General features: G+C 42.1%; 1 protein-coding gene and 4 long non-coding RNA genes across 11 annotated transcripts in view; 1 reads left to right on the forward strand and 4 right to left on the reverse strand.

Moving 5' to 3' along the window:
* Positions 1 to 11325, reverse strand: part of LOC118143594 (uncharacterized) — a 23478-nt gene extending 12153 nt beyond the window's left edge. The window contains exons 1-3 of the long non-coding RNA XR_013523814.1: positions 9233 to 11325; positions 8092 to 8187; positions 1 to 7437 (exon numbers count right to left, since the gene is read on the reverse strand). The exon at positions 1 to 7437 is cut by the window's left edge and continues 12153 nt beyond it. This is a non-coding gene — a long non-coding RNA (uncharacterized LOC118143594). The remainder of the gene's footprint in view (positions 7438 to 8091; positions 8188 to 9232) is intronic.
* A 22054-nt stretch (positions 11326 to 33379) lies between these two features.
* On the reverse strand, positions 33380 to 82026 carry HERPUD2 (HERPUD family member 2). Of its 5 annotated transcripts, XM_002751325.6 has the most exons (9): positions 81691 to 82026; positions 81076 to 81297; positions 62469 to 62546; positions 59573 to 59686; positions 56572 to 56726; positions 39110 to 39232; positions 35837 to 36145; positions 35014 to 35131; positions 33380 to 34555 (listed from the first exon to the last, which is right to left on the reverse strand). In XM_002751325.6, exons 2-9 carry the CDS (start codon positions 81220 to 81222, stop codon positions 34394 to 34396), a joined length of 1206 nt encoding a protein of 401 aa, XP_002751371.1. In that variant the 5' UTR covers positions 81223 to 81297; positions 81691 to 82026; the 3' UTR covers positions 33380 to 34393. The 5 variants fall into 5 exon arrangements, with proteins under 5 accessions (XP_002751371.1, XP_078198326.1, XP_078198327.1 ...); XM_078342200.1 differs by lacking the exon at positions 62469 to 62546; XM_078342201.1 differs by lacking the exons at positions 59573 to 59686; positions 62469 to 62546.
* Positions 81074 to 105617, forward strand: LOC128928377 (uncharacterized). Of its 2 annotated transcripts, XR_008473277.2 has the most exons (3): positions 81074 to 81340; positions 96443 to 102141; positions 104600 to 105617. It is a non-coding gene; the product is annotated as an uncharacterized LOC128928377 (long non-coding RNA). The 2 variants fall into 2 exon arrangements; XR_013523813.1 differs by lacking the exon at positions 104600 to 105617 and having other exon boundaries at positions 96443 to 102241.
* Positions 85980 to 95579, reverse strand: LOC144578314 (uncharacterized). Its single transcript, XR_013523815.1, has 2 exons — positions 95431 to 95579; positions 85980 to 86858 (listed from the first exon to the last, which is right to left on the reverse strand). It is a non-coding gene; the product is annotated as an uncharacterized LOC144578314 (long non-coding RNA).
* A 5682-nt stretch (positions 105618 to 111299) lies between the features above and the next one.
* LOC128928378 (uncharacterized) lies at positions 111300 to 119468 on the reverse strand. Of its 2 annotated transcripts, XR_008473279.2 has the most exons (5): positions 119107 to 119468; positions 118196 to 118662; positions 115143 to 115816; positions 114920 to 115046; positions 111300 to 112769 (listed from the first exon to the last, which is right to left on the reverse strand). It is a non-coding gene; the product is annotated as an uncharacterized LOC128928378 (long non-coding RNA). The 2 variants fall into 2 exon arrangements; XR_008473278.2 differs by having other exon boundaries at positions 111300 to 115046.
* Between the last annotated feature and the right edge of the window lie 2428 nt (positions 119469 to 121896).

Here is a 121896-nt window from a genome sequence, read left to right on the forward strand (position 1 = left end):
CAATTCAACAGTTTTCCAGTTTTCTTTTGTGTTTGGGGCAGAATGCTGGTTACTTTGGCTACATAAAATAATATACATTATATGAGTTGGGTTCCAGCTGAACTCTTGGAGTGGCTCCTTGGAGTGTTGTAAGAGTACCCCGCTTCTTCAAATACCCCCCAAAACCACCTAACAGGTTGGGTAGACTAGTGCAATCGTTACAGAAAATAGGAATATGATGTAAGATAATTGATGTGATTACAATGTATTAAGATGATATGGTATAATATATATATTGTTTTAACGTATTTCAACAGTTATAGTTAAAATATTTACATTTCTCATTTATTTTTATGTTGATATGCATGCACATACCTAAATACAGCCATGAAGGTTTGTTTATCTTTCCCTGTAATTGTTACAGGAATAACATATAAAATTAGTAAAATTAGAAGTAGGTTTGGTTTTTCTTTCCTTTTCTTTTTTTTTTTTTTTTGTAAAAGTGACTGTCATTCAACGGGGTCTGTGCCCCATACAGTATTACTCTTAAGTACAAACTCCCTCTAATGGGAAGGCCCAAAATAAACTAGTTAAATTTACTAGTTAAGGGGAATTCATGCTATAGTAAACACTCCCTGTGTCACCAACATACATACAATTGGAGAGACGGAACAGTCTGGGATTAGACTGAAAGAAAAGCACATGACCTTGATCCGTAGAGCAGACCCACTTGGACCTTGGCTCATGTTTTCACGGCCTGGGGTTAGTCACCTTGTCCCTGGACTTGAACGACTAATAAATGGTCATGTTGTCTTTCACAGTTGCCTAGAAACCACTTGACTGATGCATCTTGTACGAAAACACACAGCCTTTGTCATGTCAGATCACTCAACAACCCGTCTGATAACAAAAGGAATAAGAGGTACTAACTTGTTCAAAAACAAAGAATGTTCTCTGGACAGCTCCCAACAGGCAGAATCGCAGTAATGGGGAAAAACTTCAATATCGTGGATTAACTTCCTGTGGCCTAACTTCATCTGCCGTTGACCAAATGAGAATTAGAAGAAAAACATCCAAAAGCTGTTTGCTTGCACTATCAGCAAGAGCATGACGGTCTACTGAGGATAAACAATTTCACAGAACACTGACGTCGGATGAATTCAGTGTGGGACCACGATAGAGTCGGATAAAAGTCAAATTCCTCGGAAGTTATGTCTGAGTGCAAACACAATACTGGAAATACTGTAAAAAAGCAATCCAATTTCTTCCTCTCTGAGCTAACATGAGTGGCCATTGCCTTTTTGCCGATTCTATCTTCAGTTCCATTCCATTTCTTGCCACTTCCTAGGTAAAATATTAAGCTGTCCCTGCATATATTTAATTTTACTTCCTGGCAGTATCCAACACAGGAGAGTACCTTACATCTTCAAACACCCCCAAAACCACCTAAAGGTTTAAATCCTGAAATGCTTCCCGATTCCCTTATGGTGTGTGGTCCCTTTAGCTGCAACAAGTAACACAGGCAAATTTGCTCCACTGCAGATGTGTTTCTTGGGAGTTTTGGCTGACAGGCAATGACACCACCAACAGCTACATCGAGTCATTTGTTCCAAAAATGATGAAAAGCCAGTGAATACAGGAAAAAAATGAGCAACAGCAATAATAATTTTCGCACACCAGACATACCAGAAGGCATTTTCACATCGGCCTCCGTCTCACACAACTCTGTGAAGATGTCCTCATTAGAGTTGTTTGATAATTCAACGCATTAAGCCTAGAGTATAAAAGACTTGCTGAAGGTAATTTTCATGTCACATCTACATTTGCCTATATTTTATAGCATTTTTAGCTAGGAAATGCTAAGGCTGAAATTCAATTTTAGGTTTCTCCAGGTCTCAAATATGTTCCTCTGTAACATGATACCTCCAAATACCGTACTGTTTAAATCAGATTCAGGAACAAACTCTTCTGACTATCTTCATGGCAGCTTCGACAAACATCTGAATTAACAAACTTGTTAAATTTGCCAATGGAATTCTGGAGAGTAAGAGTGACAGCTGTTAGTCAGAGGAAATACGGTGCTGAAAAGAAATGTTTGGGGGTCAGAGGAAACTGAGGAACTGTATCTGGAGATGGATAAAGGAAAGAGGAGCAGTCTGGAGTCATGAAGGAGAACTGAACTTCCTCCCGAGTTAGATGTATCATGGATTAAAACCAATGCGTTATGGAAACGGCTGTAAACCTTACATATATTTCGTTTTATTTATTTATTTTATTTATTTTTTTTTTTTTTGAGACTGAGCCTCCCTCTGTGGCCCAGTCTGCAGTGCAGTGGCACAATGTTGGCTCACTGTAACCTCCATCTCCTGGGTTCAAGCGATTCTCATGCCTCAGCCTCCCAGTAGCTAGGATTACAGGTGCCTGCCACCACACCCAGCTAATTATTTATTTTTAATAGAGATTGGGTTTCACCATATTGGCCAGGCTGGTCTCAAACTCCTGACCTCAGGTGATCCGCTTGCCTCAGCCTCCCAAAGTGCTGGGATTACAGGCGTGAGCCACTGTACCCGGCCCTTTTCCCACATTTCAATCCAATAATTCTGATCCTGGAAATTTATCATAAGTAATAACTTGTCAAATAAAATATACATATATACATAGAAATGTTCATTGTAACATATATTTGCAAAGATTTGGAAATAGCATACATATCCAACAATAAGGAAACAAAATAGCACATTTCATGCTTTATACCACACAATATTATATAACATAAAAATATAATTGTAAATAAAATATGAATAGAAAAATGCTTAATGCATAAGGTTCAGTTACAAACAAATCAGAAAACAAATAAGCAGGAAAAAGCAAAACATATATGAGAGTCACATCTAAAGCTGCTGGGGAAACCTTCCATCTGCTCTAAGGAGTCATTCCCTATCCTCAAGTGAGAGAAACACCAGCCACCCGGACTAGATGCTTAGCTGCCACAAGAGGACACCGGGAACCAGCCCCAAGGACTTAGGACATCTGAAAGAAAGATCAGCCACCTTGGTCCTTCCCCAAGTTACCAGTGCTCTGGGAGTTGCCTCTTCAGCTGCTACTGAGAAGGGCCCACACCTTCCTTACATGCTCAACAGCTAAATAATCTACAGCTTCCTTTTGACGGCCCTCCCTCCTCAAAGGAAGGACCCATCCCATTACACCTAACATCCCATTTGCTTCAGTCTTCAGCATAATCAGAGGCATGCTTACCCTACCCACATGCAGTGCCTCGACTGGACCTAATCACCCACTTTTTTCATCCTCCCAAATTAACCACCTATCATCAGCAAAATCCCCTGTAATCTCCATCCATACCCTAAAAGTTATTTTCGTTTTTTTTTTTTTTTTTTTGAGAAGTCTCCTTCTGGTCACCCAGGCTGGAGAATAGTGGTGTGATCTTGGCTCACTGCAACCTCTGCCTCTCAGGTCCAAGTGATTCTCCTGCCTCAGCCTCCTAAGTAGCTGGAATTATAGGCATGTGCCACCATTCCTGGCAAATGTTTGTATTTTTAGTAGAGATGGGTTTTACCATGGTGGTCAGACTGGTCTCAAACTCCTGAGCTCAGGTGATACGCCTGCCTTACCCTTCCAAAGTGTTGGGATTACAGATGTGTGCCACCATGCCCAGCTAATTGTTGCATTTTTAGTAGAGACAGGGTTCCACGATCTTGGCCAGGCTGGTCTCAAACTCCTCACCTCAGGTGATGTGCCCATCTCAAGGTCCCAAAGTGCTGAGATTACAGGCAAGAGGCACCTCTCCCAGCCTGTTTTCCCTTTTTTCTTCTGACTGAAAAGTGGCTGGCACTGGAGGACATGATTTACCTTAGTCTCCTTAAAAGATGTACTCCCTGATCTCCATTATGACCCTGTAAGCAAGTGGCAGTGACGCAGGATTTTTCAATGCTGCTTGGCCAGCTGGAGATGTCCACAGCTGCCAAAATCCACAGCTCAGCCTCACTCAGCCCTGGGCTTACAACAGGAGGCACCCTGCCCACTCGGCCAGCAAGGCCACACCTGGTTTGTGCTCTGGCCAGATGCCATGTTCACCACAGGATCCACGCTCAGCCCACAGCTGGGCCAGGCTGGGCATGTCTTGACCTGCCTCCACCTTGTGCCCCGGGATCCCAACAAGGGGAATGTGGCTGTGCTTCAACAGGGATGCCAGCTACCCCGGAGCCCCAAACGGGCTGTTACAGCCTTTTTTGTACTCGCATTCAGTGGGTCTCAATTTCTTGTTCTGTGTCCAAGAAGAATGTGGTTACATTGACAGCTGAAGGGTGAGCAGGGCTGAGAGTTTTACTGGGCAACAGCTCTCAGCAGAGAAAGGATTAAGAGAGGGCAGCTCCCTCCACCTGAAAAGGCAGGCAGTCCCCAAAAAGTGTAGCTGAGTCCAGGGCTTTTATAGGCTCAGAATGGGGGAGTACCTGCTGATTGGTTTGTGAGTATGCAAGGAAGTCTAAAACAAAGGCACCACTCAGAGGTGGGTAAGAAACACAGTGTAGGAAACTAATTAGGGAAGGGCAGGTATATGTCAAACAGGTGAAAGGTGGGGCTCAGTCAGAGGAGAGCACACCAAACAAGAAGAGAGGTTCTCAGTCTGGTCCAAGACGTGTAGCTTGGCCTTCAGGCTTTGAACTGTCTTTGGTTTGAAGGTGTGATTTCGCTGGGTACCCACCCCATCTGCCTGGGCATTTGACTGCCTCCTGCCACTATCAGTAGGGTGAAGTGGACCTCACCTCAAGGGCACCGGAGATGAGGAAATCGAGCCTCTGGAGCAGGAGGTTATTGGATTCATAACTTGTGGACACAGCGAGTTGCCCAAAGTTCTACCTGAGCAACCATGGAGAGAAAGCCAGTGATCCGAGTGCTAACTGCACGCATTCAAGAAGGAGGGTGCGGGGGAGAAGACGGCTGCAGTGGGTAAGAGAAGTTTTTGAAGGTGTAGTAACTTGGAAGTGGCACTGAGGAGCAAGTTGATCTCCATGCCTTGAGGTACCTAGAGTGCTGCAGACAAAACAGTCAACATATGTGGGTGCAAGATGGACGTCCACATCTCCCATTAGATCCATGAACTTGTCTGCATTTGCACCCCTTATTCCATTTTCACTGCCGAAGAAATAGCCCTGAAAAAGCAGACATAATCCTTCCTCCTGTAGTCTATACCCCACTCTCTCGTGACTTCTCATTGAGAAGTAAAAGGCTCTGCCATTATTCCCTCTCCTTCTGCCATCATCCATTTCTCCCACAGAGAAGAACATTCCCATAAGCCTACGAACATACTGTTCTTTAATCTTTCCCAGATGCCAAGGTCAGATACATATTTTATTCCACTTATCTGTTCCCCTCAACACAAAATTTCTCAAGAGATTTGTCACCATCTCCTCTTCAACTACTGTAATCATGATTCTGTCCTTACTGCACCAAGAAGGCAGCACTTAACACACAGACGGTCAAAGTTTACATCGATTTCTTGCCCCCATCTCACTGAACACAGCTGACACTTTTTCTTCTTGAGACATTTGCGACAGTCTCATTCTGTCACCCAGGCTGGAGTGCAGCGGCATGATCTGGGCTCACTGCAACTTCTGCCTCCCAAGTTCAAGGGATTCTCCCACCTCAGTGTCCCAGGTAGCTGGGATTACAAGCACACACCGCTATGCCTGGTTACTTTTTGTATTTTTAGTAGAGACCGGGTTTCCTCATGTTAGCCAGGCTGGTCTCAAACTCCTGATCTCAAGTGACCCACCCACCTCGCACCCCCCAAAGTGCTGGGATTGCAGGTGTGAGCCACCCTGCCTGGCCAACACTACTGAAATATTTTTTGCTTAGGTTTCTCTGACAGCAAACTCATTAGATCTCTTGACTCCCCAGTTGTTCATTCTCTCTCCTTTGCTAGATTCTTCTCCTCTCCCAGAACTTTAAATTATTAGGTGCCCCAGTTCTCAGTCTTCATTTCTCTATCTCTTCTCTCTCTCAGGGATCCCAACCATTCTCACTGCCTTAGAAACTATCTGTGCTCTGGCCTGCAAGTCTGTGTCTTCAATCTAATCCCTCCTGATTTCCACGCTTGTGAATCCAACTGCTGACTCAGCATCTCCACTTGTCTAATAGGCACCTTGCTCTTAAAAGAAATCTGGGAAGGCCCAGTATCCGTTCTGCCTTGATACTGTCTCTGGTCATCTGATGGCAAGGAAAGGTGAATGCAGAGCAAGCAGTTGGTCCAGAAGAGAGTGTGACCCAGTGCCTGGGCAGCCTGGCCTGTCTGCCACCCCAGGTCTCTATAGAGCTCAGAGTAGCCCACCTGAAGCTGTCTCCAGACCCCTCTCAGCAGCCTGAGGGAGAGCAAACGACCACACGCAGAGATGTGTGTTCTAGTTCAGAGTGTCCAAGTTCTTCCTGCCAAAGTCACCTGCTTTTGTACTTGACCCCGGCACGTCCTTGGGGGAGACGTGGTAATGGTGGGAGAGGCCAGGAAAATCTAAAGGAGGAGCTGACTTGGGATTCCCATCCTGCTGGTCACCCAGCAACCTCTGCAGGGTGTGCAAAGCCCTGCCCTGCATCTCCACAGGCAAACTCAGGCTGTAAAATGAACGCAAGGCAGGTGTGGCAATGGGGAAAAATCTAGATCCACCCTTCCCCACTCTAACCTATTCCATCCTGTCTTCCTCCACCTAAGGAAATGAGGCCACCACCAACTCAGTTGCTCAGCCTGAAAACCTCCAAGTCATCCTTGTTTCCCCTTTTCCCCTTATAGCCCATATCCATCAACAAACACTACTAGCCTTCCCCCACGTCCCAAGTGTGACCCCCTTCTCACCACCTCCACTTCTCACACCCAGCCCAGCCACCCTTGGATGCCACCTGCAGCACTGCAGTGGCCTCTGGACGTGTCTCCCTGTCTCCATTCTGGACCCCCAGTCCCCTCCCACTGTGCGTTTATCATCTTGCCACAGCCAGAGTGAGCTTTACAAATAGAAAATATATATGTGTGTGTAATATTGAATTTCTGAAAAGATGCTCAATCTCACCAACGACTAAACGTTTTGAAATTGAAATAACACATTGCTCAGTGTAGCGCTTTGCACAGAGTGATTACTCAAGGAGTATTTATTGTACTTTCAAAGTGGCAAAACTTTTTAAGTATAAATGTACGGTATTAGCAAAGGCTCAAAGAAATGGTACTCTTCCCACTTCTGGAGAGACTATGTGTTTTTTTAATCAGGAAATATTTCTGAAAAGTCTCTGAAATGCTCATATATTTTGAGCTATCACTTTCATGTAAATGTCCAGTTTAAGAATTTGACTAAGGATGTGAACAAAGTTGTACCTTCTGCATCTTCGATGTAACCAGATGAAACCTTCAGAAGCCAGCTGGTGTCTTGGTGCGTCCATTTGCTTGTTTTGTCTGCAGCTCTAGTTGGGTCAGAGGTTAAGAAAAAGATTTTCATCATGTGACACAGAAAGGTTTTCAGGCCTCTGTTCTGAGGCCAGTGTTTCACAACCCTGACTTGAGTTCACTACCTGGGGTGGAGCCTGGGACAGATATTTTTAAAGCTCCTTAAAGAGTTCTCAAAGAGTCTACTGAGAAGGATTGACCTGGGTTTTCCTCACCCACACAGCAAGAAGGGTTGTTCCCCACACTGCAGTTTTCTGAAAGGAGCCCCCACAGGTGACCTTGACTGTGCTGGGCATGGCTATGTGGGAACTGAAGGGGCTGCAACCTAAGCCCCTGACTTGACAGGAGCAACTAGGAAGCCTGGGCCAGACCAGCAGTCATTAGGGGAAAGCCTCATGCACTCCTCACTTACAGAACAAGCCTCTTTTCCATAAAGCAGTATTGTAAAGGACAACTTCTCCAGACTCCATCCAAACTGCCACCACATCCAACCTCTATTACCTAAACTAGTTAGATGTTCATGAATATTTTAGAATATTGCCTGTCACGTGGTGTTCTGAACTGAATATATACCCCCAACATTCCTATGTTGAAATACTAACCCCTAATCTGAACCTGGAGCCCTCACATATAGGATTCATGCCCTTACAGCTCTCTTGATCTGTTTTTACCATGTGAGGACACAGTGAGAAGATGGCCAAATGGAAACCAGGAAGAAGGCACCGAATCAGCTGGCACGTTGATCTTGGACTTGCCGGCCTCCAGAACTGTGAGAAATACACATTTTTCTTTAGGACCTCCAGTCTACAGTATATTTATTATAGGAATCTGAATAGACTAAGATACATTGTAAATGTTCACTTTACTATAAAATAGGTGGAGAATAAAATGAGATAAGAAATTGCAACGTACCTTATCCATATTAGCTGTCAATATTTTTCAGGTTAGAATTGTTAAAAGGTTAAGAGTTAACATTTTATTCAAGCTACACAGTTACTCCTCCCCTTGCCTGCTTTTCCCCATTGCCACACCTGCCTTGCGTTCATTTTACAGCCTGAGTTTGCCTGTGGAGATGCAGGGCAGGGCTTTGCACACCCTGCAGAGGTTGCTGGGTGACCGGCAGGATGGGAATCCCAAGTCAGCTCCTCCTTTAGATTTTCCTGGCCTCTCCCACCATTACCACGTCTCCCCCAAGGACATGCCGGGGTCAAGTACAAAAGCAGGTGACTTTGGCAGGAAGAACTTGGACACTCTGAACTAGAACACACATCTCTGCGTGTGGTCATTTGCTCTCCCTCAGGCTGCTGAGAGGGGTCTGGAGACAGCTTCAGGTGGGCTACTCTGAGCTCTATAGAGACCTGGGGTGGCAGACAGGCCAGGCTGCCCAGGCACTGGGTCACACTCTCTTCTGGACCAACTGCTTGCTCTGCAGTCACCTTTCCTTGCCATCAGATGACCAGAGACAGTATCAAGGCAGAACGGATACTGGGCCTTCCCAGAGATTCTGTCTAAAATCGAAGGGGACCTCCTTTTACTGACCATCTATCTCAGTAAGAGAAGGAGCAGCTGATCCTCTCTGGTTTCCAAACATCAGTATTTTGGCTAGAAAAAGACCAATTTATATTCAGTAATCCAGCCATTTTAAGTGGCAATTTAACCTTCCATGTTCAAAGATGGTTTTTTCGTTTCGTTTATAAAAATTCATTATGGAACAAAAAGAAGTTCTTTGTAGAGGAGTACATTAATTTCCTGTTACTGCTGTAACATGGCCACCCACTTGTCACTTTGAAGGATACAAATACATTGTCTTACAATTCCAGAGGCAGGAAGTCAGACATGGATCATCCTGGGTTAAATCAAGTCGTCAGCAGGACTGCGTCCCGTGGAGGCTCTAGGGAATAATCTTTCTCTGCTTGCTCCAGCTCCTGGAGGCCTCCCTGTGGTCCCTTTCCCCATCTTCAAAGCCAGCAGTGGAGCATCTTCAAATCTCTCTCTCACTTTGACCTCCTCTTCTGCTTCCCTCTTCCACCTTAAAGGACCCTAATAATTACATTAGACTTGCTTCAATAATCTAAAATAATTTCTCAATCATAAGGTCAATTGATTAGCAACTTAATTCCTTCTGCAAACTTCATTCTCCTTTGCCATGTCACATGATATACTCACCGGTTCAGGGGCCTGGGATGTAGAGATCGTTGGGGGTCATCATTCTACCTAACCCAAGGAGTATGCAGCATTTTGGTTTGGCTGCTAAGCAAATGATGACCCTACCTACCTACCTAAAGATGGATCTTCAAACTTCAAGCGGGCCTTGGGCCCCAGACAAGGAGCAAGACTTCCCAACATCATCAGGGCACCTTCTGGTGACAATAGTCAGGGTGGTTAGGAATCAGCATTGCTGATATTTAGGTAACTAAGGTAGCATGACTAGAGCCCAGACAGGTATTTTGTCCTCAGATAAAAAATAGGTTTGGGTCTACTCGAAGCAGTCAGGAAGAAGGAGGCCAGAGCTTAAGTTCAGAGGCCATGTGAGTGTCAAAGTTGGAAAAACAAAGTTCAAACACAAGATCCATGATCTTGCAAAAGCAAATGTGGGGCTGACACTGTGAGATCGAGTCCTGGCAGAAGCCAGGGGCGTCAAGCGTAGAACTGGAATTTAGCATCCAGAACTGAGCCCACTGAGCTGACGCACTGCTAGGTGCCTATCTGGCAACTGCCCTTATAGTGCTGGGAAGGTCAGCCTGGCTCAAGGACACTGGGTTTGGCTGACATCACTTTTCTCACAGGTTAGAACTACATTATTGTGTTGGTTCATTTTTGTTGTCTCCCCAAAATTAAAGAAGCTTAGTGGTTTGAAGAGGACGATGCCCATTAGTAATCCTGGTGTGGAAATGGCATTTGGACCTCCTGGCTGGACTCCCTGCCCCACTGGCTCCAGCATCTTTGCAGGTTACCGAAGTGTTTGCAAGCTGAAGAGAAATGAAATGAAAACGTGGCATCTTAATGATGCCACTCACACCATTTCAAACAACTTCACATTCCATGGAGTCCCCTTTCATCCAGGTATCGTGCATTTTCTTCACTGCAATAATGGAATTGCATTGGTGAAGGAAGCAGAATACCATCAGAGTGATAAAGGAAACCTCCAGCTTTTTCCACTGTGGCTCAGAAAAAAGAGCGTTACCATTCAGCCTCTAACTAATGTGCTTCCTAAATTTGAGGAGCAACGCAAACCTCGGCCGATTCTGTAGTAAAATGTTATCTCAGTCCGTGTCTTTTTTTACTGAGGATACAAAGAGCTCTAATATTAGCCATAATTTCTAAGATGACGCGAGCAAGGGAAAATGTATCGAAGGAAAGCAAAGAAAAATAAATCAAGGCTATTGCACACCAGATATGAGCCTGTGCGTTTCACATGCTCTTTCATGCACCCCTCATGAAATCCTAGGAGATGGTGATTATTCTATCCATTTTAATTGAGCACTTGAGGCTCACACAGAGCATCAGTGACTTGCCCAAGGTAATTTTTAAAGCACATACCCACAGGCTTAAAATTTCCTTATATTTTAGCTAGTAAGGGATAAGACTAAAATACACACTTAGATCTCTCTGACCCCCATAACCTTTCCTCTATTACATAATACTTCTAAATATTATTAGTACTCTGTTAGTTTTCTAACCAGACTCCACTACAAAATTCTGAATATCCTCAATGGTGGCTTCAGTGCAAATACAAGGGATGTGTTAAAATACTGGTGGGGCCAGGTGTAGTGGCTCACACCTGTAATCCCAACACTTTGGGAGGCCGAGGCAGGGGGATCACCTGAGGTCAGGAGTTCAACACCAGCTTGACCAACATGGAGAAACCCCACCTCTACTAACAAAACAAAATTAGCTGGGTGTGGTGGTGCATACCTGTAATCCCAGCTACTCAGGAGGCTGAGGCAGGAGAATCACTTGAACCCAGGAGGCGGAGGTTGCAGTGAGCCGAGATCATGCCATTGCGCTCCAGCCTGGGCAAAAAAAAAAAAAATGACTGGTGGACTTCCAGAAGGGTAGGGGTTGCCTGGTAGTGAGAGGAAGTGTGGCTCTGAGAAGGAGCACTGGGGGAATGGGGGAGATTAGGGGTCCTGATGGGAGAGGGAGAAAGGGGAGCCGTCTGGAGCAGCAGCAGGAGGACTGAACTTAGCCCTGGATTCAATGAGGTATCAGGGACTAAAAAAAAGGATCAATGAAATGACCTTATACTTTTTATCTTCTGAAGCAGCAACTGAAATCCTGGAAATGTATCTACCCTAAGGGATAATTTAACAAATATGTAAGCACACACACATTTACACAAAAATGTTCATTGCAACATATATTTACAAAGATTTGGAAACATGATACAAGTCCAAGAGTATAGACATAAATTAGCAAATCTCCATCCTTCTCCATCATGCCACGTTCTATTTCAAATGTATAATGTATATGTATTTAAATAAAGAGAACTGCTTCTAAGATTCCATTTTAAAAATCAGAAAACAGAGAAGCAGGGAAAAATCTTCACCAAACATATATGAAAGATAGTGGAAAGAACTTTCTTAGGCTGTGGAAAGAACAGGCTTCTGCTGCTGTGAGTCCCTCCTCACCTGCAGGGAGAGACTGATCCCTTGAACCAGCTTCTACCACACAGCACGTCTCTCCCAGCCCCTAGGACAGGCAGGCCTGGAAACTTGGCCCAGCTCTCCTGAGCTTCCAGCTGAGCAAGACCAGCCACCAGCCCCTCCTCCCAGCCACTATACCTCAGGCTCCTGCCTTCTCCAGCTCAGAAAATGAGGCCAGCACCCACTCAGTTGCTCAGCCTGAAAACTATCAATTCCCTTCACAGTTCACATGAAATCCATCAGGAAATGCTATTAGCCCCACCCCTGCAATACAACCCAAACCTGACCCCTTCTCATGGGCCCCGCTTCTCACACCTGCACCACTGCAATGGCCTCTGGACAGATCTCTGTCTGCCGTTCTGGCCCCCTCCCCTTTCCACCATCCACTTTTACCACAGCTAGAGTGAGCTTTACACAAAAGAATTGGAAGGCCAAGGTGGGGAGATCATGAGGTCAGGAGATCGAGACCATCCTGGCTAACATGAAACCCCATCTGTACTAAAAATAAAAAAAATTAGCTGGGTGTGGTGGCACATGCTTATAGTCTCAGCTACTTGAGAGGCTGAGGCAGGAGAATCACTTGAACCCAGGAGGCAGAGGTTGCAGTGAGCCAAGATCACGCCACTGCACTCCAGCCTGGGCAACAGAGTGAGACTTTGCCTCAAAAAAAAAAAAAGGAATTATAATTAGCTACCAGGTATATGAAAAGATGCTGAATCTCAGTGAAGATCAACACACTTTCAAATTAAAGTAACACTGTCCAGTGGAGCAATGGCATATAGGGAACAGTCAAGAAATACATATTACATACACGAGAAACTATTCTTCATCTACCAACGATCAAATATTTTAAACTGAAAATTTCCAGAATTAAAACAATCACTCCTTTTCCACTATTAGTGAAACTGAGTTTTTTAAAGTCTCGAAAATATCCTGTAACTTCGTAACTAAAATTTTAACCTAAGGATTTAATTAAGGAAGTAAGCAAAATGGTATCTTCTGCATCTTTTCAACAACAGGCTTAGACATGGAGAAAAGAAGAAATTAGTGCCTTGTTTGCTCATTTGTTTATCCTTTCTGGCTGCCTGTGGGAGGAGAGGAAGGACATGTGTGTTCTTTCTCCCAGGAGGCGTTTGTCCTAGGCCACTGGATGTGAATACTGGGTGTATTTAAAATAATCCAGAAAATTGAAAAAAATACCCATCACTCAGGCTCTGTCCTCAGAGATTCCAATTTCATTTGGCCTAGGGTGGGGCCCAGAGAGGTTTTTTGTTTTGTTTTGTTTTGAGACAGAGCTTTGCTCTGTTGCCCAGGCTGGAGTCCAATGGCAGGACCTCGGCTCACTGAAACCTCCGCCTCCCTGGTTCAAGCAATTCTCCTGCCCCAGCCTCCTGAGTAGCTGGGATTCCAAGTGCCTGCCACCACACCCAGCTAATTTTTTGTATTTTTAGTAGAGACAGGGAGTCCACCATATCGGCCAGGTTGGTCTTGAACTCCTGATCTCATGATCCACCTGACTCAGACTCCCAAAGTGCTGGGATTACAGGCATGAGCTACCGCGCCGGCCCAGACAGGGCATTTTTTAAGTGGGTGGATTCTCTCAGGAGGATTCTCACAGCAGCCAGGCTGAGAGGGGCAGGTCTGGGGGCTCCTCCTCTTCTAGCGAAATGGGGCTTCTCCCTTCTCCACACCGCAAGTTTCTGACAGGAGCCCCCTGGAGGTGACCAGATGGTCCATCTAGCTCCCCCCAGATGGACACAGCTGCATGGGAGTCTACAAAAGGCTGGAACCTAAGCCCCCTACCTTGAGAACGAGCACGAGGAGTCCTTGGCCAGGCCAGCAATTGACAGGGAATGTCCTAATCCATGAGGTGGGAGCGTGCCAGAGGTGTTGAGGAACCAGCAGGAGGACAGGGTGGCTGGAGAGGCGGGGCTGAGGAGAGGGCACCATTGGAGGTAGGTCAGAGAGGTGCATAGGGGAGCATTGGCTTTTACTCCACGTCAAATGGAAGCCACTGCGAGGTGCTGAGCACAGGAGGAAGCAGAAGATAACACTGCCAAACAGAACCTGGGCCAACCTACCTGCCACAGCAAAGCTAAACGCCAACACCAGGATTTACAGCAAGAAAAGGTGAGGCGTTCATTGCAAAGCGTCAAGCAAGAACTGGGCAGCTCGTGCTTAAGACCAGAACTCCTCACTGGCTGACAGACAAGGGTTTTCTAAGGCAGTGATATAGTTTGTATATTTCTCTTTGCCCAAATCTCATGTTGAGTTAGAACCCACAGTAGACAAAAGTAGAATTTTGTATATCATGGCACATGTTGAATTAGAAACTCCTGCTGGAAGGGGGTGAGGGAGGTGGGAAGGGCTGGATGGAATAGACAGAGATCAAGGAGGAAAGGCATGTCCTAACATTTACAATGAAGGAACAAGGAAATCACAAGCCAAATTCTTTTTATTTATTGTTTTATTTTGAAAGAGTTTTGCTCTGTCGCCCAGGCTGGAGTGCAGTGGCGCAATCTCAGCTCACTGCGACTTCCCCCTCTCGGGTTCAAGAGATTCTCCTGCCTCTGCCTCCCCAGTAGCTGGGATTACAGGTGTATGCCACCACACCCAGCTAATTTTTGTATTTTTAGTAGAGATGGGGTTTCCCCATGTTGGCCAGACTGGTCTCAAACTCCTGACCTCAGGTCCACCTGCCCCGGCCTCCCAAAGTGCCCAGTCTTTATTGTAAACCATTACTGGCTGCCTGAATTCTAAAATTCTTAAGACTTAAGAAGCAATAAGCCAGGATTGAGCAATCAGTTGAAAGAAACCAGGTCAAAATAGACCCATCCTGAGGCTCAATCCCAAATGCCAGTCTCAAGTGCGCCTGCCTGGCTTGATAACAAATTCCCTCCATTTGGCCTCGAGCTAAGCTAACAGAGCAAACAATTCCTTCTACCAGGCCTCTGCTTTGTTCCAGGGCTTGTGTTTTACCAGGGCCAGGGGTGAGATTTCTCCTTCCCATGAAGGAAGCAGTGTTGAAAGCAAAGTATTTCATTCCTGTTCTTGAGGCCTAAACATTTAGCTGTAAAGTGTGTAAACTGTGTTCCGGAATTCTGGCTGTGGTGTGTATCAAGCTACGAAAACAACATGCCACCTCGTCTCTTCATGTAACACAGAGGTGCAGAGAGGCTGAGATAAAGAAACACACAACTAGGTGATCAGCTGTGATGGTAAAATAGGGGAACTGCTGGGAGAGTTTCTGTGCTGCTGGGAATGAGCCGCCATCGTATAAATTTTGACTTGATGTCATCATCAGATAAGCAGTAGTTACCACATCTTGTCCCTGGAAATGTATAAAGGTAAGAGACTACTTGTTTTTCCAGGAGACAGCTTTCTGAAAAATGTTTAAGCCAATTTTCATAAATAAACTAGTAGGCACACCCCTATTTTTTTCTATAGCAATTATCACTTTTTTTTTTTTTTTTGAGATGGATTTTCGCTCTTGTTACCCAGGCTGGAGTGCAATGGCGCGATCTTGGCTCACCGCAACCTCCGCCTCCTGGGTTCAGGCAATTCTCCTGCCTCAGCCTCCCGAGTAGCTGGGATTACAGGCACCCGCCACCACGCCCAGCTAATTTTTGTATTTTTAATAGACGGGGTTTCACCATGTTGACCAGGATGGTCTCGATCTCTTGACCTCGTGATCCACCCGCCTCAGCCTCCCAGCAATTATCACTTTTTACCATAATAGATGCACTTATTTATTTTTTGCACTTACTTTTGATTTTTTATTTACATAATTAACTTACCTGTTGCATTTATTGGCTGTTGACTCTTTCCCTCTACTACAATGTGTCATTCTTTGAGGTGGATGGGGATCGGTGCATGTGGTGGGTGTTACTGCTACGGCGGTTGCTGGTCCAGAGCACAGCTGAAAACTCAACCCGGGTCTTCCTGGCTCCACATCTGGAGCTCTGTTTTCTCCCCAACCTAGCCGTGCAGGCGTAGGGCGCCAACCCTAATTCTGTATTACCCTAAAGGTGTTATCGGACTATTTAATTCACAAACAGGGAAGAGATTCCCCCTTTACCATTCTTCTTCTCCTATTGTGGTTCTCAGTTGGTGTGATGGTCTCCACGCAGATGTGCCCTGATCTACTATTTCAACCTTAACATTTCTCAACAACTAAGAAATTTTAGTTTAGTTTTGAATCCCAAGCACCCAGGACACTGGGATAGCGACCAAGGAGGAAAGGCAAGTCCTAACCTTTTCAATGAAGGAACAAGAAAACAAAAGCCCAAACCTTTATTGTAAATCATTACAGGGTGCCCATATTGAACATAAAATGTAATTTTTGAATCCCACTAGGTGCTTGGGATTCAAACATAAACCAAACCCCTGCATTAACTGTCCATAGAAATTGATCCTGTAATCAATATCCCTCTGAAAATTCACACTACATCTCTAACTTTATGTTTTGGATCAATCTCACATTGAAACCGCAACCTGACACCAATTTCTGGTGTTTGCCTTTAAGATAAGCAGGCATAGCGCCTATAATACTCTAGGTCTCTAGAGTTTTTATTAAAAGTGTCTTATCTTACATGTACTGTAAGTGAACAGGTGCTCACATCCCATAGAACACGGGGAAAAGGATCATTGTGTGTAAAATGTCACAGGTTCACAGGTTGCACAAATCCCATTGTCATTTCAAGGAGACTCCTCACATTCTTAATCAAAAAGTCAAATTGAATTATTATAGAATTCTGGAATAAACCTCCTAATCCTTTCCGAAATCTCTGTCAATCTGCTTCCATCTGACTACACTGGTCTATGATCCACCCATATGGAGACTGTTACCCAGACAAATCACTGGGGATTTTTAGTCAGAGTATAATTTATATGCCAAGTCATAATATCTATCTGGAAAATATTAGAAAAAAGTCAATATAATGAAAAGCTTTCCCTTGTCTCTTTCTTGAAATTCTTCTCAAGCTTAACCCAATTTCCTAAGTCACTTAGAGGCCTTTAAACAAAATGAAATCTTAATGATGTCTCTGCCATGAATAATTAATTGTTGGTGTACAATCTTCTCAACAAAATCCATTCTCATTAGATTAGAGGTTTCCGCAAGATACATGAGTTCATTATGGATATTTTTACATCCTTCTTGTATCTTTGTTTGTCCTTCTTATCTGTACCGGAATCTGAGATTCCACCACCCTGACAGCCTTTTAAAGAAAAGCAGTAGTCAGGCAATTAAAGACCTTTGAAAAGTGACAGGGTCTTCTTGCTTTAAAACATGGCAGCCTAACTGAAAAGAGGAGACAATGGACAGTGAAGGCTTGAACTGACCATGGTAAAGGCTGGTGGTTTCATCTTTCAGTGGGACAGAGGAGGGTCCAGGGAAAATAGGCTTACCTGTCTTCTTAGAAACTTCTACATCCATCAGTCTTCTGCCTTCATGAGAAAGCCTTAAAGATCAGAAAGCTCTGGGAAGAAAGGAACATTACACCAACAGAACCTCTTACAGTTCTGTTCAGATGCTGAAATGCAAGGTCATAGACACAATGGAGAAGCTTTAGCGGCCACTTCCCGCTCACTGGACAAACAGCTGGCCACCACCATGAGTTACAAGTCCAGCCACCGTGCTTTTGCGAACTCTGTCCCCATCCCCTTCCCAAACCCTCCTTTTCATTCCTGCCTCCTCCATCCTTACACACAAGGGTGTTCAATTGTTCCGACTGTATTGCTAAACCAAATCAGATTTATTAAATCTGTGTTTGAATGGGAGAACCTAATCTGGAAGAAGAAAAGAATCTCATGTATAACATCAAACACGTTTGAACTTTTCCTCCTAAACATAATGTATATACATTGGATTATGCCTAAATTACTGTATTTTAAAGTAATGATCCAAAGAACAGTTAGGCATAGGGTAGACTTGGCAGATGTCAGGCACAGAGATTTTTGTTTCACACATTTTTTACACAGCTATCATCACCCAAGAGACACAATCCTGTATCGTGTTCTTGTTCATCTGTCATGTGCATTTTTGAGGTCACAACCTTGTTCCTACAAACGTCATTTAGAAATGTTGCATGGCACTCCACTGAGTGGATACACTCAATCTTAACAAACCATGGCCTTTTCTTTCGGCTTTTTAACTACATTTATAATGGTGCAATAAGCATCTTTCTGTAAAAAGCTTTCCCAATATTTAAAGGATTATTTCCTTAGGCTCAACTCTTCAAAGTGGACTGCTGGATAAAGGACAATACTTAGGTTTTTGAGATGTGCTGTGAAATACTTTTCCAAAACACCGTTCCACTGAATGTTTTCACATATACTGTCCTCCAGACCAAAGTGAAAAAGATCAATGGACTTGAAATTTCCATGCAAGTGGTCACAATGTACATAAGAGACTGACTTTGTTTACTGTGAAATGTACATTACATACAGAAAAGTATATAAAAATTATGTGGTTTAAAGAATAATAACGAGCCAGGTGTGGTGGCTCATACCTGTAATCATAGCACTTTAGGAGGCAGAGGTGGGTGGATCACCTGAGGTCAGGATTCGAGACCAGCCTGGCCAACATGGTAAAACCCTGTGTCTACTAAAAATACAAAACACACACACACACACACACACACACACACACACACACACAAAAAAAAAACAGAGAATAAAATGGCCAGGCATGGTGGCTCATGCCTATAATCCCAGCAGTTTGGGAGGCCCAGAGTGGGTGGATCATGTGAGGTCAGGAGTTTGAGACCAGCCTGGCAAACACGGAGAAACCCTGTCTCTATTAAAAATAAAAAAGATTAGCCAGGCGTGGTGACATGTGCCTGTAATCCCAGCTACTCAGGAGGTTTAGGCAGGAGAATCACCTGAACCTGGGAGGTAGAGGTTGCAGTGAGCCGAGATGATGCCACTGCACTCCAGCCTGGGTGACAGAGCGAGACTCCATCTCAAAATAATAATAAAATTAACAGTCATGTACTCATTATGCACTTTAAGAAATAGAATAGTATGAGTACCGTAGAGGCCCCTCATGTGCCTGCATTAGTGTTTAGAACAGCTACAGACACATCTCAAAATATCATTGATGTAAAACACACACGCATACACTGATGTCCCTCTCACACCAAAGTCTGTGCAGGCTCAAGAGCTTGCCACCTCCAACAGTAATTTAAGCCCCTGGCTCTGGCCCCAATGAAACACAAGCTCTGGAACAAATTTAAGACTGTTAAGAGTCTTAACAGTAATTTAAGACTCATTATTTCACCACCTTGGAATTTTTGCTTTTAGTCAAGTAGAATAAATAAAGAGACAGCACACAGAACTTACATCTGCTATTAACTGCCTTTCTCAAAGAGTGACACATCTCTGACTTCTTTGGTAAGAACTCCATACAGCCTTAACTCTAAAGGGGTTAGAACTGTGGCCTTCCTTTATGTCTGAACAACACTGCCCATCACACATTGCCTCTGCCACAGTGTCCTTAGCCCCAACCAATAACCCCTTCCTGCCTTCTGTGTTAGTCACTCCCTTTCTTTTCTTTAGTGTTGTAATAACTGCCTAGGAATCACAAGTCTGTGTAAGAGAAGGAGAATATCAATACTATTCCACAAGTGTTCCCGATGGAAGAGAGGATGGCAAGACGAGCATCGCAGGCTGGCTTCCTCTTCCCTGAGAACCTGCGAGAGCCCTTTCTGGGGAAGTCTGCAGGCAAGGTCAGGGCTGAATCATGGAAATCATAAATTAACAGAGTTGGGACATCTGACGGAACTATAATGTGAACCACCTACTACATCCCCATCAGAAAGAGCTTCAGGGAGGAGGCTGCTCTGTATTTTCTTCTAAATCCGCAGCACTCCTCTGTCAGCCCTCAAGAGGAGTTCAAAGCTAAGCCAAGCAGCAAGGGGAGAGCAGCAGCTTTAATAGCACTGAGTCAAAAGAAGAATCAGGACCAGCCTCCCCCAGGCATTCTTCCTCAGGTCACACAGATGGCACTATGACAGCAGGGATCTTGTGACAATGGCCCTCAACTCACAGAGGCTGCCTTCCAGCCTGGGAGCTCCCTTCGTCATCAGCCCATGCATTTCCCACACCTCTCTCCTGCTTTGAATCTCCAGGTTCCGGTGCCTCCTAGCTCCTTCTTCCTTGGTTTACTCTTTATCATTTTATCTTTAAACACAGGAAGCGTCATTATCTTAAGGTTGTAACTCATAACTCCATTGTCTGGAGTCCTGAGGGCCTTTTCTATTGCCTGTTCTTTCTGCTGGAAACACACACCACCCCCAGCAGCTTCTTAAGAATGGTGTATGAGAGGTAAGTTTTTGAGAAAATGCATGTGCATTTTTGAGTTTGCATCGTATTTTTTATGACCATCACAGAATGACAGTGTGACATTCCATCAAGTGTACTATGGTTTGGCTGTGTCCCCACCTAAATCTTATCTTGACTTGTAATCCCCATAATCCGCATGTGTCATAGGAGGAACCCGGTGGGAGGTAACTGAATCACGGGGACGGTTTCCCCATGCTGTTCTCATAATGGTGAGTTCTCACAAGAGCTGATGGTTTTATAAGTGTCTGGCATTTCCCCTGCTGGCTCTCATTCTCTCTCCTGCTGCCCTGTGAAGAGGTGCCTTCTGCCATGATTGTAAGTTTCCTGAGGCCTCTCCAGCCATGCAGAACTGTGAGTCAATTAAACCTCTTTTCTTTATAAATTACCCAGGCTCGGGTATTTCCTTAGAGCAATGTGAAAATGGACAAACAGAGTGGATACACCCTATTTTACCATACGATGCCCTCTTCTAAGATGTTTACATTGTTTTCTATTTTTCACTACTATTAGTAATGCTGCAGTGAGCATCTTTCTGCATATGGATGCCCTCCGTGGACCAGGCAACCTGGTGGCACAAACACATGCCTAACACACAAACAGGGGATTATGTCTTCCTAAGAGTCTGAGGTACAAAATGGCCTCCCACAAAAATCAAACTTCTCTGATGGCTTTGTGTGTGACTTAATTACACATGCTAATTTTAATCCATAATTATCTATGATGGTTTTGACATTGAATAATAATCTTTTAAATTACTTACCGGTTATCTCATCTGTGGTACCAATTTTAGCTGCCACTTCTCTGAAACCTCCACATCCACGCCTTACACAACCCATCTCTCAGGTTCCAGTCTTGCATCCAAACCTGGACCCCTCCTCCTGGAAGTCTGTCTTCTGCTCTTCCTCCCTGTTACCTCCAACTCATCATATTTAGAACTGAACACAGCATCCCTGATCCACCTCAAACCTGCCTCTAACCCTTATTCCAGCCTAGGGTATGAAGATTCAATTTCCTTTATAAATCTACCAGGTATCAGTCAATTTAATGAGGTGGAAGAGTTTTATTCACTGGAGGTTTCTCACGAGAAAATCAGTGAAGACGGTTAAAGTATTACCAAGGGACTGCTACCCACTGCCCTTTGACAGGAGTGAGGGAGGACTCTCAGTCATTCCAGAGGGGCTCAGAGGACCCCCAGGGTCCGGAAGTCCTAGCAGTGACTGGCTTGGGAAAGAAGAATGGAGGGAAGTATTGGATGACGGGAAGAAAGAGAGAGTCAAACGCTTCTCTCTGAATGCAACTTTGTAAAAGGACTGGGCTACAAGGAACCCAGTCTCTTATTCAAATTACTTCACATTACTTAACTGAACCTGTTTCCTCAGTTGTAAAACAAGTAGTAACAGCTGCTCACCTTGAAGACACATTATTAATTCTTACATTTAATAAATATTTCTAGAATATTTTCTATAGAGTTGGTGCTACGGATATCACAATAACAGGACATAGTTCCTGCCTTCAGGGTCCCTGTGGTCTGCTTGTGAGAGAGACTCAAGGAAAGAGGCAATCACAGTATAGTAGAGTAAGTGTTTCCCAGGTGTGCACAAAATGAGCACATGACTTTGTAGTGCTTAGCAAACGTTAGAGTGTTGCACAAACATTGGCTTTATTAGTACTGGGCACTCCTGATCCTATTCAGGGGTCTCTAACTACTCTGGTTCTGTTCCTCCACACCAAGCCACGAAGCAGAAGGCCAGCTTTGGTCCCCACAGCCTCTTGTAAGGACAGCTGATGCTGGAGCCTCTGCTGAAGGGGCAGGACCAAGTGAGACCTGAAACTGACCCCACCTCATTCTCAGGCAGCAGGTGATGGGACCGGTCGGCACTCAGCCCAGGCAGCGAGTCGATATGCTGACTTTTCACATGTACTATCGTCTAGCAAGAAACTTTGTGTTGAGCCAGTCAGGTTCCTTCTTCTGGGAATCTGAACTGGGAAACACAGTAGGAATCCAGCAGTCATCAACAGGGCTAAAACTAGAAAAGTGCATAGAACCGAGACATGAGGCAGAAATGGGAAGATGAAGGGCATAGCAGACAGTGGTTACTAAGAAGCTATGAGTAGAGACAAGTATACCAAGCAGAAGGAAAGACTGAAAACATCTGTAGTGAGAGGATTGTGGAAAAGTTGCACAGAAAAAACTGATGCTGTCCAGGCACAGTGGCTCACACCTGTAATCCCAGCACTTTGGGAGGCTGAGGCGGGTGGATCACCTGAGGTCAGGAGTTCAGGACCAGTCTGGCCAACATGGCGAAGCCCTGTCTCTACTAAAAATACAAAAACTTGCTGAGGTGTCATTGTGTATGCCTGTAGTCCCAGCTACTCAGGAGGCTGAGGCAGGAGGATCACTTGAACCCAGGAGGCAGAGGTTGCAGTGAGCTGAGATCATGCGACTGCACTCCAGCCTGGGCAACAGAGAAAGACTCCAACTCAAAAAACAAAACAAAACAAAAAGACAGAAAACTGATGCTATTATAGACTCCTTAGGCCATGAGAGCAGCAACAGCGGGTATCACTGGTCCTGCAGGTGACTCCCCACTGCCCCTGATTCTTCCTCTTTCACATACATACATACTACATCCCCACGGGGTATCACTGGTCCTGCAGGTGACTCCCGACTGCCCCTGATTCTTCCTCTTTCACATATATACATACATATATACGTACATACATACATACATACATACATACATACATCCCCAGAAAGCCAAACTGAAAGCAGATCTTCGAGCACACAAAAAATAATATTCACTCTAAAGTGTATTGATTAATTCAATTCTCAGATACAGTTCTTCTCTCAGTATTTTTAAAATTACTGCCTTCTCTGTGCAAAATCTAGAAGGAAAGATGCAATTCGCTTTCATGACACCAGAGAGTGTTTGACTCTGCCTGCAAGCCGTCATCAATCTTCCCTCATGAGAAAATCCCAACTGTAAACAAGAAAGCAACTATCTCCCAAAAGCTCATCGGAGAAATGGCTGATTCTAGCACCAGAGCAAAAAACAGACAAGATGAGCCTGGAACATCTTATTTTGCCAGGAAATAAGCAAATCCTTAAAAAAAAATGAAGAGCCTCAATGATGGGACTAAAGAAACACGACATCACTAATTAGCATGGAAATGCAAATCAAAACCACAACGAGATGTTGTCTTACCCCAGTTAAAATGGCTGTGATAAAATGGCTATGGAGAAAGAGCAAGGTTGTACACATAGGCAACGTATAAAATAAATATCCATGAGTCCATACCAAAACAAATAAATGGATTGAATAAATAAATAATTGGGAGGCAAGAGACAAATCCCCCATAGAGGAGAATTCCAAATAATTTACGTAGATACTCCATCCTCAAAGCAGTGAGACATATCTCCCTGCTCCTTCTTGGCTGTACACAGTGACTTCCTTATAAAGAGCTCGGTGTGGAAGGCAGGTGGGAATTCCTTTACAGCAAGGAAATCTGACAAAGACTACCAGGTGGCCAGGTGGTGAAGGTCAATATCATGTTGATACTGTGTTTGGGTTTTTTTTTTTTTTTTTTGAGATGGAGTCTCGCTATGTTGCCCAGGCTGGAGTGCAGTGGCACAATCTTGGCCCACAGCAGCCTCCGCCTCCTGGGTTCAAGCAATTCTCCTGCCTCAGCCTCCTAAGTAGCTCGGATTACAGGCACCCACCACCATGCCTAGCTAATTTCTATATTTTTTTTAGTAGAGTCAGGGTTTTACCATGTTGGCTAGGCTGGTCTTGAACTCCTGACCTCAAGAGATCTGCCTCAGCCTCCCAAAGTGCTGGGATTACAGGTGTGAGCCACCGCGCCCAGAGATCCTATGTATTGTTGATATGATGAGATTAAAATGGCGCTTCACCGGTTGTCTTCCTCCTAAAAACACATAACCCCAGTTTAATCACGAGAAAAGTATCACAAAAATTCCAAGTCAAGAGACATCCTGTAAAAATACTCTATCCAAACTCTCAAACATATCGAGGCCATCAAAACAAAGTCAGAGAAACTGTCACAACCTAGAGTGGCATAAATAGATGTGACATCTAAATTTACTGTGATATCTTGGAATCTGGGAGGGGATTCTAGAACGGAAAAGAGACACTAGATAGACTAAGGAAATCTAAATAAAGTATAGAATCTATTTAATAATAATGTATCAATATTGGTTCATTAATTGCAACAAACGTATCATACAAAGGTAAGCTGGTAATATAGGAGGAACGGGGTGCAGAGAATATGGTAACTGTATCACCTTTGCAATTCTTCTGAAACTCTAAGACTGTTCTAACATTAGAAGTTAAGGAAGTCAAAGAGTCAAAAGCAGCCTTAAGCACCTGGGGCTATCTTTATCTATGTTTTTGTTTCAGACAGTAAGGATTAGATCCCTATAATAAAAGACAAGGTTTGGGGGAAAAAATGTCTCCCAAGAGAATTGCTGTGTAGGGCATGGGAATAAGGTGCTATTTCATTAAGCAAATACTACGGTCATAGAGGTGGATTTTCTGCTAATTCACTCTAAAATAGAGGCCGTCAAAAATTTAAATAGCTCTTGCCCAAAATATAATGGTCTGATTCAACTAGCAGGAGCCACCTCTGGACAGAGAGGGAGACAACAGAGCTCAATGCCTAAGTCTTGCAGGAACTGCATTCCTTCTGTCTGGCACCAACAGCGCCTTGAGTCACCTGTACAAGTGGTCAGGCTTATCCTCTACGTTCTTCCATATGTTTGAAATATTCCATGACAATGTTAAGAACACTTTTATAACTTTTATTTACTTTCAATTCTGAAATAATTTCAAACTTGACCAGAAAAATTGCAAAAATAGCACAAAGAATACCTGGATACCCCCTACCCAGCTTCCCCAAATGTTAACATTCTGCATAGCTATAGTTCAATGATCAAAACCAAGAAATTACATCAAAGCAATACTATTAGCTCACCTACGGACTGCATCCAGAAGTCACCAGTCGTCCCACTGAGCTCCTTTTTCTGGTTCAGGACCCACGATGCAGGCACAGCTGCCATGTCTCCCTTCTCCTCCAATCGGGGACAGTTCCTCTGCCTTTGTCTTTCATGACCTTGGCACTTTTGAAGAATCAGTGTAAATCATTTAACACTGACTCATTTGAACTCAAGGCAGCTCTTCCGTGGGCTGCCAGGCAGTCAAGCAGCAACCTAGATACCGTTTCTCAAGCCAGACAATTCTGCAGCCTCAGCAGGAGGCTCTCCAGGAGGGGCACGGGAAAGTCGTACAACAGGGGTGGGGGTGTACCCCACTGGTATCACAGACAACCAGTCTCCTTAGCATCTAACATGGCGCCAAGCTTCTATGTGTCTAGATACCTCCCGCCACTGGTAGGAGACTCTGAGGAGATGGGTGGGTGGGTGTTCCAATCCATTCACGAGGGCTTGGTGGGACCAAGGGTTCATGTTTAAATGAGCAAAACCCAGGCTGCCAGCACTGCACATTCTGGAGCCACCTGGAGGCTACAGACTCCAGCTTTCCCAAAGTTTGGCGTCAGGGACCAGAATATCAGGGCCAAGAGAGTGAGCTGTCTTCCATGTTTTTTTCCTGCTCTGGTAAGGTAGCATCCTCCCCTCCAGGGTCTCTAGGCCCTGAAGTAACCTTCCTCCCAGGACCACCGTGGTAGAGATATGTGGTGTTACAGCACCATCTAGTGCTAAAAATAGTACAGAGCAGCCATACCATCCCTGCTGCTCCAGTCACAGCTCCTGAGGGTGTAACTAATAATTTAGCAGCATGTCAAGATTTAACAAGCTGACTCTAATTTCAAGGTGTGACAAGCCAGTGTAGTTTACCAGGGAAGAGGCATTGGAGTCAGATGAATGAATCCCTTGTCTGCCCTTACCAATGTGCCTTGCTCTGATGGCCCCCAAACCTGACTTTTCTCATCGTTAAAATGGGACCAAGACTGTATTTAACATTGCTGTAATGTACCTGGATAAGTCCTGAGGTCATAGAAAGTCCCAATAAGCATGTATATTGCTTCTCATCCTCCTCCCTCCCCTCTTGTATACAGAGGATTTCCATGACATCCAAATGGAAGGGGCCCTCCTCCATGAGCTGTGATGTTCACCTAAAGAGCAGAACAATCTATAAAACCCTGAGGCCACCTATGGTTAGGAGCTGAAACTTAGAATCTGACTTGGCTTATTTTGAATACCAGCTCTGACAGCTGCTGGTTTTTCCATCTGTGAAACAGCAATAGTGATGAAGCCCATCTCCTAGGGCTGTTCTGAGGATTAATTAACTACGTGCAAAGCACTTAGAATGCAAGAATTTTTTAAACGTGAGCTACCATTAATAAAATTTCTTAGTCATCTGGACCCAAAAAAAGCAGGAGGTGGGAGAAGGCTCAGAGCCAGCATTTATGTGATTTATAAAAGACAGTGTTCCTTCTTGTCCTTTCAAATAGTACCCCACCTCTCATGTTTTCCCCTAAACACACATATACGCACACAATCTTCAAACACTTATTTTGAGTCTGGCTCCTCTTCCACCAGCTCCAAGTCTGGTTTGGGTTCCTGGGCCATCACCAAGGTGAGGCAGGGCCACAGGCAGCCCATCTGAGCTTCACAGACAGCCCGAATACCCCAGCCAGCAGGATACTCCTGGTAATGCGAGCTCTTTATCATTACAAAATACCCCTCATGCTCTCATAACAGTTCTCACCTGAAAGTTTACTTGGTTACTAAACACACCAGCTTCCTGTTGGCTAACACTTGCACGACAGCCCTTTTTCCGTCCTTTTACTTTCAATCTTGCTGTATCACTGTTTAAGGTATACTGTTTTTAAGTCTCAGAGAAATTATATTTGTTCCTTATCCAGGGTGATCTTATTGCCTTTGAATTGGAATACTTAGTCCACATATGCTTGAGGTAGAGACTGATGCATGTGGGTGTTTGTTTTCTATTTGTTCCCATCTATTTTTGCCTTTTTTGTTGCCTTCTTTGGGATTTTATTTCATATTCTCCTTCTGTTTTCTTGTTAGTTTTACATTCTCTTGTCTTTTAGAAAATACTGTAAAAATTGAAACATATACCCCTTATTTATTAATTTCTAAAATAAATCAGTGCCTTCACCATTTTCACTTCCAAGACAATTCAAGGACTTCAGAATGCTTTAATTCCATTTGCCCAGGGGTCCCTAATCCCCAGGCTGCACTGGTCAGTGGCCTGTTAGGAACCAGGCAGCACAACAGGAGGCGAGCAGCAAGCTAGGAAGCATTACCACCTGAGCTCCACCTCCTGTAGCATTAGATTCTCACAGGAGTGCAAACCCTACTGTGAACTGTGCATGAGGAACCCAGGTTGTGCGCTCCTTATGAGAATCTAATGCCTGATGATCTGAGGTGGAATAGTTCTACCCCAAGAGTATCCTCCCACTTCCTCTACCCCTCCACCCACCACCACGAAAAAGTTATCTTCCATGAAACTGGTCTCTAGTACCAGAAAGGTTGAGGACCACTGCATTTACCTCCCTCCACACTTAGGTGTTTTGGTCATGTATTTAATTCTTTATATATTTAAGACCCCATAAAGTAAAAGTTGCTTCATTCATTCAATATTTATTTAGTTTTATACACATACTTAACTTTCTGCACCTCCAAGCTGTGCTCTGTGATCATTTTCCTTCTGCTCCAGGAACCCTTTAGTACTTTCCTTTCATATTCTGGTACTTTTCATTGGTGGCAAATTCTATTTTCCTTTGTCTGGATGTGTCTTTGGAAGGATATTTTTGCCTCATAGTCTTCTAGGTTGGCTATTAATTTTCTTGAAGCTCTTAGTGTTAGGGGCAAGCTGCCTTAGAAAACTCCCTCTGCACAAACCCCTTCCCCCTTCCCCCCACTCCAATTGCTCTGCAGCTGCATTCCTGAACCCCTATCTGGGTGCCACATTAAGGCTGCCAGGCGTGCTACAATTAAGCAAAGCCTGATTACAGCCATCCCGGCAGCTCGAGGGAGGACAGAGAAAATAAATGTTTGTTATCCATTCTTTTAAATTCCTGTTTGACAGGTTATCTGTAAAAAAATCCTGATTTCTTTTGTTAATTGCCACCACAAAAGTCACAGATGCATTGTAGGTCTGTTACAAGTTGACAAACTATTTCTGTGCCTGTTACCAGTAGATAGATTACCTCAGTCCTGAAACTCCCTTATGCCCCTCTCACCCCATATAAATCCCTCGTTTTGTAAGCTCGGGTCTGCCTCCTCTGATTGTTACGGAGCAGCCCAGCAGGTTGATGAAACTTGCTTGCCTGACTTCGGGTCTATTCTCCTTTCTCTCAGCCAACCTTACACTTCAAAGACACCATTCCATTTTTCTCTATCGTTACTTCTGCTGCAATTCCCCTATCAAGGCTTGCTGCTGCTCCTTTGATAGTAACATATATTTTTCCTCTGGCTTTTAAAATTAGTCTTTGTTTTTCAGTTTTACTATAATTAGGTATAGTTTTCTTTGTAACTTATCATGCTTAGAGGTCAACAGCATTTCTGACTTATGTGGCTTAATGTCTTTCATCAATTTGGGAACCTCCTTGACTCTGAATAGTTGTCTGCCCTATTTACCCCAGCACCAGTCTGGGTATTTTCTTATCTTTCATTTAATTACCTGTCTCTTAAGTTGTGTCTATCAGAGCCATCTACTGATTTCTTAAATTGTTATATTACTTTCCAGTTCTCTCCTGAAGTTGATCCATTTGGTCATTTAATTCATGAACACTTTAATCAGTTACTGTAAGGTACCTGTCAGATAATGTGAACTATCTGAATTTCCTGGAGGTCTGTTTCTATTGTTCACTTCCTCAATGTTAGTCAAATTGTGTTTTTGCATTCCTGGTTTTTAAACGGGATCTGACAACAATTAATAGAGAAAATCTGAGAAATCAGACCATGTCCTCCTCCCTCAGAGGCGCTTTTTGCTTCTGGCCATCCACTAGATCTAAGGCTGGCCTTCAGTCCTTGTGAGGACAGGCCCGTACCGGTTCACCTTTAATCAAAGAGAAGCCCTTTGGGGTGTTTTCCAGGGCCACTTCTACTCGGATCCCCAACTCTAATTTTTGTTCTCCATTAGTCTTCTAAAACTTCTGCTCAGTTTCTCAGCCCCTGCCCTTGAATTAGCAAGTCCCTTGAGGGGGAAATGAATAGTATCAAATGTAGGTCTTACCTCTCAGAATATTAGCCCTTGCTTTCTCAATAGGCCTCAGATGCCTGAATAGATAGGTTTTTCTTTCCCTCAGCAGAAGGCTTGGTACAAAACAAGCTCATCTCCCTTTGTTCAAGGCTGAACTCTCCACATTCCTTATCTGCATAATTAATTTTGGAGTCCACGGTCTAGAGTAGAGTAGACTTGGGTTTAAGTCACCATTGTGACTAGCTGTGTGTCTTTAGGTGAGCTATTTAACTTCTTAAAGTCTTAGTGTCCCCTCTGGAAAACAGAAGTAACAGTGGTACCTGCCTTGATTTATTTTAAGGATTTTTTAAGATGCAGGCATAGCATTCAGCACAGAGCCAGGAATACAGCAAATACTTAAACGTATATAATACCAAGTTTTAAAGCATTCCAGTGACAGCTGTTATCACTATGTAATGGAAAGGATGGCACAGTAGCAGTCTGTCTCCCATACATCCTCTGTGAAAGAGTAACTAATTGGGAAAGACCCTATGCAGGTCTGTTTTTCCCACTTGCTCATCCTACGGCTTTGGAACACTTGGATGAAATAGCTTACTGCATCACATGACATGGTTTGTGCAGGTGTTGGTATGCTCATTTTGGAAAGATGTCAATTGGAGGAAAGGTCAGAATTTAGCAGGAGGATCAAGAAAGTCAGCTTTGTCAAGAAGGCCCATGAAATCGGTCCGCTAAGCTAGGGCTCCAGGGTTTACCCACAAAGGGTAATGGAAGGACAGGTGCAACCTCTCAGGTTTGCTCTGGAAAGACAGGTCTTTTGCTGTCCTGCCATATCAGGGCTGAGACTTCATTATGCTTGGGAAATGTTTTCCACTTACTAAGAATTCTGGACAGTAAAAGGGCCCTAGAGGCTTTGAAACAGGAACGCTGAGTAATTATTCTCTGTTCTCTGTAAGAAAAAACCTTCCTTTTGAATATTCCATAGTAATTTTTAATAAAAGGCTTGCATTGTTCGCAACATATTCAAGAAGCATTATCATTGATTTTGCTTTGTTTTAAAATGGTTAACTACTGAAACATCCAAAATATTAATGTGTATAAAATACAACAAACATCCTTTGTACTCACCGTGAGGTAGGTTTCTATCACTTTCCTAGATTGCAGTTCCAATGTGCAACCCTAGCAATACCACCCGCAGATGTGAGCCAGCTGGCCAAACTGGGCCTCCCAGGAAGGATCTGGTGGATGGGAACAGCCTGGCAGTCCTGCACATCCAGCAACACCATTCCAGACACCATAGGCCTTAGGGTATGACTTACACCAGACTTCAAAGAAGCCGATGTATCACATTACAGTCATTCAACAGTGAGGGACAGTCATTCAAAACAGACACTGGGACTAGACATTTGAGGCTCCAAATATGACCTTTCCTCCCACTAATTTACAAAGCCTTATTTCAACAGCAAAACTGCCACTGGGACTGTACATTTGGGGCTCCAAATATGACCTTTCCTCCCAGTAATTTGCAAAGCCTTATTCCAACAGTGATGGTACAAAGAGCCAGAGAAACTAGTTAGAATACTGGTAAGCTATAGCATCTAATTAGGTCACCAAAGTATGATATGAATGTCTCCAATTCTCCAGCCCTCCAGATCACCCTTCTCTGTTACCGACCTAACAGGATCTGACCCTCTCACTGAAGATCTAGCCTTTAGGGTATTGTATAGCAATGTAGGAAGTCCTAAGAGTGTTTATATTCCAGAAACATATATCCTGATTGTTACTAGTCAACATCTGGCCTTGAGACCAGTGTCCGGATTACCTCAGCCACCAAGGTACCATCTGGCCCCAGTATGGATACAGCCCCTAAATCATCCAAAACACAGCTGACAGTAGGCTCTAGTTTTTGACAAAGACTTACTGAATGTGAGGCTAACACAAAGGAATTAACAATGTAGAAAAAATAATTAACAGTGGCTCATGCATTCCAGTGTTCTTAGAACCCTTCACAGGAGTTTATAACCAGGATCTTTCTCCTTAGGCCCCAGCCTGTTGCTAGGAGACAGGGACCCTGCTCATTTCCTCCAGAGGGGTGTTCCCACAATGCTGCCCACTCCCACTGAATTCTACAGCTCCAATTCTCTACTCTCCAGCTCCCAAAAGAAATAAAATTGATCAGTCTCATAATTATCTCTGCATTGTCTCCCCACCCTGTACCTGCATTGGGCTCTGATCCACGGAGCATTTCTGCCAGCTTTGATAGTTTATTTATTTAGCTCCCAGGTTAAAATCCAGACCCCTCTTCTGGATGCAATAATTGTATCAGTCTTGAAACAAGCCATCCCTAACCATGGACCCAAACTGTTCAAATGTGCCATAGGTCACTCTGCTGAACACCTGCCAATTCTGATTTGTTTCCTAATTGCCAACAATGCAATGATTATCTGGAAAGCTAAATCTCACACATGCATGACATCCTTTCAAACTTCTGCTGGCACTTATCCAGGACTGAACTAAATTCCAGGTTCTCCCAAACCTCATCCATTCTATATGGTGAGAGAAACAAGGAGGTCAATGTAAATTGCAACGGTGTCAAAGGCAAAGTAATACACGGTACTTCCAAGGAAAAGCCTCCCAAAGAATGGGCACTTAGGCCGAGATCTGGTGAGTGATCAGTGTTAGTGAGGCAAAGAAGGAAAAGAAACTGTGTACGTTTGCAGCAAAAGAACAGCAATTTTAAAAGTTCTGGGGCTGGAAGAGTAGCCTAGCTAAAACAGGAATTAAGGGGAGCTCAAACTGACGGGAAGCGAGGGCACGACCCTTCGAGACTTTTGTAAGCCATGTTCATTAGTCTCATCTGTACTCTGGGAATAACAGGATGACACTGATGATTCTGTGCACAATTCGAAAACCTGATACTTGCTGAATAAGCTATATTCTATTTTACATTCCCCCCCAGTTTCACCAACACTGAATTTCATCTTATGAATCTGGTAGTTTTAACTACTAGATACTACTTTTTTTCATATTTATTACCCATTTCCTATTACAGTGATTGTTTTCTTGCTGGATACAAATTTTTTTTTTACTGGACTGAATTTAAGACTTCATTTATCACTTTTTCTATCTTTTTTCTCCTAATTATTTGCCTTTAAATTACTTATGTCAAAACAGTATATACTTAACCATCTTTAAAGATTCTGCCATTCTCTCATTCCAATGTTATATAAATATTCACCTATATATTCTTATTAATCCCACGATTTGATTGTTCATATTCAGTCATGACCTCTTGACATTTACAAATAGAAATCTAACTTTACTTCTCAAAGGGTTAACTAACCAGTCATCCCTTGAAAATGTCACTTTTATCATGATAAGTAAACAAATCAGAAAACAATTTATGGATGTTTTCTTAATCTTCTACTCTGTCGTGTTATCTAATCATAGACTCCTGGGCCAGTACCACTCTCATAATTTAATAGGGCATTTCATGTGAGATAAAGTTCTGCCACCCATATTTGTTTTACTTAGCCATCTAATAAGAAACTTACTGCCTTCTTATGACATATTAAATTGGCTTGCACAGGGATTTTTAAATCAATTACTGAGGTTTCAGACAATCTGACTAGGAGACACCCATCTGGAGTGGAAAGAGGTGTAAATGACCTTTAAGACTTCAACCCTTCCAAACAACTACTAAAATTCACAAAAATTTTTGCATGTAATAGGGGAGGAGTTTGAACAAATATCCCATAAGAATGTTTACCATAATTGACTTTTTATTTAAAAAATTACAGGGAGCGATTTCCAGCATATCTTATTTTATAAAAGTACTGCCTGTATCAAACATTTTATATCACGTTAATTCCATTGAAGAGCTGCCTTTTTCTGTTAAGGTACTGATTCCAATTCATGGGATACATGCCCTTAAAATAGAAAGTTTCCATTACTTATTCAAATGTCAAAATTAAGATTATTGAGAAGTTTATTGCTTTATGGCTGGGCAAGATGCTACTAGCACATTTTAGGTAAATAATATCCTTTATTAAAAACTATGAGGTCATTCTGTTTAAAACTTTCAAGATAATTCACAGAAAATAGATATATTTATTCAAATTAAACATTAAAGGGCTGGGCTACTAGCTATAGACATTTATAGGTGAAGCAGCTCTTTTTTTGTTTTTGAGACTGAATCTCACTTTGTTGCCCAGGCTGGAGTACAATGGCCCAATCTTGGCTCACTGCAACCTCTGCCTCCAGGATTCAAGCAATTCTCCTGCCTCAGCCTCCTGAGTGGCTGGGATTACAGGTGTGTGCCACCACAGCCAGCTAATTTTTTTGTATTTTTAGTAGAGACGGGGTTTCACCATGTTTGTCAGGCTGGTCTCAAACTCCTGACCTCAGATGATCCACCCACCTCAGCCTCCCAAAGTGCTGGGATTACAGACGTGAGCCATGGCACCCAGCCAATAAAGCAGCTCTTTAAAGAATAAGACACAAAAATAAGTCTGTCTTGATATACTACACATAATTGAAATGAGTAACACCTGGAAGACCAATATTGTTACACTATGTTCTGTTAGGATCTTTAAAAAAAATCAAACATTTAGAAGTCCATTTGTGCTTAAAATATTCATATGCATGAGAAGCCTAAAGAAAGAAACACCTCTGTACATGATGATCAAAAGAAAGTTACAAATTTTTTTGAAATTGCACTGTTATTTAAACCTCTTTCCTAAAGTCAAACCCTCTTGTAGCTGGCACAGTTTTTCAGGTCAATTGGCAACCTGGGGAGGCCCCTCTGGTATTAGTGAAGTAAAGAAGGAGGTGATGAAAGACCAAGCTGAAGCCATTAATCCAGGCCTCTGCAGTGCACTGGCATCTTCACCTGCATCTTCTCCACTTTCATCTTCAAGCCCGTCATCCATAAGACGCTCCTTTCAAGCAAAACAAGAAACATAATGTGAACAAGTATTAGTTCATGATAGAAGAGAGTTAAATTCTTCTTTGTAGAACAAAGGAATATGAAGTGCTATACATGTGGTCATTGGAAATCTTTAAGGCCAAAACTGATAAATTCCTCAAGCGTTCCAGTTTAAAGGGGACAACTGCCAGGGCAATAAAATAAATGCTCACCATGTGTATAATTTTATTTCTAGGCTATTTTCAGGAAAAATAATGTTAGTTCTTCCTATTTAGTTCTAACATATGACTGATTCGGTATTGCATTCTAAGTTATCCCAGATGAAACCACCACAATTTATATGTCAGCTTGCTTCGATGTGCCATTTCACAAATACTTATGGAACGTCCGATATTCCTTCACCATGCTGGTGCCACACAGTGCTGGGAAAATCTCCGTATCTAAAATAATACACAAGCTTCAATCACACACCATTTCTTCAAGCTCCAAGTTGTTTGCATTTTGCCCGTCATTGTTAACTTCGGGATTATTGTTGGGAGCCTGCTGATGACCTCCTTCTTGCCTAAAAGGGATCCAACCAGCTTGGTGTCTGTTCAGTAAAATAAAGATAAAATAAAATAAGTCACAGTTCTTTTTATTTGTAATACTATAAAATGTCATTAGTGTCCTACAAGAGAAAAATGATTAGAACTATAATAAATAAAAAGACCAAATCTCCCACTTCAGGACAGGGAAATACCCTTGTCAAAGCAATGACAGCAAAACAAAACCAACCCAAATCTCTAAATCTATCATGGACTTCATTGGCTCTATGCTAGTTATTAAGACATATCAGGAATCATAAACCTTTTCTGGTATTTTTCAAAATGAAATACAACTTAGATATTTGTTTGCCCCTTGGAGAGAAGGGAGCAGGGGAAAAACAGTCTACCTACGAAAAAAAATCTCGTTTATACCTATAGGGCTTACTGTTGGCAATTCTGATTAATCAAAGAGGGTGACCTTACACAGGAGTGCATCATATACTTCTTAAATTCTAACTAATGGATAGAGTATGTCTCACTGAATGAACAATTTTTATAAAATACAGTAAACAAAAATTCTGCTTCTAAATAATTCTGATAAACATTCTCACTCAACAAAACCTGCCCTTACTTTTGGTATCAAAAACACGCCGGATAGCTAAAGCCCAGCATTCATATTCCTTCACTCAAAATTCACAACAGACCAGATTCTGTGCTGAACAGTTTCAGAAATTAAAAGAAACCACAAAAAGTTAATAAACATCACTCACAAATAAACCAGTAGCATGGCTCCCATTACCATGATAAACCGACTAAAAGAAGAATAGAAGTATACAATGCTAAGGAGAATCGCAGCTCGTGAGAACGTGTACATCCAGTCTAGCCAGTCTCGATTGAAGTCTTCTTCATTTAGTACTGGGCCTCCCTGTGCATTCATTTGAACATTCTCATTCATGGGTTGATTTTCTTGGGCCACTAGGTTTGGAGCTGCTGGGGGTTCTTCTCCAGGAACATGTGCCAAATTTAGAGGCTGTGAAGCAGTTGGCTGGGTTGTGGCCTGAGCTGAAACTGCAGCTTGACTGAAATAGTCACCAAAATAAATATTAAAAAGAAAAAAAAACTTTACCATACCATATTTTTTAAACTTCTTGGGAAGCTATATGTATTTTTCATAAACCTAATATGGAATATCCCAACTCCTGTACCACATTTCTTAGGTAAGTGCAAATTCCAATGAAAAGTGGAGCCAAGACTGATGGTAGACGTCACACAGGAAAGGATGTTCTCTCAGTCTGGTAGTGTAAGATGACAGGGGAAAGGCGAAGACATGAGAGCAGCCATGTTAACCACCCTTGTCTCTCTTTCAATCAATTACCTTATAAGCTACGGCGATGTCCAAACCTTTTCATGAATGACCCCTTTTGTTGTTCTACATGGGACAAAAATTCTCAAGCCCATCACCTACTTCTTTGTCAGCCCCATGTTCTGAAAGACTTGTCTAGAAATATATACTGTTATTATCCTATGTGTCTACTGTCAATGACAAATGATTTGTATTAGTATTCTAAAATTCTAACTACATCTCAGGTAACAACTCTTTCACCCCAATACTGATTTGAAAGAACTCCAACTGGAGACCACTGGTTCTTGTCAAGTTAGAAAGAATTGTGATCCTGAGGTTTGCTTATAATTTGATTGCTTAAATTTTCCCAGTAAAGAATACATTTCCCAGTGAAGTGATAATAAATCTTAGGTTTGCTTTAAATTATCCAACAGAAGGGGGGAGTTGTAAAATAAGACTGACATGCACTGATAAATGTCAGAGCCGGGTGATGGGCACACATGGACTCCTTTTACTACTCTACCCTGTTATGTTTGTAAATTTTTCTACAATAAGTTAACAGTCAGGATAGCAAAGGAAAGTTAAATAAATGGTTCCCAGGCTACAAAACCCTATTTAAGCCAGTATGATAGTAACTTTTATCTGTACAGGGCTTTTTAGTTTAGAAAACACACTTCCTACTTCACGGGTATTCTGATACACAGGTGAGTTACTTTATATAAAGAGGAGAATTTGAGGCTCCGAAGTTAAATGATGTATACAGAGTATATTATTTAGCAGCAAGCATAATAAGCACCCCATATCTTACACAGTTCTTGTGAGGTTCACAAAAGAGACATGGTGGGGTACAGCATCCAGCAGAGTACTGAGCACAAAGCACTCACTCAAATGATAACCATTACCATAGCAACATGTAAGGTACAAGCATCCTGCCTGGAACCAAGGGCTTATGAAAGAGAGCCTTAGGATACGAGGTTCGTAAAGCAGCTTAGCTTTATGGGGAAAGATCTGGAGGAAGGACAAGGATGTAGACTTGCCAGTAAGCAAGAGAATCAGAGGTTATCTGGGTGGCTGTGGGAATGACTGACTTAATTATGTATTATAAAATGCAACCTGGCAAACTGGGCGTGTGGCTCATACCTGTAATCCCAGCACGTTGGATGGCTGAGGCAGGTGGATGGATCACTTGAAATCAAGAGTTCAACATCAGGCTAGCCAATGTGGCAAAACCCCCATCTCTACTAAAAATACAAAAATTATCCAGGTGTGGTGGCACACTTTTGTAATCTCAGCTACTTGGAGGCTGAGGCATGAGAACTGCTTGAACCCAGGAGGAAAAGGCTGCAGTGAGCCAAGACTGCACCACTGCACTCAAGGTGACAGAGCGAGACAGAAGGAAAGGAAAAAGGAAAAAGGAAAGGAAAGAGGAAAGAGGAAAAAGGAAAGGAAAGGAAAGGAAAAGGAAAGGAAAGGGAAAAGGGAAAGGAAGAAAGAAAGAAATGTAACCCATAGCAGTATAAGGAAATATAGTAAAAAGACTAAAAGCAGAAAGAGCTATTGAAGTCAAGTGGACTTAGAATGAGAAAAGATCTGGGTGAAACATTGGAGGTAGCATACTGGACGGACAAAAGCTCTGTTAACTCATCTTTATAAATTACTGCTTTCAGGGATAGCAGAAGCCAGAATCAAAGCTGTTTATGGCTAAGAGCTTGGGTAACAATTAAGAAGAGAAACAGTATCACTGACATAGAAGTGAGAAAAAAGAAGGCTCTTAAAGAGCAGAGGCATCTAATTTTAGATGTGCTGAAATTTGAGGTAAAGGCTCATTCCCCTATGGAAATCTTCCAACAATAAAGCAGAGACACAGAATGACTTACAGGAGATGAAGAACTGGGTTTCATCCACAGAGAGCTAACAACTAAGGCCATGGAAAAAAAAGAAATCCAAGAGAACTGCCCCCCACAACTAAATCCCGTCCTCTCTACCAACTATGAGTGCTGAGAAGTGCATAGTAACAAATACATGATGAACTGAGAAAGAAATGTTAATAAAATGAGCTATTAAAGGACACAAAAAGAGTGACCAGAAAGATTTTAAAAAGATACAAAAGACAAAAAGAACCACAGAAACAAGGAGAGGAGAATGGTAAAGAGAAACTAATCAATGGTAAATGAATGCAGAAGAATGAGTCCAGGAGGATGAAGGCTCAGAAACTGTCCTCAATGCTAGGACTGTCCCATGCTGACCAGAATCAAAACGGACTAAATACTGAGAGTCCAGTAAGCATGTCAGCCACTCTTGAGTCCTACATAAGGTATGGCCTCCCTGACATGATTCTATTCCTTTTTTCATTCAACTAACTCTTCATGTAGATTTGCTGCCTTTCAGTAAAACATTAAGTTTTCTCCTCCTGAATTTATAAAATGTTATATTAAAGAATCTGAATACTGCTAAATGTAATTAGGGAAGAGAGGGAGGAATCAAGAACAGGGTTAGTTCATGTGAACTGAAGGTGAGCCCTTTTCCCTTTGGTCAAATAATTTAAAATAAAGTATCTGCTAAAATATTTGTGAATTCCTTCTCATGATAATTTCAAACAACATTAGATACATAAGCAAATGAAATCCCAAATCAATTTACTTAGGATTAAAAAAAATAAAGCAAATAACATACATTAAAAAATGAGCTCAGATTAACTTACTACTGCATATAATACTGATGAGCATACATCTGTTGCCACCACAGCATCTGCAGTGGGCTAAATGCGGGGTACACTGGGAACCCAGGTGGAGCAGCTTGCCCAGGAAACTGGTTGTCTACATTTCTGCAAGAAAGAAATAATGAACTCTTTCAGTGCTCTAGCAGTTAAAAGTATTATTCTAAATTTTCATTTCTCAACCCCAAGTCAACCATTGACAGAATATATTTGAATCTCACTGGAAAAAAAAAAAAAAAAAAAACCTATTTTCAACAATTCTTCAAATAAGATAATATGTCTTTTATAGGTTGACCCTGGGCCCGACTACATAGAATAACTGACGTTTCAGCCCAGTTTTAAAGGGAAAACAAAGAGAAACACTCACAAAATGTAAAGCCAATCTAAAACATTTATTATCTTCTCATTTCAGCACATACAGCCAAAATTACCTTCATTTTAAGTACATTCTCCTAAGAAACAAAGCCTTAAAATAAATTTCATGACAAAATATTTTGGGGAATGGGGAAACAGACAAATGATATTTTACATAATAAAATGTTATTAAAATATAGCAGCTATGAGCTGTAAAATAAATAAACGGACATTACAAAAACCAGTCAAATATTCTTTAAAGATACAAGATTAGCAGAATATGTTCATGTATATGTTCTTAAAGGAGGCTAAAATTTTATTTCTTTTTTTAATTTCTTTTTTAAGATGGAATCTTGCTTTATTGCCCAGGCTGGAGTACAGTGGCATGATCTCACCTCACTGCAACCTCTGCCTCCTGTATTCAAGCAATTCTCTTGCCTCAGCCCCACAAGTAGCTGGTACTACAGGCAGGCACCACCACACCTGGCTAATTTTTTTGTCCTTTTAGTAGAGACAGGTGTCATTGTGCTGGCCAGGCTGGTCTCAAACTACTGACCTTAGGTGATCCGCCCACCTCAGCCTCCCAAAGTGCTAGTATTACAGGCATACGCCACCGCACCTGGCCAAATTATATTATTTCAATAAAACTCATGGAAGGTCACATCTAACTTCTCTACACTTCAGTTTTCTCACTTCTAAAATGGACCTAATAATAGAATCTTCCTCACACGATTCTTACCCTGTATTCAGGAAATGTTAGTTTTATTTTTACTCTTCCCCATTCCACCACTGAACATGACACCAAAGTGTATAATGTGAGAGCTGTAGAAAATCACATACATCAAGGCAACTATAGAGATAAACAGATATGTAAATGCAGAATTCTTTGTGAATTTGCTAACTCTTCTTCACATCACTTGAACTTTATCTTCAGCTGATACTGGTTTGGTCCATTCAGAGTGAGACAAGAATGGTTAAATTCATTAATTGTAATCTTATATTCTAAAGACTGTTTATACATACAATTGGTAATAACTAATTATAAAAACCTAACTTAGCTTGGTGAGCTAAGGCTTATCAACAGGCTATATTTAAGAAAACCTGGTGCTAGGTAAGGCTTCACCTTCCCCACATATTACCTGAACTTTCCTCACTCCTTATTTCCTTATTCTTGGTGAAGCACTGGGAGCCATATAGGGTCCCATCCTCAAAAGACCCTTCAACCTCCCGGTATTTAATATATATATATATATTATATACCGTATATATATTATACATATACACTATATATACTTATATATAGTGTATATGTATAATATATATACTTATATGTATAATAAGTATATATGTATATATGTATAATATATATACTTATATATAGTGTATATGTATAATATATATGGTATATATACACACTATATATAATATATAGTATATTATATAAAATATTATATATAAAGTATATAATATACATTATATAGTATATATTATAATATATATATAATGGGGGTAAAGCTTGGCCGGCGCCATGCTATACATATGTGTGTGTGTGTGTGTGTGTGTGTGTGTGTGTGTCTATCCCCTTCAAATAGGGTCCTGTATAAAGGGGAGAAAACTTCAACTCTCTTAGACACCAGACAACAGATGACAGACAGCCCTTCCCTTCTCAAGAAAAGCAAACCTCAACCCAGCTATTCCTTTAAAAAGATGTCAGTTAGTGATCAACTCTGGAGAGAAAGCCGTACCACTGAGGCAGAGAAGTACTATAAAAACATTTGTTTTATACAACTCAGCATTTACACCAAGGAACTGATGCATCTCTGAGCAAATCCATAAAACTACCTGAATAAATATATAACATATATTACAGCAATATGTTGTATCTATGTGTATATTTTAAATTTTGTTAGTATTCCCCATTATGAAAAAACCCATCCCCTGCAAGTAAATCTCCACCAACCTCTATCATTAATAAGAATGTGTGTACCTACGCAACTGTCTTGCATGCTCTGCTCATGTACCCCAAAACCTATAATCCAATAAAAAATTAAAAAAAGAAAAAAAAAGAATGTCAAACAAAGCTGTTACTTCAACTGTAAAATGGGAAGGCTGGACGTGGTCACTGTTTTTAAAGCTCAAGGGAGAAAAAGAAGCCACTAACAATTCCTTTAAGAAAGTTATGGCTTCCCACCTCACTCTACCGCATGCCGCCAAAACAAAAGGAGAATATATGGTGACTCCTGAAAGTATGTTGCCAAAATCAGTAAATAAACAACCTCCCCTAAGTGTTCTTCCCTTTTTCTCCAGTAAGTTAGAAAACTAGTGGATTACACAATTGCTAAATACATCCCAGGCCCAAGATGACATACTATAATTTTCAGTTGTGTTCATTACCCTCAGACAAGGTGGCATGCGTTTGATATTCTCCAGAAACAAGGAATAAAGGATTTGATGCTAAATTATAAATTTATTAATAAAATATATAGGAATAGATCCAGTGAAACACATTACTTAAGAATTTAATATGGTTCACAGGATGCATCATTAAACAAGCTAAAGAGAACTGTTATTTGGTGCTAGGAAAAGAATTGCCAAATTTGTAGAGTAAGAGAGTTTAAAAGCTTCATCTCATTCTATGCATTCAAGTAAGAGCTAAAGTAAAGTATTAAGAATTAAACCACAGATAGCCTAGAAGAAACTAGAATGATTTACCAACCCTTTGGAGGAAGTGCTTTCCTAACTTAAGTAACAGAAGAAAGCAGGAAAAAAAAACAACGTATTTGGAAACAAAATTTAAAGAGAAATGGCTTAGAAAGAAATGTTAGCATATGATCACAGTGGCTCACGCCTGTAATCCCAGCACTTTGGGAGGCCGAGGTAGGCAGATCACCTGAGATCAGGAGTTCAAGACCAGCCTGACCAACATGGAGAAACCCCCATCTCTACTAAAAATACGATATTAGCAGGGCGTGGTGGTGCATGCCTGCAATCCCAGCTACTCAGGAGGCTGACGCAGGAGAATCTCTTGAACCTGGAAAGCGGAGGTTGCAGTGAGGAAAGACAGAGCTATTGTACTCCAGCCTTGGCAACAAGTGTAAAACTCCGTCTCAAAAAAAAAAGAAAAAGAACGAAAGGAAATGTTTGCAATAAATTATAGTTAGTATCTTTTCTATATAAAGAACTGATAGAAACATAAGTAATCATTAAGATACCAAATACTAATTAAAGCAAAGATAGCTTTTTAAGTTTGTTTGCCAAGGTGGAAAAGATTGAATAAAAATATCCATTATTGGCAAAGGGACAAGTAAAGCCAACTATTTCATTGCTAATGGTAGTATGAATTCAAATAAGCCTTTAAAACACAATTACACAATTAAAGACCTTTAAAAATGTTTTGCTCTATGGAAAGAAATTATATGCCCATGAATAAGAAGAATCAGTATCATTAAAACGGCCATATGATCCAAAGCAATTTGTAGATTCAATCCAATCCCTATCAAACTGCCATGGCATTCTTCACAGAACTAGAAAAAAAAAAAAAACTTTTTAAAATCCATATGGAACCAAAAAAGAGCCTGAATGGCCAAGGCAATCCTAGGCAAAAGGAACAAAGATGGAGGCATCATGTTACCGGACTTCAAACCACTGCAGGGCTACAGTACCCAAACCAGCACAGTACTGGCATAAAAACAGACACACACCAATGGAGCAGAGCAGAGAGTCCAGAAGAAATAAGGTTACACACCTACAACCACCTGATCTTTGATAAAGCTGACAAAAACAAGCGATGGGGAAAACTATTCAATAAATGGTGCTGGGATAACTGGGTAGCCATACGCAGAAGACTGAAACTGGACCCAACTTCCTTACACCATATACGAAAATCAACTCAAGACAGTTTAAAGACTTACATGTAAAACTCAACACTATAAAAATCCTAGAAGACAACATTCTGCGATAACATTCTGGACACAGGAATAGGCAAAGATTTCATGACAAAGATGCCAAAAGCAAGGGCAACAAAAGCAAAAATTGACAAATGGGATCTCACTAAACTTAAGAGCTTCTGCACAGCAAAAGAAACTATCAGCAGAGTAAATAGACATCCTACAGAATGGGAGAAAATAGATGAAAACTACACATCAGACAAAGGTCTAATATCTCACATCTGTAAAGAACTTGAACAATTTTTTTAAGAAAAACATTAAGAAGTGGGCAAAAAACACGAACACACACTTTTCAAAAGAAGACATACAGCCAGCCAACATGCAAATGGAAAAAAGCCCAACATCATTGATAATTACAGAAATGCAAATCAAAACCGTAATGAGATACCATCTCACACCAGTCAGAATGACTACTATTAAAAAGTTAAAAAAAGGTAGCAGAGAAAAGGGAACACTTACACACTGTTGGTGGGAGTGTAAATTAGTTCAACCATTGTGGAAAGCAGAGTGGTGATTCCTCAAAGAGCTAAAAAGAACTACATTTTGACCCAGCAATCCCATTACTGGGTATATACCCAAAGAAACATAAATCATTCTAATATGCATGTGAAAGTTCATGCAGCACTATTCACAATGGCAAAGACACAGAATCAACCTAAATGCTCATCAATGGTGGACTGGATAAAGAAAAGTCCATGTACACCACACACATATACAGAGCAGCTATCAAAGAGAATAAGATCATGTCTTTTGCAGGAACATGGATGGAGCTGGAGGCCATTATCCTTAGCAAACTACAGGAACAGAAAACCAAATACCACATTCTCACTTATTAGTGGGAGCCCACAGCTACCATATCTATTACAGATTCACAGTTTACAGACAAAATTATAATGTCTAAGTTTTGTTTTAAACACCAGCCCAAGGATAAAAAAGGAAACAGAGGGCTGGGCGCAGTGGCCCAAACCTGTAATCTCAACACTTTGGGAGGCCTAGGCAGGTGGATCACGAAGTCAAGAGATCGAGACCATCCTGGTCAACATGGTGAAACCCTGTCTCTACTAAAAATACAAAAAATTAGCTGGGCACGGTGGCGTGTGTCTGTAATCCCAGCTACTCAGGAGGCTGAGGCAGGAGAATTGCCTGAACCCAGGAGGTGGAGGTTGCGGTGAGCCAATATCACGTCATTGCATTCCGGCCTGGGTAACAAGAGCGAAACTCTGTCTCAAAAAAAAAAAAAAGAAAGAAACCAGAAGGGGAACTAGATGAACAATGATAGTTTGTTGATTGTTGAAGTTCATTACAGTATCTTCTTTACTTTGTGAATGTTTAAAAAGTATAATAATCCCAGCACTTTGAAAGGCCAAGGCAGGCAGATCACCTGAGGTTGGGAGTTCGAGACCAGCCTGACCAACATGGAGAAACCCATCCCTACTAAAAATACTCAATTGGCTGGGCGTGGTGGTGCATGCCTGTAATCCCAGCTACTCGGGAGTCTGAGGCAGGAGAATGGCGCAGGAGAATGGCTTGAACGTGGGAGGCAGAGGTTGTGGTAAGCCGAGATCGCTCCATTGCATTCCAGCCTGAGCAACAAGAGAAACTCTTTAAAAATAAAAAAAGTATTAAAAAAAAATTTTTTAAGCAGTATATAAAAATACTGACTGTTTAACCTAAATATCCATCAATGGGGACTGGTTCATTAAATTATAGTAATCTATGTAATGGAATGCTGTGCAATTAATAAAGAATGAGACGGCTGGGCACGCCTGTAGTCCCAGTTACTCAGGAGGCTCAGGCAGGAGGACTGCTTGAGCCCAGGAGTTCAGCCAGTCTGGGCAACATACTAAGACCCCATCTCTAACAAAATAAAAATAAAAACTAAAATATATATATTATTTAAATAAAGAATGGGATGGCTCTTGTGCATTAATGTGATAAAACTGTTAATATATTTAATGAAAAAAACAAAATATAGGCTAGTGTGTACAATCAGTCCTCACTTCCACTGTCAATAGGTTCTTGGAAGCTGACTTTAAACAACATGGTATATAACAGGTCCTTGAATAATGTCATTTTGTTATAACATTAATGAGGAAAAACTTGGTTTTCTTAACACTATTTCACTTAAAGTTGGAGTTTCCAAGAACCTATCATGATGTTAAGTGAGGACTTAGTGCATAGAAAGTATGCTATTATGTGTTAAAATACACACACATGCAGATATGCATGCACATACACATATACTTGTGTAAGCACACTTTATCTCGAGAATAACACAGGGGAAACAGCTAATAAGGGCTGCCTCTAAGAAGGGTAAGTGGCAAAAGACATAGAAATAAAACTCATATATATTTATATTTATGGTTTTTAAATTTGTTAGAGATGGGGTCTCAGCATGTTGTCCAGACTGGCCTGAACTCCTGGGCTCAAATATATATATATATATGTTTTTAACATGGTGCCACTCAATTGTATTCCCTCTTAGAAAACAGCGTGTTTAAGCTCCTGTCTCTCTGACTCGTCCCCGTGGCCCTAAGAAAAGGGAATGGCCTTTATCCGTTATTACTATATCTCTAGCATCTAGCACAATAAACATGTGCTGAACAACTTCATATGAACATCAAGAAAATATTGAAAGTACTGATTATAAGTAACTAATCTGGTAACTTGTAAACTCCACTTAATTCTTCAACATTAAAGGAAAACGTGGAAGGTTACCAACACAGTAAAAATTACACATTTATTTTATAACAACATAAATAAATAAATGCATTTGCAAAGTATATTAAATAAAAACATTTGCTAAGTAAAGGCTACTGAGCTGGGCACAGTGATTCAAGTCTATAATCCTAGTTACTCGAGAGGCTGAGAGGGGAGAATTGCTCGAAGCCAGAAGTTTGATACTAGCCTGAGCAACATAACGAGACCCTATCCCTAAAAAAAAAAAATTTCAATTAGCTGGGCATGGTGGAACAGGTCTACAGTGTCAGCTACTCGAAAGCTGAGCTGGTAGGGTCATTTGAGCCCTAAAGTTCAAGGCCGCAGGGAGCTATGACGGCACCACCACACCCCAGCCTGGGTGACAGAGGGAGATCCCATCTATTTAAAAAGGAAGAAAGAAAGGATACTGGAAGAAAATATGAAATATTAAATTAGTCATCTTCTCTTTTTGGCAAAAAAGCAAAATAAAATAGCAGAAACATGGGGAAAATGTAACTATTCGGAATGTGTAATATGCCTGTCTCCATAGAAAATGTCAAATTCTTTATGCAAGGAAAACTGAGTAAGATGATAAACCTGGTTTCTCCCTCTGCCCCTAGGAAAGTGACAATGAGGAAAAACAGCTGAAAGAAACAAGCTGGAGGAAATCACAACTGGTGGCAGAAGTTCTAAAACCTTTTTTCTTTCTGGATAGGCTATACTAGTTAGCACTGAAGGATAATAGGAGCAAGGCAAACTCACTGAAAGACACAATTGGTAGAGTACAATAGAAATGATGATGAAAAACAAGAAGCAGAAATACTGTCATTCACAATTACGTACTTGAAAGCTATAACAAAAGACACTCATCATAGGTTTTAAAAAGTTAAAATTACAGAGAAAAGGAGATGAAAGGAACTGGAAGCTTCAAGAACAAACTCTTTCACAGAAAACTTTAAATTAGCCTTGCTTCCCCCACTACTCCATACAAGTGACCACACAGAACCCTCAGGGATCCCCAGCGTTCCCAGAATCACACTTCACAGACTCTGCACTTGCTTTGTTCTCCCTATTAACCCCTTAAAGACAGCTGGAACCTTAACGCCTCTGAAGCCCTGCCCACTTATCCAAGCAGAGATAGCCCCTCCCTCCTCCAGGCTCCCTCAGCACTTTTTTCGAGGTCATGACAGCCCATCAGCAGATGGTAATTCATTTTTCTATCTGACCTACTTCCAGTGAGCCCAAGTACAGAATTCATTTTCCTCTCCTGAGTGCCTAGCCCACAGTAGATTCTAAAGTAAACATTTACTGAATGAAGTCACAGGGTCTTCATGCAAATAGATTTGCTCACACAGTCACCAATACTTAAAATCTGACTGATAGATTTCACCAAAAAAAAATTTTGAATTGGGGTTGAGGTAGGATACCACCATTACGAACGAAGTCAAAATACAAATGATAACCTAGGAAAAAACACTGAAACAAATGATAGACAAAACAGCCACTTCAGCAACACTGCTGAGAATACTGCCCTCCAAGTTAAAAATGGATTTGAATTCTAGTTCTGCTACTGTCAATCTCTGTGAACTTAGGCAAGCTGCATAACCTTTCAGTCTCCTTCTCCTCACCCATAAGTGGCAGAAAACAGTGCCTAGACCAGAGTTGGTATAAAATGCAGTGAAGTAAGGCACATACAAGTTCTTAGTACAATGCCTAGCTTCTGCTAATGCTCAGTAAGTATTAGTTATTAATATCCTTTTGGTTAAAGTGTGGCAAGTGAATTTTTAAAGATACCAACACACCAACCAATAAGCAACTCACAAATAAAACGAAAAGAATACATCTTTATCATGTCTCAAATTAAAATAAGGACATTCCAATTTATTTAGCAAGTACATATCTGTACAAGTGAAGATAATCAGGCACTTTAATGTTTACTGAGAAAGTAACTGGTACAACTTTACTGCAATTTTGCAAAAGTCTTTAAGATCCTCAAAAAGTCTTAAGAACACTTTGACTCAGGAATTGCCCTTCTCACAATTTATCCTAAAATAATAACTGCCAATATGTAAGTACACACATTTAATAATGATTATGGTAATATTTTGTGGGGGGAAAAAAACATTTATGGTAAAAGATTGCCCCAATTCTTTAGTGCTCTGTAACAGGATTATATACACATACTACCTGCCACACAGTGGCAAAACTGGTTTATGCTGGCTCACCTGGCTCATAACAGCAGACTGCTGAGCCACGATGGGGGTATTTACAACACAGAAATCAGCAAATACTACAAATCTAGGGCTTTATTTTCCTCGCCCCGCAAAAGCCAGCTGTGAAGCATTTACCAACACAGCACTGGATGTAACTTTGCAACACCTCCCCCTTCAGTGCTGCTGAGCTGCTGACAGTGGCCACGTGATTCACTTTGGCCAGCATAGTATCAGTAAATGTGGCAGGCAGAAGGCTTCAGATGTGCTCAATCCTTAGCTTGCCCTCTTGTTTTCCTGTCATTTGTCATGAGAAGAACAGGTGCTAGGGCATTACTGATCTACAGAGAATGAGAAACTCGAAACAGATCTGAACTCAATCTACAACCCAAGGCAGAGCTTTACCAATGACTAAAAGACCTGAGAGCAAGAAAAATAAAATGTATTGTAAGCCACTGAGTTTTGAGGTTATACCCCAAAACCAACTCAGACGTTCTCCGTGAACGAATTAGGGATCTACATAAATAACCATACAGACTTTAAATGTTGTGAATTTATATTTGATCTGGAAATATGTCCAAGTTATATCACATTTTTTTAAAGTTTACAAAATAAACAGTATGATGTTTCTATTTTAGAAGTATACATAGAAAAGTGTTTAGAAGGATAGTTGTTAAAATGTTAGTAATGGTTGTTGTCAACAAAAAGTGTTAAACTGTGTAAAATATTTGAAGAGATTTATTCTGAGGCAAATATGAGTGACCAATGGCCTGTGACACAGCCCTCAGGAGATGCTGAGAACACGTGCCCAAGGTGGTCAGGGCATACCCTAGTTTTATACACTTTAGGGAGACATGAAACATCAAATACATGTAAGATATATACTGGTTTGGTCCAGAAAGGCAGGATAACTCAAAGCAGGGGCTTCCAGGTTATAGGTAGATGTTTTTTTTTTTTAATGTTATTGGCAATTGGGTGAAAGAATTATTATCAATAGAAAGGAATGTCTGATTTTCTATAAGGGGTTGTAGAGACCAAAGTTTTACCACATAGATGAAGCTCCAGGTGGCAGCTTTCAGAGAGAATAGATTGTAAATGTTTCTTACCAGACTTAAGGTCTGGGTTGATATTAAATGTTGGTCAGCTGTTCCTGAATTCCAAAAGGGAAGAGAGTATAAAAAGGGATATCTGACCCTCCCTTCCCATCATAGCCTGAACCAATTTTTCAGGTTAACTTTGGAGTGCCCCAGCTAAGAGGAGAGGTCCACTCAGATGGTTGAGGGACTTGAGAATTTTATTTTTGGTTTATATCATTATTTCTGAGTGGCAGGCTACAAGAAATTTTTATGTTTAAAAAAAGTCAGGGGAACAGTGGCTTAGGTGCAGACATGGCCAAGTCCAAGAACCACACCACACACACAACCAGTCCCGAAAATGGCACAGAAATGGCATCAAGAAACCCCGATCACAAAGATACGAATCTCTTAAGGGGGTGGACCCCAAGTTCCTGAGGAACATGCGCTTTTCCAAGAAGCACAACAAGAAGGGCCTAAAGAAGATGCAGGCCAACAATGCCAAGGCCATGAATGCATGTGCCGAGGCCATCAGGCCCTCGTAAAGCCCAAAGAGGTTAAGCCCAAGACCCCAAAGGGTGTCAGCCGCAAACTCAATTGACTTGCCTACATTGCCCACCCCAAGCTTGGGAAGCGTGCTCGTGCACACATTGCCAAGGGGCTCAGGCTCTGCCGGCCAAAGGTCAAGGCCAAGGCCAAGGATCAAACCAAGGCCCAGGTTGCAGCTCCAGTTTCAGTTCCTGCTCAGGCTCCCAAAGGTGCCCAGGACCCTACAAAGGCTTCAGAGTAGATAGCTCTGTCTGCCAACGTGAGGACAGAAGGACTGGTGTGACCCCTCCCTCAGGGCTGCCATCTGCATGGGGCTACGGTCCTCCCGTGCTATTTGTACAAATAAACCTGAGGCAGGGAAAAAAAAAGTCAGACAATAGAGGTTCTAAGAGGGGCTTCAAGAAGGCTGACTAGAGGCAACTCACCTCCTTCAAAAAAGAGGACAAAAATATTGAGTAGATAATCACACTTCCAGTAGATCTCCTAAAGGAGACACCTGGAATTCAATAGAGAAATGACAGGACACACTTAAAGCAAGTTAAGAGAGGGAAGCAAGACAACCTCCTACAGTGGACAGGCTGGGAGCCTAGAGAGCCTCCCGAGTGCAGGGAAAGGTTAAGTGGGGACCCCCAGCAGTCTACATTCCCACTGCAGACTCTTGTAATCCTAGCCACAAGAGAGACCTTTAATGCACATGGGCCCCAAGACTGACAGGGAGCTGCCTGGAGACCATGCAAAGGCGCTGCTCAAGAGTTCACGATGGGTCCTGCACACCTCCTAAGTAGCTACAGCAAGGTATCATTTTCAGAGTCCAGCCCCCAGCAGGCTGCATCCTGCCCTGCGGCCCAAGAGCCCCTGCATCTCACATCCCTGCAGCCTCGCTGACGTCCCCTGGGCATTCCCAGGTGGTGCTGCTAACTGATGTATCTTGGGCCAAAGTGCAAGACGTTGTCAGCAACCCCACTCCTATAAATGGCACTACAGTGCATTTATGAGCACCCTGAGGACAGGCTACCAGCTTGCAGCCACCATCTGGAGCCAATATGTACTGCTCCGCCTCCCAGTTTATGGCTGTTGTTACTGAAAAGCAACCCAGCCCTCCCAGTAGCAGGCTGCAGTGCATCTCCTGACCATTCCATTCTCGCCTACCAGAACCAGCAGCTGCACAAACCACCAGGGGGCCTGAAGTCAGGCCATCCTAGCCCAGTTCCACCCACCTCCAGTGGCTGAGCATGCCATCCAAGGGCTGTGGACCGCACCATCCACAACTGTTGGCACCTGAGTACTCCTCCCAGAGGCCTGAGGACCCAATCTGTCACTACTACCACAGCAGACACCCATGTGCATGCACCACATGTGAGCTTGGGAACTGGCCCACCCAACCCACTGCAGTCACACCAACACCAACACCACCGCAGACCATTTGGGAGCCAAAAGTTTGTCCCACCACTACTACTGCCATAATCCATGGCATAACCACTGCTTAGGGGCCTGATGACAAGCCAAACTGCCCAGTTCACCACTGTCACTGATGGCATCCAACCATGCTGGCTGAAGACACCCCCCTTAAGAACTGACCCACCTGGACAAGCTAGCACTGGTGCCAGCATATGCCATGCCTGGCCCAAGGACAGGCATGCCCAGCCCCCCACGGCCATCACTGGGGCCTAAAGATTGGCCCACCTGACACCCCTGTCCCCAGCAAAACTTCACCACAGACTCCACTAAAAACTGCACATGAAGACACTGAGGAAATCAGACACTACTGACACTGTTCCTGACAAAATTCATACGGAGACCGCACTACGGTACACATACAGAAGCAAAGCCAAAGTGGCCTACCCAAACACCACAGCCACATCTTTAGGAAAAAGTGCCCTGCTACAAGAGCACATTCAAAAAACTAAAGAAGGGACTGTCACACCACATGCACAGATATCAACATAAGGAAAGAAAAAAACATGAAAAAGCAGGTAGATGTGACACTTCCAAAAGAACGTGATTCTCCAGCAATGGATTCCAGTGAAAAAGAAATCTGTGAAATCCAGAAAACGAATTCAAAATACTGACTCAGTACAAGAGATTTCAGATAAATAACATTTAAAAATTTGAAAAACAATTCAGGATATAAATAAGAAATTTACCAAAGACAGACATATCATTAAAAAGTACCTAAGGAGAGTGAAAATCATCTGGTCACCACTCAACAGACCCAGAGACAAAAACTTCTTATCTGAGCAATTTAGAAGGGAGCAAAGACTACCTGGCGACCACCAAATAGGCCATCCGGAGGCAAAACTCCTTATCTGGGGAATTTAGAGGTAATCAAACCTCTGTAGTATCTGAAGTCGGCATCTGATTCCAGTCCTCTTTCAATTTTTATAACTAAAATTTCTATATATCCCACGCTGAAAATAGTGTTATAACCCTAAGCTACCATCCTAAGGCCTATAAATGCTCCTAAGGAAAATCCACCACGGTGCCCTCAGTCCTCTCACTGGGGCACCCCACTCTACCCTTTTGCAGAGTTCTTCCTTTCTAATAAACTTTCCTTTTTCAAACTTAACTGTTGCCAGTAAATTCTTTTTACCATCCCATGAGTTGACCACTTCCTGGTGCCAGGGCTCTGACACCTTGCCCAGCAATCCCCAAATAGACACAATTGAAAAAGGTATTCTCCACAGCACATTACAGTCAAACTGTCCAAGGCAAAGAGAGAATTCTAAAAACAAGAGAAAAGCAGCTAGTCACTTAGATGCTTAGAATCCCCAGCAGACTACCAGCAGATTTCCCAAAGAAACCTTACAAGCCAGGAGAGAACAGGATGATACTATACCCGGCAAAGTTATTCTTCATAAATGAAGGAGAAATAAAGTCTTTCTCAAACAAGCAAAAGCTGAAGGCATCTATCACCACCAGGTCGACCCTCCAAGAAATAACAAAGGGGACCCTACACCTAGTACTAGCAAAAGATAAATATCTACCACCATGAAAACACATCAAAGTATAAACCCACTGGCAGAGCAAATACACAAATAAGAGAAAGGATTTAAACGTTACCACTATAGAAAAAATCAACCACAATGAAAAACAATATGAGAGAAACAAAGGAAGAAACACTACTCAAAAACCAGAAATCAATTACTAAAATGACAGGAATAAGCCTGCCATATCAGTTATAACCCTGAATATAAATGAATTAAACTTTCCACTTAAAAGATACAGAAGGGCTGAATAAATTTTTTTAAACGACCCAACTATATGCTGCCTACCAGAAATTCATCTCATTTGTAAAGACACAGACTGAAAGTGATGGAAAAAGATATTCCAAGTGAACAAAAATCAAAAGCAAATAAGAACATCTATCCTTGTAACAGATAAAACAGACTTTAATTTAAAAATAATAACAACAAAGAAGGTCATTATAAACTGATAAAAAGATCAACTTAACAAAAAGATATAACATCTCTTTTTCTAAACATATATGAACCCAACACCAGACCACTCAGTTCTATCAAGCAAACATGATCAGACCTAAAGAGAGGGACAGAATCCAATACAGTAAGTGCTAGGGACATCAACACCCAATTCTCAGTATTACACAAATCATCTAGACAGAAACTTAGCACAGAAACACTGGATTAAAACTGCACTTTAGACCAAATGGGCGTAACCTGTTGGATGAAACAGCTAAGAATACACACTCTTCTCATTATAAATTTTTTAAAACTTTTAAAAATCAACAATTTTTTAAAAATCAAAATCTATCAAGTATCTTTTCTGACCACAATGGAATGACATTAGAAATTAGCAAGTCTCTACTAAAAATACAAAAATTAGCCGGGTGGGGTGGCACGCACATATAATCCCAGCTGCTCAGGAGGCTGAGGCAGAATAATTGCTTGAACCCAGGAAGCAGAGGTTACAGTGAGCCAAAATTGAGCCAATGCACTCCAGCCTGGGTGACAGAACAAGATTCTGTCCCAAAAAGAAAAAAAAAATCAGTAACATAAAAACTCTGGAAACCGTACAAAATACATGGAAATTAAACAGGTCAAGGAAAAAATTAAGGAGGAAATCAAAAATGTTCTTGAAGTCAGGTGTGGGGACACGTGCCTATAATCCCAGGTACTCAGGAGGCTGAGGCAGGAGGATGGTTTCAGCCCAGGAGTTCTGCAGTGAGCTAGGATTACACCACCACCCTCCAGCCTGGTCAACAGAGTGAAACAGTCTCTAAAACAACAACAAAAAGTTCTTGAAACAAATGAAAGAGAAAAAACAATTACCAAAACCTATGGAATATGACAAAAGCAGTGCTAAGCGAGAAGTTTATACTAATAAATGCCCACATCAAAAAATAGAAAGACTTCAAATAAGCACTCCAACAATACACCCCAACGAACTAGACAACCAAGAACCACCTAACCCGAAATTAGTAGAGGGAAAGAAATAATAAAGATCAGGATAGACTGAAAAAGAAAAACAACACAAAGGATCAACAAAATTAAAACTTGGACTTTTGAAAAGAACAAATCAAGAAACCACTATCAAGGTAACCAAGGGAAAAAAGCAGACCCAAATAAATAAAGTCAAAAATGAAAAGGAACATTACAACTAATACCACAAAAATACCAAAAAAAAATCATCAAGTTATTATGAACAACTATACACTAATAGACTAGAAAATCTAGAGAAAATGGATAAATTCTTAGACATACACAGCCTGCCATGATTGAATCAAGAAGAAACAGAAAACCTGAACAGACCAATAATGAGTAACGAGACAGAATCAGCAATTAAAATAAAAAAATCTCCCAACAAAGGAAAGGTCAGGATTGGATGGCTTCATTGCCAAATTTGACCAAACTTTTTTTTTTTAAAACAGAGTCATGCTCTGTTGCCCAGGCTGCAGTGCAGTGGCACAATCTTGCCTGACTGCAACCTCTACCTCCTGGGTCCAAGTGATTCTCGTGCTTCAACTAACCGAACAGCTGGTATTACAGGCATACACTACCATGCCCAACTAATTTTTGTGGTTTTTGTGTGAGTTTTGTTGTCGTTGTTGCTTGTTTTGAGATGGAATCTCACTCTGTTGCCCAGGCTGAAGTGCAGTGGTGCAATCTTAGTTCACTGTAGCCTCCACCTCCAGGGTTCTCCTGCCTCAGCCTCCCAAATTGCTGGGATTACAGGCATGCACCATGATGCCCAGCTAATTTTTGTATTCTTAGCAGAGATAGGATTTCACCACGTTGGCCAGGCTGGTCTCAAACTCCTGACCTCAGGTGATCCACCCACCTCGGCCTCCCAAAGTGCTGGGATTACAGGCGTGAGCCAGCACACTCAGCCAGAGATAAGTGTTTTAAAACATAAGATTGTATATATAGGCATACATATACACACATACAAAATCTGCATTTGCCCCTAACAATACAATTTAAACAACCTTATATATCAATATATATACTTCAGTAACATTATTTTTGTAATACAGTATTACACTGGGCAGGTAACATAATTGTTAAGTTAAAATCTAAGGTATTTTTTTTCCAATTTACACTACTCATTCATATATGGAAGCTAAGTAAGTTCATCTCATGGAGGTAGAGTAGATTGATAGATACTAGTGGCTAGGAAGGGTGCTGGGAGTGGTGTGGGTGAGGTGGTGAGGGGAAGATGAGAGGTTGGTTATGGATTATAAATACAGCAGAGTAGGCTGACTATAGTTAGCAACAATGTTGTAAATTTCAAAATAGCTAGAGCAGTGCCACACACTGCAGCCCCATGACTTGATATGCAACACAGAAAGATCATCATTACCTGCCACTCAAGTTTCCTTTACTTCAAAATAAAAAATAATAGTACTCCAGTAAAACACTTCTGCTTTCAGACACGACCCTAGTTCAAACCATGTCCTCCAAGATCCTACTCTCTGAGCTGCTTTACCTGTGGCTGTATTTCCTCTGGAACTGCCTGACCCAAGCGGCCTGCTATAATTGCTAAATACAGGGTGGCTATAGCTTCTTGAGAAAACTGCTTTATAGAACTCTCAAAACAACAAAGATTCTGGCTAACATGCAGGGCTTAGCATATCCCTGTAATACATCATGGTTTTACTCTAGCACAGTTGTTACCAAGTTGATCAGAAACACCTGTGGAACTTTTAAACCGAGATTGCTGGGCTCTGTACTCTTCCAAGTATACCTTCACTCAGCCACACTCCCCTGAAGACTAACTGAGTAGGTTTCCTAGATCCTTGCTATTCAAAATGTGGTCCAGGCATCAGAGGCATCAGCATCATCTGGGAGCTTGTTAGAAATGCAGATTCTCAGGTCCCATCACACCTACTTAATACAAACCTGCAGCTCAACAAGGTCTCCAGGTGATTAATGCAAACATTCGAGATTGAAAGCCCTGCCCTACATGATTCTAATGCATAGCCAAGTTTCAAAAGCAGTGCTCTTCCTAACCCTCTAGTTCTCAAAATATAAAATCAAGTATATGAATACAGGTAAAATGTCCTTTAATTACTGCAAAGAGGCTAAGGTGAAAATCAAAAGCAATTCATTTCTAGGGGGGTCCCAATCATGTTCCATAGCCACCACAATTTCACTTACCCTTGCATTACATATGGAAGCTGGTGACTCTGTGCTGGGTCAGTTTGCACTTGTGGAAGGGTACGCTGCCTCAGTCCTTCCGAGGAAGAACTCGCAGCTAAGGACAAGGTTTCTTGACTGGATGATGGAGTTGTTGATCCTGAATGATCTGAACTCTACAAACAAAATGTAATTTTTAAAAGGAGATTTAGTTCTTTACAAGATTACAGGCACATTACTAAAAATGTATTCATGAAATCCCTCTGTAAAATAACTAATTTCAGAAATTTACTGTTTTAAATCTTGTGTCCAGTATAATAAATAGATATTTTAATCTTGATAAGTCAAAACTTATCAAAACTGCTTAAATTACAGTATTCCATTTTTTCAAACAGAAATGGCTGAGGAGCAGAATAATAATATATATAAACAGCATATTAAATTCTCAGGATTAAACTAATGCATAAAAAACTCTTTTCACCTGATTAAATTAATGCAGGCAAAACTCCTTTCATGGTGCCTAACACATAGAAAGTGCTCAATAAATGGTACTAATTACTGAGTCATTTAAACGGTTACTATGTTCCAAGTACTTTACCATATGCTATTGGCAACACATTCGTTTAAAATAATGAGAAACAGGCTAAAAATCAAAAAATCTAAAATCTAGAGTTACCTCTGACATTGACAAGTTTAAGCTTAAAGATTCACTTAACCTCTCAGTCTCCACTTTCCTACAGAAAATGAGATTGGACTAAATTTTCAAGATTCCTTTCGGTTCTAAAATCCTATTAATTTATAGAAGTCACCAACAATACTGCTTTCTAGAAAATGAACTGCCAGAATCAAGATGCTCATCAGGGTTTCTTTACTCTCATGCTCAAATGATGTCAGTAACCCATGGATTCAGTAACCTTTAAACAATGTAATCCCTCAAGGCCGTCCCAATCTGTCTGAAAACAGTTTGTCAAGTGTTTCATGTGCATTTAAAATATAATTACGTTTTACATATATGACAGCTCTTCCACTCTAAAGAGCTGGATACAGTATTATTTTATTTGTTGAACTGTATTTGACCTGTGCTGTCTTCCTATAGACCGGATGGCTTTTTGCAAGTCTTCCAGGCTAAGTCCTGCCATAGGAAAGATCCAAAGCATACCAGTCTTTTGCAAAACCAACAAAAACTTTCTTTAAAATGGTACTTCACACACAATAGGCAACAAATATCTTACTAAGGAGTCTGATTCTTAGGAACATAAACTGGGAAAGGCTTCTTTTTCAGCAAGATTTCTCATTAAATGGGCCATCATAATATGATGTTCATTAATATAACTATTAGAAGAAAAGCCTAGTCATTTGGCAGCACAACCTAATTTCTCTAGAAATAATGATTTCTGACCTTATTAGGTAATTGTTTTATGATTAGATCTTTAATACATTTTCAAATCCCTTGAAATTTCTGAGCCATGAAAAATTAAGGTAAATTCAACTTAACATTCCTTTGATACTTTTCAGACTTTCAGAACACTGAAAAAAACAAACACACACACTAATGACACAAAATTACGGCTGAGGACCCACTGGACAAGTCAAAGTCAGAGGGTTCTTTCTCAGCAAAAATTGGAGCAATGCAACTGTGTCCAACGACTACAAAAAAATACTCTGTGCCAATGCCAATGTCTGTGCCTTTCCATGCCAAGGCAGAAAACATATAAAGACCCTTGGGTGTTTTGATAAAGCATATTTGATTTAGTTTAATGTAAGCTAATTTCCCATGACTGGTACTAGAAAATACTTACCATTAAGGGAATACTAATGAAATACAGCAACTGGAGGAGCTAGTGTCTTGAAGAGGCAGTTAACTGGTATCTATGGAGAGAGCTATCAACTACTTCCCAACCCTGTCACCCGTGCCCTCTTTCAAACTTTAGCTGGTTTTTTTTTTTTGAGACAGAGTTTCGCTCTTGTTACCCAGGCTGGAGTGCAATGGCGCCATCTCGGCTTACCGCAACCTCCGCTTCCTGGGTTCAGGCAATTCTCCTGCCTCAGCCTCCTGAGTAGCTGGGATTACAGGCAAGCGCCACCGTGCCCAGCTAATTTTTTGTATTTTTAGTAGAGACGGGGTTTCACCATGTTGACCAGGATGGTCTCGATCTCTTGACCTCGTGATCCACCCGCCTCGGCCTCCCAAAGTGCTGGGATTACAGGCGTGAGCCACCGCGCCCGGCCTAGCTGGATTTTTAACAAGGAAAGCACACTTAGCAGTATGAAAGTTCCCTGCCTGCTCAAGAAGTTGAAAGCAAGCTTCCACTCATCCAATCTTCATACCCACAAAGGTGTCACAGAAAGCTCTTAAGGGAAATCAAAACTAACATAATTTTGGATTGGGCACAATGTCTTTGAAATGTGTTGAAAATATCTAAATTGAGAAGACCAACTACTACAAAACATTTCCAAAACAATTTTAGGCAGATGGAAAAATAAGGATGGAGGAATGAATACCCAAGTCTGAAAGACTTTAGTACATTCAGTATTTCCTCCGCCGGCAGGTGGAATGTATGCACAAATCCAGTCATTTTAAAAACAAAATCCTTGACCAAGTCATCTACTTCAAGAAGATTTAGGGTACTTAAATTTTAAACAATCGAATTCATCTTGAATCAAAAATACTACTATAAATACCTTACATATTTCTGAAAAATCACTGGCCTAAGAGTTTATATTATATAACCATAAACATCATTCTGTTTTCTGAGTACTCCAGTAATTAAATCTTTGAAAATTAAATCTATTACTGACCTGTCATACAGCAAATTATCACTCATGTTGAATAGACTTCAAGAGATAACACTGTGTATTAGACCTTTCAAAATGGTAAACTTTACAAAATGTCTAACTTTAATTCAAAACACAATCTCAAAATCCACAAGCTCCAATCGTTATTTTTCATTTTTTAGAGGCAGATAATAATAATAATAATAATCAGAAAACTTCAGCGTTTACTCCTCCCAAAACAACTCACAGAATTGCTGCTGGATGCCAATGCTTCATGACTTTCTCTATTGGTGCTGGATTTTGGAGAACTGGGAGGAGTCCGAGAAGTACATACTAGATGAACCATATGATACTCATCTTGCTAAAATTAAAGAAGATTACATTTAAAGGGTAGTACTAGAAAATGTGCAGTTCAAAAAGTCAGTAGCTAAACTGAAACACTTAAACCGTAGGTCCCTTTCTAGCCTACCCATTCTATTAGTGATAAACTGCTATTGGGACCCTTCTGAATTCAGTATTTTCTCCATTCTTGGAAAATGATCTAAATACTCTGCAATTGCTGTATTAAAAAATTATTTTGTATATGAAGCAGTCTTAAAGCTAACAATGTTGTTAAAGTTGTATCAGAACAATCTATCATTTCAGCATAAAAACATCTAGCACCTTAAACTTTGTACAGTTTATATATTTCCATCACTTGAGACTTAGCAAATATAAAAGAAACTCAAATAACTTCATCACAATCTCATTTGCTTTACTTTTAGCAAAGTTGATTTTTTTTACTTTTTTGAGTCAAAAAGTATTTTTATCTATAACACCTATATGCAGATATAAAGCATACATTTAAACTATATTCTGTAAATATCTCATGTTTTTCTATAAACCTACAGATATGACTGAAGAAAAATATTCTAAATAACAGTTATCGTTGGCATTTTAGCTCAGTGAGATCATGAGCATATTTATTTATACTTAGACATAAAGCTAGTAAGACGGGAAAAGTAAAGAAGGAATAAAGGAGGACACAGAACAGTGAAGGGTGAGTTAGCAATTTCAAAAAAGAAGAACCAAATAACAAAGAAAAAGGAGTAGGAAGAAAGATACCCAAGTGGTGAGAAAGGGAAACAAAGCTACTAGAAACTATGAATGTATCACTTGCCTACCATGAACCTGTAATTGTACTTAATTTGAAGGTAAATCCAAGTAAGGGTACAAGGCCCTTCCTTAAAGAGGCTCATGATAGTAAGACATTAGACGAGTACACTACAGCACCATTACAGAAACAGAGAACAGTCTTTTGCACGAAACTGAGGAGCCCAACCTTAACTGCTTTAGCACTTTGGAGGAAGAAGTCACTAAAGGTTAGAATGCTAAAGAAAGGTTTCAAAGACAGCACCACAGAAGGTAAACCTAGCAAAGGAGGTTGAAGACACTCCTCATTTACAACGTCCCCTTAGCTTCTGAATACAGAATATTAAAAAGCATACAAGTGTAAGATGTTAATCCTTAAAACCTAGTTTCAATTTATCACAATTAATTCACAGAACTCTTCTTGGGAATGTTTCTATAAAACATTTTATGACTAAATAGGTAAAGCTAATGGCAGCATTTACACTGAAAAAAGTAAAGGGTACACTGACTTTAACAAAAACAATTGAAAGAACTATTGAAAATATAAAGTGATTACTCCAAATGTTTTACACAGGCGCACGACCAGTTCTCTGACGGAAGCAGTTTTTAATTAAGTTGTCTGACCTGAAACCATCTCGTACAGCACAAATCTTTCAGAAGTCTTCATGTGCAAATTTAAGCTATCTTTGGGGCAAAATATTTAATATATCTGTATTTCAAAGAGCAGATAGCAGAAAGGACTATATTGAAATATATTTTAGTTCTGAGCACCAGCATAAAAACAAGAAAAAAAAAATAGCCAGAACACAGAGGTTTTGAGGGCTATTCCGAATGACACTATACTGATGGAGACGTGTCATTACATATTTGCCAAAACCCATAGAACATACAACACCAAGAGTGAACCCTAACATAAACTACAGACTTTGGGTGATAATGTATGTCATCATAGGCTCACTGACTGTAACAAATGTACCGCTTTGGTGTGGGATGCTGCTAGTGGGGCAGGCTGTGCCTATGTGGGGTCAGGAAATGTATGAGAAACTGCTGTACCTTCTGTTCAATTCTGCTATGTACCTAAAACAGCTCTAAAAATTTGTTTAAAAAAAAGAGGAAAGAAATAAAAAATAAAAATCTGCTGCATTAATTCCACTATTTCTGAGGGAGTGGGTATTACACAATGTTAGCAATTTGAAACTACGAAATTAAAATAACAGCAAGAAGTTACATTGGCAAAGCTAAAATGTCAACTGTCGAAGCAGAAGGAAAATACTAATATTTTTTAAAGTTTCCCAAAGGTGATCATAAACATACAGGAGAAGATACAGATCTTCTAAATTAGATAAGGACTATCCACAACAATAGTTAGAGTTAAGTCAAAGACCTAAGGCAAAACATAGAAGCTATACAATTCTGCTATACTCACCAACAAAAAGCAACATTTCAAATGCTGAAAAGCTCTATAAGTATAAATTCCACAAATGAACATGAGCTAAAAGCTACCACTAAAATAACTAGACTTCAGGCTGATTTTATTGAAAAAACTGTATTGAAATATATTTTAGCTCTGAGCACCCACAAAGTTTGCTAACTGATGGACCAGTTAATTTCCTCCTGAAATTAAATTCCCAACTCAAGCAATTTGTATAAAAATATTATGCAGCTGGCTAATAGGAAATTTAGAGGATTGTTACCAATGAAAATCCATCATCACTACTAACACTCTCCTCTTGCACTAATGAAGTCAATAGCATTTTCTTACAAAAAAATGACAAATACCTGAACACAAATACATAATCCTACTTCAGACTTAGCTATCAGATGGATATACAGAACTGTTATGTAAACTAATGAGAAACTATCATGCTACTTTCTAATTTACGTTCACTTATGCTACCCAAAGGGATTGATTTTAAGCATCTAAAACCTGAACTGGTTGAATAAAACTTCAGAACATATCTCCTCTCACATTCTGAATGTATCTGGTATCAAACAGTGGTAGAAAAGCTTACTTTTCTGAGAATGTCTTTCAGCTGCAGATGATCGGGAAGCAGTCTGCCCGAATACACCAATCTTTGATCCTTCGTCAACTAAGAAATGGGACAAAGACAAGAATTCAACTTTTCTAATTATGCAAATTGAAGGCTGGGAATAACATGCCTAATCATGGGTAAAATAAAACTCCCTTTAGGCACAAGTAAGCAGAAAACTGACACAATTTAAGAATTTTTCATTTTCCAAATTCTACTTAAGAAAAAACATTGAAGAGTTCAGCAAATGGTAGCATACCTATTGTAGTTACAATAAAATACAGATTAATTAATACATTAAAAAAACCTAAGTGGGGGGGGGGAAATGTAGTTAAATTGGAACTCTGTCTTTTCAACCATAATGCAATGCATATATGACTATCATTAAAAACTCTTCAAGACTATATAAATGAGAAAGTGGTTGGCCTTACATTAATCGTCAACAGTAGCATATAATTTCAAGGTCACCAGAATCATTTTGCCTTATTTTGTCAATTTTTCATCTAAATGATACATAAGACTCATCTTGTTCTTTACTATTATCCTGCAAAACCATTTACTGGTTTTAATTCAAGAGCCATTTAGATTTAGTTATAAATTTACTTACTATTCTAGTTATCATTCCTGCCACTCTCCCAAATACCTTTGTATGTTTTTCAAAAACACAAGACTAAAGAAAAATCAACACAAGTGCATGGAGAGTCAGACGCCATCTCTATATACATCCAGAATATAAAATTATTTAAGATTAAAGCATTTGCACATATTCCACATAAGGCCTGTTTCATAACTGCAAAACAGGTGAATGATCCTTGAATTTTATCAACGCAAATACTAGCTATATCAACAACTGTTAAATATGCCAAACCCAAGCCACAACTATAGCAATTTTTAAGACTCACCGTGGCTACTACAAAAGGGTCTTCTTATAGTAAAAGTAGCCATAATAGAAACTATCATACTAAGATCTGTGGTTCAGGCATCCTTACACACAAAAGGCATAGCTATCCTTCCAAGATACTTAACCATTACACATATTTCAGTTTCTCCCAGAAGCATTTTGAAGTGTGCCATTCCTCAAATTCACATGCACAAACTCCTATATATAAATAATCAAATACAATGGACAGGAGGTTTTTAAAAATATGTATCATAAGTCTTACAACATCTATCTATCTATCTATCTATCTATATATATACATGTATATATATATATAGTGTGTATATATATATATGCACACACACACACAAGTATATATACAACTTCAATCTATATATATATATTGAGTGGAGCACTGTGGTACTATAAAATGTATTTGGTTTTCATGCTGTTTCCTGCTGAATAGCTCCTAAAATCCTTGGAATCTTCAGAAAGATGAGTATCTTTTGCATGCTAATAAGACAGATGTGGCTGGGATCCCCTATGTTGCCTCAGGACGGTGGCTGGCTGCCAGGAGAACCAAGCAAAGATTGGAAGGTTGGAATTTTCAGTCCCACCCCCACCTCCAATCTCCAGAGAGGGAGACTGGCTTAAGGATGAACTGATAAGCCAATGGCCAATTATTGGATCAATCATGACCACCTAACAAAAACCCAAAAGGACTGCGTTCTGAGGGCTCCACAATAGAGGAGTTAGTTGATGCTCCTCCAGAGGGCTTGGGCCCAGAAAGGGCACGGAAGCTCTAAGTCCTTTCTCCAGACCTTGTCCTCTGCATCTCTCTTCCTTCTGTATCCTTTGTAATAATATCCTTTATAAGTGAGCAAATGTAAGTAACATGTCTCCTTGAGTTCCGTGAGCTGCACTAGCAAATTAATTGAATCCCAGAAGGGGTGGGTGTCACAGGAACCTCAATTTATAACCAGTTGGTCAAAAACACAGCCCACAACCTGTGCTTGGGACCACATATGAAGGGGGGCAGCCTTTTGGGATTGAGCCCTCAACCTGCGGAATCTATGCCCAGGTAAATAGTGTCAGAACTGAATGAAAAGGCCATTCAGCTGGTGTCCACTGGAGAATTACCTGCACAACTGCTTGTTGTTGGAGAGAAATCCAATGAGTGGGGACGCATTTTGGTGACTAGACATTACAGAAGTATTCCGTATTGAATGTTGTACGAGCATTATAAGAGAAACTAAGTTTGTTTTCTTCCTATATTCTTATAGGCACCGAATGGCGAACTATATGACCATCAAGTTGAATGCTAAGTATATAACCAATTATTTCATTCCTAGCCAAAATGAATGACCTAATGCTTTATAAAGCTCTATAATGTACTGATTACAACTGGAACCTAAAGAAGTTTTTTCAGTAAGTAATAGAGTCATCATAAACTGTCGCTTTTTTACCAGACCAAACATTTAATTAATAGATACTTTTATTAATATCATCACTCTGCATAAAGGACAGCAATCTCTTTTATGAATTTTTTTCCTTTATAAAAACTATCAAACATACATACATGGATGGAACCCCCAGGTACCATCTTCAAGAGCTCCCAAGTACCCAGCTTCAACAACTACCAATATTCTGCTACTGTGTTCTCACCCATCCCTCATTTTTTTCTTTAAACGGAATACTGTATTTTAATCTTTAAAAATATATATATATAGACAGGATGTCACTCTGTTTTCTAGACTGAAGTGCAGTGGCTATTCACAGGTGTGATCATGGTACATACTGCAGCCCTGATCTCCTGGGTTCAAGTGATTCTCCCGCCTCAGCCTCTGGAGTAGCTGGGACTCAGATATATGCCACTCCACCCAGCTGAGTACTGTATTTTAAAGCAATGTTACACGTCACTTCTTTTCACCTGTACAGATTTAGTAAGTTATACAGTAACCAGGTTACCACATCCGACAAATAATAATTCCTTAATATGTAATATCCAGTACAGCCCTACTCTTCCCACTTGCCCAAAAATGTCTTTTAAAGACAGTTTGAATCAGAATCCAAACAAGGTTCACACACAGATTTTGGCTGTTATGCCTCTTTTAATCTTTTAACAATTTCTACTTTTTAAAAATTTTTTCCATGCTATTTATTTGTTGAAGAAATGATTTGTCTCATGTAACTTTCCAGTCTGATTAGGCAAACCGTGTCGTCCTGGTACCGTACAGCATGTTCCTACAGTTCCTGTACAACACAGTTAGCTCTAGAGGCCTGATCAGATTCCAATTCCTTTTTGTTTGACAAGAGGGCTTTTAATAAGGGAGACCTCCGATTGCACCCTTTTTGACCAGTAGGAGCTCCTGCTAGGTGGCTCCTGCATCATTTTAACATGATCTCTGTCATCTCTAATAGTAGCTTCCTTGCTCTCGGGAACAAAATGCCCCAGAAGTTCATCTTACACATTTCAGGCCCCAGACCTGGCATCAGCCATTGCTCCAAGATCCATGATTCATTTTAATGGAAAATGGCATCTGAAGACCAAAATCTGGAAGCTAGGAATACTGATTTTTACTTGTCATTACTTCTTCAGTAAGAAAATATGCATTTTTATAAACAGAAATTTAAATCCTGAGTTCACTTTGATATTTCCCATTAAACAGTATTCACTCATTTTATTTGTATCTTCTCTCACCCTGAAAATCTTTCTTGCTAATGACACTAATAAATACATGCCATTAGCATATGTACCTATTTGTTTTAGCCTACTACATGTAATCTCAAAATAATAACAGTATTGCTATTAGCAATAATGAACTAAGTTTAAGATTTCTTATTGATCTTCTCTGTCCTTAGGATATAAGCCACTAGGGATACACAGTCAAAATACAGTGTTTCAAAGCTACTTGAAATAATAATTCTTGGAACTGTGTCACCATCCTCACATTTTTTAATTCTTGTGTTTCCATTTAGGGATTTTTTATAATTATATATAACAAAAAATGGTGATAAGGTAAAAACTATAAATAAGGTACATTCAAAGAGGTTTTAGTTCTGTCCTTATCCCCTCTATGATTTTGGATTAGTCTTACAATGCTTTACAACATAAAGCTGAATACACACATATTCCTATTTTCCTCCTTTTCTTACATAAAAAATAGAACAATACACTTACTCTATTGCATCTTGTTTTCTCGCTTAATAAATCAGAGATACTACTGCTTAGCAGCATAAAAATATCTTCTCCATACTTTTTAACAAATGCATAAGGCTCCACTATAGGAAAGTACTATAGTTTGTTAATGAATATTTGAGCGTTTCTAGGCTTTTGTTACAATGCATAGTGTCCTCCCTTCATATTATTCTATTTATCTCTATATTTCCCCACAGCAACCTGCAACAAGAAGACCATTAATGACGCTGATAAAAGTAATCTTAGTGGAGTAGCAGGATAAAAACCTAATTGGAACTGATTCAAGAGAAAAGGAGAGACACATAGAGATATCAAATATATACAACTGATAAAAGTTCTACACTTAAAGGAAGAAATAGGACAATAGCTAGAAGGGAAATGGGATCAAGAGAGGGTCTGGCTTTTGGTGTGTATTACTGTGTGCTTTTGTTTCTTCAAGAGAAAAATAATGTGTTTGTATGCCAGTAAGAGTAATTCAACAGAAAGGAAAAAACTGTGCCGGGCACGGTGGCTCATGCCTGTAATCACAGCACTTTGAGAGGCCAAGGCAGGCAGATCAGGAAGTCAGGAGTTCAAGAGCAGCATGGCCAATATGGTGAAACCCCATCTCTACTCAAAAATACAAAAATTAGCTGGGCGTGGTGGCACACACCTGTAGTCCCAACTATGCAAGAGAATTGCTGGAACCAGGGAGGCAGAGACTGCAGTGAGCCGAGATCAGGCCACTGCACTCCAGCAACAACAGAGCGAGACTCCATCTCAAGGAAAAAAAAAAACCTTAAATCAGCCAGGCGTGGTGGCTCACAACAGCACTTTGGGAGGCTGAGGCAGAAGTACTGCTTGAGCCCAGGAGTTCGAGGCTGCAGTGAGCTATGATCAGTTCCACTGCACTCCACTCTGGGTTACAGAGAAAGATCCTATCTCAAAGAAACAAAAAACAAAAACGACAAAATAAACAAACAAAAAAACTTAGGTCAATCCTGTCACTCTCTGATGGATTCCCACTACAACAGATTTAATTCTGATTCCTTTCCATGGCCAGATCTGGCTTCTGTCTCTCTCCAAACTCCCCTGATAGTATTCTTTCCTCCTTACTCACTAGCCAAACTGGTATTCCTTAGATCCCAAGTTCTTTCCCAATTCAGACTCCCTGCCTGCAGTATTCTCTCCCAGCTCTTGTATACCTGACTCTTAATCATTACCTTTTAGATCTTAGTTTTAAAATCATCTCCTCAGCAAGGTCTTCTTTGACTTACAAATCTACGGTAGAGTATGCCCTCTCACACACCCTGTTTATCTCCTTCGTAACACAAACCACAACCTGTAATTATGTCAATGTGTTTTTTTCCTTAAATAAAACGGCCAAGAACAAAGGGTCCATAGCCACCTTGCTCATCACTGTGTTCCCATAGCCTGCTACTGTGCCTCACAGATTATATGCTAAATGCAGATTCGCTAATTGAGGTGTTATGAGTCCAAAGCTGTTTTATACAGACTTGGAGAAACCACCTAATTTGTTAGTTATTTTACATGTAATCACTTAAAACAGAAATGAAATATTCAGTCTATGAATCACAACACTAATTTAAAACACTTGCTGGTGCAAATTCATCTGATTCATTTCTACAAATGATACTGATACTAGCAAATTATGATAAAGAAGCAATCATATATTAGCATTTTAGTATGTTTTCCTTAAATTACTAGTCAACTTTGAACAAATGGTTTTATCTTTCCACAGCAAGGGCACATCAATTTTCAGAAATACAGAACATAAAAATATAACAAAATTATATAGTACCCCCCAAAATACTGGTAGGAATGTTAGAGGGTGCAGCCACTGTGGAAAACAATTTGGCAGTGTGTCAGAAAGTTAAACATACAGTTATCCCATGACACAGTATATGCCCAGTTCCATTGCTAGATATGTACCAAAAAGGATGGAAAACATATGTGCACATAAAAACCTGTACAAGCATGTTCATAGCAACATGATTCATAATAGTCAAAAAAAAAAGTAGAAACAACTCAAAATGTCTATAAGCTGACAAATGGATAAACAAAATGTGATGTATATAAATATATACACACAGAGAGATTATTCAGCATAAAAAGGAATGAAATACATATGTTATAATGTAGATGAGCCTTGTAAACATTATGCTAAGTTAAAGATAGCAGGCACAAAAATCCATATGATTCCATTTATATGAAATGTCTAGACTATGCAAATCCACAGAAACAGAAGGTAGATTAGTGGTTACCAAGGACTGGAAGAATAAAGACTAGGGAGTGACTGCTAATAGATATGAAGTTTCTGGGGTGATGAAAATATTCTAGAATTAGACAGTGATTATGACAGCAAAACTTTGTGAAGTACTAAAAATCACTGGGTCATATACTTTAAAGGGCAAATTTTATAGTATATGAATTCTATCTGAATTAAGAAAAACTGTTACTTTCAATTGAATATTCAAATGTCTTCAAATAGTCTGAAGTTTTTGGCTTTTTGTCACCTAAGCTGGAGTGCAGTGACATGTTATCAGCTCACTGCAACGTCTGCCTCCTGAAGCTCAAGTGATCCTCCTACCCCAGCCTCCTGAGTAGCTGGAACTACAGGCATGCCTGGCTAATTTTTGTATATTTTTTTGGTTGAGACAGGGTTTTGCCATGTTACCCCGGTTGGTCTAGAACTCCCAGACTCCAGTGATCCACCTGACTCGGCCTCACAAAGTAGGATTACAGGTATGAGCCACCATGTCCAGCCACTATGAAGTCTTAAAAGGAAAGGTATTCTTAACAAAATGCTAGCTAACCAAATCCAACAACATATCAAAAAGATAATCTACCATGATCAAGTGGGTTTCATACCAGGGATGCAGGGATGGTTTAATATATGCAAGATAATAAATGTGATATACCACATAAACAGAATTAAAAACAAAAATCACATCATCATCTCAATAGATGGAGAAAAAGCAGTGGACAAAATCCAGCAACCCTTTACGATTAAAACTCTCAGCAAAATCAGCATACAAGAGACATACCTCAATATAATAAAAGCTATCCATGACAAACCCACAGCCAACATAATACTGAATGGGGAAAAGTTGAAAGCATTCCCTCTGAGAACTAGAACAAGACAAGGACGTCCACTCTCATCACTCCTTTCCAACATAGTACTGGAAGTCCTAGCCAGACCAAACAGACAAGAGAAAGAAAGAAAAGGCATCCAAATCGGTAAAGAGGAAGTCAAACTGTCGCTGTTTGATGATATGATCGTTTCCCTAGAAAACCCAAAGATTCCTCCAGAAAGTTCCTAGAACTCATAAAATAATTCAGCAAAGTTTCCAGATACAAAATTAATGTACACAAATCAGTGGCTCTTCTATATATCAATAGCAACCAAGCAGAGAATCAAAACAAGAACTCAACCCCTTTTACAGTAGCTGCAAAAAAATAAAATACTTAGGAATATATCTAACCAAGGAGGCAAAAGACCTATACAAGGAAAACTACAAAACACTGCTCAAAGAAATCACAGACAACAAAAACAAATGGAAGCACATCCCATGCTCATGGATGGGTAGAATCAACATTGTAAAAATGACCATACTGCCCAAAGCAATCTACAAATTCAACACAATTCCCAGTAAAATGCCACCATCATTCTTCACAGAATTAGGAAAAAAAATTCTAAAATTCATATGGAACCAAAAAATACCCCGCACAGCCAAAGCAAGACTAAACAAAAAGAACAAATCTGGAGGCATCACATTACCTAGTTTCAAACCGTGCTATAAAGCCATAGTCCCCAAAACAGCATGATACTGGTATAAAAGCAGACACACAGACCAATGGGAGAGAACAGAGAACGCAAAAATAAACCCAAATACCGCCAACTGATCTTTGACAAAGCAAACGAACACAAGAAGTGGGAAAATGACACCCTTTTCAAAAACGGTGCTGGGATAACTGGCCAGCCACATGTAGGAGAATGAAACTGGATCCGCGTCTCTCACCGTATACATCAACTCAAGATGGATTAAGGACTTAAACTAAGACCCAAAACTATCAAAAATATAGATGACTGGAAAAACTCTTCTACACTCTGACTTAGGCAAGGATCTTACGACCAAGAACCCAAAAGCAAATGCAATAAAAACAAAGATAAATTGCTGGGACTTAATTAAATTGGTACACGGTAAAAGGAACAGTCAGCAGAGTGAACAATCCATAGAGTGAAAAAATTCTTCACAATCTATACATCTGACAATTCTCAAAAGATACACAAATGACCAACAAACATATGAAAAGATGCTCAACATCACTAATGATCAGGGAAATGCAAATCAAAACCACAATGCGATAACACCTCACTCCTACAAGAATGGCCATAATCAGAAAATAGTAGATGTGGCATGGTTGCGGTGAACAGGGAACTCTTCTACACTGCTGGTGGGAACGTAAACTAGTACAACCACTAGGGAAAACAGTGTGGAGATTCCTTAAAGCACTAAAAGTAGAACTACCATTTGATCCAGCAGTCCCACTACTGGGTATCTACAGAGGAAAAGAAGTCATTATACAAAAAAGATGCTTGCACACACGTGTACAGCAGCGCAATGTGCATCTGCGAAAACGCAGAACCCACCCAAAGGCCCAGCACTCAACGAAGGGATAAAGAAACTCTGAAAGAACTACTCAGCCATAAAAAAAGAATGAATTAATGGCTTTTGCAGTGACCTGGATAAGACTGGAGACTGCTACTCTAAGTGAAGTACTCAGAAATGGAAAAGCAAACGTCGTATGTTCTCATAAGTAAGCGGGAGCTAAAGCTATGAGAATGCAAAGGCACAAGAACAACACAGTGGACTTCGGGGACTCAGGGGAAAGGATGGGGAGGGGGCAAAGGGTAAAAGACCACAAACAGGGTACAGTGTATACTGCCTTGGCGATGGGCGCACCAAAATCTCACAAACAGGGTACAGTGTATACTGCCTTGGCGATGGGCGCACCAAAATCTCACAAACAGGGTACAGTGTATACTGCCTTGGCGATGGGCGCACCAAAATCTCACAAATCACCTCAAAAGAACTTACTCATGTAACTAAACACCACCTGTTACCCAATAACCTATGGAAATGAAATAAAATAAAAGGAAAGGTATTCTTTCACTTTAAAGTAATTGAAAATGGAAAAACTGGCCAGGCATGGTTTCTCACACCTGTAATTCCAGCATTTTGGGAGGCCAAGGCGGATGAATAGCTAGAGCCCAGGAGTTGAAGACCAGCCTGGGCAACACAATGAGACCCTATCTCTACAATATATACTAAAAGTTAGCTGGGCATGGTGGTACATGCCTATAGTCCCAACTACTTGGGAGGCTGGGGTAAAAGGATCACTTTAGCCCAAGAGGCAGAGGTGAGCCATGGTTGTGTCACTGTCCTCCAACCTAGGCAACAGAGGAAGAGACTGTCTCAAAAAAACAAAAAGAAGAAAACAGAAAATTTAACTTTTTTTTTTTCATGTGCCTAAACTAAATTAAAAAGTAAGATTCGGAATTTTTTTTTTTTTTTTTTTTGAGACGGAGTTTCACTCTTGTTACGCAGGCTGGAGTGCAATGGCACGATCTCGGCTCACCGCAACCTCCGCCTCCTGGGTTCAGGCAATTCTTCTGCCTCAGCCTCCTGAGTAGCTGGGATTACAGGCACACGCCACCATGCCCAGCTAATTTTTTGTATTTTTAGTAGAGACGGGGTTTCACCATGTTGACCAGGATGGTCTCGATCTCTCGACCTCGTGATCCACCTGCCTTGGCCTCCCAAAGTGCTGGGATTACAGGCTTGAGCCACCATTTTTTTTTTTTTTTTTTTTTAATTAGCTAGAGTCTTGCTCTGTTGCCCAGACTGGAGTATAGTGGCACAATCTTGGCTCACTGCAACCTCCGCCTCACCTCCCAGGCTCAAGCAATTCTCATGCCTCAGCCTTCTGAGTAGCTGGGACTAAAGGCATGTACCACTATGTCCAGCTAATTGTTTTGTATTTTTAGTAGAGACAAGGTTTCGCCATGTTGACCAGGCCGGTCTCGAACTCCTGACCTCAGGTGATCTGCCCGCCTCGGCCTCCCATGCTAGATTATAGACATTAGCCACTGCGACTGGCTGGAACTTTTTTATGCCATTAAAAAAAACTGCCTTTTCAGTTTAAATATCAATGAATTTAATTTAAATATTAAATATTAGGGCTGGGTGCAATGGCTCACGCCTGTAATCCCAGCACTTTGGGAGGCCCAGGCAGGCGGATCACTTGAGGTTAGGAGTTCAAGACAAGCCTGGCCAACATGGTGGAAACCCCGTCTCTACTAAAAATACGTAGTGGCTGCAGGTGTGGTGGCAGGTGTGGAAGGCTGAGGCTGGAGAATCAGTTGAACCTGGGAGGCAGAGGTCGCAGTGAGCCAAGATGGTGCGGCTGCACTCCAGCCTGGGCAACAGAGCAAGACTCTGTCTCAAAATAAATAAATAATCAATTAATTTAAATATCAGGAAAATCATGTGTTAGACATAATAACAAATGACAATAAACAACCGAATTTTCAACTAGTTATTTTGGTATTGTAAGCTATAGCATTAGGAAAAGTACAGATTTTGAGATTTCAATTCAATATGTCTTGTAAAAACTAATACAATGTTATTTGTCTAGCCCTGCTAATAACATTATCTTTTAGCTTGATTAAAGACCCATTTCTGGCCCAGGGGCAGTTGCTCACACCAGTAATCCCAGCACTTTGGGAGGCCAAAGTGGGCAAATCATAAGGTCGGGAGTTTGAGATTGGCCTTGCTAACATGGTGAAATCCCATCTCTACTAAAAATGCAAAAAATTAGCTGGGCATGGTGGCAGGCACTTGTAATCCCAGCTACTCAGGAGGCTGAGGCAGGAGAATCACTTGAACCCGGGAGGCGGAGGTTGCAGTGAGCTGAGATCACACCACTGCACTCCAGCCCAGGGGGGCAGTGCAAGACTCCATCCTCCACCAAAAAAACAAACAAAAAAAAAATCTCTATCAGTTAGGGTAATGACAGTTGCTATAACAAATCCTAAGATCTCAGTAACTTAACACAATAAAAGGTCATTAGTTTCTCAATTAAAAAAATAGTGCATGGTACCCTTCTAATCCAAGAATTTAGAAGGTTTAAGGTTGACAAATCTAAAAGCACTACTGAAATGGTCAATTTAAAGATTCTACTGATAAGATACTGCTCCATATAAATAGAATTGACCTCTCTATTAACATGACCACCATTCTTCTGGCACTCACCCCTACATCCAATAGTCTATCAGGTTCACTACTTTCACCACCAATACTTCTCTACCCTCCCACCCTAGATGAAGCCTGGTCACATACAGCAGTGCAGAGTCAGCTAAATAATAAGACGAAGAACAAGCTGGAAACATCCTAATGTACTCTAAGTGGCCCAAAAACAGAACTATCCCACTCCAAATAAACGGCTGCTTAACTAGCTGGCCTTAAAAAGCTCTGCTACCCACTTCATAGACATTGCTAAAAACCAAGGTGAGGAAAGCTCACTTGCTGGTATAACGGCTGAAAATAAGTCCTAATATGGACGTTTTCATTGTTTCTAAAAGGTTTATGTGTATACCATTATCTAAAGTGTCTGACCCTTTAGTGTTTAACCAAATATCAGAAACAGATCAAATATACATCTCTAACACATTTAAAATATTTACTGGAGTCTAATAAAATGAGTTTAAGGCCAACAATACTTTTATATTTCAAGAAGTCACCTAGTTAGTATCAAAAGATAATTTTTTTTTTTAGATGGAGTCTCGCTCTGTTGCCAGGCTGCGGTACAGTGGTGCAATCTCCACTCACTACAACCTCCGCCTCCCGGGTTCAAATGATTCCCCTCCCTCAGCCTCCCAAGTAGCTAGGACTACAGGCACGCGTCACCACGCCCGGCTAATTTTTTGTATTGTAGTAGAGATGGGGTTTCACCATGTTGGCCAGGACAGTCTTGATCTCCTGACCTGGTGATCCACCCGCCTCAGCCTCCCAAAGTGTTGGGATTACAGGCATGAGCCACTTAGCCCGGACAAAAGATTAAATTTTTTTATGTCAAGGATTAAATGGGTCTTTCAATTACGTATGGCTTAAAAATCATGTTCCTAGTATATCCAACTTCAGCATAATCCAATTTCATATGCTAATTTAAAAACATTAATTTAAAAATTTTTAAATATCTACCATTTTAATAGCTCGGTAAAAGCAATCTTTAACTTACAGGTTAGTTCAGTGAACTATAATCCAGTTCAATGAACTAAAATCTAGTCCTTTGAAAGCAGTAACTATTAAGTACTTATGCATAGTTCAGTCACAAACCTCAAATAGCTTTAAAGAGCTAGGTCCCAGCAAGTGCAAAGTTACCACTTCTGTGGGAAATGAAGTCTCTAAATTTGTACTGAAACACATCTCCTCCCTGTTTCCCACTAAAAGCATCCAATCCAAAAGCCCCAAAAATTCAGAAACACTATAAATAGAGTCACGGCCTCTACTCCTTATCTCACTGCAGTAACAGTAAGCAAAACTGTCATACAGAGTATTACAGAGTAATGTCCTCTGAAACTCCCAAGACACATTCCCAGCCTAGCTGCTTCCACTCATAGGTGGAGATACATGGTATTCACACAGCAGGCGATGACGTACAACATACAACAGAGCACGTCAAAATACACGCCTGCTACAGTTCACACAAACTGGCAGGTTGTGGAGACAGGACAAAGATATGTGCACTGCCGTCTCAGGATATTATGCGTCCATATCCTTCCTACAATTTAACAGAATAAAGAGAAATAACCACACATTAAGCTAAATGTTAGCACAATACTAAGGCTGTTATCCATTTATCTGAAGCCTTTAGACAACAAACCAGCTGAACATAAACAATTCTTTCTATAGCTGAACTGGTTCTTTTTAGTCTATGAATATAAAACTGAGATGGCCAAGTCCATAATGCCTTTATTCATCTTATTACACATAACCATCAGATATCATGTGCACACTACATCCAACCTGGGTTCAAATTCTAATTCTACTACTTAGAGTCTGACCTAAGCAAAAAGAATCACCAAGCCTCAGTTTCTTCATCTATAAAAAGTAGAGCTAATTATAAAGCTTACATCATAAGAAGCCTAGGATAAATACATGTGAGACATCGTATCAAATACTGACCAAAATGCCTGCTATCAATGGCAAACACTTAGTAAATGGCAATTTAAAGTCAGAGCAGTTACATAAAAGCATCTAGACAATCAAAGCAGAATTTATTATGCTAAGAAAACAAACTTAGGCTAAAAGTTCTACAAAAATTCTATCTGAAAAGCGTTGATGATTAAACAAAATATTACCTTCATAATGATATTATATTTTCCAAAAAGACATATGGCTACAAAGAATATTAAGCAATAAAACACCAGTGAGCAATCAGTCAAAACTTTTAGTCAGTTTTTCATCAACTTTCACATTCAATTTGATAGTACCCTTTGTTCAAAAGAGGTTTTAAAATCTTGATCAACATTCCCAGGTGACGTGAAACCCTCTTAAATGCATTAAAATCTTATAAGACAATAGTTTTCTAAAACAAAATCATTTTGTTTATGGATTATAGCCCCTTTAAATCAACAATTCCAAAGTGGTTAAACAAGTGGACTTTTTTTAAATGTCCTGCCTAAGTAAAGTAATAGGAAATTACAAAACTAAGAGAGATGTAAGTTTCAAATGATATAAGCTCTCCCACCAATAATGAAAAGTTAAGACTTCTGATTGCAGTCAATTTGGTTATGAAGTGTCATAATCTCATAACAGAACCTATATATAAAATTGGTTCTATTCTTGCTTCTTTAATTCTAACAGAATCTGAGGGTAAAGGAACAGTCTGAAAAAACAGCACAAACCTGCCTGGCTGATCAGGAGAGCTAGATATGAAAATGCTTTAGTTTAACAATACAAACAGCAAAGACAGAGGAAATCTACCCAGAACTGAAGGGCACAATCAAGAGGTATTTTGACCCCAAGACTGAAAAATGGAGAGCCAAACCATGCAAGTCCCAAAAAGGTGGTCAAAATTGAATTCAGAGTGAGTCAGGTCCATCTTAGTGACTGCTTGCTTATAAGAGCAGATACAGTAAGCAGAGAGAATTATAAAGGTACCTAACTGGACTTAGATATTCATATTTTTAAAGTTTTAAAAAAATCTCTCTAGGATGATCCATCTATTATCAACCACTTTAATATTTACGTCTCTAATAACTAAGTCTAAACGCAGATTAAAGTCTGAAACTCAAGTAAAAGTGGTCTCCTTGCCAAGTATCTTCACCATCAAACGGCAATTGCCTAAATTTTAGAATTACTTCACAGTGCAGGCCAACTTCAGGACCTGAAAAACTAGTCATTAAGTGATTACAACTGTCATATTAAAATACAACTCAAAATTATCTTTACAGTCTATTAATATAAACTATAATTAATATAATAAATCCTAAACCAAGTCCTAAACCAGTTATCAATATCATTCAAAGTTAACTAAACTGCAAAAGAGCTCAACTCCACATCCAAGGTTTTTAATTATGACTTTGTGAACATTTTCATAAATATGTCAGCTGCCTAAATTCTCCACTAGAAAACACCTTTCCCTTCATAGATTAAGGATCTGTCATCATTTTCCCCAATACTATATTACTAATACACTAATATAAAACAAGGTCATTAGTGCAAACATTAACTCCAAAAGAAGTTAATGTTTCCTCTCCTTCTAAAGGAAGCTATCAGATTCTGATTCTTGTCTGCTTAAAACTGTAATCAACTCTTTAAGAAAACTTAAATGTCCCCATGAATCTTTTCTTCAAGCAGCGACACATTCCCCTAACTCCGACTCAAGCTGACCATTCCCTTCCTGTGCTCCTATGCAGCACACAGAACATCCCTCCTGTGTAACATAAGTCACATACTATTATAGTTATTACATGTCACTGGACTGAGCTTCATAAAAGAAAGGGACTCTTACCATCATCTTCACACTTAGCATAAATATTCAGATGCTAGGCCAACAAAATCCTAGTTAAATAAATCAATGAAGACCAAAAAAAAAAAAAAAGTGCTTTGAATGGGAGGGGTACATTTGCTCTAATTTTGCTAGGGAAGGGAGAAGTGAATTTAACATATCCATACGGAGACTGTGATTAGTGAAATCAATATGTGACCTTGAAGCTAGGATCCTCAGATTTTACAACTTCACAGAGTTCAGCCAGAATTTCATTAACAGCATGTACACATATGACCTATCCTTGTAGGATCCTAACAACCACCTCAAATTCCCATTCTTTCCCCTCTAACAGCACCGATTTCTTTTCCAGAGACAGAGGCCCTCCACCTGCCCCTAACCCATCAGATCCAATTAGAGCAATGTTGACGAGAGCCATCAACTTTTTACTCACTGGGGCACTCCTGCTCCCACAAGGCAATGGAGCCTACTCTGCTAAGTCCACACACTGATAACCAAAGGAGGCATATGTGCAAGGAAGAGGCACAGAAATTATCTCTGCCAAACAGAACAGCACTTAAAATACGAAAACATAGAATCATTGTTTAGCCATTGCAGTTGGTCAGAAGAACCTAAACTTCCTTTATAATGTTGCTTAATAGCAAACTGTTCTGAGTTCTAAATAATGGCCTTACAAAGTAAACCTTTAGACTCCAATTCCTACACTGAGGACTACCGAGGACTCTGGAAGACCATTCAACTGCTCCTCAACAACTGCGATGCTTCAAACCAATTCTCACGTGATGAGAATGTAAACTTACTAAATCTAATAACCATAGAAAGTTTTCAGCGAAACTCAACGACCGTAAACACTCATACCCCCACTCCCAGCTCCACCCACTCTCAACCTAGAAATGAAAGCCAGATCATTACAATTCACTTAAAGAAAACTTGCCAAAGGAGAAAAAAAGTCTGCCACATTAGCCATTAACAGGCTGTATAGTGTTTGGTTTAGCCTCCAAAAGTGTCTCCAATGTGGCTACAAGAGGCAGGCGGGTTGGGAAGCAGGAGAGAAGTTCTACAGCAGATCTCATCCTCAGACAGCTAACTGTGCACGGGGGCACTGACATCTTCCACTAGTGATCTGTGTTACACAGGCAGACCTCCTGCCAGAAGCAGGCCTCTGCAGGGGTAGATAAGGCTTCCCACTCCCATTTCAGGTACTTTTTTAAAAAAGAAAGCTTTAGAAAAGTGATAAATTGGTCTATACACTGCAGACTAAGTCCCTTTTGGTTTAATAGGACAATATAAAGCTCTCACCTATGTACATAGCAGGGCAAATATTTGTTATGAACAGTATTAAGGAAGTCTATGACTTTCAACTGACTATCCTAAAAACCTACTTTCCGCTTCAAAAATGTTTAATCATATGCAACAGGAAATCGTTTTAATCAAGACATATTCAAACAAATTGTTACTCCCTGTGTAAATCTTAACTTTGAAACAAAAGATGAGAATAAACAGAAGCTCTAACTAGTTTGTTTCAAGGACCTAAATTCCTCAGGGGTTTTTTCCTCTCCTTCTAAAAATATTTGTATCACAAAGTACTGATAAACACAGCTTATTCCAACTAAAAATTGCTTTTCTAAACCTCCTGTTTTTGCAACAACCGCCCTATTTTTGTGGTTCCTCTGCAAGTCTAAAAGCCTAACTCAGCTCAATACTACAGCCCTGAAACCGTGTTCATGAGTATCGTGACAGCCTAACTCAGCTCAATACTACAGCCCTGAAACCGTCCTCGTGAGTATCGTGACAACCTAACTCAGCTCAATACTACAGCACTGAAACCGTCCTCGTGAGTATCGTGACAGCCTAACTCAGCTCAATACTACAGCACTGAAACCGTCCTCGTGAGTATCGTGACAGCCTAACTCAGCTCAATACTACAGCACTGAAACCGTCCTCGTGAGTATCGTGACAGCCTAACTCAGCTCAATACCACAGCACTGAAACCGTCCTCGTGAGTATCGTGACAGCCTAACTCAGCTCAATACTACAGCACTGAAACCGTCCTCGTGAGTATCGTGACAGCCTAACTCAGCTCAATACCACAGCCCTGAAACCGTGTTCGTTAAGTATCGTAATACAGACAGACCAAGTGTCTTCCTTACTCAGGAGCATAAAGCAAGTGTCACGCGTAGAAAGCGGTTACCTTCAAACGGATCCATGCTTAAATGTGCCTGATGCCAACAGTATTTCCCAACCGTAAAATCCAATCCTCTTCATTTAAACAAAAGTTTTAGTAATTAAACACTACTTATTCAACAATACAAAATGTATACAATGGAGAACGTGAAAGCCTCACTTTCATATACAGCGCTCTACACGACAGTACACTTCTTTTCCAAACCATTCCAAGACTCTCTGATTACCAAATACGTCCTTTCAAATCTGACTCTGGGACGGATGGAGCTGTCCTATCTATATTTTATTATCTCTGCAATATCCAGATATGATATAGAATGGAGCACAGAGTGGAAAAGCCCTATGAGAAGAATAAAAGGATGCACCGTATGGTGGCGGGGTGGAGGGCAGCGCTCTTTTCAATTAATGTCCATGTATCCTCTACAGGAGAAAAATGTGAAAGGGGTGCTGGTGAAAGGGAATCTACAACTTAAAATTCTTTGCTCCTTGAATCACATATAGTAATCCTGTAAGTATAATTTTTTTAGGGACCACATACTTATTTCCAGGAAAAAAAAATCATCTTAAACTTCTGTTCATATTTCTGGGCCAAGGCTGAAAGTGAAATGGAATTTTAGTGTAATAAGCAATACAAGTTCTGATACGGGTTGTCGTGCTTTATCTTTAAAAATCAAAGAAAGAATGCATCTTTCATTCGCGAATGAGGTTGATGACTTTAAGTCCAAGGACAATGGTCCCTGTTCCATGCCTGCCAACTCTTTTTTTTGAGACAGTTTCCGGCTCTATCGCCCAGGCTGGAGTGCAGTGGCAAGATCTCTGCTCACGCAACCTCCGCCTCCCGGCTTCAAGCAATTCTCCTGCCTCAGCCTCTGGGATTACAGGCACGCACCACTACGCCCAGCTAATTTTTGCATTTTTAGTAGAAACGGGGTTTCACCATGTCGATCAGGCTGGTCTCGAACTCCTGATACCGTGATCCGCCCTCCTCAGCCTCCCAAAGTGCTGGGCTTACAGGGGTGAGCCACCGCGCCTGGCCCTGCCTGCCAACCCTTTAAGTCTCTTGGCATTTCTGTATCCTCTTACTAATTAACTGAACCTCATCCGGAAAATATTAACGATGGTTCGAACACTCAGGAGATACAACCTCAGAACTCAAAAGACCGAAAGAGACGTCTGCGATTCAGGACTGGAGGGGAGGGGCAGGAGCCCGCGGGTCGGAGCGCTGCGCCCCGCTTTCCCACACTTACTGGTTTGCTAGGGTAGACGTTCGAGAGGTGCGTTTTTAACCTCCCCACGGTCCAGTTCAAGAAGCAGCTAATAGTCTGGTCGCTGTACTTCTGATTCGGTGCCTTAATGACGAGCGTCACAGGAATCTCCATCCCACTTTGGTCCATGGCGCCCCCGAGTCGGACGGTCAAGCGGGGCAGCAGTTAAGCCCAACAGAGCCGAGGTGGTCACGGCCCGCGCGACTGGGATGCGGAGAGAAACGAGCTCTCAGTACTCCGTGTCCAGGTCAGTCACAGCCACAAGCGCGCTGGGCGATACCAGGGCCATTGCCGGTACCAGGGATGGGCACAGGCGGCGGCGGCGGGGTCGGGTGCCGGGCCGTGGACGCAGCTCTCCCCGCCAGGTCCGGCCTCCGCCGGGCTCCGGAACGTGGAGGCAGTCGCGGGGAGGGAGGAAGCGATGAGAAGGCAGGCCGGGAGGGGTGAGGCCACGACGGCCGGCCCGGGGTCACCGCCCCGCCCCGCCCCGCCGCGCCCCGCAGGCTGGAACGCAACAAGGCCCCTACGCCACGGCCCCGCGGGGCGGGTCGGGGAAGGGGCTGCGCGGCTCAGGGCGGTCAGTGGGGACCCGGGTACCTGGAGGAAGGCCGCGGGGCCCGCCACCGCCGCCCTCCGCGCCCAGCAGGGCCGCCGGCCACACCGTCCGAGGGGCGTTCTCCGCGGCTGCCGCTCCCTTCCTGCTGCGCGGCGGCGGCCACGGCCCAGCCCCGGGTCTCGCTAGGCGGCGCGGGCGGCAGTGAGAGAAGTTGGCCGACGGGCGCGGCCCGGCTCTCCCGACCCCTCAGGCTGGCCGGCTCAGGGTGGCGCAAAGCAGGGCCGGGCCGGGTGCGGCCGAGGCGACTGCAGGTGGCGGGAGGGCGGGGACCGGGGCCGTGGAGCCGGCCGCGGGCGCGCCGATTTTGTTGTTGTTGTGAGGAAGGGCCGCGGCCCCTTTAAGCCGGAACAGGCCGGGCGGAAGTGCGTCACCGGCGGCACGCCCCCTACACGTGGCCCTGCCGGCCCCGCCGCCGCCCCTCCCCGCCCGCCGCGCTCGGGCTGCCCGGGACACTCGCCGCCCGGTGCTGCGTCGCCAGCGGCAGGTCGGGCCCCTCGGAGCCTCTCCCTCCCGGCCGTTCGCTCGGCCCCGGCCCCGGCTGCCCTAAGGCCTACCACTACCTCGGCCGGCGCCAGCCTACCCTGTCTCGGCCGCACCCTGAAGATTTGGGAAGTCCTTCTCCGTCCCAAGAGTCGTCTCTGCAAAAGATGGTGCCCTTCCTGGTGCTGAACCGCACTCGGAAAATGTGTTGAGCGTCGTCTGTCTGCAAAGCACGGTGCCAGGAGCTGTGGCAGAGAAGCCGTGGGGTACATGAGTAAGGAGTACAGGCTTTTGGTTAAACGGGAAGTCTTCCTCTACTTCCCGGGGGACCCCGGCGGTCCTTGCTGGGCCTCCGTTGACTCGAATGGGGACAGTAATGCCTACCTGACCGCACGCTGATGAGTAAATGAGCTATGAGTGCAAAGCGTGGTGCAGTTCTCGCGTGTGCCAGCCCCCAGGTGTCAGTTTCCCCTTAATCGACAAGTATTCATTGAGCACCTACTGCGTGTTCAGTACTGTGGGACATGAGGGATGACAGTATTATTTTCTATTTTGTAACTTAGACGTAAGAACGAAAGGTTAAGTCTGTTGCCCACAGCCGACCTTTCTTCAGTTTCTGCTGAGGTTTAGGGGTCTGTATAGTAAGTTAAGGGTTGTTAGATGTGCATTTTCACAGCTCCCGACTTCCATTAAGGAACAGATAATACAGGGGGCTTCGCGAGCTTGTCTCTTTCCTTCTCAGCTTCAGAAGGACTTCGAGGTACCTACCACTGAATTTGAGACTGGGGGAAATTCTTCCTCTCAACTGCTAATGCAGCAGGATCTCTTACACCCTACCCTCCCTAACCTTGCTCTTCATGGTAAAACACATACCATATCTTAGCCGTACTCTATCAACTGCACATCTGGAGTTACGAGTGAAGTGTCCTTTGTTTCCAGTCATGGAATAACAACTCGCTGTGATACTGGCTTCCTGTAGCAGACTCCTCTTTGTCTACCCAGTCACGCTAATAGAACTTTAATGCTAGCCAAAGTTATTTTCTGAGACTCCCTTGCAGAAAGGGGCAGCCATTTGACACACTTGTAGCCAATGAGTTGAAAGCTTCTAAGAAAGCGTTTCGGTGGACAGGTTCTGCGAATCAGAGCTCATCTTTGCCCTACACCTGCCTTCCTTCCTGGAGGAAAGTGAAGAGCCACAGCACGCATAGTTCACTCCTGAAGCAACAAACAGGAGAACAGCGGCCTGCATGCCAAGGATGGCAGAGCAGAAAAATGTAAAGACGCAGGGTACTTGGTGGCATTGTTGTGCCGCCAGGCAAGCCCTAGGCTGTCTTCCCTAAGACTTTTTGTTTTTGATCCAATTCCTGTTTAAGCCATAAAGTTATCACAACTTTCACCACCCGGTTCTGCAGCCATTGTCACATGCCTGTGACTCCGACTTCCAGGAGTCCTTTAGAAGTGATGTGGCAATGTTGTTTGACACCATGAAATGTATATTGTTAATGAAGTTACCCTAATTGTAAATATTAAGACAGAATGTGCGTTTCACAGTGATGAATACTGTTCATAACGGAGTCTGTCAAAGGTTTGCTAACATGGGATAAAACATTTAAAATTGTAATGAAGGCTGGGCGCAGTGGCTTGCCTGTAATCCCAGCACTTCAGAAGGCTGAGGCAGGCAGATTGCTTGAGCTCAAAAGTTCAAGACCAGCCTGGGCAACATGGAGAAACCCTGTCTCTACAAAAAATACAGAAATCAGTCAGGCGTGGCAGTGCATGCCTGTGGTTCCAGCTGCTCTGGAGGCTGAGGTGGGAGGACTGCTTGAACCCAGAAGGCAGAGGTTGCAGTGAGCTGAGACTGCACCATGCACTCCAGCCTGGGTGTTAGTGAGACTCTGTCTCAAAAAATAATAAAAAGTAAAAATAAAATTGTAATGAACACAAGAAATTGGAATATAAGGGTCCGAAGATGATACTGTAACAGAAAAAAGGACTTTTAACTTTACAGCCACTTGAATTAAGTGCCTGAAAATCCTTCTGATGCTGTTGAACTTGGCCATGATGACAGCAGTATGTACATATCCCATTCCTGTTAAAATATGTGTAAACAGGTGTGTGTACAGAGCAGTGTGTGAAAGGGTGGTCCCCAGAATATTGATAGTGTTTGACCTGGAATTTGGGCTAGGAAAAATAATGACCAATGAAGAGACACAAGACAGCAGCAGTTGGGGAGAGGCTGTCCCTGGAGCAGCCTGTTTAAGTCACTGTACATGTTAACAGGTAAGAACTGGAAATGTCAAAGAACAGTTGCCCAGCTCAGTTATCATTTGTTACTAAAGACGGCCCAGGCCAGGCATGGTGGCTCGCACCCGTAATCCCGACACTGTGAGGCTGAGGCAGGTGGATCAGCTGAGGTCAGGAATTTGAGACCAGCCTGGCTGACATGGTGAAACCGATCTTTACTAAAAATGCAAAAAACTAGGCGCGGTAGTGCATGACTGTTATCCCAGCTACTGGGGAGGCTGAGGCAGGAGAATTGCTTGAACCTGGAATACAGAGATAGTAGCGAGCTGAGATTGTGTCACTGCACTCCAGCCTAATCGACAGAGTGAGACTCAGTCTCAAAAAAAAGCTGATAACATGAAAATTCTTAAGAGTACCAAGGTAATCGATAACAAAAGAGCCGTGATCATTAATAATAAATATAATACTTCAACTGAGGAATGGAAAACTAAACATCGTATGTTCTCATAAGTCCCTAAGCTATGAAGATGCAAAGGCATAAGAATGATACAATGGACTTTAGGGACTTGGAGGGCAAGGGTGGGAAGGAGGGAAGGGATATATAAACTACAAATTAGTTTCAGTGTATACTGCTCCGGTGATGGGTGCACCAAAATCTTACAAATCACTAAAGAATTTATGTAACTAAATACTACCTGTTCCCCAAAAAACTATGGAAATAAAAAATTAAAAAATTAATACTTCTCTGCTTCAATGATATTAACTATTCAGTACACTAAGTTTAGCAATTCAGTGATTTCTGACTGTGAGGTGGCTCTCTTTGTTAACAAAGAAAATGTAAATTTGAAGAAAATTATTTGTAAATAATAAAAATTGATTTCTATGTATTTATGGGATGTTTGTCTACTTCCACTTCTTTGAGGTGGAAAAGAGGATAGCTAGAAAACAGCTGGACACGTGGCTTACACCTTGTCATCCCAGCACTTTGGGAGGCCGAGGCAGGCAGATCGCTTGAGGTCAGGAGTTCAAGACCAACCTGGCCAACATGGTGAAACCCCATCTCTACTAAAAATACAAAAATTAGCTGGGCGTGGTGGCACACACCTGTAGTCCAGCTACTCAGGAGGCTGAGGCAGGAGAATATCTTGAACCCAGGAGGCGGAGGTTGCAGTGAGCTGAGATCACACCACTGCACTCCAGCCTGGGGAACAGAGTGAGACTCCATCTCAAAAAAACAAGAAGAAAACATATTGATTCATTCAGTGAGATACCAGGTTCTTTTAAAAATTCAAAGAAAGTGCTTGTCATTGAGCTCTTCTTACGGAAATTTGGAGTACCCTCCAGGAAGCTAGAGTACTTTTCCTACGTTGAATGGTGTAGTTTGAGTTTGTTTGATAGCTCTCTTGGAAGGAAAGACTTGAATCAAGTGATGACCTTGCGGTTGCAAGTTTCAGAGATGATGTTGGCCATCTGGCTTCTGAATCCATTCATTTCCACTTTCACCATCCTTGTCAGTGTTTTTAAAGAGGCTGCATCACAAAGCATCTAATCAAATCGCAATCAAGTTTATTGTTTTTAAAAAATGGAAACCTATACTGGAAGCCTAGGAAAATTAGCTCATTTCAACACTGCACTTTAAAAATCGTAATTGGTCCCAGATGTTTGATCATAAGTCATCTTGTAGGAAATGAAACAAAACCATTCATTAAATGCCAAATGGGTGTTTTGAATTAAATGTCATCTAATAAATTCTCAGAACAGCCCTGAGGGATAGTGAGGCTCAGAAAGGGTCAAGATCTCGCCCAAAAGCACACAGTAAGTTTGAAATAGAGTTCTGTCTCCAGCGTAATGCACACTCTTTCCACTACACAGAACTTTATTACTTAAAGAAAATCATGGGTAACAAGACACATGCAGGAGGAAAAGGCATTCAGGAACATCTTAGAGGTCTAGATCAGTCTTCTAGGTACGGCCAGTGACTTACTTAGGATGGCAATTGGACAATACGGTAGCCAAACACCATCTCACTGAGGCTGTTTTAGGTGACCAGAGGAGGAGCAGTAGGGGAAGGAGGGCAAATCACTTACACTGTTCACCCTCTGAGAGTTTTTACCTGAGTGTATATGTTAGTTGTCTATTACTGTAAAACAAATTGCCTCCAAAACTGTCGGTCAGAAATTTGGGAGCAGCTTAACTGAGAGTTCTGGTTTGAGGCTCTTACGGCATTGCAGTCAAGATTTGAGGTGGCATTCAGTCATCTGGAGACTTGATTGGGACTGGAAGAGTCCTCTCCCGGTGTCTCCCAAGGCTGGCATGCCGGTGCTGGTTATTAGTGTGAAGTCCCAGTTCCTCCCCATGTGAGCATCTCTATGGCACTGCCTGAGCATCCTCAAAACACGGCAGCTGGATTCCTCCAGAATGAGATCTAAAAGACCAATGCAAAAGATGGAATGCCTCTTATGACTTAATCAGAAATCACATACCACCACCTGCATCGTGTTCTTCAGTCACAAAGGCAAGCCCTCAGTCAGTTTGGGAAGAGAATAAATACAGGCATGAATACCCGGAGATAAGACCCACTGGTCTCGTATTTGAGGCCAGTTTACCAAATGTACTTTACCAAAGCACAGCAGGCCTAATAGATCCCTCTTTCCTTCTATATACTACTATCCAATTTCAAATCCCAACACCAGTGTTGCAACTGTTTCACAGTTGCTTGCCCTTCTGCTGGCATTCAGCATTCTTTCTAAAGGCCTTTCACCAATCTCCTCCAAATTTAGAACTATATAAACTCTATTCTATATTTCTCAAATGTTGGTTGTTATTGCTAAAAAGCAAATATAGTTTAACAGAGTTTGGAGAAACATTTGCTACTACATTCAAACAAAGTTAAGAAAACAATCACTAAATTGAAATGAACCCGGAGAAGAGTCATTGGCCTACCCTAGGAGTTTTCAATCTGGGTTCAGAGATAGATGGCCAAGATGCGTATACCCCCAAATTATCTATAGTACTGTGCGTGCGTATACACATGGCACTTATCTAAAGTAGAGCCCATAGCTTGTATCAGCTTCTCAAAGAGGCTTTCAGAGTGTAGCGACTTTCAGAGCCCTAATGAAATCCAGTTCCCATTGAGGTTTTTCCAGTTAAAGGAAATGGGATACTGAGCCAATCACCAGATTATGCCCTCAAGGCTCCAGATACACGCATCATCGTCTGCTTTGTGATATAGATAACTTCTATAAAAGTTCTCCTTTCCAGCAGCCATGACAAAGCTTTGTCAGTGGAGAGCACTGGAGGGACATTTCTCTATCTGTACAGTGTAGGGGCTCCTGTAGGCAGGTTCTTACAGTTCATTTGGCTTCTGGAGCACCCAGTTCCAGCAGTGCCCGGTGGCCAACAGTGTAGGGCACCTCCCATGAACAACTTCTCCAGGAACGCTCTCAGGTAACTTTGCAGGCGACTGTTATGAAGAGCTTTCCCCAGCACCCTTCAGGCGGCTTTGCAGTGGAGTACCACTAATACCAGTAGTACCACTGGTACAGCACCCTCCATGAACGGCTTCCCCTCGCACCCCTTGGCCAGCTTCGCACCTCAGCAAATGTCTCTGACACTCAGTGAGCCCCAGTCACTGAACTTCGTCAGTGAGTCCCTCTTCCCTGAGGGCAGTGGCTTACCCCTGTATCTGCTACTCCTGTATTCTTCAGAATCTGCTTTGCTTCTCTCTAGCCATCTCCTTATTACTCTATTCTCCGTTATGTGTGATAATTCTTTTTTTTTCTTTTTTGAGACAGAGTCTTACTCTGTCACCCAGGCTGGAGTGCAGTGGCGCAATCCCACCTCACTGCAGCCTCCGCCTCCCAGGTTCCAGTGATTCTCCTGTCTCAGCCTCTCGGTAGCTGGGATTACAGGCATGTGCTGCCACACCCGACTAATTTTTGTATTTTCAGTGGAGAAAGGGTTTCACCATATTGGTCAGGCTGGTCTTGCCTGACCTCAGATGACCTGCTTTCCTTGGCCTCCCAAAGTGCTAGGATTACAGGCGTGAACCACCATGCCCAGCCTATAAGTGATCATTCTTTACACTTTACCTTCCATGTTCAAACCATGGTGTGATTTCTGCCTCATTGTTGAACACTGGTTGATACAGAATTGGTATCAGAAGTGGTCCCAGGAGATGGACAATGAAGATAAAATTTACGAATCGGTTTGGTCATTCCCTTTGGCTGAGTTCTTCCTCAGAGGAAAATGAGATGCTGGAAATGTGTATGGCATGCAGGGGCATTACAGTTGATCAGACCATCATCTGTGGTTGATGGTGATGACATGCCAGCTGAAGCAGTGACTGCCTCAGCAGTTGATGCATTTGACAATTAGATGACAATAAGGACAGTGGTATGGGATAGATCTTTCTGGGTGCCCTTAAGCACTTATAGATAGAAAATGACAACCTTATGTCTTTCAACTCTCAGCTCAAGTCACAGAGTAAGACCAGAACTGCAAAGAGCCTTTTACTTCTTGCAGACATAGTGGTGATACTGTTGAAAATCAACCAGTAAATTTTATTTTAAGCGTTGCTGAATTATAGTAATAGTTAAATTCACAGTCACATCACTATGTATGTGTATATATGTAATATACATATGCACACGTGTATGTGTGTGTGTGTCTGTGTATTATAAGCCATTTATTGGAAAAGAATGGAGACCTGAAAATTGGAATAAGGCCATCTCCTTGGACCCAGATGATGCTGACAGTCTTGAAATTCCATGTCTCTCTAAGCTTTGCCTATTAGTGAAAGTAGCTTGCCCTCTGGAGACTAACCTGTGTTTGCCTGAAAGCTCTGTGATAACCTCACTTGGGGAAGAGTTGCTAAAAGAGGATGTTCCTTTGCAGGACCTATCATAACCACTCACTATCACCACGAGACCTATAACCACAGTTACATCTCAGCATACCCCACGGGGACAGCCACACACTATGACCCAGGAAGAACTAGCTTACACTCCAAAAGAATTGTAAGACTTTGCTAATATAGAGGCAGAGTCCGGGGAATATGTGTGGGAGTGTATCCTAAGGGTGTTAGACCAAGAAGGGTAAAATATACAGCCAGCCTGCTATGCTTGTGCTTGCTAGAGATTCCAGATTTGATGCATTAGCTCATGCAGCTGAAGGTTGCTCTTACAATTTATTGGCTCATTGACTGAAACTCAGACTCAAACGCAGCCTACGTTTAATACAGCTTAGATGCCAAAGCCTTTCTGTCATCATGTGGAGAAAGCAATCCAAGGACTTAGGGAGATAGGAATGTTAAACTGTATCATGTGTGACCGGCACACCCTTCCCCCTCCACCATTCCATGAGAAGGCCCGTAAGACACTCTCTTCACTAAGGCATTGAGAGGTACATCAGTAAGGGGAGCACCTGCGTTTTTGTAAAGCTCCGTGGTTGCTCTTTGTAGACCAGGTGGGACTGTGGGGATACTGCCATTTAGATGAACCTCCTAGTTGTGCCACTGTGGAAGACTGGGGATATGTTTTACAGGAAGACGTATATTCTTGGAATTCAAGGCCATTATATGCAGAGGGGCATGCAGATTCAAGCTCAACTGCAAAAATATTTAATGTCCATTATTTCCATTAATATTCGTCCCAGTCACTATTATAGAGGACACAAAGGATAGTGAGATATACTTGCCTTCAAAGAGTTTGCAATCTGGTAAGAGAAAATAAGACGCATGCACGTGACCATAGAACAAAACAGAGTAAATTAAAGGAGGAATCCAGGCCCTTCCGTACACCAGCCACCTTATGTCTCAGCCAAAAGGGGAAGAGGGAAGTGAGGAAAGGTGTGATCTGCTCTATCAAAGAGAGCTGCGGCAAGTTGCAAAGTGGAAACAGCACTTTGACATGACTCTTCCTTTCCTCAGTCTTTTCTAACTTTTCCTACGTTTTCCCAGAGTATACCTTCCTTAAAACCTCATCTACTGCCCTTCCTCAGGCCCAGCTGAGACTCCCTCAGTTTGACAACTGGGAAAAGAGACCCAGCTGTGCCCCAGGAAATAAGATGGACCCCACACGACCAGGCATACGTATCTACCTCCCCCTTATCGATGTCTGTGTCCCCACTGCCATTATTGACAACAACCTCATTCTTTGTCATCACACTCTCCACTGTCTCCTCCATGTCACTTCCAGCATCTACGGCAACTTCTTTATGTCAGTAGTGACTTCCTAATTCACTTTGTTAAAGTTCTGAGGCCAGATCTAAGATCAGCAGAATAATTGGTTAGTTTGACTGACAAGGGTAAGGAACGGGGAAATGACAGCTGAGTCAAGTACTTCAAATACTACATGCTAGAAACCCACTTCATTCATTCATTCTAGGGATTTAGCACTCCAGAGTTACAAACTTTTATATTTCCTGTCTTATCTCGAAAAAATGTCCAAGAGCATGCATAACACATTTTACATAGTTACATAACTGGCCAAGGGGAAAGGTCAAAGTTCCTGAGAAAAATCTTGGCCGAGTTCGCACTTTTTCTCCGTCTTAATTCTTTTGTGTATTCTCGCCTAGCACGGTCCTTTTTGCATAGGAACAATAAATATTATGGACCCAATTATAATACTCATTTTACAGAGGGAAATGAGCTGTAGGGAAGTTATCTGCCTAAGTTCACCAGTTACTATTTGATAGAGCTGTTAATACAAAAGCCCTTGACTTTTTTTTTCTTTTTCTTCTTTTTTTTTTTTTTTTTTTTGAAACAAGGTCTCCCTCTGTCACCCAGGCTGGAGTGCAGTGGCGAGATCTCAGCTCACTACAACTCTGCCTCCCTCAACATGACAGGTTCAAGCAATTGTCATGTCTCGGCCTCCCCAGTAACTAGGATCACATGTGTGTGCCTCCCGCCTGGCTAAATTTTTGTATTTTTAGTAGAGACGGGGTTTCAGCATTCGACTAGGCTGGTCTCAAACTCCTGGCCTCAAGCAGTCCACCAGCCTCAGCCTCCCAAAGTCCTGAGAATACAGGCGTAAGCCATCACACCCAGCTGCCCTTGACTTTTATTCAGAGTGTTTCTCCTAGCTGCAGTTCTGTAGGATTTTTGTGTGACCATTTTACGTCCTCTGTCTTCTGAGCAATAACAGGCAGTAGCGTGTCTGGGAGAGTCTGGGCCACATGGAGGGCATTTGGCAAAAGCAGTTAAGGAAAAAGCCATAGAAGCGTCATGGGAACAAAGTTTAGAAGCAGTGAGGGGACATCAGTCTTTACTGTTAGGAATCTCATGCAGCTAAAAGCAGCATCCCTGATAAACTCGTTATCTACTCAGCAAAACAGAAAACCCATAGGAATTTCAGCATTGCACCCGTCTTATCTCTTGTGCACATTCCTCTCTCATTTAATGATCGGCCATGCCAGAGGCCATTTTCCTGCTAACTCCTTCTCTGCCAAACTCAGTATTTTAATGTATTAGCTGTTATTGCACATATGACTAGAATCTCTTATAATCATTATATGTTTATAGCTTTCCTCTTGTGTCTGCGAAAGTCATCCTTTGGTTAACATAACCATCTTTTATTCACTTTCACCCAAAATTACAGTTCATAGCATAATACTTCAGGAAGGGAAAATTGTGAGGCATCCTCTTTATAAACCACCTATATTTGTAAGGATGCCAGGGAATCAATGGCAGTAAATAAGCTTAAAGAAAGAAAAGAAGTCTCAGCTTAAATTGAGTCTGAGACTCAGTTTTGCTCAGATTCATGTGGGAGATGACCCTTTTTGATTCCCAGCATTTATATGTATTAGTTTCTTTCTTCCTTTCTCTTTTTCTCTATCTCTCTTTCTTCCTTCCTTCCTTCCCTTCCTTTCTTCCTTTTTCTCTCTCTCCCTCCCTCTCTCCCTCTCTCTCTCTCTTTCTTTCTTTCTTTCTCTTTCTTTCAATGGAGTCTCACTCTGTCACCCAGGCTGGAGTGCAGCGTCTTGATCACAGCTCACTGCAGCCTCATCTTTCTGGGCTCAAGTGGTCCTCCCACCTCAGCCTCCTGAGTAGCTTGGACTACAGGTGCATGACACCATGCCTGGCTAATTTTTTTTTTTTTTTTTTTTTTAGAGATGGGGTTTTGTCATGTAGCCCAGGCTGGTCTTGAACTCCTGGGCTCGAGCCATCCACCCGCCTCAGCCCACAAAGTGCTGGGATTGCAGGTATCACCCACCACACCCAGACTACCTTCCAGTCTTTTCAGATTTTCTTTAGAAATCTCTATTTCGTATCCATAATCTCATTTTTACGTATCATCAAAAACCATGTTTAGATTGCTGTTTCATAGGTTTTTTAAAATCAGCTATGATTTTATTTTATTTAAAAGCCTTTTTTAAGGGGACCAACTTTTCTTATTTCTTCACAATGCCTTCTAATATATATGCACACATATCCATAATGAATTCATATATATGCATAAAGTTTTCATAAATCTGTAATAGCAGTATGTTTACAAAATTTTTGAAATATCTTTTTTTACTTAAAAGTGTTATAAATTCTCTAAGATGGACACCCGATGTAGTGCTTGTTGGAATGTAAATGAATGCACTTCTGGGGAGCAACTTGAAAGAACATATCAAACTCATAGAGGCGACTGTAATCAAGAAGGGATGGGGTGCATTCTGGGGGACCGGTAATGTTCTGCTTCTTGACCTAGGTGGTGTATACATGGTTTTTTATTTTATAACTGTTAAAAAGTACATATGTAAATTGTATGTACTTTTCTGTATGTTATGTTGTATTTCACAATTCAAAAATTATTTTTAAATGTACATTTGGTTATTAATTTCAAATAATTCTACCTTTAAAAAGAGTGTAAGTGATGATTTTAAAGCATGGATTATAATAGCAAATACCAAATACAACAGCAAGGGTTTGATTAAATAAAGCAAAGCAGATGCAGATGACAGAATCCTCCGCATCTTTTATAAAATGAAATATATCACGCCTGTAATCCCAGCACTTTGGGAGGCCGAGGCGGATGGATCGCGAGGTCAAGAGATCGAGACCATCCTGGTCAACATGGTGAAACCCCCTCTGTACTAAAAATACAAAAAATTAGCTGGGCATGGTGGTGCATGCCTGTAATCCCAGCTACTCAGGAGGCTGAGGCAGGAGAATTGCCTGAACCCAGGAGGCGGAGGTTGCGGTGAGCCGAGATCGCGCCATTGCACTCCAGCCTGGGTAACAAGAGCGAAACTCCGTCTCAAAAAAAAAAAAAAAAAATGAAATGTAAATAAATACATGCTGAGGCACAGGCACAAGCTGTTCATAACATGAAGGGGAAAAAATTGCACAAAGTATGTTCAGTAAGTTCTTCTACTTAAAAAGTTATATAATCCACGTGTTAAGAAGAATTTCGAGAGCTATATAAACCAAAGGATGGAGTGAAATTGTAGCAAGCATTTTATTTCTCTTTGTTTATATTTTCTAATTTTTCTAAATGAACTCATTTTGCTATTTGGATAAGAAAAAAAGCTATTTAAAAGAAATTTTAAGCTCATTTATTTCTTCATTCAGTAGCAAGTCTTAGCATTATTTCTCAGTTTGGGCCTTTTAAAAATAGTAATCAAAATATACATTTTACAAGAACAACCAGATTCTCTTCATAGCCCTTACATTTTGAAATAATGTATTTTATTTGTTGACAGTTTGGGTGAGGTCAGAGAGACTTTTTTTTCAAGTTTAAATTTCAAGTTTCAAGTGTTAATTTTTATATAAAATTCTTTCCTAATTAAAAGTTTGTATTTCAAGAAAAGAGATCTACCTTTATGTTTTTTTTAAAGAAGAAAACTATGATTTTTTTTTTTTTTTTTTTTTTTTTGAGACAGAGTTTCGCTCTTCTTACCCAGGCTGGAGTGCAATGGCACGATCTCGGCTCACCGCAACCTCCGCCTCCTGGGTTCAGGCAATTCTCCTGCCTCAGCCTCCTGAGTAGCTGGGATTACAGGCACGCGCCACCATGCCCAGCTAATTTTTTGTATTTTTAGTAGAGACGGGGTTTCACCATGTTGACCAGGATGGTCTCGATCTCTCGACCTCGTGATCCACCTGCCTTGGCCTCCCAAAGTGCTGGGATTACAGGCGTGAGCCACCGCGCCCGGCCTGATTTTTTTTTTTTTTTTTTAACAAATTAGGCAATATTTTTATTGTATTTTTTAATATTGCTTATTCACAAATCCTTCCATCTTTTAGATTAAGGCCAATTGTGAGTACTACTCAAGTCATTAATTTCACAATTACTATTATATTATTAAATCTCTATTTAGAGGTACTTAGTGTTATATTTTCAAAAGGAAATAGACACATGTCAATCAGGAAACGGAGGAAATGCAGCGTGAAAGGTACCATTGCTGCAGTTAACCAGAGCAGCCACTGGGTGTCTCCACTGCTTCACACCAGCCACTGTCTCTGATGGAAGTTTCCAACGAAAACGGGAGATGAAGAGCATAGCTTTATTTACAGAATTCTTAATTAGGAACTGATGCGGCATTTACTTGCCAGACATTTTATTTAGAAAGAGTTCTGCTCATGTAGGCAATATTTCCTTGCGTTCTTTGATAATTGGGCATTTGATTTGCCAAGGAGAGGAAGGGAAACATTTATTATTTTTCTTAACATCCTATCATTTCCTATTCAAATTTTTAAATCGGAAGCCAAAATTCTTCATTTGTGACATGCTGGCTATTTTCATAGCTACCATTTTCCGAGTTCTATAATGAAATGACTCCAGTAAAAGCAAGAAAAGTTACCACTAGACAGGAATGTGGTATATTTTTCTTTTGGAAAAATAGAAAACTACATTGCTACTAGCTTTCTACCTCTAAGAAATGTCACCGCATCCCAAAAGGGCTAGTGAATAGAAGAAAGAGACAGGGATCGGCCACAGAGTAGTGGAACTGGCCTCTGGGTAAGTGATCTTTAAAGCCAAGCCTCTACTGGGTGGGGTGGCTCTCACCTGTAATCCCGAGGTGTGCAGATCACTCGAGCTCAGGAGTTCCAGACCAGCCTGGGCAACATGTGAAACCCCATGTCTACTAAAAACGCAAAAATTAGCTGGGTGCAGTGGTGCACTACTGTAGCCCCAGCTATTCAAGAGGCTGAGATGGGAGAAGCGCCTGAGCCCAGAGGGATGAGGTTGCAGTGATCACGTTGCTGCACTCCAGCCTCAAAAGAAAAAAAAAAAAAAAAAAAAGCTAACCACTAACCATTCCTGGGATTGCACATCTAAACCTTGGGACTGACTATAATTTAGAAACTTAACCTCAGTTAGTATTTCTAGATCCATTAAATTTGCAATTTGTTCATTTAGGGTACATTTCTGTCTTCACCCTGACTTCTTCTAATTTTTCCACTCCAGACCTACCACTTTCTTCTGTGGCCTCAATTCCTTCTGCCGTCTACCATTGCCGTTTTCATCTTTTCTTTGCTGCCCCTTTTCATTTGCTTGGTTGAGTAGATAAATTTTGAATGAAAGTCATTGTTTTTAAAAAATCCTACTTTAGCCCCACATCATTCCATCAGAAGAAAGGAATTCTAGAAATTTAACATAAATGGTGCAAAGTTTAAAAAGCCCCTATACAAAAATACGATTGTGCACTTCAGCCAGTATTCACCGCGATGTAATACATTGGCTACATTCTGATGTACTTATCTGCTTAAGGAAACTAATGAATGGTGGAATCGGAAGAAAAAACTTGAATTCAAACAGGAGCAAAGTTATAGAGAAAACGTATTTTTCATTGTACAAACTCTAACTAGAGTAAATAAACACAGAACTAGGTGTAGGTAACAGAGCTTCATGTTGGAGAGTAGAATTTAAATATCAAGTTCACCTTATAAGGAAAATACGTAGTCATGAGTTAAAGAACACGTTGTTTTAAATATTCAAATAAATGAGGGGAAGAAGTAATAGAAGATGATGGATCCCAGATTTGACATTAATTTCATATCATGTACTTAATTCACAGGATTCTTTTCAGAAGGGGAAAGGAATGAGAACTCTCACAGGTGATCAGGGAGAGAGTGGATCTCAGCTGTCATTCTACCACGGGAAGATAAATCCACACAAAATCCTACAGAGCCTTCTGCAATTTGCTATTTTTAATATTAAATGCTACATTTTCATTTTTAAAATATAATAATGCTACATTTACCATCAATCTTCGTTTGCTTTAATTTAGACCTGAAGCTCAATTTTCCCTACTTTGCTTGTTCACTGGACAGTCTGGCTACACAGAAATTTACATCCTGAATGAAGGATTTCAGGCAATTTACTGAAGCACAGCTGCGATTTTAAGCTCATCCATTTAGCATGAAGAAACATTAAGAAAAAAGGCACATTTTCAGAGTGTATAATGCAGTTTTAAAAGATAAAGACACTTGCATGTCTGTGTTCAGCACAGCACTATCACAATAGCAAAGCCATGGAATCAACCTAAACGTCCGCCAAGGGCAGACTGGATAAAGAAAATGTGGCACATATACACTGTGGAATTCTACGCAGCCGTGAAAAACAATGAGATCATATCCTTTGCAGGGACATGGATGGAGCGGGAGGCCATGATCCCGAGTAAACATAGAAAGAAAAAACCAAATGGGCGATGTTCCCACGATGTTCCCACTTATAAGTGGGAGCTAAACAACAAGAACACGTGGATACTAGGAGACGAAAAACAGACACTGGGGCCTACTTGATGGGGGGTGGGCAGGAGGGAGGGTATCGCAAAAGAACACGGCTCGGTTACTATGTTTAGTACCCAGGTCACAAAACCCCTGTTACACCCAGTCTACCTAGGTAACAAACTTGCACATGTATCCCTGAACCTGAAATACAGGTTTTTTTAAAAAAGGTAAAATAAAAATAAAGAATAATCTATTCAAGTAACGACCCAAAAGTTTTTCTGTATTTTATGAAGAGCAGTGAATGCATTGCTAAGCAGCTAGGCTGAGATGAGGGTAAGAGGAGAGAGGTTTAGTGGTCCTGTCGTCTAGTCCTGACTCTGCTGTCACAATTTATTTCACTTCTTTGGGCTGTCAATTTTCTCATCTATAAAATTAATCGATTGGCCGGGTGCAGTAGCTAATGTTTGTCATCACGGCACTTTGGGAGGCCGAAGTGGGTGAATCACCTGAGGTCAAGAGTTTAAGACCAGCCTGGCCAACATGGTGAAACCTCATCTCTACTAAAAACATGAAAATTAGCCGGGCAACAAAATGGGGGCAAATGCCCGTAATACCAGTTACTCAGGAGGCTGAGGCAGAAGAATCACTTGAACGCGGGCCGTGGAAGTTGCAGTGAGCCAAGATTGCGCCACTGCACTCCAGGCGGGGCAACAGAGTGAGACTCTGTCTCAAAAAATAAAATAAAATAAGTTGGACTAAATGCTCTTGGTGCTAATTTTCAATGATCTGTGAAATCATAAAATAAAAGCCATAAAGACTAAAAATGTATTCTAGCTCACATGCTTTCATTTTCTGCATGAAATAAATGTTCATTCTGATATATTGGTAAGGAAAGTACACAGTGCTTGAATGCCCATTTTCTAGGACATAGAGCATATTTAACTATTTAGCTTATTATATAGCCATGTAGTTATAGTTTTGCCTACGTTACACATTTTGTTCAGATCTATTATTTATTTACTTCTGAGTCCTTGCTGATAGGCCCCGCCCTGATTATGATACTGCTTTCGTGGTGAAATAGGATCCACTTCCATGATCTGTGCCATGGAGATTCAGGAGCACGTTGTAGGGACTCTCTATGTCGGTGAATGACACGGACTATTAATACAGACAAGCTGTGTTAGAATCACCTGCAGATTATTTGGTAGTTTTTTTGTTTGTTTGTTTGTTTACTATTCCTGGGTCCTTCTGTTATAAGGATAGGACCATTTACTGAAACTGCAACCTGCAGAATCCCCCTCAATCTTTTTAATATTTTTAGCTTTTTTTTTCTAAAGTTACTCCTGCTGGAATGAGAAACTCGTCAATCTTTTATCAGGAAAACAACAACAACGGAATTTTAGAGTTTTTTTTTTTAAATTCCTGATCACAGATACAAATAATTAATGGTCTGGAAAATAGTTGAGTATAATCAAAAATATAATGCTCCTTAAAACATTGAGAGCTTTATAGTAACACAAAGGATGCCACACCCAACCCACCTCCCTAAGCCTCCCACAGTTACCAACTCTTGTCCACAATTTCAAAAAAGACAACCTAAAATTCTTTCTAAGCCTTAATTTTTGTTGAAGCCAATTTTAAAGTGTGATCAGGGATACAGACAATACATGTGCTAAAGCTAAAAATTTTGGTGATTGCCCAGGCACTTAAAATCTTTTTTTAACCAATATTTCCTTTCTAAAAATATAAATTTATATGAATAATGGATTATTTGTTATGATTTGCCTTTGAATAACCCTTTTCCCCTTCTTTGTCATGGAGGAATAATCCCAATGTGTTGCTGGGGGAGTTGTCCTACACTGCCTTATTTCAAAAGGAAACAGTCCCAGCCCGCACATTTTAGCACGCTGCTTCTCAGGAGCTTGCACTCATCCACCAATTGTATCATTTAGTTGGGATATGACAAAATTATGCTAAAACTCATGTTAAAGCTTCAGGTTTTTGTTTGTTTGTTTTTGCTGATCTACATATCAGCCTTACCTCCATGTACTTCACTAATTATATTTAAGGAATCAGAAGACTTCCTCTCTGAATTTTATTCTCGTTAATTTTTCTAGAATATTTATCTGTTAAATAAAATGAGTTGTTAGGGTATGTTAAGTGTGTAGGGCACGTAACCAGTTGACTGTCAAGGTTCTGAGTAGGTTAGATTTCATGGTCAAGCATAATCTTTAAACACTCACAATCTCACTCCTACACATTCCCAGCCCCCTGAAGTCTTTCATTCACTCCTATTCATTCTTACTTGCTCTTACTAGTAATATCTGCATTTAGATTCTCTCATCTTACCTTTCCCAAACCTCTTGCCTCACAATAAGTTTTATTTTCCCTGCTTACATTAGTTACATCTACTCTGATCTGTAGACATTTTTTTTTTACCCAAAACCCAGCAAAGCAAACACTGTCAACCTGTCAAAAAAAAAAAAAAAAAAAAAGGGCTGCAATGGTGGAGAGCAGATAAGCAGGTGGTAATAAATGATTCTAGTGAATCTGAGCCAGCCTGGGAACCTGCTGGGCTGGCCTGGCTCAGAGGTGGTAAGAGAAGGCAACAGGAGGCAGGAGGCGGCCCCATCCACTGTCCCTCCCCAGAGCAGGAAAGAGTGGGGGACTCCCTACCCTAAAGCACACGGGGGGAAACTATCTAAGGAAGAGTCCCAGCAAGATCAAGTATCGGTGCCACGTCCAAGGGGTCAGAGAAATGATCAGTCAGGGTGGTAGGGCCACGAGTTTACCTTGTGGTTTGGCTCTATGTCGGTGTATGGAAGTGCCGACAGCTGAGCTGAGAGCTGCCAAGAGAGGCAGAGAGCAGGTGTGTCAGAGATTTGGGGCCTGCACGGAAGCGAAATGTGATGGCAGAAGAAGACGCCACAGGAGTTGTTGAGGCGTCAGTTGGAAAGTGAACAGCAGAACTGGCAGTGGCTGCTGGGCCTGTTGGGGCACAAGGAATGACAAAGACGGGCAGCTGCAAGGCAAGACAGACCAGATTGGCCAGTACAACAGCAGAGGGCCACACTGGGCTTTAATTCAGGAATCCTGGTGGAGGCAATAACGAGAGGAAAGATGAGACACAGTAGGTAAGTCAAGGTAGCGGTCAGGATCGACGGAGACAGGCTGGCCAGATGGCTGTTCATTGAGTGGTGTGTCCGGCTTTCCAGCATCAACTGGATAGCCGAATGACAATGTGAGTCACCTTAAGCCAAGGTCAATTTTACTCCTCTACTTTGCTGGGGATCAGAATCATTAACTGCGTCAATAACGCCCACATTCGACTCATCCTACAATGGAGGCAATTGTAACTTTGGCAAAACCAAGGAACTTTTTTTTTTTTGAGACAGAGTCTGGCTCTGTCTCCCAGGCTGGAGTGCAGTGGTGCAATCTCAGCTCACTGCAGCCTTCACCTTCCAGGTTCAAGCAGTTCTCGTGCCTCAGCCTCCCGCGTAGCGGGAACTACAGGTGTGTGCTGCCAAGCCCGGCTAATTTTTGTATTTTGTAGTAGAGACAGATTTTCACCATGTTGGCCTGGATGGTCTGGATCTCCTGACGTCGTGATTCACCTGCCTCGGCCTTCCAAAGTGCTGGGATTACAGGCATGAGCCACCGCGTGAGACAGAACTTTTTTTCTGTTTTTTGAATGGCGTCTTGCTCTGCCGACCAGGCTCGAGTGCAGTGGTGCAATCTTGGCTCACTGCAACCTCCTCCTCCCAGGTTCAAGCGATTCTCCTGCCTCAGCCTCCTGTGTAGCTGGGGTTACAGGCGCACACCACCACTCTAGGCTAAATTTTGTATTTTAGTAGAGATGGAGTTTCACCATGTTGGTCAGGCTGGTCTCGAACTCCGGACCTCGTGATCCACCCACCTTGGCCTCCCAAAGTGCTGGGATTACAACATGAGCCACTGTGCCCAGCCGAACTATTTTTTTAACTGATGCACATTAATAAGATTTAGAAAATCTTGAGATTTAACTGACAGTGTTGAGATTCGTACAACTTTATGTTGAGAATTCTCTTTCCAGGAATTATTTCAATTAGTCACATTTTTATCTTCTACCGAAGTGTCAGTTTAGTGTAAATAACTGCCATTTGAATACTAACTTGTATAAAAAAATACAAAAAGATTGTTTATGTGTGTGTGTGTACACATACGTGTCAAGACTAAAAACTAAGCACTGGCTTAAGTCTTTGGCAAAGGACAAGCAGTTGGCAAGTTCGCAAGTTAGAATTTGTAATTCCATCCCGAAGTGGACTAAATCGTCAGTTTAAGAAGATTGTGAGTGTCAGCACATGCAGAGGTCATCCTGTGTCAATGTCGTTACAGTTTGCAAGTCCTGTGTCAATTCACGTTGTAGCCCACAGATACTAATGACTTCGCCTAAAGGAGATGTTCAGAAATGGAAGTGTAAACTCAACCCTAGTTGATCAATATGCTGATTGTGTTTCCTCGTTGTGATTCAAGCGAATATTTGATTATCTTTGGGTCGATCCGTAGTATATTCAGCAGTATCATGAGCACATAATTTTTGTTGATGGTTTGTCCAAAGTTTCTATCAATCCATCCTACCGGCATTGCTGCCTGAGTTATAACAGCTGCCCCGAGAATCTTGTCTGAACGACAAGTTAACTGCTGTTCCCAGTTATATCTGGTCTTTCCCACCCCCAAACATACACAAAAGATTTTTGTCATTCTTGGCATTGGACAGCAGAAGTGGTAAGACATGCCAGCAGAACTCCAAAGGCAGACTGTCCTTCCACCTGTTTTATGCTACAAGACAAACTTCCAAGTGCGAGGCGGTGTGGAGAGCTGTTTCCTTGAATGGCAGCTGAATGTGCCAGCGGGATCCTTGGCAGCAATGCCCAGGCACTGAAGCCGGGCATTCAGGAGAGCTAAATGGAGAACAGAGACTTGAGCAAACTGCTTCCTGGAACACTGAGAACCTGAATGGGAAATTAAGAAGAACCAGATTCTTTCTATTCTTCCACCAGCCAAGGTCAGATTTCCAAACTCCTATTGATTCTAATCTTTCCCAAACAGTGCTGTGGCAATGTATGAAAGTAATAAAAATAATCCTTTTTCTGTTTAAAAAAAAATGCTGTTACTTGCTGTTTTGTTATGCTCTTGCTTGAGAATTTTTTCCCCCCATCTTAAAGCAACAACTTCAGGATGGGGAAATCGAGCAAAACCATGGTGAAGAGATTCATTTAAAGAGGACAAGTGACTTATGCTACATCTCAGGAGACAGTTCCCTAAGGTGAGAGGTGTTGGCAACGCCAGCTTGCATGTTGCCTCTTAGCAAAAAGCTGGTGCGAATCATCCCTAGTTTGGGAGACTTTGAGCCAGGAATAACTGTCACAGTAAAAGACCCATTAACAGTAAGGAGGGTAAATGGATAGCAAAAAACCTAGGGGAATCCACAGGCTTTTGTTAATTCCATTCCATCTGCTTGGTGTTTCTGGAACTCTGCTTTCAAACTTAGAATACCCAGAATCCCAACAGTTGAGGAAAGTAATAACCAGTGTCTGGTGGCGAGGGTGGGGAGGAGAGCAACGGTGGAAAGATGAGAATTCTTCCAGTTATTTTCAGTTTTTCCTGAAACTGAGGCTCCCTGAAACTCTAAGTTTTGTTTGTTTGTTTGTTTTGTTTTGTTTTGTTTTTTTGAGACAGAGTTTTGCTTTTGTTACCCAGGCTGGAGTGCAATGGCACAATCTCGGCTCACCACAACCTCCGCCTCCTGAATTCAGGCAATTCTCCTGCCTCAGCCTCCTGAGTAGCTGGGATTACAGGCACGCACCACCATGCCCAGCTAATTTTTGTATTTTTAGTAGAGATGGGGTTTCACCATATTGACCAGGATAGTCTCGATCTCTTGACCTTGTGATCCATCCACCTCGGCCTCCCAAAGTGCTGGGATGAAACTCTAAGTTTTTAGGAAACTTAAAGATAAGTGTTTGTTTACTTAAAATACAGCCTGAAGAATACTTTTAGTTTTAAAAAAATTCTTGACTCTTTGATTTCCTCTTGGGAAGATTATTATTTAACAAAAATATTTATTTATAAACAAAATCTTTTAGAAGAGGATTCTGTGGAGGAAATAGTCGTAAAAGGACTTTTCGGCGGTGATGAGATGAGAAACACCGCCCTAAAGAAAACTGTGTAAGGGGCATCGTTTTCCAAATTGTTTTCATGAAAAATTTACAAGCAGTGGCTAACTTCCCACTGTACTGTGTATCTAATTCAATCAAAATATTGAAGATTCAAAAAGACCGTAGCCCAGGCACGGGGGCTCACACCTGTCATCCCAGCACTTTGGGAGGCTAAGGTGGGCGGATCACCTGAGGTCAGGAGTTTCAGACCAACCAGCCTGATCAACATGGAGAAACGCCATCTCTACTAAAAATACAAAATTAGCCAGGTGTGGTGGTACATGCCTGTAATACCAGCCACGCGGGAGGCTGAGGCAGAAGAATTGCTTGAACCCGGGAGGCAGAGGTTGCATGAGCCATTGCACTCCAGCTTGGGCAACAAGAGCAAAACTCTACCTCAAAAAAAAGGAAAAAAAGATTGTGACAGTGGTTGTGGGAAATTCCAGACTTGCTGCCACCAGCAGAGCCTTCCTTTATGGAGTGTCTAAGTGCGGGCGTAACAAATCCCAGACACCAGCTTTAGTGGCCAGTGGTTTCAGGAAATAGTAAAAAGTCAGTAAAAGTCTTGCTTGAACCAGGAAGCCTCCTCATAGAGTTGTGAATTCTTCAGAGAGGTTTTACCAAAGTAGGGGCACAATGTGCACGCCTGCCGTCTTTCGGGAATTCAGGAAACGTAGGCAACCGTGTTTATTATTCGCCCTCCTCTCCTTCCATGAGCAAAAACAAAATTATGTGCAATGGTTGAAGCGCATTCAACCATGACATTATCAGACATTGCTCATGGACCTGTCACATGGCAGGCTGTGTGCTAAGGGCTGGGCATGTGAAGATGGGTAAATGTACACTGTCACAGTCAGGACTGGTAACGACTGGCCCGGGGCTCACCTGCGTTGCCTGGATAACAAGCCAATTGGCACTGAGGCTCTCAGTCTTATCCCCACATGAGGGCTCCATCCAAACAGCCCATGAGACCAGTTTCTTCCTTCCATGGACCCCAGTGCCTTTAGGTGCTGAACAGCTGACTTTCCCAGGCAACTCAGAGAGCTGGTGTCTAACCCCACACTGATGTTACTGAAGAAGGCGGATTATCCTCCCACCCACCAGGTTGTTCCCACTCTTGCCCTATAAGGAGAGCAGCAAGGGGACAAAACCCCTCCCCTGAGATGCCCACCAACTGTGCATCCAACATACAACTTTGGCCCGTCTCTTCTCTTTGTTACTTCTTGCTTTGTAAATTTCCTCCAGTAGAGCCCATGAGATGTCATGGAAATAATCACAAAATAACAAACCTTTTTTGTGTGACAGGTGATGAGCACAAAAGGACCCATCTTTTTTTTTTTTTTTTTTTTTTTTTGAGACAGAGTTTTGCTCTTGTTACCCAGGCTGGAGTGCAATGGCGCCATCTCGGCTCACCGCAACCTCTGCCTCCTGGCTTCAGGCAATTCTCCTGCCTCAGCCTCCTGAGTAGCTGGGATTACAGGCACGGGCCATTGTGCCCAGCTAATTTTTTATATTTTTAGTAGAGACGGGGTTTCACCATTTGACCGGGATGGTCTCGATCTCTCGACCTTGTGATCCACCCGCCTCGGCCTCCCAAAGTGCTGGGATTACAGGCGTGAGCCACCACGCCCGGCCAAATGGACCATCTTATGCAGCGCTTGGCAGCTTCTGTAATACTACTCACCATGCTGCTGACATCACATGTTCCAGAACCAATCCTGTCCTTTGACAAGAAGGATTTCATTATCAGTTCCGGTGGCGACTGGCTAGAGAGAGGAAGAAACACTTCAGGGACTCTGCCGCCATGCCCAGATGGGGAGTGCAGAGTTTGTACCACGGGACTCCAGGGTTCCTTCTCTAGCAGCTACCCTGTGGCAGTGCCTATTTGGAACCTCCCTTAACTGCTGACTGCATAGATGTTTGCTTCATTTGTCCATCTGTTTGATCACTATTAGAGCTGTTTTAAGCCTTAAGAGAGATAGTGGACTAGAAGGTACCTTGGAAAAGTATAAAGCTCCATCCAAGTAACGTAACTTGAATATCAAATATGTATTTACTACCGATTATCAGTTCCATTCTTTTTTTCTGTTTTTAAACTGGGAACTTATAAAGCCTAAAATATAAAATGTGTATACATGGATATGCTCTGAAGTGAGGTGGAGGGATAGAAATTGACATTGTGGTATTGCTCTATAGCTTTGCAAGATGTTAGCATTGGGAGGAACTGCTTGAAGGCTACAAGGGAAAGCTCTGTCTTATTACTTACAACAGCATGTGAATGTACAGTTATCTCAAAATAAAAATCTAATTAACAATAAATAAATCCAGAGCGTGGATTTCTTATCCTGTCATTTTCCTCCTCCTGAAATTGCAGAATAGCCAAACAGAAACCTCCCCATGACCACCAGCTGAGATTCACTGGTGCCCGTATTAGTGGACACAGGCAGGTGCATCATGGGGCCTCCAGTCATGCATAATGGAAGATACCAACTCAACTGATATAAGCAAAGGAAAATACAGTGTATTAGATAATGACACCTCTCGAGCAGGGTAGTCGTAGGGTCAGCTGATTCAGCAGCTTGATTCGTAATCAAGAGCCCAAATTCTTTTCCACTTTCTCCCCTGCCATCCTCAGCCTATCAGTTTCATCCTTCAGGTGGCTCAAAGGTAGTTGCAAGGTGGCTGCTATCATGCCACGTCCTACATGCAGATGTGAAAAGTATCTCTTTTCAACAGTCTCATTTTAAGCGCAAGGAAACACCTGCAGGCCTTTCTGCGTCTTTTGACACTTGTTTTATTGTGGAACAAGTCACAAACACCTCTTTAAGTGGGTCACTTGGCCAGGAGGGAGAGCTTGCCATTATCCTTAGATGGAGGAGAGGAGGGGTGAGGTGGTTACCCCTGAACCTGGTCAGTGTTCTGCAGAGATGGGGTGATAAATAGGCAATTCCTTGCCAAGGAGCCACGGTAAAGCTTCAGGCCAGCTCAGAGGGTGACGAAGAGCAAGAAGAACAACCAGAAGGAACACACTTTTACAGCCTGCTTCTGATTCCACACCATGAGGACAGCAGGGCAGCATGCCACACCGGTCCAGGAACTCAGAACTAGGTAAGGAGCAAGGGAGAAAGGATGCTGTAACTGAAACACAGAGAATGAACTTTCTCCCAGGTGGCTTCAAGGGCTGTCCTTCTAAAAGATCTTGTCCTGGGTTTAAAGGTTAGCAAATGTTTTGTTTTGTTTTGTTTTGCCTGCATGAGGGTTGAGTTAAAGCAAAATAATGTTTAAGGGTTAGTTTTAAAATAAAATATTTTATGTTTTTGGTTTTTTGGGTCAATAGAGACAGGGTCTCTCTGTGTTGCCCAGGCTGGTCTTGAACACCTGGGCTAGAGCAATCCTCCTGCCTCAGCTTCCCAAAGTGCTGGCATTACAGGCATGTGCCACCACACCCAACCTCTTAGAAGTGTTTTTACAAATGAGAACATGCAACAGTTGCCTTTCAGACTATTTATTTCCTGGTCATCAAAGATTTCTTTCTTTATTTACCCAAAGGGGACAGGGGTCAGTCTGTTTATTGGAAGATGTGCCCATATTTGGTCATATATTGGAGGAGTATACAATTGTCCAAATAAGGGATATTTATTGCCTTCCTGACTGCAGACTCAAGGAAGCAGGGAGTCTGACGTTTTCTCCAATGCCTGTCTGTACCCACATTCACTGTCACAGAGTACATGCTTAATAAATACTGATTGAACTAATTTGAAAATTTGATTCTCTACTCCAAAACTGTGAAAACCTGGAAGGTATATTCTTGCTGGGGGGCAGCATGAACAAGACAGGAAGGGAGCTGAAGATGTCTCTCTCAGTCATTCCCTGTGTCTGTCATATGCCCCACATGCATAGTCCTAAATGCCACTGTCTCTCAGTTGGCTTCTACCAGGACTCAAGCCCCGTGGAGACAGCAGCTTGTAGAGTCTCAATCCCAGGGCAGCAAGAAGGTGAGCCAGGGGGAATCCTCCAGCTCGGGGAAGGTCTTCCCCATCTATGTACTGGAGGAAGGAGGAAGTGGGACAGTCATTCACCAGTCTAAATCTTACTGCTAAAATTAGACCGAGTGCCACATCTCCAAACCTGGAGACCCATGGTATCTGTCACACAGGCCAAAAATTGTTCTTCCCAGGGTGTGGACAGTGGAAGCTGTATAAACGCTGACCAGTGAGTTCATCTACATTTTAAAAGGGTGAAGAAAATTGTGATTCTTTTCTCCTGAAGGAACTTTACAAATGACCTTGACAAAAACTCCTCAAAACCCATAGAACCAAATTTCATAATGCTCTTTTTATTCCCTTGCTTCTATTCCCTCCTTTCTCTTCTTTTTCTATTTCTTTTCTGCCCTCGTTTCCTATTTCTTAACGTTGCTCCCTCTTTCTTCCTGCTTGTCCAGGCTTTTTTCCTTTTCCCACTTTACGGTGATACTTTGGAACTGAAAGTATAGTTTAGTATTTATCTAAAGCAGTTGTTTCTTTGTCCATGGTTCCCCGAGCCTTCATAGAAAATAATTCTTCCATCCTAACTTGACTTTATGATAGTTACCCACACACTTAAGGATACAAATGTGTTCACATTGAATACAATAAAAGGAAAAATAATAATCATATGGAGACTAGCATTGAAGCATTCCAGCCTCTACTATTTTAAAATTAGGGTTCAACTTGATGCCACTTATATCTGAACTCCTAAAATTACAACCATCATCTGTGTTGTACAGGCTTCCTCTATCTATGCAGACATTTCCTGTTCTGTCTTCTCTTTCCCCAGAGGCTCATTACAACCTGCTTGCTGTTGGTTGGAGTTTATATCTGGGGAAGAGGGGACTGAGAAGCGGAGGAAGGGAGGAAGGCATGAGATCTTGGGCGTAACCTCAATTGGCGTGTTTACTCTCATCCGACTGGGTTGACTTTAGAATGAAAATGTCTCCCCACTTAATTAATTTAAAATTAGTCATTCAAATATGTTTTTCCAAACTCCGTGTATCCATTTACAATTACGTATGTCACGCTTGTGCACATCACCGGTTCTCAAACCCCAGAGCCACAGCTCTGAGGTCAGCAATTCCAGCAAACCTTTATATAGTGCTTCCCATGTGCCAGGCACTGTGCAAAGCTCTTCATGTGTATCAAATTATTTCATCCTTCAACAGCTCTACAAGGAAGGTAGCTTAGTCAGCTCGGGCTGCCATAACAAAACACCATGGACTCGGTGGCTTAAACAACAAACATTTATTTTCCCACAGTTCCAGAGACTGGAATTTCAAGACCAAGGTATCAGCGGAGCTGGTGTCGGGTGAGGGCTCCCTTCACAGGGGGCAGACAGCCGCATTCTCAGTGTGTGCTCCCCTGGCCTTCCTCTGTGCTCCTTAGAGTGAGTGAGCTCTCCGGTGTCTCTCCTCATAAGGATACTAATTTACGGGCTCAGGGCTCCATCTTTACCATTCATCCAGCCTTCACTACATCCTTAGAGCCGCCATATCCAAATACAGCTACATGGGGGTTAGGGCTCCAGCATATGCATTTCAGGGGACACAAACATTCAATCCACAATGGCAGGTAATATTGTCCTCCCCATTTTTCAGATTAGGAAACTGAGGCCAGACAGGTTGAGTAATTTGCCCAATGTCGCACAAACACTAAGTGGGAACACTGGGACATGAACTCCAGCATACATGCTCTTTTTTTCGTTTTGTTTTGAGACGGAGTTTCGCTCTTGTTACCCAGGCTGGAGTGCAATGGTGCGATCTCGGCTCACCGAAACCTCCGCCTCCTGGGTTCAGGCAGTTCTCCTGCCTCAGCCTCCTGAGTATCTGGGATTACAGGCACGCACCGCCATGCCCAGCTAATTTTTTTTGTATTTTTAGTAGAGACAGGGTTTCACCATGTTGACCAGGATGGTCTCGATCTCTTGACCTCGTGATCCACCTGCCTCGGCCTCCCAAAGTGCTGGGATTACAGGCTTGAGCCACCGCACCCGGCCGCATCCATGCTCTTACCCACTAGGCTGTGTTCTCTCACACCATGAGTCATGATGATGATCACGACTCATGATCTGACATCTAGCAGCCCATCAACATCATCAACATCTAACAAACCTAAACCTTTGAGCCTATTATAGAATCATCAAGAGTTTTGCCATGCTTCTTAGAAAAAAATTCCCTACAAGAATACAATCTCTCACTATTATTATTGTTTTAGAAATAGACTTCTATGTAACCAATTTGGAAAAAGTAACATATTTACTATCAACTGGCTGTTAAAATGCTTATACATCTTGATTAGTAAACAAACCTTCTCTATTTCTATATTCAAACTATTCAAACTCAACAATAAGAAAACAACTCATTTGAAAAGTGGGCAAAAGATCTTGACAAGACACATCATCAAAGAAGATATGCAGGTAGTAAATACGCATATGAAAAGATGCTTCACATCATACGTCATCAGGAAAACGCCAATTAAAACAATGAGGTACCACTACACGCACCTTTAGGAATGGCCAAAATCCAGAACATGAGCACCTCAAATGCTGCCACGGATGAGGAGCAACAAGAATTCTCATTCATTGCTTGTGAGAATGCGAAATGGTACAGCCACTTTGGAAGACAAGTTGGCAGTTACTTATAAATTTAAGTTTCCATATCATAACACAAGTAGATGTAAATATAACCAGTGGTAGGTTTTTTTTAGACGCTCTATTACTTTTTAAGGATTTAAAGCTTTTTAACCCCAATTTCTACTCGTAAAGCTGGAACATTATAATTTGATGAGATTACCCTTAGAATTCTTGCCAGTCAATGAAGAAACCGCTTTTACACCAACTTACAGCTTGTGCTGTGTTTAAATACACACTGAGGGGAATCTGATGAACTGTCTGGTGACAGTCAGGGTTTTCAGTTAAAGGAGGTGAGCGGAGCAGTGTATCAGATGAGAGCAAAGGTTCGGGAATCTGGATAGCCAGGCCTGAATCTTGACTCTGCTGGGTCCTTGAGCGAGTCGCTTAACCTGTCTACGCTGTTTCCTCATTTGTAAAATGAAGTTATAGTAGCTTCTACTTTATGTGAGGATTGACTGGGAGGCTCCACGTTGAGTATAAATTAAATAGCACCTGGAATTAAGTATTCACTAAAGAACTGTGGGTTTCTTAACTGTAAATTTCCAAAGAGTATTTTTTATTTTTTAAGAAGTATTTTTATTCCCCAAACTCTCTAACAGGAAGTGACATCTTCATTGTTAAGTGAAAGAATGATAAATGTTTTGAGACATCAATGTTCCACCCCAGCTCATTCTCAGTATTACTATTTTCACCAGGGAACAGTAGACGTGATATGGGAGGTGAGCAAGGAAGTACTGGGGAGAGAAGGGCGGGGTTCCTGGAGAGGGCTCCACCCTCAGGTTTATGCCCAGGGACCTAAGTGAGAACAGGCACTCCTGTTTTTATGCCCAAATGTTGCATTTTTCAAGACCACTCTGGCCCACCACACCCCCCATCCTGTGCCCATAAAAGCTCTGAGACCCTAGTGGACATGGACACAAGCAGTTGGATGTGGAGAGGAGCCGAGGATCAGAAGAGCACACGAACAGGCCCCAGCAGATGCCCAGCAGGCCACTGAGGCTGGATGATGCAGAAAATTCGGACAAGGGCAGTCAGAGGAGAGTCCAGCCGCTGGACAGCCCGACTCCAGGGGAAGACTGCCTTCCCACTCCATCCCCCTTCTGGCTCCCCATCTACCTTGCTGAGAGCAACCTCCACCACTCAATAAAACCTTGCACCCATCTTCCAAGCTCAAGTGTTATCCAATTCTTTCTGGTACACTAGGGCAAGAACTGGGGATAAGAAAGCCCGGGCTGGGTGCAGTGGCTCACGCCTATAATCCCAGCACTTTGGTAGGCCAAGGCGGGTGGATCACGAGGTCAAGAGATCGAGACCATCCTGGTCAACATGGTGAAACCCCGTCTCTACTAAAAATACAAAAATTAGCTGGGCATGGTGGCACGTGCCTGTAATCCCAGCTACTCAGGAGGCTGAGGCAGGAGAATTGCCTGAACCCAGGAAGTGGAGGTTGCGGTGAGCCGAGATCGCACCATTGCACTCCAGCCTGGGTAACAAGAGCAAAAATCCATCTCAAAAAAAAAAAAAAAAAAGTCCTCATCTTTGTGACCAGGCGGAGGGTCTAAATGAGCTGATTAACGCAAGCTGCCTGCAGACGTCAAAACCAAAAGAGCGCACTGTAGCACACGCCTCCTGGGGCTTCGGGAGCTGCAAACACTCAACCCTAGACACTGCCAAGAGGTCAGAGCCCAGAAAAGCTCCCCACAACCTGCTGTCTGCATGCTCCCCCCAGGGGTTTGAGCAGTGGGACACTGAAGAGGTGAGCCACAACCCTGTCACCTGTCCTGCAAGAGGGATAAGGGAACTTTCTGCAGAAGTTCTATTTTCAGGCAAAACCGGGCCTCACATGGGCAAGAACGTAGCTAGATCTCAGGCCTTGCTCTTAAACTGCAGCTAGGTACCCCAGCCCTGCACAGGAAGTGGGGAGGAGCTCTTGCTTCTTCCCACAACAAACAGGTTCTCACACGTGCAGCTCCTGTAAATTACACGACATCAATGTGTATATAGGTTCTGTCTTTTGGGGGAAAGACATTGTAACGTGGAGCATTTCTCTTAGAATCTACTTAAAACCAGATATTTCAGTTATTAGAGTGAATTAACACTACCAAGTAGCATATAAAACACACTTGGACTGGTCGAAATGAAGTGTAGACTGTTAGTGTAGACACCCATCAGCACACCTACACTCCCATAGACACAAGAGTATCTGTTTGCCTCTGTTGATATGGTTGGGAAGTTTTGCTCTGTGACTTGGGGAGTAGAAAGAAGGGTTGCTGAGACAGCTAAGAACCAGGAGGAGGAGGTTGGAAGGATGGTATGGATTCTCTTCCTTCCTAGGTCTTTGGATTTGGTTTTAGACCCCAGTGGTTAGATGCATAAGAGCCAGAAAGTAGGGAAACTGCCCACAAAAACGCCTTTATGGTTCTCAGTTCCAAGCATCATTGCCTCAGCTTCCAGGTGACAAAGTTTAGTTTAGAGCTGAGGAGAGAGGCCATTTTCCCTGCTTGTGCATAAAACCCCACTCTGCTCCGACAACCCAAGGACCGGCCGGGCTGGCAGGCCACGGCAAGATGCATGGCACTGGCTTCCTCTTCTTCGGTGAAAGTCACCTGGGGTACAGACAGTGGGTCCAGCACTGGGGGAGGCATGGTGACGTTCCTGACAGACTCCTCCCAGAACCTACACCCACTTCCGGTGGACTGGTTTCCCCTGACCCCACCAGGCAGAACTGGGCCGGACTGTGTGTTTGGCTTAATCAGCACTGCTTCCACGGAGGCTGTGACAGCACGGAGGATTTCCAAGTGGCCCTGAAAACCTGGAGGAACCAGAGCAGGAGAGAAAGGACCAGGTAGAGCTATGTGGCTATGGCAGCTGGTGTGTATAAGCATGAATGGCACAGCCCATTGGAGAAGCCCAGAAATAGCTGCAGGACACTGAGGTCAAGCTAGGAGCATGTTGTTACCTTTGTAATTTGGACATCAAAGGGAAATGTACCCTGATTTTATATGGTCTGGAAACACCTGGACATGCTGTAATTATACTACAATTGCAATTAATGGGTTACTTTACGAGTAACCTGATCTCATGAAAAAAAATTGGTGGCTTACAATAGAATAAGGAGATTGGTGACTTATTAAAATAAGGGGGCCGGGCACGGTGGCTCAAGCCTGTAATCCAAGCACTTTGGGAGGCTGAGGCGGGTGGATCATGAGGTCAAGAGATCGAGACCATCCTGGTCAACATGGTGAAACCCCGTCTCTACTAAAAATACAAAAAATTAGCTGGGCACGGTGGTGCGTGCCTGTAATCCCAGCTACTCGGGAGGCTGAGACAGGAGAATTGCCTGAACCCAGGAGGCGGAGGTTGCGGTGAGCCGAGATTGCGCCATTGCACTCCAGCCTGGGTAACAAGAGCGAAACTCCATCTCAAAAAAAAAAATTAAAAAAAAAAAAAAAATAAGGGGATGACAGCCATAGCCAAAATGTCTATGAATCTGAAAAACCAAGACTCAAGCAAAGAACGTTTAAATTGGATTATGCAAAAAAGAGGAAAAACACAAGCCCTGGAAGAATGAAACCTGCTTCACTGGGTACCTTTTAAGCACAAGTTTCAGCATTTCTTTCCAAGGAGAACTTATGGCTGGACATCCAGATGGAAGAGGAACTGAGGACTTGTGTTGGACGTTACATGCTACTCTACTAAAGACTGGGGAAAACGTCAGCTGTTCCTAATGAAGGATGAGGGGAGATGGACAGCAGCACCGTTGCCATCACTGTTGATTCCAGAGTGTCCTGAGCATTCGAGCCACCTCCAAACATTCTTGTGAAGCACTGCAAGATGCATGGCACTGGCTTCCTCCTCTCAGGTGAGAGCCACCTGGGGTGCAGACAGTGGGTCCAGCACCCTGGGAGACATGGTGACAGCCCTGACAGACTCCTCCCAGAATCTACACACATTTCCAATGGACTGGTGACCCCCACACCCCCACCAGGTTCCGATGAAAAACACCTTCTAAAGAACTGTCTCTTCTTAGAACAGCCTCCCTGAGCACAGGAATCAGGGCAGCAATCAGCGGCAGCTCAGCTTGACTGTCCCCTGCTGCCTATGTACGTCCCTTCAGTAACTAAGTTGTTTTTACCATCCTTTGGGTGTTAGCTGGTGAGAGTCATGGTCTCAGGGAAGCCTACACTGACTAGGCTAGGCCTTGTGTTGCCTTCTTTACTTCTTCATAATGAATGACGGTTGACATAAATTGTGAATTGAATTAGTACAGATAATACAGGGAGGGATCATGCCCATGCACGTTGTTCACTGATGGCCCTTCAAGGCCTAGCACAGTGCCTGGAACCCAGTAAATGGTAACATTTGTGAATGTCAGCATCTCTACACGGCTTACAGCTTAGGCTAAAGCACTCGATGTATTACCCACTCCTGCTGTTCATATTTTTAACTAGTTATTTTTTAGTATTATATAAGCAACGTGAATACAAGTTCATTGTAAAAAAAGTTCAAACACATATAAAAGCTACAGTCTTTTATATATAAATTATGCCACAATAAAGCTACTTTTAAAAAAGCCATGGTCCCCCTTCAAAACTCCACACCAACCCAGTCCCATTCCTTTCCCAGACACAAACTCCAGAGTGTTTTAGTCAGAGTGCAATTAGGAGGCAGAGCCATGCCGGATATGTCATTGCAAACAGAGGGAATTTAACGCAGATGGTGGGGGAGTTCAGTGGCCAGAGAGCAGCAGGAAGCCGCTATCAACCATGGGGCTGGGGAGGTAGGGGGAGGAAGAAGAGTTACCAGAGCTCAGGAGTTTGGGTCACCTGGAAGGATCTGGGAACACGGCAGCACCTCCAGCTCAGTCTGGAGCAGTGGACGAGGGGGCTATCTGGCAGCAGGTGGAGACATGGACAAGACCTGTCAGACAACATGTGAAGCAGAGAGCAAGGGAGACATAACCTGGCTTCTTCCCTTCTCGCATTCTCCAGTGTCCATCCCTGGCTCTCTTTAGCCGGTCTGGAAATGAGCCTGGAAAATGTAGTTCCCAAGGATACAAAGCCCAGATAGAGGATGGTCTGGAATAGATCTGAGAGCAAGCAGACAAAAGGCCGGCATATGAAGTTTAAAATAAAACACATAAATAGCATCATGGCATATGTAATGTTCTAAATTTATCACTTACCATTTTTACAGAGATAAAATCTTATTAAAATGGCCATGGAGAGCAGGCTTGATCCACAGAATGAAGGGTACAGCAGGAGAGCACAGAGGCAGACAACGAAGAGAGACACGCTACAGAAGGGCAGCCCCGGGGCTGGGTGGGTGCAGGTCTTGTTCCTGGGGAACCAGGCCTGATCTACTCTGCAGAGTGGGAGGAGGGCAGGGGGCTGAGCTGACCATAGCTCCCAGTAGGATCGAAGACTCAGAAAGTTTAGAACCTGAAGGGAACTTAGGTCTCCCATTTCAACTCACGATTTCTACAGAATAAGGAACTGAAATGCAGAGAGTGATGGGCCCGGAAGCCCAAAGTAACAACTCAGCCAGTTGTTTTTTTTGTCATTTTTGGTTTTTCGGGGCATGGCGAAGGAGGTGTTAGGGGACAGTTTAGCAGCGATTCCTTCTCTTTCTGCTGTGAGTCACTGAGCAGCCTAGCAGGAAGGCTGTGCAGAGAAATGAGGAGCTCTAGAGCAGTCACGCTTGTCTGTCCTGCCTGGGGGCTGCTGTTAGACAGCTGACACGTCTGCGAAGCGGAGTCACCAAAGGACATCTTTTTCTTAGAGACTCCCCTAGCCTCCAGTCTGGTTTTAATTGTCTTCGGCATAATCTTGGAGCCTCCAGTAGTTCCCAGGGACTATGCTAGATACAAAGATGAATGAGATGAGATAATGAACAAGAGACATGTTTCCGGGAGCGCTAAGCCTCACAGGGAAGCAGAAGTGAATTCAGGGGAGCATGGTGCAATGTGGTCAATGCCTGTGGCAGAGAAGAGGAGTGGGTAATTGCTAGGGGACGCAAAAGCAGGGAGCTGGGCAAAGAAGACTTCACAAAGGTGACAGCAGAGAAGGTGCCGAAGGAGGAATAGGAGCTCTTCAGACCACAAACCCCAATGTTAGCACCTGGATTAGGCCAGCCTTCCCCAAACACCACTGCTATTTCTCAAGGATTTACGTAGAAACTGTTCTTGCCTATTTACCTCTCATTATGTAATGGGACCCCCCACACACACACATACACACATATTTGAAAGTATATGATAGATGAAGCGAGTTCACTGCCTCATCAATCATGATCAGCAGAACCAGATTAAGACCTTCAGGGACTCTGCACACTGAAACGTCACTGGTGCTTCATGTGTAATTGAGTGTGGGTAAAAACGCCATCACACACAGGCCTGTAAGGAAGCCCAGCGAAGTTCTGCTTTTTCCTACAGTGAGACCTTTTCTGTTTTTGAAAATATCAGATAGCCAGCTATCACCCAGGTAATGCTATTCTGATTCTCTTGGTGTCCCTCTCTGCCAGTGCTCAGGCTTGCGTATGGGTGATCCTGCACTGAGGCAGCCCCTTCCCACACCAGAAACCCCTGGTAAGGTTGACCTCATAAGTTCGTATTCCTATTCTTAACCAAATGGATGTAAAGTTGTTCTGTCACTTCCTCACAGCACATGCCTTATGACTTTGTTCTTTGTCCCTTTCTGTCAACAAACACTCAGCCTGCAACCCAGGAAGGCCACCTGAGGATCCAGTGGTCTGGTTAACCATAAAGAAAGACTGATGTGAGAAATGCTATTTCCTTATACTAAGCTCAGCTGCTTGTAGCAAGAGGAAGACCACGTGACAGTGAGGTGCGTATGAGCACAGACTTTAAAAACGGCGGCGGCGGGGTTCAACGTTTGCTCTTTCACTTAACCATTTGATCTTGGGCAAGTTACCTTACACCTGTAAGCCCAATTTTTATCATCTATAGAATGTGCTTAATAACAGCACCAGCTGGGCATGGTAGCTCAAGCCTGTCATCTCAGCACTTTGGGAAGCCGAGGCAGTGGATCACCTGAGGTCAGGAGTTCAAGACCAGCCTACCCAACGTGGCGAAAACCTGTCTCTACTAAAAGTACAAAAAAACAGCCAGGCATGGTGGCAGGCACCTGTAATCCTAGCTATTCTGGAGGCTGAGGTAGGAGAATCGCTTGGACTGGGGAGGCGGAGGTTGCAGTGAGCTAAGATCGTGCTACTGCACTCCAGCCTGGCGACAGAGCAAGACTCCGTCTCAAAATAATAATAATAGCACCTACCTCGTGAGGTCATTTGTTGAACAAATATTTAGTATACTGTTACCATGTACCAGGCACTATCCTTGAACAAGGGATACAGCAGTGAGCAAACAAAGCCTTTCCCTAGAGCTTACGTTCCAGTGGAAAAGGATAGACAACAAAAATAAATATGTATCATGTATATATTTAATTATATAAAATTATATATCATGTTAGAAGGGAAAGATCTAGGCAACATTGGGGAGGGCTTTCATTTAATTTTAAATTTAAATTTAATTTAATTTATTTATTTTTGAGACAGAGTCTCACTCTGTCACCCAGGCTGGAGTGCAGTGGAGCGACTCAGGTCACTGCAACCTCTGCCTTCCAGATTCAAGCAATTCTCCTGCCTCAGCCTCCAGAGTAGCTGGGATTATAGGCGCCCACCACTATGCCCAGCTAATTTTTGTACTTTTAATAGAGACAGGGTTTCGCCATGTTGGCCAGGCTAGTCTTGAACTCCTGACCTCAGGTGATCCGTCCATCTCAGCCTCCCAAAAGTTCTGGGATTACAGGCGTGAGCCACTGCACCAGGCCATGCTTTCATTTTAGATGGAGTGACCAAGAACCTGAGTGAGAAGGTGACTCTATGGACATGCAAGTGATAGACACCAGAGGGACAGCCTTCCAGACAGAGGGAACAGTCTGTGCAGAGGCCCTGAGGGAGGAGCAATCCGGAATGTTTGAGGAAAGTGAGTGTGGCTGGAGCCAACTGAGGGTGGAGCAGAGTAGAGGGAAAGGAGGTCAGAGAGTAGGAGACTGGAGGGTTCTGAGCAGAGGAGTGGCATGGCATGACACACACTTTAATAGGATCTCTCTGGCTGCTGGGCTGAGAATACACTTAGGAGGGTAAGGGTAGAGATGAGGAAACCAGTTAGGAAACGGCCGCCGTGATCCAGGTGAGAGATGATGCGTGCGATGTCCTTACCTTGGCACCTGACATGAAACCAGCTCTGGATAAGGGTTCCCATTGCTGTCCTGTTGTGACCGGAATCCACGCATGCATAGCTAGCAAAGGCAGAGCTCAGGTCCGTCCACTGCCATCATCACTTCCCTCAATCTTCTTAAACCCTGTCTTAATATTCTTCCTTCTTTCTTCTCGCTCTGCCTCCTTCTGACTGTTGTCTTCCTCTTATTACTATAATGTCTCTTAGGGCACAATTCTGAAGGTTTGTTTTGAATCTCGACGAGAGAGCAGCAAGCCTTTTGGCCTATGGGTTCCAAGAGTCAGATTCCACAAGTCATATCAGAAAGGACAGGAAGAAGGGAGGGGTGAGTGACAGGGAAGTTGCCGGCGAGATGGCTCTGCCATGGAGATTGTGCTAATGCCACAAGCAAAGCGTGTGTGCCCCTGTCATCCACAGGAGAAGTCCCTCCAGGCATTTCAGACAAAACCTGAAAGAAATGGTAAGGCAGGGAGTCAGAGGCTGACACTTCTGTTGTATGGACTGGGGCTGTGATGATCAAAAGGTCGTTTTCCGATGAAATCGGGAAGTACAGGGTTAATAGAGAAACCACTACCACCACCCCCATACCTACAGCTCCAAACATTTTCAGATGAAATCGGAAAGTACAGGGATAATAGAGAAACCACCACCACCAACCCCATACCTACAGCTCCAAACATTTTCAGATGAAATCAGGAAGTACAGGGATAATAGAGAAACCACCACCACCACCCCCTTACCTACAGCTCCAAACATTTTCAGATGAAATCAGGAAGTACAGGGATAATAGAGAAACCACCACCACCACCCCCTTACCTACAGCTCCAAACATTTTCAGATGAAATCCGGAAGTACAGGGATAATAGAGAAACCAACACCACCAACCCCTTACCTACAGCCCCCAGCGTGTGATTCGGAAGAATCCTTGTTGATACTGGCCATCACGTGTGTCACAATACCAGGTGAGTTGTCACAGTGGAAGGCAGGGGTTTTCCCAGAAGCCATTCTGATAATGGGACGATGCGAAATGACTTAACTACGCGCGTTGGGCGGCATTTTCAGGTGTTGCCAGGGCCGGACCGCAGGTCTCTCCTTGCGGCTTGTGTGCCAGAGCAGAGTTTGAGTCTGAGGTGGAGGGAGTCATGGCAGGACAAGCATTTAGAAAATTTCTTCCACTCTTTGACCAAATATTGGTTGAAAGGAGGAACTGCTGAAATTGCAACCAAAGAGGCATTATGCTTCCAGAACAGTCTCAAGGAAAATATTGCAAGCAACAGCAGCTACTGTTGGGTGGCGTTCAAAAGGAAAGCGTGAAAGTTGGAGATAAAGTTCTTCTCCCAGAATGTGGAGGCGCCAAAGTGCCTGGATACTCTAGATGACAAGGATTATTTCCTACTTAGAGATGGTGACATTCTTGGAAAGTACATAGACTGTAATAAGTCACTATTGAAATGGCATCAACATGAAGCTGCCCATTCCGCTGAAGTTCTGAAATCTTTCATCCTGTAAATAATTCCCATCTCTCTCTTTCATAATAAACTAATGATAACCAATGACAAAAAAAAGCAATGACTTAACTATATAAAGAATTGTCTCTCAATCACATAAATATGTCCCACTAAAGATGTCCCCAACTACACCCCCGCTTAGCCAGAGCCCCAGGATGCCCTCGGCTACTCTAATCCCCCTGACGAGATAAAAAAAGGAAAGTCCGAGGCCTCAAGTAATTGTGATTTAAAATCCCTTTTGCCAATTTTACAAAAACTTCCCACCCAGTGCACGCATTGCAGAGGCGCCTCCCGGGGCCGGGAAGGGTTCTGTAAGGAACTCCAGGGCCTGAAACTTCTCCCGGAAAACCAGCCTTTGCCTAGAACAGAGGTGATTTCCCTTCATGCTCAGAGAGCTTGTTCCATCACAGGAAGCAGACTCATTAGGCATTGTTTGTAGCCATCATGTTTTATTCAGCTTAGAAATTGCTGATATTATTACTAGATGATTAATTTATACTGTTTGAATTACTAGACAGTGAGCCACTTTTTGTAACATTTACACTCTGACTTCTCATTGACTCCCTTTTAAATCAGTCGGTCCCAAGTCATTCCATCAGCAAACATTTATTGAGGGTATACTTTCTGCAGGCACTGTGCTAAGTTCAAATGGTGAGGAGAGGAAACACAGGCCCTGCCTCCATGGGACCCTCGGGAAAGGAGACACACAAGCAAATAATCACCACTGGACTAGAGAGGAGAAGTTCAGCATCCTGTGAGAGTAAAACAGGGGGTCCTCACCCAGTGGGAGTGAGAGGAAAGATTGAGATCTGAAGGATTCATTCCTTCCGCAATTATTTTTCAGTGCTACCCTTTGTCCAAACAGTGCTAAGGCCTGGAATAAGGTAAGCAACACCTGCAGAGTCCCTGTCTTCTGTCTTTCTAGAACTGGAGGAGACGTTGTCAGAGAATCTGATTGCATCTATCTGTAAATTACAACCTGATAACAGCCTTCATGAAGGGGGATGCGGGTGCATATGTGAGGTTATGTAAGGAGAGTTGGTGCAGGAGGGACAGGCTTTCTAAAGGGGGCCACAGGGTGCTGAGAGCCAGGGGCAGAGTTAAATGGATGGCTGAGAAGATGGGAGGGTGTCTGGGAGTATTCCAAGCAAAAGGAAGTGTGAGCAAGGGCTGGGGGTGGGAGAGAGAGAAAAAAGACGAAAAGAGCCCTGCATGGCTGGGGTGGCTCCAGGTGAGACCTCAACTACCCGGGGCTGGATAAATAAGAATGGGCTGGTGTGCCGCAAACCGATAGGAGCACCGGAGAAGTTCGGAGCAGAGGACAGACACGGCCCGATTGGCATTTAGAGGGAGCACTCTGGCTGCAGCAAGAATGTTGGATTACAAGGGTTGCCTTGGCAGTAACTGCACCCTAATTACTTCCCTCTTTCTCGCTTTCTTTTCCAGTGGCCACAGAGATTTCAATAAATGCATGCCAGACACAGAGTTAAAAGCACGCCAACAATGAGGGCTGTATGGTTTAGAGAAGGGCAGAAGAGCACACTGCTTTCAGTTAGGCAGAGGCAGATTGGATTGCCTGCCACTGCCGGTGGGCTGCTGGCTCCAGGCAGTCACTCACCTTCTCTAAAAGCCACCTCTGCCTAGTCTGTGAAATGCAGATAATGATGCCTGCTCCACCCACTTGTACGAGCATTGGAAGGGGTGGGTGCAATGTACCTGACATTTGGCAGAATTCAGTGCGCACCAGCTGTTAAGGAGAGCAATTGCAATGTGGTCAGGCTAGTCACAGGAAGATTTCTAACCAAAATCTATACTAGCGAAAGCACTGAGAATACAGTGCAATTTCTCATATTAAACAATACATAAGTATATATAATACATTTATGTAAATACTCAATATTTTTATAGATAGTTGTCTAATGAGATCTTCCTAATACTAGTGTTAGAAAACAAGTTTATATTACTTATATGATTAAAATATATAAATACACAATGAAGTTGAAAAGTTTTCTCAATACAGAATGTTGTACAGGAACTGCCTTCCATTTGGGCTTTTTCTGTGTACAGTCATGCCCTGGAGGAACTGAACTCATTTCTTAGCATGTCTATCTATCCCCAACATTAGCTTCTCAAGAGTAATTTTCTCTCTCCGGAGCCAACTACAGAGCCTGGCA

This window comes from Callithrix jacchus, chromosome 11, assembly GCF_049354715.1.
Source record: "Callithrix jacchus isolate 240 chromosome 11, calJac240_pri, whole genome shotgun sequence".
Taxonomy (NCBI): domain Eukaryota; kingdom Metazoa; phylum Chordata; class Mammalia; order Primates; family Cebidae; genus Callithrix; species Callithrix jacchus.

What these genes read in the sequence shown, in the direction of transcription:
- HERPUD2 (XM_002751325.6), bottom strand. Translation starts at nt 81,222, where the DNA reads ATGGACCAAAGTGGGATGGAGATTCCTGTGACGCTCGTCATTAAGGCA. An exon ending in TGAAAGACATTCTCAGAAAA is followed by an intron (nt 59,687 to 62,468) that starts GTAAGCTTTTCT and finishes CTTTAATTTTAG; the next exon opens with CAAGATGAGTATCATATGGT. An exon ending in TGGCATCCAGCAGCAATTCT is followed by an intron (nt 56,727 to 59,572) that starts GTGAGTTGTTTT and finishes TTTTGTTTGTAG; the next exon opens with AGTTCAGATCATTCAGGATC.